Raw genomic sequence first — 106,197 nt, forward strand, 5'->3', positions numbered from 1 at the left:
GAGAACCGGACAGAACCGGATGGTTTGAACTGTGTTAGCCTTGCAGCAGGGTAGTCCTGGTACTGGTCTTCCATATCATTCAGAGATGTAAGTACATCACTCTCAATTGCTGTGATAGAGAACCGGACAGAACCAGATGGTTTGAACTGTGTTAACCTTGCAGCAGGGCAGTCCTGGTACTGGTCTTCCATATCATTCAGAGATGTAAGTACATCACTCTTAATTGCTGTGATAGAGAACCGGACAGAACCGGATGGTTTGAACTGTGTTAGCCTTGCAGCAGGGTAGTCCTGGTACTGGTCTTCCATATCATTCAGAGATGTAAGTACATCACTCTTAATTGCTGTGATAGAGAACCGGACAGAACCGGATGGTTTGAACTGTGTTAACCTTGCAGCAGGGTAGTCCTGGTACTGGTCTTCCATATCATTCAGAGATGTAAGTACATCACTCTTAATTGCTGTGATAGAGAACCGGACAGAACCGGATGGTTTGAACGGTGGTAACCTTGCAGCAGGGTAGTCCTGGTACTGGTCTTCCATATCATTCAGAGATGTAAGTACATCACTCTTAATTGCTGTGATAGAGAACCGGACAGAACCGGATGGTTTGAACTGTGTTAGCCTTGCAGCAGGGTAGTCCTGGTACTGGTCTTCCATATCATTCAGAGATGTAAGTACATCACTCTCAATTGCTGTGATAGAGAACCGGACAGAACCAGATGGTTTGAACTGTGTTAACCTTGCAGCAGGGCAGTCCTGGTACTGGTCTTCCATATCATTCAGAGATGTAAGTACATCACTCTCAATTGCTGTGATAGAGAACCGGACAGAACCGGATGGTTTGAACTGTGTTAGCCTTGCAGCAGGGTAGTCCTGGTACTGGTCTTCCATATCATTCAGAGATGTAAGTACATCACTCTTAATTGCTGTGATAGAGAACCGGACAGAACCGGATGGTTTGAACTGTGTTAACCTTGCAGCAGGGTAGTCCTGGTACTGGTCTTCTATATCATTCAGAGATGTAAGTACATCACTCTTAATTGCTGTGATAGAGAACCGGACAGAACCAGATGGTTTGAACTGTGTTAACCTTGCAGCAGGGTAGTCCTGGTACTGGTCTTCCATATCATTCAGAGATGTAAGTACATCACTCTTAATTGCTGTGATAGAGAACCGGACAGAACCGGATGGTTTGAACTGTGTTAACCTTGCAGCAGGGTAGTCCTGGTACTGGTCTTCCATATCATTCAGAGATGTAAGTACATCACTCTTAATTGCTGTGATAGAGAACCGGACAGAACCAGATGGTTTGAACTGTGTTAACCTTGCAGCAGGGTAGTCCTGGTACTGGTCTTCCATATCATTCAGAGATGTAAGTACATCACTCTTAATTGCTGTGATAGAGAACCAGACAGAACCAGATGGTTTGAACTGTGTTAACCTTGCAGCAGGGTAGTCCTGGTACTGGTCTTCCATATCATTCAGAGATGTAAGTACATCACTCTTAATTGCTGTGATAGAGAACCGGACAGAACCAGATGGTTTGAACTGTGTTAACCTTGCAGCAGGGTAGTCCTGGTACTGGTCTTCCATATCATTCAGAGATGTAAGTACATCACTCTTAATTGCTGTGATAGAGAACCGGACAGAACCAGATGGTTTGAACTGTGTTAACCTTGCAGCAGGGCAGTCCTGGTACTGGTCTTCCATATCATTCAGAGATGTAAGTACATCACTCTTAATTGCTGTGATAGAGAACCGGACAGAACCAGATGGTTTGAACTGTGTTAACCTTGCAGCAGGGTAGTCCTGGTACTGGTCTTCCATATCATTCAGAGATGTAAGTCACATCTTGTGAATACTGTACCAGGTATATATATAACAAAACAAAGAAGAAGAAAAAACCCAAAGACTTTAAAGAAACTGATTTTTTTTTATATGTAACTGATTTCTTAAATTGGGCATGTATCTGTAAATACTGTACATGTAATGCTCTGCATTAAAAAAAAAAGTTTAAAGGAAGTGAAAATTATTTAGATATAACTTATTTTTTTAATTATATGTCACTGTGAATACTGTTTACATATGAAAACCAAAACTTTTAAAAGAAGTGAAAATTGTGCATATATATAGAGAGTAAAACATCTCCAAACCAGATACCCACGTGATCAAGTAGAAAATCTGGTTTTATGGGGTATCTGATGATCATCATAGAACTTGGTGCATGTACAGACATTTCCTTTCTGTTTCCACACTAATGCTGATACATAGCATCTGTACTCGCTTTGAGTTTGGAGTCTTCCTTCTCCTAGGAGAGTTTTCTTACTAGGATTCTGAGCCTCTCCAGTCCAGTTTTGATTTTGGAGTTTGCTTCTACTAGACAGTTGTGTTTCTTGACTCAATCCTATGTCTGTCCAGTCCATATTAGTCTAGTCTCTACCCTTTGACCAGTCCAGCTTGGGTGACCCTACCAGGAGCTGATGCTCCAACTGGCATAGCTCTCCGAGTCATTGAGACATGCAAGCTACCTCACCACATCAAGGAATGGACCATGAGATAGTATGGGGTATCTAGTTAGGAGGGGTTCTGTATTGATATTTCAAAAGGGACTATGAAAAATGTCTGGTTTTGAGTGAATTCCAGTTTACAGAGGGTCCATTTTTGAGGGAATTCCAGTAAACAGAGGGTCCAATATTGGGAGTTTTCACTGTATATGATTTCTTGAAGTGTATTTATAACTGATTTCTGTAAGAATGGGATTATTTCACCTATTATATGACATATTATTTTTGTTTCAGACAAGTGGAAATTACTATGGACCAATAGATACTAGTGTGTGTGTCAACAGGATGGATAACAATATCCAGAATGTAAGTCATGAATACATAAGGTATTAAATATGTCACGGCTGATGACAATGTATGTGAAGTAATTAAGATGGTTTTGAGATTACAGCTGTATGTGCTGTCCTGTCTGTGAGATGGTACATATAAAAGATCACTTGCTGCTAATGGAAAACTGTAGCAGATTTTCTCTAAGACTATATAATTATGTTCAATTTACCAAATGTTTGATCTCCAATAACCAATGATTAATAAATCAGTGTGTTCTAGTAGTGTTGTTAAACAAAACTAAATTTTTATTTTTATTTAACAAAACCAAACTTTAACCATATATCATAAAAAATTAGCATCCAACATTTTTCACAAACAATATCTCTTTAAAATTGAGTAAAATTATTTGATACTGAGAGTTGTCTCAAGAGGTGTAAATACAGAGGTCACCTTGCACATTGCCAAATTAGTCAATTGATATTTTTTCATTATAGAAAATAGCTACAACATTTAGGCTTTGACTTATAAAATATTCCTTAAATTAACCACATTTTAGTAATTTTCAAGGAAATACTTTACATTAATCTGAAAATTGGCTAAATAAACATTTGTTGCAGTGTGAGCCTCGTACATGCCATGTATATCTCAAGTCAAGTCATCTGTGCAGTTCTGCCATTAGTAGTTCAATGCTGTGTAAATCTCCCTTTAATCTGAGAATGCTGTGACATTATATATATATTGTTGTGTTAAATATTTTCAGATATTCTACCAGCACGGAGCGACCGGTGCGACGTTTATCGTGGCCCTCATTCTTGGCTTTGTGCTCGTTATTCTGATTGTGTGCTTCCTCATCAGGAAGGGAAGGTGGATCAAGTCTGTGTCCCCTGCTAACGTATGTATAAGCCAGACACATGTGTGTCATCTTGTGTGTTTTGCTTACCAGGGAAAATATTTTACTCAGTATCATATGTCACGATTTGCTATGTAATGCTAAAATAAGACTGTCAGCTGTCACAATGAAGTTGGCTAACTCAATGGTTGCATTGTAATTTTCCCCACTCCTGACTTAGATGAGCACACTCAGATTGACAAGTAATCGTATACAATGCGAATCAAGTTGTAAGAGTGCTCAAATTAGCAACTGGACAGTCGTAGAAGTTGAGACATCATTAAGTTGGCCAACTCTGTTGTGACAGTTGATAGTTTGAGCCTAGCATTAGTTTTAGAGATTGATACAAAATTCTATGTCATTAAATAGTGGTTAGTAACTGTTGTTAATTAAAATTTTGAAAATAGAATGTTTATGGTAGCGTAACATGCATTCCATGTGAAACAGCAAAAATTTCTACCATAGAAGCTAGAGTCAGTGACTTTGTTGACATCCAAGAATATTTTTAATGAATGACATTAGGTGTTTAGCATATGGCAATCGTGATACTTGGTCTATAGAGTGAAACCTACTACCAACACATAGGGTACTCTTTTCAAATAATCTCTTATACAAGTGACATCAGGAATTGTTGAAAGGAGCTTCATTGCTATAATGAACTGAAGAAAAGAAAACACATTACCAAGAAGCCAGTTCTTCACACCTTCTGACCATCCCACCACAGTAACATGCCTAATCTTTTATATCAATATTTTTGGTGAAAAAACCCACTGTCTAAGCATAGTAATTATTTTATTTATATTAGGAACAGAAGATGCTAGCGAAAGGCCGAAAGGTAATGATGGACCCGAGAGCTGCTATAAGGAAAGGTCTCAACACAATCAAAGATTTCAGGTAATCAGGGATTTTATTGCTTTCTTTTAGTTTAGGACATTTCTGACCAGCACTTAATTCATTTATATTAACTTGATTTTCATACTTGTATTCAGTTAAAGTTCATGCTTATAATTCTGGGCATTCACCTCAGCTATCTAATTAGTTGTTTTTGGTTAGAAAGAGAGAGGGAGAGAGTTAGATGGAGACAGAGAGTTAGAGAGAGAGACAGAGAGTTAGAGAGAGAGAGAAAGAGAGTTAGAGAGAGAGAGAAAGAGAGTTAGAGAGAGATAGAGAGAGTTAGAGAGAGAGGAGAGAGAGAGAGAGAGAGAGAGAGAGAGAGAGAGCAAGGGACAGACGGACGGACGGACAGATAGAGAGAGACAGAGAGACCAGGCACATGTGAAGGTGGGGTTGGTAGTCGAAACCACACCATGCTCAAGCAAAGTTTCTTCTTTTTTTCAATATATATTTTTAGGGGAGCACAACCACCCCCCAACATAAAATTCATTTGTCACTGTCTAGGCCCCACCTGTTAAAATTTTGGCACATGTGCCTAGAGTCAGTGTAATGACTTCCCATTAAAAAATATAAGCTCCCTCTGGGTGGGAGCTAGTAGTCACTATTAACAAAATGGTAAGAAAATGATATTAAAAGTAAAATAACTAGTTCAGCACAATGTCCCAATTCTGTACAGTATGATATAGTTTCTTTGTGTTGGTCTTATGGCTTATACATGTGATGCGTTTTGGTGATAACTGGTGTCTATTTGAATGATTGGCAATTAGATATCCTGAGAAAGTACGTATATAACATGCTTATTTTAGGTTACATGTTATATATTGTTTTATTATGAAAGTCAATAATTGTACAAATTTAAACACAGATGTTTGAGCCTGTAATATTTTTTTAATAGAAAGTAAATATAAGTGACATGTCAAGATAAACTGTTGCTTTCTTTACCTATTTCTTCTGGCTTATTTGTTCCAGCATGCTTGCGTTGGACGATAGCATCGTGCTTGTCTTAGCATTAAAAGACAAGCTTCAAATGTTCAGAGAAGTTGACAAGTGAGTAAACAATTACTATTGTGTCCCATTTTGGCAACATAAGAGATATGATTGTGTCTTATAAAGGGACTATAATGATGTTTATTTGACCTTGAAAATTTGGGTGACGATGGTCCTTTTGAGATGTCCATCATATTGGAATGTACCACTAAGGTGGTTACCTTTATGAAAAACACTTTGAAGTTTAGTCCTCCCAGACGGTATGGGTAATCTATTCTGGTCCATGTACTAATTACAGGTACACTGATATGTGATTTTTAACTAATTAGTGAAAGACATGTTACAGTTTCAGTAAACTATGGATATTATTTTTAATTAATTGTACATACAGTAAAATACTTTGAGAATGAACACGCTTACAACAAACTACCGGTTAGAATGAACTGATTGTAAAGTCCCGTTGTTTCCCCCTAAATAGTATTAATAAATTTTAATGTATAGAATGAACTATGTATAGCATATTAATTGTTAAAACGAACTAATTTGTTTGTCAAAATTGTGAATTTCAGTGTAAATTAGTGTATTAACCGATAATTTTTTTCTTATTTGTATCTTATCAGTCAGTAGCATTAACGGCAATGCATCCAAAACGACTATACTGATATTGGTGATAATAAATGAAATATTTTTTAAAACCCCACTAATTCTTGTATTTAAATTTGAAAAATCCAAAATTGCTGACTCATGAATGAAAACAGCTAACTTCCACAAATGTGTATAATGAAGTACTGCTATAATGAACCGATGTGTCCAGTCCTTTGCTGTTCGTTATAAGAGTACTTTACTGTAGTTAAAATTAATATTAGTTTTTTATACTAAGTGGGTTGAAAGGTTGTTTGCTAAATTATGTCACATTACTGTAATATTATCTCCAGTATTATCCTGCAACCACTTTTTCTATTGGCTGATTATGATGACCGATTCAAGCAAAGTTATAAAAGTATACTGGCAGATTATGACTTTTAATGTCACATGCATATATTTGACTTCTATGTCATCGTACAATGACAATGTATTTGAACAGCTACAGATCCAGGGGTTTGTGAAAGGGTTATATGGACATCGTAAGAGGTGTTTGATAAAAAAAAAAAAGTGAAAAAAGGGTGACCCTTCTCTGGATCTTACCCTTGTGAAATAACAGAAGTAATAATTTTTCCCCTTCATTTAAAAATTCTTTTTGGATTGTAGGATAAAAATAATTAGTTAATAATGTAGGATGGTGGATAAAGCCGATATCCTATGACATTAACTAATTATTCTCTATATCATTGTCATCATTATCATTGCCATTATCACAATCATCAGCATCACCTTATATTATCATTCCTATTACCCAGCATGGACATCGTGTCTACAAACACTGTGGAACAGGAACTGGAGTCTGAACAGACTGAGGCGGCGACGGAGGCGAGCATACTACTCGTGCACGGTCTACGTGACAACAGTGACATCAGCAAGCAGACAGCGGACAGGGTGGTCGGCGACTTACACACCCGACTGAAGACTCTCGACAAGAAACTCGACATTGAATACAAGAAAGACCTGGAGGAGGTCTATGTGGATCTCAGTGCTAAAAACAAGGTATTATAGTAGACAGAGATCAGTGCTAAAAACAAGGTATTAGTAGACAGATATCAGTGCTAAAAACAAGGTATTAATAGACAGAGATCAGTGCTAAAAACAAGGTATTAATAGATAGAGATCAGTGCTAAAAAAACAAGGTATTAATAGACAAGAGATCAGTGCTAAAAACAAGGTATTAATAGACAGAGATCAGTGCTAAAAACAAGATATTAATAGACAGAGATCAGAGCTAAAAACAAGGTATTTATAATGTATAGACAATTAATACTGCATGAGTGGCCTGAAACAGAGGCGTTGCTGTTGATTTCAGCGTCGTGTTAAATGCTTGTTGTGATTTCTGCTTATAAAATACCTCGGATAAGAATGCCGACTTCACCACAGTATACTCCATTTATTAAAAACACAAAAAACAACCCAACAACAAATCCTTTAATAAAATTAATATTTACGGTCTTTTTAAAATCCAGCTAACTTATTAAATGTCACCTCACAGTCTTACAAATTTATATCTAAAATTATCTAACAAATATTATTGTAAACTAATTTTATTCAGTGTACATTTAACTGCAATTTGTATAATTTAAATACTGCATGTTCATTTCCGGCGATCGCGATCTGCATGTGTGCTCTCGACCATGGGTACGAAATTAACAAAGACAAAGGAATAAGCAAAAACTGTAGTTGGTATTCATTGATGCGAATAACTATTGTTTTTCTACAAATTTACATCAAGATTTACTTTTGCGTAATCATATTGTTTAATGTCCGCAACGATGTCTCTTGACACGCGGGTATCAGCTGACTCTGAAGCGTTTTGTTTTCACTCGGTCTGGCTGAACTCAGCCGTTGAGTTGGCCTACATGTCTTTTGGCCCTGAACTGGCATGTGTATTCAAATTGACACGCACTGTCGGTCTGTTTTTATTACTTTGGTTCAAAGATTTTACAAAGTGAAAATAACAAATTACAGATCTTCCAGACATTGCTGTCATACATGTTGAATGAATGCCGTTAAAATTAATATCCGTGATTATTAAAATAAGCAAACATTATAAGGCATGACATCGCTTCTCGTTACCGGTCGCGAGATCGCTATTACGCTAATTGAATGTTTGAGGTGTCGGATAGATTATGTAACGGTTTGTTCACACCAGAAGACAGAAAATGGCTTAGCCAAAATTTTAGCCACTTGCAAATTTTATTAGCCATTTTTTGTAAAAATTAGCCAATGGCTAATTTGGCTACCGACAGCGTGAGCCCTGAAGATATTAATAGACAGAGATCAGTGCTAAAAACAAGGTATTAGTAGACAGAGATCAGTGCTAAAAACAAAATATTAGTAGACAGAGATCAGTGCCAAAAACAAGGTATTAGTAGACAGATCAGTGCTAAAAACAGGGTATTAGTAGATGGAGATTAGTGCTAAAAACAAGGTATTAATAGTCAGAGATCAGTGCTAAAAACAAGGTATTAGTAGACAGAGATCAGTGCTAAAAACAAGGTATTAGTAGACAGAGATCAGTGCTAAAAACAAGGTATTAGTAGACAGATCAGTGCTAAAAACAAGGTATTAGTAGACAGAGATCAGTGTTAAAAACAAGGTATTAGTAGACAGAGATCAGTGCTAAAAACAAGATATTAGTAGACAGAGATCAGTGCTAAAAAAAAAGGTATTAGTAGACAAAGATCAGTGCTAAAAACAAGGTATTAGTACACAGAGATCAGTGCTAAAAACAAAAAAAAGTTTGTTTTATTTAACGACGCCACTAGAGCACATTGATTTTTTATCTTATCATCGGCTATTGGACGTCAAACATATGGTCATTTTGACACTGTTTTAAAGAGGAAACCCGCTGTCGCCACATAGGCTACTCTTTTTTCGACAGGCAGCAAGGGATCTTTTATTTGCGCTTCCCACAGGCAGGATAGCACAAACCATGGCCTTTGTTGAACCAGTTATGGATCACTGGTCGGTGCAAGTGGTTTACACCTACCCATTGAGCCTTGCGGAGCACTCACTCAGGGTTTGGAGTCGGTATCTGGATTAAAAATCCCATGCCTCGACTGGGATCCGAACCCAGTACCTACCAGCCTGTAGACCGATGGCCTGCCACGACGCCACCGAGGCCGGTGCTAAAAACAAGGTATTAGTAGACAGAGATCAGTGCTAAAAACAAGGTATTAGTAGACAGAGATCAGTGCTAAAAACAAGGTATTAGTAGACAGAGATCAGTGCTAAAAACAAGGTATTTATAATGTATAGACAATTAATACTGCATGAGTGGCCTGAAACAGGGGCGTAGCGTGAGCTGGACCTGGGGGGGGGGTTCGAATATGAACCAAGTGGACCTTTTCTATTTTGTTTTTGCACCACCAGAAACTCCATATGTATAAACCTGTATGTTTTAGTTCTGAAAGCGGACCATTTGCTTCAGCGGGGGGATTCGTCTGAACCCAATGAATCCCCGCCCCCCCCCCCCCAGCCTACACCCCTGTGAAAATATCAATCATTTAAACAGTGTGCACTTTGCTGTAACATTGATTATTTTGAGGAATGCTGAAGATATCACAAGTAAATACATGTACATTGTTTATTTTTTGCTTTATTCAGGAAAAATGTGGTGAATTGATGACTCTGCATCGAAAGCAAAAAGCGGAAGCTCAACAAAAGGTGACAGACGTACCTGAAGAGGTGAGAACAACAGCATTATCATACACATCATTAATACATAGTGTTATGCAACCTCCATTAATAATATAATTATACAGATTATTCTGTATTGCATTATACCTTATGTTGTATCATAATATTTTGTATATTACAGTATATTACTTTTCTTTAGTCCGTCCACTCATTCTATAAAAATGCATTTTGTAAATAATTTCAGTTCGTTTGACATAAAAAAAAAAAAAAAAAACTATTTTTGTGTGCAATTTACAAATCAATCAGCTCAGAAATAACTTGTAGTAAATTTCATAGTACAGTGAAACCTCTTAAAACCAGACCCTCTGTAAACTGGAATTCCCTCAAAACCAGACGTTTTGTGCGACCCTCTTTTAAATATCTGTACATAAAAAAACCCCTCTCTAAACCAGATACCTCTAAAAACCAGATGTTTTATTTGGTCCTGAGGGTATCCGGTTTAGAGGAGTTTGATTGTATGACAAAAGGCGTTCCCCGTGGTACGGACTATAGCTAGTTTATATCTTCACAAGTTTATAGAGATTTGAGAATTAATTATCTGTCTAAAAATACAGACTGATGTGACTGTAATAGATTTAAAATAATAAAGTATTTCTCCTAAATATAAAACATAATGCAACTAAATGGAATTGAAGTAAATTTTTAGTGTAGCATTAAATTTAGTTTTTTTTAAGAGTTTAACACATATTGACATTCAGGATAATTACTGGTTGATACCACCATTACCGGCCTTGGTGTCGCAGTGGTTAAGCCATCGGACTACAGGCTGGTAGGTTTATGGTTCACAGCCCGGTACCGGCTCCATCCCAGAGTGAGTTTTTAAGGTTGTATACTACCAAATCAAATCCCATAGACGACAATAGTAACATATGTGGCTAAAACTCCTACCTGCAGCGTATCAATCAACATAAACGCCATGGATATAAATACTACCACCCCTCACACTTAAAGTGAATCACAAAAAATTGGGGGTCAAGCTGCACGTTTCTGAGATAACGGGTAGCGTCTATGACTATCCTAGTTCCGCACAAAATGCGAGTACTTTTTTTTACAGGTACTCCATACATGTTTCAAGCACACGGCTACTTGACACATTGGTACTAGATGAAATAAAATTGCATATTTTTTTTACCCAGATGAAACTATTATTTTTTACAACCAACACACTCACATTTATAACCAATCACAGGACTTGTGGTGTTCACTTCTCTATTAAAAGTTGGGTGCACCTCCATCTTTGACCCAGCCGGAAGTTATTTGGTTTAGTACTACCTTAAGGACTCAATGGGTAGGTGTAAGGCCACTACACCCTCTTCTTTCTCACTAACCACTAACCAACTAACAACTAACCCACTGTCCTGGACAGATAGCTGAGGTGTATGCCCAGGACAGCATGCTTGAACCTTAATTGGATATAAGCACGAAAATAAGTTAAAATGGAATGATACACCATTTATCACTGCACACAATTGAACATTTGTAATCTGGTAAACCTGTTCTAATAACAAACTAACTGATTTGCATTTCCATTGGAGTTCAGTATACTACATGTATGTCAGTTTATTACCCCAGCAGGCACTCAGTACGGGGGAAATAAAAATCAGAAATTATCATGCATTGTTCTAACGAACAATACTATTGGATGATTTGATGCTTACAAACCAATGACCTTGTCGGTACTAAATATGACGTCATCAAGATTTGCCAAACACATACAATGACATCATGTGGTTTAACGAGTTTGCGTTTACGGCTGTCTGTTTTTGGTGTTAAAGTTATAACAAAATGTCATTTTAATGCAGTTCATTATAGATTTTGTACCAGAATAAAGAGAACTTTTGTTTTTGAAAATGATCTATGGTCGTGATTAAATTACAAAGTTATAGCAATGCTCAGCGATTTATATTGTTTCTATACAAGTACGTGTATGTGCGTTGAAAATAAAGAGTTTTTTAGAGACAAAATAGTTCAGGTAATAAATAGAATAATAAACTCAGCACCAGTTATTATCAAATTTATGTCCCTCATGAAATAATTTTCACTTGTCACTCGCTAAAGCTTGTGACAACTGAAAATTATTTCACTCGGGACAAAAATTTTATAATAACTGGTAACTTGTTTATTATCCTCTATATAATATGTTATTAGGCTATATTATAATCATGGTATGCCTGTGCTGTTAAATTACTGTAATCTTGTAATTCACATCGTTGGTGCTACAGATGTTCCGTTCTTCTAATTTTAGGATAAGAATTCCTACCTCAAAGTGCTTGAAGAACAACAGCAGATAGAAGAAAATGAATTAATGTATGTCCTGGCTCTGGAGCAGAATGAAGAGGCAGAAAAATTACGAAAGGTAACAAATCATTTGTTTTTCAGACAAAAACTCGAGACATTAAAGATGTTTGTATGGACACAAGAAAGGGAAGGAAGGGATTGAATCTTAATTTTGTTTAACGACAACGTAGCACATTCAGCTATTTGGAGTTTTAAGAAATGATTTTATGAAATGATTTTATGAAAACAAAATGCAAATACACTTACCGTATACATTAATGATAATAATTTGACAAGAATATATTTTTAAAAATAATAATTTCATATTTTGTTCTGTATGTATTAAAACATATTTCATTTTAACTTATTTTCATGCTTATATCCAATTAAGGTTCAAGCACACCATCCTGGGCATACACCTCAGCTATCTGGGCTGTCTGTTCAGGACAGTTTGTTAGTTGTTAGTTGTTAGTGAGAAAGAAGAGGGTGTAGTGGTCTAACACCTACCCATCTGAGTTGTTAAAACTTGCTCTGGGTGGGAGCCAGTACCTGGCTGCGAACCCAGTACCTACCAGCCTTATATCTGATGGCTTAACCATGACACCACCGAAGCCAGTGCATTAAAAGAATAACTGAGTAGTAATTTTGATTAAAACCTATGGCTGAAAAGTCAAACAAGAAAGTTGGAATCCTTTATTAGTTGTATTGGATATGAACTGTAGTGAAAACCCCAATTAATTTTGTGGTGCTGTCATATACACACATGCTCCTCCTTTTCTAGGGTGGGGTGGGGGTGGGGCAGGCCAATTTTCCCCCAAATTAAAAGAAAATGCACAAATCTGGATTACAAGATTTATTTATATTAGCATTACAACCAAACAACTATATAGTGTTGCAAACAAATCACTTTTACATGGATTACAAATAATGTTGTGGGTAGAATGATGGAAATACATGATGAAAAGGTTTCAGACCAGCTAATTTTGCCCGAATATCTCTATAGTTTTTGCCCAAATTTGAGGACTTGCTCCAAGACTTGGGGGTATGTGACCCCCCCTCCCCCCCCCCCCACTCCTGTCTTTATACTTATGAATTCTGTTTTGTTTCCATGAAGATTAGAATGGGTGTTACAGCTTTGCTAGATAACTCCATCTCCCATGGTCAGCTAAGAGATTTAATTTTAATTCTGTGTTGTTTCAGGAATTTGCCATCAAAATGAGAATGGGTGGTAAGGCTTTCCATTACCTAGAGTCAGCTAAGAGATTCTCTGTTTTGATGCTGTGTTTTTTTCAGGAATATGCAATCAAGAAAGAATGGGTGTTTAAGGCTTTGCTTGAGAACTCCCATCTCCCAGGTTCAGCTAAGAGATTTCATTCTAAGCTCATTCTATGTGGTGCTGTGTTGTTTCAGGAGTATGCCATCAAGAAGAGAATGGGCAGTAAGGAGGTTCAGCAGACTCTGCTCGACGACACGGTCGCCCAGGGTCAGCTGAGACAGGAGCAGGCGGAGTGGTTGATGAAGGAACACAAGCGGCAGCAGGAAGCCATCCACCGGATGTACGACGAGGAGATCTCACAACAGAGGATCGTCCTGGAGGAAAAACTGGCCAGGAGGAAGGCACTGGCACAAATGAGTGTAAGATTCAGATCTGTGTTTTTATTAATCCATTATTGTTTAAAGAAAAGCTGGCCAGGAGGAAGGCACTGGCACACATGAGTGTAAGATTCAGATCTGTGTTTTTATTAATCCATTATTTTATAAAGAAAAGCTGGCCAGGAGGAAGGCACTGGCACACATGAGTGTAAGATTCAGATCTGTGTTTTTATTAATCCATTATTGTTTAAAGAAAAGCTGGCCAGGAGGAAGGCACTGGCACACATGAGTGTAAGATTCAGATCTGTGTTTTTATTAATCCATTATTGTTTAAAGAAAAGCTGGCCAGGAGGAAGGCACTGGCACACATGAGTGTAAGATTCAGATCTGTGTTTTTATTAATCCATTATTGTTTAAAGAAAAGCTGGCCAGGAGGAAGGCACTGGCACACATGAGTGTAAGATTCAGATCTGTGTTTTTATTAATCCATTATTGTTTAAAGAAAAGCTGGCCAGGAGGAAGGCACTGGCACACATGAGTGTAAGATTCAGATCTGTGTTTTTATTAATCCATTATTGTTTAAAGAAAAGCTGGCCAGGAGGAAGGCACTGGCACACATGAGTGTAAGATTCAGATCTGTGTTTTTATTAATCCATTATTGTTTAAAGAAAAGCTGGCCAGGAGGAAGGCACTGGCACACATGAGTGTAAGATTCAGATCTGTGTTTTTATTAATCCATTAATTTATAAAGAAAAGCTGGCCAGGAGGAAGGCACTAGCACACATGAGTGTAAGATTCAGATCTGTGTTTTTATTAATCCATTATTGTTTAAAGAAAAGCTGGCCAGGAGGAAGGCACTGGCACACATGAGTGTAAGATTCAGATCTGTGTTTTTATTAATCCATTATTGTTTAAAGAAAAGCTGGCCAGGAGGAAGGCACTAGCACACATGAGTGTAAGATTAAATTCTGTGTTATTTCAGTCCTCTGAAAAATCGAACATTGATTTGTGTATTAGTCTCCTACCAGTCCATCCAGAGAGGACTATAGGTTTTGTCTCCATCATTCTGTCTGTCTGTCCCACAAATAGTTTTCCAGACATGTTTGTGGTCTGAATCCTTCCATCTGTCTGTTCAACAACTAGTTTTCCAGACTTTGTCTTTTGCATTGTCTCATTATATTGAGCTAAATTTTTGTGTATGGCTTTATTATGTAGTTGCATACCAAGTTTGACTTTCATGACAATTTGCCCATGTTTCACAGAGTTATGATCCTTGAACTTAGGAGGTAAGAAAATGTCTTGGTCCTGGTAGGGGACAGTGCTTGTCCGTCCATCCGTCCATCCCACCCTCCCTCCCTCCATCCATCATCCATCATCTATCCATCTATCCATCTATCCATCCATCCATTCATTCATTACGACAATCCATATGAATATACTGCTACTAGATCAACTGCCTTACAGCCCTGCTTTTAATACATGTATGTGATCTTACTTATTTGTTTGTTATAAACACTTGTCACTTAACGTATGTGTGTATATGTATATATAATGTATATAATGTACTCTTCTGATGCCACCAGATGGTGGCTTTGAATTAAATAAAGTTCTGTTCTGTTCTGTTCTGTGTTATGCTATATTTGTCATTCTTGTTTTCAGGAATCCCAAGAGAATGACCACACGGATGTTCTGAACACCATGGCCTCACACCAACTGACTGCCATAAACAAGATGAAACGGTTTGTGAAATTAGCATAGATCACTCCCGCACATTGTTTAAGCAAACGTTATTAGGAAAGGAAAAAAAAAGTGTTTTTCTTCGCAACACCACAGCACATGTTAAACTATGGCTCTTTGGTGTCCAGCTGATAAAGACCCTGTTAGTAATGATGAAACAGTGTAAAAATAGTACATTAAAAACATATCCTTTTTGTTTAATATGATGAAAGTGCACAAAGACCATGTTAATAATGATGAAACAGTGTAAAAATAGTACATTAAAAACATATCCTGTTTGTTTAATATGATGAAAGTGTACAAAGACCATGTTAATAATGATGAAACAGTGTAAAAATAGTTCGTAAAAAAAACATATCCTGTTTGTTTAATATGATGAAAGTGTACAAAGACCATGTTAATAATGATGAAACAGTGTAAACATAGTTCGTAAAAAAACATATCCTGTTTGTTTAATATGATGAAAGTGTACAAAGACCCTGTTAATAATGATTAAAAATTGTAAAAATAGTACATTAAAAACATATCCTGTTTGTTTAATATGATAAAAGTGCACAAAGACCATGTTTGTAATGAGGAATCTGTGTAAAAATAACACTGAAGAAGAAGACCCCAGTGGAAATTATCAAATTGTAGCATTAAAAATGACCATGTTCATAACCGTGATGAAACTTTACAAAAATAATACATTGAAAAAGATCCTGTTTGTGATGATGAAACTGTAAAAGTAGTACTTTGAAAAAGACGTTGTTTGTAATTATGTAACCCTGTTTGATTAAAGTGATGAAAATCTAAAAATAATACATTGTAAAAAAAAACCTGGTTTGTAAAGATTAATCTGTATATAAAAGAAACATTGTAAAAGATCCCATTTGTAACAATAAAACTCTAAAATACATTTAAAAGGCTCTGCTTCTAAAATTAATTTGTGTAAAAAATACTACACTGTAATTCACTAAACTCTTGCAACTTTGCGATCTCGCAGTGCAATGCTAAGAGACTTGCAAAGAGGATGCTTTGTTGATTAACAGAGCCTAAGAGACCTTTGTGAATTAGGCCCCTGATTTGTAACAATAAAACTATAAAAATACATTGTAAAAGGTAGGGCCTCCACGAGTCCAGAATATTGGACTTGGGTACTTATGGGTCAAAACTCAACCTGGACTCGAGTACCTGACACTTACACTAGCTATAGATAATAATGAGACTAAGGACTAAGTAAAATAGTATTATGCATCTTAATTCCAGCGCTGAACATGGACGCCAAATTATATCATTGTATTGCATTCCACACATTCCACTTTTGTTTCCCCTCCATGTCTTATAGGCCTATAATGTATCCTGCGACACGCATATGGCAAAATGAAGTAAAATATTGTTGTTGTTTTTTAAATCATGACAGTGCTTTTCCTTGCACGGGTACTCGGGTCCTTTGAAAGGACTCGAGTCTTGCTAGACTCGGCCTGTGTTCAAGTACTCGAATACTCGTGGAGACCCTAGTAAAAAGTCCTGTTTGTAATGATGAATCTGTGTAAAAAGATTACATTGTGAAAGAACAAGTTTGTATTGATTATATTATTAATCTGTGGAAAAATACTACATTATAAACGATCTCATTTGTACCAATAAAACTTGGTAAAAATATATTGTATAAGGCCTTGTCTGTAACGATGAAACTGTGTGTGTTACAGACAAGGTGTACTAGAACCATATGATGCCCAACAGCTGCAGACAAAGGTAACACAGGAGATGTTGGACGTTGAGACACGGAGAAAGGCAGAGATGAAGAGACAAGAAGAGGAACTTCATAAAAGACTGAGTCAACAGAAGAAACAGAGACTGGCTGAAAAAGTAAGAAAATAAATAATGTTGTAAGATAACAATCTTGAGACATAAGAAAGAATTGTTGCAGTAGAAGCTCCGAATGGTTATTTATTTTATGCACTCTGGTAGGCCAGTAATTCTATTTATAGACCAGTGTTAGGAAGGAAGGAAGAAAATGTTTTATTTAATGACACACTCAACACATTTTATAAACGGTTATATGGCGTCAGACATGTGGTTAAGGACCATAGAGATATATAGAGAGAGGAAACCCGCTGTTGCCACTTCATGGGTACTCTTTTCGATTAGCAGCAAGGGATCTTTTATATGCACCATCCCACAGACAGGATAGTACATACCACAGCCTTTGTTACACCAGTCGTGGTACACTGGCTAGAATGAGAAATAGCCCAATAGGGCCACCAGCGGGGATCGATCCTAAACCGACTGCACATCAAGCGAGCGCTTTACCACTGTGCTACGTCCTGCCCCATGTCCAGTGTTAAGACCAGTATTAGGCCATTATCTACAGGAACATACAAAGGTCAAGTGACATTGAACTCAGTTGGTAAATCGCTTGCCTGATAAGCGTGAGTTGAAGAATCGAACCATTGCATTTTCCCCTGTGCCAACCACTGCACTACAATTGGTATATCAAAGACTGTGGTATATACCGTCCTGTCTGTGGGAAAGTACTTATAAAAGGACCCTTGCTGCTACTGAAAAATATAGCAGGTTTCCTCTGAAGACTACATGTCAGAATCTAATAACCGATGATTAATTAATTAATTTTCTCTTGTAGAGTCATTAAACAAAACACATTTCAATACCAAGATAGTCTTTTGGGAGAGGTGGTTAATAAATACAGATATACAATGTACGATATAAAGTTATTTGCAAGTCTTGTCAGGTGGTATTCTAAGACAGATGGCTGTTTGAGCAGGTTATAACTATTTGACTATGCATCTAATCCCAAAAGATTAAGAAAAAGATCTAACAAATAGATGGATGGACAGACAGAAATAGAAGAAGAAGTTGTTGTTTTTTAACGACATTACTAGAGCACATTGATTTATTAATCATCGGCTACTGGATGTCAAACATATGGTAATTTTGATGCATCCATAGAGATGAAACCTGCTACATTTTTCCATTAGTAGCAAGGGATCTTTTATATGCATCATCCCACAGACAGGATAGCACATACCACGACCTTTGCTATACTAGTCGTGGTGCACTGGCTAGAGCGAGAAATAGCCCAATAAGCCCACCGACGGTGATCGATCCTAGACTGACTGTGCATTAAGCGAGTGTTTTCCCACTGGGCTACGTCCAGCCCTGACAGAAATAGAAGACTTTAAAAATATTTATACATGTAACTTATGTCACGATTGTGTTTTTCAGAAACAGGATAAAGAATATCAAAAGAAGTTAGCCATGATAAAGCAGAAGCTGTCTGAAATGAGGGTAAGGTTCAACCAACTGATCAATGCTAGTTACTGATCTGCAATAGTTTCAAACTGATCCACAGTGCATGTGGTTACTGAAATATCTACATTATAAACACTATAGTGGTTCTGCATCACTTGCTGATGTGATTGACATTAGTTTGTGAACTATCAGAATCTACATTCATTTCAACTTATTTTCGTGCTTATATCCAATTAAGGTTCAAGCATGCTGTCCTGGGCACACACCTCAGCTATCTGGGCCGTCTGTCGAGGACAGTGGGTTAGATGTTAGTGGGTTAGTGGTTAGTGAGAGAGTAGAGGGTGTAGTGGTCTTACACGTACCCATTGAGCCCTTAAGAACTAGACAAATCAAATATCTGTAGTTATTAACTACTAAACTAAGACCTGTTCAGGAAGGAGAGTAGTCGTTGGCTAGACTGGTTTTTGCACATAACATTAAAAAAGGTAATGTGATAGAAGATGATGGTACCAGTCAATTTGTTTGCAGTCACTTGGCCTCCTGAACATGACTGATCTGCATTGGTTTCTGACCTATGCCAGTTATCGCCCACCATTAATCATTGAAGTGTATTGATCACAGACCTATAGTAATTATTACTACACTCATGTCCATAAATGAACTGCTGAACTGACTTGCATCTGCATTAGTTTTAATGATATTTTGTTTCGCTGTTTTGCAGAAGGAGAACCAAGACAAAGCCGTGCAGATGGAAGCTGGTGAATCATCAGTTGGAACAGCTGGTCAGTGTTTCTTTTTCTTTTCCACGTTACAATGTCCTCAAACAAGTGCACACACACACACACACACACACACACACACACACACACACACCACACACACGGAAGTTACAGTCACGTGACTGGAACTAGAGGGAACATACAGTAGAAGAATTTAGGCCATCCCATTGGCTTTTGGGATATTCGGACCAGACTACTAGCTGTAGTGGGGGAGTGCACTTGTTTGAGGACAGGTAATGTATCTATAAAAGAGAAAACATCTCAAGTTTTCTCCAGGTTTCTGGATTTTACAACATTTTCTTTGGATTTTGTAGTGGGACGTTTTTTCATAAAAAAGAGTAAATTTGTTTTGTTCAGAGCACATTGATTTTTTAATCATCGGCTGTTAGATGTCAAACATTTAGTAATTCTGACATACATAAAGTCTTCAGTTAAAAGTTTGTTTTGTTTATCAACACCACTAGATTTATTAATCATCGGCTGTTAGATGTCAAACATTTAGTAATTCTGACATACATAAAGTCTTCAGTTAAAAGTTTGTTTTGTTTATCAACACCACTAGATTTATTAATCATCGGCTGTTAGATGTCAAACATTTAGTAATTCTGACATACATAAAGTCTTCAGTTAAAAGTTTGTTTTGTTTATCAACACCACTAGATTTATTAATCATCGGCTGTTAGATGTCAAACATTTAGTAATTCTGACATACATAAAGTCTTCAGTTAAAAGTTTGTTTTGTTTATCAACACCACTAGATTTATTAATCATCGGCTGTTAGATGTCAAACATTTAGTAATTCTGACATACATAAAGTCTTCAGTTAAAAGTTTGTTTTGTTTATCAACACCACTAGATTTATTAATCATCGGCTGTTAGATGTCAAACATTTAGTAATTCTGACATACATAAAGTCTTCAGTTAAAAGTTTGTTTTGTTTATCAACACCACTAGATTTATTAATCATCGGCTGTTAGATGTCAAACATTTAGTAATTCTGACATACATAAAGTCTTCAGTTAAAAGTTTGTTTTGTTTATCAACACCACTAGATTTATCAATCATCGGCTGTTAGATGTCAAACATTTAGTAATTCTGACATACATAAAGTCTTCAGTTAAAAGTTTGTTTTGTTTATCAACACCACTAGATTTATTAATCATCGGCTGTTAGATGTCAAACATTTAGTAATTCTGACATACATAAAGTCTTCAGTTAAAAGTTTGTTTTGTTTATCAACACCACTAGATTATTTAATCATCGGCTGTTAGATGTCAAACATTTAGTAATTCTGACATACATAAAGTCTTCAGTTAAAAGTTTGTTTTGTTTATCAACACCACTAGATTTATTAATCATCGGCTGTTAGATGTCAAACATTTAGTAATTCTGACATACATAAAGTCTTCAGTTAAAAGTTTGTTTTGTTTATCAACACCACTAGATTTATTAATCATCGGCTGTTAGATGTCAAACATTTAGTAATTCTGACATACATAAAGTCTTCAGTTAAAAGTTTGTTTTGTTTATCAACACCACTAGATTATTTAATCATCGGCTGTTAGATGTCAAACATTTAGTAATTCTGACATACATAAAGTCTTCAGTGAAAAGTTTGTTTTGTTTATCAACACCACTAGATTTATCAATCATCGGCTGTTAGATGTCAACATTTAGTAATTCTGACATACATAAAGTCTTCAGTTAAAAGTTTGTTTTGTTTATCAACACCACTAGATTTATTAATCATCGGCTGTTAGATATCAAACATTTAGTAATTCTGACATACATAAAGTCTTCAGTTAAAAGTTTGTTTTGTTTATCAACACCACTAGATTTATTAATCATCGGCTGTTAGATGTCAAACATTTAGTAATTCTGACATACATAAAGTCTTCAGTTAAAAGTTTGTTTTGTTTATCAACACCACTAGATTATTTAATCATCGGCTGTTAGATGTCAAACATTTAGTAATTCTGACATACATAAAGTCTTCAGTTAAAAGTTTGTTTTGTTTATCAACACCACTAGATTTATTAATCATCGGCTGTTAGATGTCAAACATTTAGTAATTCTGACATACATAAAGTCTTCAGTTAAAAGTTTGTTTTGTTTATCAACACAACTAGATTTATTAATCATCGGCTGTTAGATGTCAAACATTTAGTAATTCTGACATACATAAAGTCTTCAGTTAAAAGTTTGTTTTGTTTATCAACACCACTAGATTTATTAATCATCGGCTGTTAGATGTCAAACATTTAGTAATTCTGACATACATAAAGTCTTCAGTTAAAAGTTTGTTTTGTTTATCAACACCACTAGATTATTTAATCATCGGCTGTTAGATGTCAAACATTTAGTAATTCTGACATACATAAAGTCTTCAGTTAAAAGTTTGTTTTGTTTATCAACACCACTAGATTTATCAATCATCGGCTGTTAGATGTCAAACATTTAGTAATTCTGACATACATAAAGTCTTCAGTTAAAAGTTTGTTTTGTTTATCAACACCACTAGATTTATTAATCATCGGCTGTTAGATGTCAAACATTTAGTAATTCTGACATACATAAAGTCTTCAGTTAAAAGTTTGTTTTGTTTATCAACACCACTAGATTTATTAATCATCGGCTGTTAGATGTCAAACATTTAGTAATTCTGACATACATAAAGTCTTCAGTTAAAAGTTTGTTTTGTTTATCAACACCACTAGATTTATCAATCATCGGCTGTTAGATGTCAAACATTTAGTAATTCTGACATACATAAAGTCTTCAGTTAAAAGTTTGTTTTGTTTATCAACACCACTAGATTTATTAATCATCGGCTGTTAGATGTCAAACATTTAGTAATTCTGACATACATAAAGTCTTCAGTTAAAAGTTTGTTTTGTTTATCAACACCACTAGATTATTTAATCATCGGCTGTTAGATGTCAAACATTTAGTAATTCTGACATACATAAAGTCTTCAGTTAAAAGTTTGTTTTGTTTATCAACACCACTAGATTTATTAATCATCGGCTGTTAGATGTCAAACATTTAGTAATTCTGACATACATAAAGTCTTCAGTTAAAAGTTTGTTTTGTTTATCAACACCACTAGATTTATTAATCATCGGCTGTTAGATGTCAAACATTTAGTAATTCTGACATACATAAAGTCTTCAGTTAAAAGTTTGTTTTGTTTATCAACACCACTAGATTATTTAATCATCGGCTGTTAGATGTCAAACATTTAGTAATTCTGACATACATAAAGTCTTCAGTGAAAAGTTTGTTTTGTTTATCAACACCACTAGATTTATCAATCATCGGCTGTTAGATGTCAAACATTTAGTAATTCTGACATACATAAAGTCTTCAGTTAAAAGTTTGTTTTGTTTATCAACACCACTAGATTTATTAATCATCGGCTGTTAGATATCAAACATTTAGTAATTCTGACATACATAAAGTCTTCAGTTAAAAGTTTGTTTTGTTTATCAACACCACTAGATTTATTAATCATCGGCTGTTAGATGTCAAACATTTAGTAATTCTGACATACATAAAGTCTTCAGTTAAAAGTTTGTTTTGTTTATCAACACCACTAGATTATTTAATCATCGGCTGTTAGATGTCAAACATTTAGTAATTCTGACATACATAAAGTCTTCAGTTAAAAGTTTGTTTTGTTTATCAACACCACTAGATTTATTAATCATCGGCTGTTAGATGTCAAACATTTAGTAATTCTGACATACATAAAGTCTTCAGTTAAAAGTTTGTTTTGTTTATCAACACCACTAGATTTATTAATCATCGGCTGTTAGATGTCAAACATTTAGTAATTCTGACATACATAAAGTCTTCAGTTAAAAGTTTGTTTTGTTTATCAACACCACTAGATTATTTAATCATCGGCTGTTAGATGTCAAACATTTAGTAATTCTGACATACATAAAGTCTTCAGTTAAAAGTTTGTTTTGTTTATCAACACCACTAGATTTATCAATCATCGGCTGTTAGATGTCAAACATTTAGTAATTCTGACATACATAAAGTCTTCAGTTAAAAGTTTGTTTTGTTTATCAACACCACTAGATTTATTAATCATCGGCTGTTAGATGTCAAACATTTAGTAATTCTGACATACATAAAGTCTTCAGTTAAAAGTTTGTTTTGTTTATCAACACCACTAGATTTATTAATCATCGGCTGTTAGATGTCAAACATTTAGTAATTCTGACATACATAAAGTCTTCAGTTAAAAGTTTGTTTTGTTTATCAACACCACTAGATTGATTAATCATCGGCTGTTAGATGTCAAACATTTAGTAATTCTGACATACATAAAGTCTTCAGTTAAAAGTTTGTTTTGTTTATCAACACCACTAGATTTATCAATCATCGGCTGTTAGATGTCAAACATTTAGTAATTCTGACATACATAAAGTCTTCAGTTAAAAGTTTGTTTTGTTTATCAACACCACTAGATTTATTAATCATCGGCTGTTAGATGTCAAACATTTAGTAATTCTGACATACATAAAGTCTTCAGTTAAAAGTTTGTTTTGTTTATCAACACCACTAGATTTATTAATCATCGGCTGTTAGATGTCAAACATTTAGTAATTCTGACATACATAAAGTCTTCAGTTAAAAGTTTGTTTTGTTTATCAACACCACTAGATTTATCAATCATCGGCTGTTAGATGTCAAACATTTAGTAATTCTGACATACATAAAGTCTTCAGTTAAAAGTTTGTTTTGTTTATCAACACCACTAGATTTATTAATCATCGGCTGTTAGATGTCAAACATTTAGTAATTCTGACATACATAAAGTCTTCAGTTAAAAGTTTGTTTTGTTTATCAACACCACTAGATTTATCAATCATCGGCTGTTAGATGTCAAACATTTAGTAATTCTGACATACATAAAGTCTTCAGTTAAAAGTCTGTTTTGTTTATCAACACCACTAGATTTATTAATCATCGGCTTTTGTAATTGTGACATGAAGACTATGTAGTCTTCAGAGGAAACCTGTTACATGTTTCCATTAGCAGCAAGTATATAAGCAAGTTATAAGTATACTATTATGTATTTGATTTATAAAAATATACTATTTAGTATTTCAGACAATTTACAGATGCTATTCAGTTACTACAGACTCTTAATATTTCAGGGTATGGGATGTAGCCCAGTGGTAAAGTGCTAGCCTGATGCGTGGTCAGTCTAGGATCGATCCCCGTCGGTGGGCCTATTCGGTTATTTCTCATTCCATCCAGTGCTCCACAACTAGTGTAACAAAGGCTGTGGTATGTACTATCCTGTCTTTGGGATGCTGCATATAAAAGATCCCTTGCTGCTAATCGGAAAGAGTAGCCTATTGTGCGGCGGTGGCAGGTTTCCTCTCATTATATGTCTCTGTGTCATCTTTAACCATACATTGTATGTCCGACACCATATTATCATAATTAAAACATGTTGAGAGTTGTTGAATAAAAACATTCCTTTCTTCCGTTTAATATTCCAGACCCAGAGTCATACGTACAGGGCTTACTTCAACTGAAGTCCCAACATCGCAGTGAGCTCAGTGGGCTAGAGAACGAGATAGATGCAGAACATGCACAGGAGCTCGCTAAGGTTCGCGACAAAGTCAACGAGAATGCCAAGAATGAGCTCAAAGTAATCGAGGACAATCTGCTGCAGAAACTCCAAGAAGAAGGTATTAGCTGTACTATAGCTGTACTATAGCTGTACTATAGCTGTACTATAGCTGTGTTATAGCTGGACTATAGCTGGACTACTATAGCTTTACTATAGCTGAACTACTATAGCTGTACTATAGCTGGACTACTATAGCTGTACTATAGCTGAACTACTATAGCTGTACTATAGCTGGACTATAGTTGGACTACTATAGCTGGACTATAGCTGGACTACTATAGCTGGACTATAGCTGGACTATAGCTGGACTACTATAGCTGGACTATAGCTGTACTATAGCTGGACTATAGCTGGACTATAGCTAGACTATTATAGCTGAACTACTATAGCTGTACTATAGCTGGACTATAGTTGGACTACTATAGCTGGACTACTATAGCTGGACTATAGCTCGACTATAGCTCGACTACTATAGCTGGACTATAGCTGGACTACTATAGCTGGACTATAGCTGTACTATAGCTGGACTATAGCTAGACTATTATAGCTGTACTATAGCTGTACTATAGCTGGACTATAGCTGTGCTATAGCTGGACTATAGCTGGACTATAGCTGTGCTATAGCTGGACTATAGCTGGACTATAGCTAGATTATTATAGCTGTACTATAGCTGTACTATAGCTGGACTATAGCTGTGCTATAGCTGGACTATAGCTGGACTATAGCTGGACTATAGCTGGACTGTAGCTGTACTATAGCTGGACTGTAGCTGTACTGTAGCTGGACTATAGCTTTACTGTAGCTGGACCGTAGCTGTACTATAGCTGGACTATAGCTGTACTATAGCTGGACTATAGCTGGACTATAGCTGTACTATAGCTGGACTATAGCTGTACTATAGCTGGACTATAGCTGGACTATAGCTGGACTATAGCTGTACTATAGCTGGACCGTAGCTGTACTATAGCTGGACTATAGCTGGACTATAGCTGTACTGTAGCTGTACTATAGCTGTACTATAGTTGGACTATAGCTGGACTGTAGCTGGACTATAGCTGTACTATAGCTGTACTATAGTTGGACTATAGCTGGACTATAGCTGGACTATAGCTGTACTGTAGCTGTACTATAGCTGTACTATAGTTGGACTATAGCTGGACTATAGCTGGACTATAGCTGGACTATAGCTGTACTATAGCTGGACCGTAGCTGTACCTGGACTATATCTGGACTGTAGCTTTACTGTAGCTGGACCGTAGCTGGACCATAGCTGGACCATAGCTGTACCATAGCTGGACTATAGCTGTCACATTACTGTGCACTGTACTATTTGTTTTATGTTTATACTGAACAACAGAAAAGAAGACATGGATTTTGGGGTTTTTTAAAAATGTTTTAATGATAAAAATAATTTGATAGTTGTAATAGACCAAAAAATTAGCTGGACTAAGAGAATTAAATTAATATTTGTCTTTCTTTTGTGGTGCAGTGTATTTCCAGGTAAGTAAATCTGTTTAACAAGGCATGATCCAGAACCAGGTTTGTAAACTTGTATTTTGTTTTGGGGCGGAACATAACCTAGTGGTAAAGTGATTGCCTGATGCATATTCGGTCTAGGATCGATACCCATTTGTGGGCCCATTGGGCTATTTCTTCGTTCCATCCAGTGCTCCACAACTGGTGTAACAAAGGCTGTGGTATGTTTTATTTTATCTATAGGATGTTGCATACAAAAGATCCCTGTATGGTCCTTAACCGTATATCCGACGCCATATAGCTGTAGTTAAAATGTGTTGAATGCATCATTAAATAAAGCATTCCTTCCATCCTTCCAACCTTTGTCTGATACCCAACAACCAATGTTTATTTTGTGTTCATTCCTTTCCATTTAACCAGACATGACCCAGAACCAGGTCAGTAAACTGATGTTTTGTCTATTTAACTAGGCATGACCCAGGGTCAGGTCAGTAAGCTGATGTTTTGTCTATTTAACCAGGCATGACCCAGGGTCAGGTCAGTAAGCTTATGTTTTGTCTATTTAACCAGGCATGACCCAGGGTCAGGTCAGTAAGCTGATGTTTTGTCTATTTAACCAGGCATGACCCAGGGTCAGGTCAGTAAGCTTATGTTTTGTCTATTTAACTAGGTATGACCCAGGGTCAGGTCAGTAAGCTGATGTTTTGTCTATTTAACCAGGCATAACCCATAACCCGGTTAGTAAGCTGATGTTTTGTCTATTTAACCAGGCATGACCCAGAACCAGGTTAGTAACCTGATGTTTTGTCTATTTAACCAGCCATGACCCAGGGTCAGGTCAGTAAGCTGATGTTTTGTCTATTTAACCAGGCATGACCCAGTGTCAGGTCAGTAAGCTGATGTTTTGGCTATTTAACCAGGCATGACCCAGGGTCAGGTCAGTAAGCTGATGTTTTGTCTGTTTAACCAGGCATGACCCAGGGTCAGGTTAGTAAACTGATGTTTTTTGTTTAACCAGGCATAACCCAGAGTCAGGTTAGTAAACTGATGTTTTGTCTATTTGACCAGGCATAACCCAGGGTCAGGTCAATAAGTTCATGTTTTGTCTATTTAACCAGGCATGACCCAGGGTCAGGTCAATAAGTTCATGTTTTGTCTATTTAACCAGGCATGACCCAGAACCAGGTTAGTAAACTGATGTTTTGTCTATTTGACCAGGCATAACCCAGGGTCAGGTCAATAAGTTCATGTTTTGTCTATTTAACCAGGCATGACCCAGGGTCAGGTCAATAAGCTGATGTTTTGTCTATTTAACCAGGCATGACCCAGAGTCAGGTCAATAAGTTCATGTTTTGTCTATTTAACCAGGCATGACCCAGGGTCAGGTCAATAAGCTGATGCATCAACACGAGAAGGAGATGTCGGACCTGGAGGCGATACAGCAGGAGAGCCGCAAGAAGCAGGCGAGGAAGCTGAAGGAAGACCTGGCTCGCAAGAAACTCGAGTGGGAGCAGCAGAAAATCCGGGAGAAAACTGAGCAGGCAGAACTGCGGGATCACGAGATCAAGCTGGCCAAGTGAGTCACATACATGTTACTGGCATCACCAGTCTTCTTACAGGGACATCACCATTCTTCTTACAAAGACATCACCATCCTTCTTACACAGACATTGCCATCCTTCTTACACAGACATCGCCATCCTTCTTACACAGACATCACCATCCTTCTTACACAGACATCACCATCCTTCTTACAGAGACATCACCATCCTCCTTATAGAGACATCACCATCCTTTTACAGAGACATCATCATCATCCTTACAGAGACATCACCATCCTTCTTATAGAGACATCACCATCCTTCTTACAGAGACATCACCATCCTTCTTATAGAGACATCACCATCCTTCTTACAGAGACATCACCATCCTCCTTATAGAGACATCACCATCCTTTTACAGAGACATCATCATCATCCTTACAGAGACATCACCATCCTTCTTATAGAGACATCACCATCCTTCTTACAGGGACATCACCATCCTTCTTACAGGGACATCACCATCCTTCTTACAGGGACATCACCATCCTTCTTACAGGGACATCACCATCCTTCTTACAGAGACATCACCATGTTTCTTACAGGGACATCACCATCCTTCTTACAGGGACATCACCATCCTTCTTACAGAGACATCACCATGTTTCTTACAGGGACATCACCATCCTTCTTACAGAGACATCACCATCCTTCTTACAGAGACATCACCATCCTTCTTACAGAGACATCACCATGTTTCTTACAGGGACATCACCATCCTTCTTACAGGGACATCACCATCCTTCTTACAGAGACATCACCATGTTTCTTACAGGGACATCACCATCCTTCTTACAGAGACATCACCATCCTTCTTACAGAGACATCACCATCCTTCTTACAGGGACATCACCATCCTTCTTACAGAGACATCACCATCCTTCTTACAGAGACATCACCATTCTTCTTACAGGGACATTATCATCCTTCTTACTGACACATCACCATCTTTCTTACAGAGACATCACCATCTTTCTTATTTTTTTATTTGTTTTCTCGATTGTGATTTTCATCCCTGTTCTTAGAGATGCTTAGTCCTCCATTATTGTACTAGACAGTCTGGTTTATGGATGACTGTCCCACACAACTACTTGTAGGATCAGTGCCTTTAAGTGCATAAAAGGAGGAACATAAACTAGAAATCACTGATATAGTTTTTCCTCTTTTTGCCCTCAGCAAGCTGATAAACAGCCAGGTGTCGATCTCGGAGGAGGAGCGGAACCGCATCCTGAAGGAGCACGAGCTGCAGATGGTGAAGCTGGAGAACAGCCTGACGCTGAACAAACTGAGACAGAAACGCATGCTGGAGGACCGGCTCAGTCAGAGGAAGGCTCAGCAGCTCCACGAGCTGCAGGTAGCTGAGGCCAAGGTAAGAGTATTGAGAAACTCCATGAGCTGCAGATAGCTGAGGCCAAGGTAAGAGTATTGAGAAACTCCACTAGCTGCAGGTAGCTGAGGCCAAGGTAAGAGTATTGAGAAACTCCATGAGCTGCAGATAGCTGAGGCCAAGGTAAGAGTTTTGAGAAACTCCACGAGCTGCAGATAGCTGAGGCCAAGGTAAGAGTTTTGAGAAACTCCACTAGCTGCAGATAGCTGAGGTCAAGGTAAGAGTTTTGAGAAACTCCATGAGCTGCAGATAGCTGAGGTCAAGGTAAGAGTTTTGAGAAACTCCACTAGCTGCAGATAGCTGAGGTCAAGGTAAGAGTTTTGAGAAACTCCACGAGCTGCAGATAGCTGAGGCCAAGGTAAGAGTTTTGAGAAACTCCATGATCTGCAGATAGCTGAGGCCAAGGTAAGAGTATCCAGAAACTCCACGAGCTGCAGATAGCTGAGGCCAAGGTAAGAGTATCCAGAAACTCCATGAGCTGCAGATAGCTGAGGCCAAGGTAAATGCATTGAGAAACTCCACGAGCTGCAGATAGCTGAGGCCAAGGTAAGAGTATCAAGAAACTCCATGAGCTGCAGATAGCTGAGGCCAAGGTAAATGTATTGAGAAAGTCCACGAGCTGCAGATAACTGAGGCCAAGGTAAGAGTTTTGAGGACTTGTAAAAGTCTAAATAAAATTGTACCTAGGGTCATATCATGAGATACAGCTGGCAGAGACCAACGTAAAAGTATTGAGGAAACTCCTAAAACTCTAAATAAAATTATACCTATGGTAGATTAGGGTCTCCACGAGTACTTGAGTGCTTGGGCGACTCAAGTCCATTCACAGGACTTGAGTACCTCAAGTCCATTCACAGGACTTGAGTACCTGTGAAAGTCTTGAATACAAATCTGCTACGTAGAGTCTCCACGAGTACTTGAGTGCTTGGGTGACTCAAGTCCATTCACAGGACTTGAGTACCTGTGAAAGTCTTGAATACAAATCTGCTACGTAGAGTCTCCACGAGTACTTGAGTGCTTGAGTACCTCAAGTCCATTCACAGGACTTGAGTACCTGTGAAAGTCTTGAATACAAATCTGCTACGTAGAGTCTCCACGAGTACTTGAGTGCTTGGGCGACTCAAGTCCATTCACAGGACTTGAGTACCTGTGAAAGTCTTGAATACAAATCTGCTACGTAGAGTCTCCACAAGTACTTGAGTGCTTGGACGACTCAAGTCCATTCACAGGACTTGAGTACCTGTGAAAGTCTTGAATACAAATCTGCTACGTAGAGTCTCCACGAGTACTTGAGTGCTTGAGTACCTCAAGTCCATTCACAGGACTTGAGTACCTGTGAAAGTCTTGAATACAAATCTGCTACGTAGAGTCTCCACGAGTACTTGAGTGCTTGGGCGACTCAAGTCCATTCACAGGACTTGAGTACCTGTGAAAGTCTTGAATACAAATCTGCTACGTAGAGTCTCCATGAGTACTCAGGCACTGGCCGAGTCTAGCAAAATCCGAGTCTGTTCACAGGAATCGAGTACCTGTGCAAGGAAGAGCACTCTCATTTAATTATATTGTTTATGTCATTTTGCCATGTGCTTGCTGCCAGTTAAATTATAAGGCTGTAAGACAGAGGGAAAACAAAAAGTCTTCTTAGTCTCACTATAATGATAATTATCATCTAGGGTAAGTGTCAAGTACGCGTGGAAGCCAGGGCGGGATGTAGCCCAGTGGTAAAGGGCTCGCTCAATACGCAATCGATCCCAATCAAAAAGAGTAGCCCAAGAAGTGGTGACAGCAGGTTTCCTCTCTCAATATCTGTGTGGTCGTTAACCACATGTCTGACGCCATATAACCCGTAAAATAAAAAATGTGTTGAGTGCGTCATTAAATAAAACATTTCCTTCTTTTTCTTTGTGGAGGCCCATATCACAAGCTACAGCTGGCAAGGGCCATGATAAGAGTATTGAAAAAACTCCTAAATGTCTAAATAAAATAAATACCCGGTATAGGAGATATGAACATTTGTTGGGCGCGGTAGGGAATATGTATTGCTTTAGCAGTATCCTCAAAATGCTTGTTGTTTTAGTAATTTTTTTCCCTGAATTAAATACTTTTTTCTTTAATGAACATACAGAAACGTCCCAAATCTTCCCAGGCTAAAGACGACAGCCTCGATGAAGATGTCAACCAGCGGAAACAGCTAATGCTGTTAAAGAAGCAAGCTGAGCAGAAGATAGCTATTCTCCAAGGTCAGAAGCTTGACCTTGACGATGAACTTGAGCAGATCCAGATGGAGATGATAAAAGAGCGAGCCATGGCTCTGAGAGAGCAGGAGGAGAGACTGGGAGCCATGATCACAGCCTTGCAGATGGAGAGGGCACGAGAGGTATGTGATGGCCATGTAGGACATTCGTTTTACTTCAGGCCGTAGGAAGTGGGGGGAGTGGAGGGAAACAGGGAGCAGGAGGAGAGGCTGGGAGCCATGATCACAGCCTTGCAGATGGAGAGGGCACGAGAGGTATGTGATGGCCATGTAGGACATTCGTTTTATGTCAGGCTGTAAGAACTGTGGGGAGTGGGAGGAAGGGAGAGCAGGAGGAGAGACTGGGAGCCAAGATCACAGCCTTACAGATGGAGAGGGCACGAGAGGTATGTGATGGCCATGTAGGACATTCATTTTATTTCAGGCCATAGGAACGGGGATGGGGGGGGGGGGGAAGAGAGCAGGAGGAGAGACTGGATGTATACTGATATATATAACTCAAAAGCATCCATGAATTATAGTTGATTTGGCTGTGAAAAAAAGTTTAAATATTTGCTTCCATACTCCCTTTCCTTCCTTCTCTTCATTTGTTCTTTCTCTTCTCTTCGCTTTCTTTCTCACCCTATCTCCCAACTCCTTCTCTCAGGGATGGGATTTAACTCAGTTGGTAGAGTACTTCCCTACATGAGGTGTTTGAGTTGTAGGATCAAATCTCCGCAGCACACTCATTGGGTTGTCCCTCAGCCCACAGAGAGTCCCATGACTGGTATATCAAAGGCTGGAGTGTGGACTGTCCTGTCTGTGGGAAAGCTCATATAAAATATACCTTGCTACTATGGTAATTTTATTGCAAGCTGATTATAATACAGCACACTTAAATAAATACAATTAGATTGACCCACTTATTGTTTGTTTTTTATTATTTGTATTTTAATGTTATTTTATTTTATGTTTCTTTCTGTTCTATTCCGTTCATTGTAATGTTTTATTTATTTTATTTCATTTCAATGTATCACCTTGGGTTTGATTCAGTATGTATTTTATTTCTGCCAACAAAAGATTTTAGTTTTTTACTTTTAATTGTTTTTGTTCTGGTTTGGTTTCAGCTTGCCAAAATAGAAGAACAACAGAATGCGATTAATAACCTGAAGGCCAATCTGATGGACGACCTGACTGACCGAGGGATACTCACGACACCGGAGTGTGAGCAGATTATAGCCAGACACAAAGAGGTGAGCACATTGGTTCCTTACAACAACAAAACAAAAATCCCATGCAGTGCGACACAAAGTTAAAAGGTTTGTTTTGTTTAAGGACACCACTAGAGCACTTTGATTTAGTAACCATCGGCTGTTGGATGTCAAACATTTGATATGTATATTTTGACAAAAATCTTAGAGAGGAAACCCACTACATGTTTTCAATAGCAGAAAGGAATCTTTATATGCATCATCCCACAGACAGGATAGCACATACATGTGTACCATGGCCTTTGATATACCAGTCATGGTGCACTGGCTGGAATGAGAAATAGCTCAATTGGTCTACTGACAGGGATCAATCCTAGACCGACACCACACCATCAGGCACTGGGCTACATCCCATCCCATAGTGCAATAGAAGGATAACAACAGACCTTCAAAAATAAATATGAATGGCTTTGTAATGACTTCGTATTGAACTTTATGGTTAGTTCATTGCTTGAATCATCATTTCTTAATCAGTTAATTGAAGGTTTATTTCTTTTGCATTTTCATCTAACTGAAGAAGAAGCATTGCTTTAAATTGTTAAACGCAACCATCAGTTTTGGAAGTAAGATAAAGAATTAAGGTTACCGAGTATTTGTATTTATCAGATTCAAAATCACAATACTCAAGTTAGTCTACATGTACTTCTAGCTCAATACAATCTGATTAAAATTAGCTCTACTGGTCTACCAGTAGATCTAACAGCATTGCGTGGACTCCCATGTCCAGGTGACATTCCATCTATAAATAACAATTTAAATATCGACCAATTACCCTTCGTCTTTTATAGTGTTATTCGGGAGCATACAAATTCTAAAAATATCGGGCGAGACTATTTATGCAATAGGCGAACTTGTTAGTCTATTTCAACATTAAAAAACAGGGGGAAAAGTGCAGTAATAAACTCTGGATTGCATACTAGTATAAACAGATTTTATGGCTATACCATCACAGGGGTTTTTTTCGTCTTGAAACAAATTTTAAATAAAATTTTATATTGAAATTAGTTTCTGGCGTATTTCTTATACCCTCGGCATAATCCCGAATGTTTCAAAATTCTTTTTAAATCACTGGCGTGATTTTGCAAGAAAGGTTTTGATTGGTCGATTGAAAGGTCAACTGAACATGAGCTCCAACAGGATGCTGTTAGATCCACAGGTAATAGTAATTAACCAGTGGAGCTAATTTTAATTAGATTCACCTCAGTAGCAAATTTGTTTTGTCCAGTGTTTAATATTTTGTTATGTATTAAATCATTTCAACGATACCATAGTTTGACACCCAATAGCCAATGTATTTTTCACGCTGGTGTGTCATTAAACATCTATTCTATTCATTTCAACTAATTAATATGCTTCTGGAACTTCGTTACGAATTAGAAAATTATTTTTAATTTATTCATATGTCTGTTTAACTTTAGAATACATGGAATCATTTCAACTAATTAATTTACTTGTATATGCTTCTGGACATTTCAGAAATAGGAAACTATTTCTAACTTTATCATAATGATATTTATTCAGGAACAAGATCGGTTAAACAAGAATCTGGAGACACAGAGAATGAAACAAGAGCAGGTAACTCTCACAAGTCATGTTATTTGGGACTTTATTAATGTGACATTGTTTAGTAATTAACTATGAGTTAATTTGCAGATTTATTCTCACTTCTTTCCCATTTATTATTTATGAGTTATTTTGAAATAATCTAGTTCTTAGTCTATACCTTTTCTTCTTTTCTAAAAGTTTATCTTTTGCATGTATATTTAGTGTATCCATAAAAAAGCTCTAAGCCTTGCTATTTCCTGTTATATTAGGAACAAACTTTGTGTTGGAAACTGGTGTTCTCTCAGAAGATTATTTCTGGCATGGGTTTACAACATTACTGGCATAGGAAGGGGGGGGGGGACGAGGGGGCATGCCTCCCCCCCCACTTTGTGTGTTCCCTCGCACTTTTTTGGCACCTTCCTATATATGCCCGTGAACATTAATTCATAAAGGACAGATAATTCTCTTTATTACCCCAGCAGGCATTCATAACGGGGAAAATAAAAATCATAATTTCTCGCTGAGAAATTATTATTTATTGGTTTAACGTACACTACTATTGGACAATTTGACGCCAACAAACCAATCACCTTGTCGGTACTAAATGTGACGTCATCATGATTTGGCAAAGCACACACAATGACGTCGCATAGTTTAAAGCGTTTGCGTTACTATTTCTGGTTTCAGTCTTAAACTTGTAATAAAATGGTAGTTTAATGCATTTAATTATAGACTTTTTTTTTTTTACAGAATATATAGAACTTTGGGTTTCAAAAATTATCTGTGAACCGTGAATAAAATACCCAGAAGAGTAAAGTAGTTTACGTCGTTTCTATATACATGGACGTGTAGCCGATGTAGGCTATTTCGAAAATAAAGCCTTTTTAAAAACCCCAAATAGCTGAGGTAATAAATAGAATAACAAACTCGGTACCAGTTATTATCAAATTTATGTCCCTCGTGAAATAATTTTCACCTGTCACTCGCTAAAGCTTGTGGCAAGTGAAAATTATTTCACTCGGGACATAAATTTGATAATTAACTGGTAACTCGTTTATTATCCTCTGTTTATTACCCACTAACATTTTTAATTAGCTTTTTGTTTTAAATGCATAAATCCCTATGCTGTCTATAAATCAGTTTCACCAGCCATCCGTCACATATATCTGCGGGCATAGTTTTTATACCATATACATTAAAATATATAATACAGTATAATAGAAGTGACAGAGACTGCTGAAACACTTGGTGACATCTTGGAATAATATTTGACTTTTCTTTTGTGGTTGATTTTTGCATAATTATTCTTACAATAAAAATAATACATGCGTTAATATATTAGAAGTAAATTAATTTTTTATATGATGAAAATATACCATTTTACATTGAACTTTTTGTTTCAAATGAAACCATCTTAAAATTATAATTTCACATTCATTAAGCAAATCATTAAACATTGTCTTGTAAATCTGTGTAAAGCTTACTTAGGAATTGAAGTGTTAAATGAATGAAAATGAAGTTCCTAAGACAGAGAGCAAAAGTCATTGATTTTAAGCTAAGTAATCTGTGACTGGTGAAGCAATCAGCACACTGTGTAATTATCGAAAAAGCATTTTACTCCAGAAATATTATCCCATATAGGTAATAAACAGTAATCGTGACAGATTTACTACATGTATTTATTTCTAATGTTAAATTTTTTGCAGGTTTCGTTTTAGATTTTATTTCCAGTGCAGTTAATGCATGAGATTAGGAAAATTTTACAAATTTTTCATATATAACAAAATCATTGTTATTCCCATACGACACCCAATAGGCGATGTATTTTTTCGTGCTGGGGTGTCGTTAAACATTCATTCATTCATATTATTCTCATACAATTATACAGCTGTAGCATGTTATGCCAAATTCATTTCAGTCAATGGAGATCCGTCTTTCAGAACGCAAAGCATTAAAAGAGGCCTCATTTGTTAATGCCCAGAAACAAGAATTGGATAGTATAGACCAGGTTCACACAGCGTTTGATGTGCATGGCTATTTGTACATGTCGTTTGATTCAGTGTTCGCTTGTATTGTTGTCTGCTTATATTTGTAGTTGAGAAATGTTTGTATCTAGTGACTGGTGTTTGGGGCACATTTTCTTTTTCAATGTATCTGTTACACTGCAGCATGATTCAAACCCCCATATAAATGTTGCTTGCCACAGTCTATAGACCCCCTCCCCTGCATAATTTCCTGCACATGTGCTTGTAAGATCTCATGCTTGCACACACCTCAGCTATCTTGTCTGTCTTTCAGGACAGTGGGTTAGTGGTTAGTTGTTAATGGTTAGTGAGAGAACAGCTGCTGTTTTGTAGATTGTACATGTTTATCCATTAAGCCATTAAAATTTATTCAAGTGCCCACTTTCCTTTCTCTCCATTGAACTTCATCTCATTTCTTCCTCATCTACATCTAGAGTGCTTCTCTCTTGTAGCTATCCATGTCAACACCTGTCATTTCCCATCAGCTTTAGCTGTGGGCTTAATTAGTCTGACCACTTCGGGGAGTGTTTAGTAGTTTCTTCTGGCATTGTTAAGAGGCACTTGTAACCACCTATTATACTCCCCTACTACCGGCAGTCATTATGTATTGCAGTGAGTCAGACCAGCTTTATTAGTAGCAGAGGATGAGGATGCCAGGTGGGTGCTGTGAAGTACACAAAGACTGCACCCATAAGCCATTAAACTTACCGTGGGTGGGAATGTTAACAAGTACTGAGATATAAACCAATTAAAGGGACAGACCCTAGTTTCAGCCCATGAAAATTAACACTAAGTTTAGTTAGTCTACAAACCTGTATCACATTTGGACAAAGTTACAATTGAGTGAAACATGAGTCTGTGACTTTGAAATGGTGAAATACCCTCTAAAAATAGACTAAAACTCGAATCCATAACTGTCACTTCTCAGACGCACGTGCGTTTTTAAAAAATATGAGAAATGCATTTTGTGATATTAAAAACACCAGGATGACCAAAACCACTTCGAATATACGGAAATGGATAATCTAAACAATAAAACTTCAGTAAATTATGATTTCAGTTATCAAAAAACGACTCTAATAGTCAAAACTGTGCCTGAAAAATGAGGGTATGTCCCACACACAAACCAGTTGGATTCACCAATAAACCATCAATGCCAGTCATATGGGCAGATGTTAACATGTCAGTAGTGAAGTTACAGTTTGTTTTGTTTAACTACAACACCAGTCATATGGGCAGATGTTAACATGTCAGTAGTGAAGTTACAGTTTGTTTTGTTTAACTACAACACCAGTCATATGGGCAGATGTTAACATGTCAGTAGTGAAGTTACAGTTTGTCTTGTTTAACAACAACACCAGTCATATGGGCAGATGTTAACATGTCAGTAGTGAAGTTACAGTTTGTTTTGTTTAACGACAACACCAGTCATATGGGCAGATGTTAACATGTCAGTAGTGAAGTTACAGTTTGTTTTGTTTAACTACAACACCAGTCATATGGGCAGATGTTAACATGTCAGTAGTGAAGTTACAGTTTGTTTTGTTTAACGACAACACCAGTCATATGGGCAGATGTTAACATGTCAGTAGTGAAGTTACAGTTTGTTTTGTTTAACGACAACACCAGTCATATGGGCAGATGTTAACATGTCAGTAGTGAAGTTACAGTTTGTTTTGTTTAACGACAACACCAGTCATATGGGCAGATGTTAACATGTCAGTAGTGAAGTTACAGTTTGTTTTGTTTAACTACAACACCAGTCATATGGGCAGATGTTAACATGTCAGTAGTGAAGTTACAGTTTGTCTTGTTTAACGACAACACCAGTCATATGGGCAGATGTTAACATGTCAGTAGTGAAGTTACAGTTTGTTTTGTTTAACGACAACACCAGTCATATGGGCAGATGTTAACATGTCAGTAGTGAAGTTACAGTTTGTTTTGTTTAACTACAACACCAGTCATATGGGCAGATGTTAACATGTCAGTAGTGAAGTTACAGTTTGTTTTGTTTAACGACAACACCAGTCATATGGGCAGATGTTAACATGTCAGTAGTGAAGTTACAGTTTGTGTCGTTTAATGACAACACCAGTCATATGGGCAGATGTTAACATGTCAGTAGTGAAGTTACAGTTTGTCTTGTTTAACGACAACACCAGTCATATGGGCAGATGTTAGCATGTCAGTAGTGAAGTTACAGTTTGTCTTGTTTAACGACAACACCAGTCATATGGGCAGATGTTAACATGTCAGTAGTGAAGTTACAGTTTATCTTGTTTAACGACAACACCAGTCATATGGGCAGATGTTAACATGTCAGTAGTGAAGTTACAGTTTGTCTTGTTTAACGACAACACCAGTCATATGGGCAGATGTTAACATGTCAGTAGTGAAGTTACAGTTTGTCTTGTTTAACGACAACACCAGTCATATGGGCAGATGTTAACATGTCAGTAGTGAAGTTACAGTTTGTCTTGTTTAACGACAACACCAGTCATATGGGCAGATGTTAACATGTCAGTAGTGAAGTTACAGTTTATCTTGTTTAACGACAACACCAGTCATATGGGCAGATGTTAACATGTCAGTAGTGAAGTTACAGTTTGTCTTGTTTAACGACAACACCAGTCATATGGGCAGATGTTAACATGTCAGTAGTGAAGTTACAGTTTGTCTTGTTTAACGACAACACCAGTCATATGGGCAGATGTTAACATGTCAGTAGTGAAGTTACAGTTTGTCTTGTTTAACGACAACACCAGTCATATGGGCAGATGTTAACATGTCAGTAGTGAAGTTACAGTTTGTCTTGTTTAACGACAACACCAGTCATATGGGCAGATGTTAACATGTCAGTAGTGAAGTTACAGTTTGTCTTGTTTAACGACAACACCAGTCATATGGGCAGATGTTAACATGTCAGTAGTGAAGTTACAGTTTGTCTTGTTTAACGACAACACCAGTCATATGGGCAGATGTTAACATGTCAGTAGTGAAGTTACAGTTTATCTTGTTTAACGACAACACCAGTCATATGGGCAGATGTTAACATGTCAGTAGTGAAGTTACAGTTTGTCTTGTTTAACGACAACACCAGTCATATGGGCAGATGTTAACATGTCAGTAGTGAAGTTACAGTTTGTCTTGTTTAACGACAACACCAGTCATATGGGCAGATGTTAACATGTCAGTAGTGAAGTTACAGTTTGTCTTGTTTAACGACAACACCAGTCATATGGGCAGATGTTAACATGTCAGTAGTGAAGTTACAGTTTGTCTTGTTTAACGACAACACCAGTCATATGGGCAGATGTTAACATGTCAGTAGTGAAGTTACAGTTTGTCTTGTTTAACGACAACACCAGTCATATGGGCAGATGTTAACATAGTAGTGAAGTTACAGTTTGTCTTGTTTAACGACAACACCAGTCATATGGGCAGATGTTAACATGTCAGTAGTGAAGTTACAGTTTATCTTGTTTAACACATATGGGCAGATGTTAACATGTCAGTAGTGAAGTTACAGTTTGTCTTGTTTAACGACAACACCAGTCATATGGGCAGATGTTAACATGTCAGTAGTGAAGTTACAGTTTGTCTTGTTTAACGACAACACCAGTCATATGGGCAGATGTTAACATGTCAGTAGTGAAGTTACAGTTTGTCTTGTTTAACGACAACACCAGTCATATGGGCAGATGTTAACATGTCAGTAGTGAAGTTACAGTTTGTCTTGTTTAACGACAACACCAGTCATATGGGCAGATGTTAACATGTCAGTAGTGAAGTTACAGTTTGTCTTGTTTAACAACACCACTCAAGCACACTGATTTATTAAGCATCAGCTATTTGATGTCAAACATTTGTTAATTCTGACATATAGTTTTAGAGAAGAAACCTGCTACATTTTTCCATTAGTAGCATATGATCTTTATATATGCACCATCCCACAGACAGAATAGCACATACCACAACCTTTGATATACCAGTCATGGTGCACTGGCTGGAACGAGAAATTGCCCAATGGGCCCTCTGACAGGGATCGATCTTAGACCGACTGCCCATCAGACTTTACCACTGGGCTATGCCCCATCCCCACCACTAGGCCACCAAAGCCAGTCACCTGGGTATATGTTGGCATGTCACACAGTATCACCACACATTAATACTGATATATTTTATGACCAGTGAGAATTATGCAGAAGGTTCCATTACATTATTAACCAACATCATTAATTAATTATTGAGCAGATGCTCACTACTTCTGGTGGTTTGAGGTTATATATATTTTTTTGTATTATATTCTGTTTAAAATACAGGTATTTTCTACAAGTATGACACATTATGTATTAATATTCGGTAATGCCATGTCTTTTGCTGATTACCCTTACCAAGATCCTGTGCTGGGTCACAATTCTGCATTTATTTATTCCTGTGTTTATGCCAGTAAATAAAATGTACATGTAAGGTCCTCTAGCTTTCACCAGTTATCCACAATGAGTATTTGAAGCCATTTTGTTGCCTAAATTTGCTTTTATATTGTCAAAGCAAGATTGAACTTTTTTGCATTAAAATAGTAAAAATGTAATTTAAAAATATCATGAAATAAATATCAGGATAGGAATCAGAAGTTGAATCTACAGTGCCCTGTTAGAAAGAAAGAAAGAAAGAAATGTTTTATTTAACGATGCACTCAACACATTTTAATTACGGTTATATGGCGTCAGACATATGGTTACGGATCACACAGATTTTGAGACAGGAAACCCGCTGTCGCCACTTCATGGGCTACTCTTTCTGATTAGCAGCAAGGGATCTTTTATATGCACCATCCCACAGACAGGATAGCACATACCATGACCTTTGATATACCAGTCATGGTGCACTGGCTGTGACGAGAAATAGCCCAATGGTCCCACTGACGGGGATCGATCCCAGACCGACTGTGCATCAAGCGAGCGCTTTACCACTGAGCTACGACCTGCCCCTGCCCTGTCAGATGCAGATCCCCCACACAGGACAACATTTTTTTCACTTATTTTAATGAATGAATAGGCACTCTTAAATATTTTTCATTTAATATGTTGCATATAAGACTTCCCCCTGCAAACTATTCTGGATCTGTGCCTGCCTACCCATTCTAAAATAAGGAGGAAGTGAGGATAAGAACCTGGGCATGCATAGTGTTGTACAGGCTTCAAAGGCTCACACTGGAAAGACTTTTTGTTGTTGCTAAGCTAATTTGGCTATGAGCAGGAAAAAAGGCCTGTCTGTCTGCCTGTCAATCAATCCATTTATATGTCTGTCTGACTGTGTAGGTGAATTAAAGAAAATCCATAAATACTTTTACACTGCTTAATATTATTTAAGACTGTTGGAAACAGGCATCGAAATAAGCCGAGAGCTGTCGTTCAGGTTACCAGGAGGTTACCACATGTCAAGAAAGTCAAGAACGGTCATTCAGTTTACCAGGAGGTTACCACATGTCAAGAAAGTCAAGAACGGTCATTCAGTTTACCAGGAGGTTACCACATGTCAAGAAAGTCAAGAACGATCATTCAGTTTACCAGGAGGTTACTACATGTCAAGAAAGCCAAGAACGATCATTCAGTTTACCAGGAGGTTACTACATGTCAAGAAAGTCAAGAACGATCATTCAGTTTACCAGGAGGTTACTACATGTCAAGAAAGTCAAGAACGATCATTCAGTTTACCAGGAGGTTACCACATGTCAAGAAAGTCAAGAACGATCATTCAGTTTACCAGGAGGTTACCACATGTCAAGAATGATCATTCAGTTTACCAGGAGGTTACTACATGTCAAGAAAGTCAAGAACGATCATTCAGTTTACCAGGAGGTTACCACATGTCAAGAAAGTCAAGAACGATCATTCAGTTTACCAGGAGGTTACCACATGTCAAGAAAGTCAAGAACGATCATTCAGTTTACCAGGAGGTTACTACATGTCAAGAAAGCCAAGAACGATCATTCAGTTTACCAGGAGGTTACTACATGTCAAGAAAGTCAAGAACGATCATTCAGTTTACCAGGAGGTTACTACATGTCAAGAAAGTCAAGAACGATCATTCAGTTTACCAGGAGGTTACCACATGTCAAGAAAGTCAAGAACGATCATTCAGTTTACCAGGAGGTTACCACATGTCAAGAAAGTCGAGAACGATCATTCAGTTTACTAGGAGGTTACTACATGTCAAGAAAGTCAAGAACGATCATTCAGTTTACTAGGAGGTTACCACATGTCAAGAAAGTCAAGAACGATCATTCAGTTTACCAGGAGGTTACCACATGTCAAGAAAGTCAAGAACGATCATTCAGTTTACCAGGAGGTTACCACATGTCAAGAAAGTCAAGAACGATCATTCAGTTTACCAGGAGGTTACTACATGTCAAGAAAGTCAAGAACGATCATTCAGTTTACCAGGAGGTTACCACATGTCAAGAAAGTCAAGAATGATATTTCGTTCTCCACAAATATTTATGAACAAGAACACCATCACTTACATTTTGATGATTTGTGTGTTGTGTAAATATAAATCACACACACAAGTAAGATTACAATGAGAATATTGATATGAATAAATTACAAAGTATCTGCGTGTTTGTAAAGAAATGATAATGGGAATTGTAAACTCGATAAATGTGTCGTAACCTATAGGTTACCATATCCGTAATTAATGATAACCTCTCTGTGAGTTACCAGGCACTATTGTTATTTTGATGCTTACATGTATGTATGCTGAAAGGAAAATGCATTCATAAACATTTTGCATTAATTTACACCAATCCTCAAGCTTCAAAATATATTTATGATTATTGTAGATCTACATTTCAGATTCCATTGGTTGTTCATGAAATTTAAAAATTATAGTCCGTCCCACAGGGAACGCCTTTTTTTTCATACCATGAAATTTACTACAAGTTATTTATTTCTGAGCTGACTGATTTATAAATTATACACAAAAATAGTATCTTTTGTTATTTTCAGAACAGTTTTACTTTTCTTCTTACATCAAACCAAACTGAAATTATGGACCAAATTTTTTATTTTAATTAAATTGTGGTACGGACTTTAAACATCACAAACATACACTGAGGTGTGTATTCACACAAAAGAAAACCTCCAACCAACAACAAGTCTCAGTAATAATGTGCTTTACAGTATCCGAAATTTGTTTTAAAACTGTGTATTATTATTGTGTTAAAAACTTACTGACTTTTACCTTTTATTTTCAGATTATGCGTCAGAAACTGGCCGACAGGTTGAAGCAGCGTGAGGTGTCTCTGATTACCAAACAGGAGCGTGAGATGCAGGAAGTCATCGGAGCCAGCACCAACAAGACAGCCGCCAAGATCAGGAAGACCATGCTCATGCATAAACATATGATAGAGATGGAACAGTTCAGGTACATGCTCTGTTGTGTAAAACATTGTATAACATATGACATAGATGGAACAGTGAGGTATGCTCTGATTCCAGCTTGATTATTTGTGAAACTATGAATCAGTACTGTTGTGTCAAACATCGTAACATATGATAGAGATGGAACAGTTCAGGTACATGCTCTGTTGTGTAAAACATTGTATAACATATGACATAGATGGAACAGTGAGGTATGCTCTGATTCCAGCTTGATTATTTGTGAAACTATGAATCAGTACTGTTGTGTCAAACATCGTAACATATGATAGAGATGGAACAGTTCAGGTACATGCTCTGTTGTGTAAAACATTGTATAACATATGACATAGATGGAACAGTGAGGTATGTTCTGATTCCAGCTTGATTATTTGTGAAACTATGAATCAGTACTGTTGTGTCAAACATCGTAACATATGATAGAGATGGAACCGTTCACGTACATGCTCTGATTTGATCTTGGTTATTTGTGAAATTATGAATCAATTGTAGTGTCAAACATTGTAACATTTGATAGAGATGGAACAATTTAGGTATGCTTTAATTCCATTTTGGTTATTTGTGAAACTAAGAATCAGTTCTGTTGTGTAAAACATGATGTATATATAACATATGACATAGATGAAACATTTAGGTGTGCTCCGATTCCAGCTTGGTTATTTGTGAAGCTATGAATCAGTTCTGTTGTGTAAAACATGATGTATAACATGATATAGATAGAACAGTTATGTATGCTTTGATTCCATGCAGATAATTTATTATTTGTGAAACTGAATCAATTCTATAAAGTGTAACACATTGTAGCATACGATATAGATGGAGCAGTTCAAATATGCTTTGATTCTAGCTTGGTTATTTGTAAAACTGAATCAATTCTATAAAGTGTAACACATTGTAGCATACGATATAGATGGAGCAGTTCAAATATGCTTTGATTCTAGCTTGGTTATTTGTGAAACTGAATCAATTCTATAAAGTGTAACACATTGTAGCATACGATATAGATGGAGCATTCAAATATGCTTTGATTCTAGCTTGGTTATGTAAACTGAATCAATTCTATTTGTAACACATTGTATTCAGTTCAAATATGCATTCTAGCAATTCTATAAAGTGTAACACATTGTAGCATACGATATAGATGGAGCAGTTCGAAAATATGCTTTGATTCTAGCGTGGTTATTTGTGAAACTGAATCAATTCTATAGTGTAACACATTGTAGCATACGATATAGATAGCAGTTCAAATATGCTTTGATTCTAGCTTGGTTATTTGTGAAACTGAATCAATTCTATAAAGTGTAACACATTGTAGCATACGATATAGATGGAGCAGTTCAAATATGCTTTGATTCTAGCTTGGTTATTTGTGAAACTATGAATCAGTTCTATAAAGTGTAATACATTGTAGCATACGATATAGATGGAGCAGTTCAAATATGCTTTGATTCTAGCGTGGTTATTTATAAAACTGAATCAATTCTATAAAGTGAACACATTGTAGCATACGATATAGATGGAGCAGTTTATGCTTTGATTCTAGCTTGGTTATTTGTAAAACTGAATCAATTCTATAAAGTGTAACACATTGTAGCATACGATATAGATGGAGCAGTTCAAATATGCTTTGATTCTAGCTTGGTTATTTGTGAAACTGAATCAATTCTATAAAGTGTAACACATTGTAGCATACGATATAGATGGAGCAGTTCAAATATGCTTTGATTCTAGCTTGGTTATTTGTGAAACTGAATCAATTCTATAAAGTGTAACACATTGTAGCATACGATATAGATGGAGCAGTTCGAAAATATGCTTTGATTCTAGCGTGGTTATTTGTGAAACTGAATCAATTCTATAAAGTGTAACACATTGTAGCATACGATATAGATGGAGCAGTTCAAATATGCTTTGATTCTAGCTTGGTTATTTGTGAAACTGAATCAATTCTATAAAGTGTAACACATTGTAGCATACGATATAGATGGAGCAGTTCAAATATGCTTTGATTCTAGCGTGGTTATTTGTGAAACTGAATCAATTCTATAAAGTGTAACACATTGTAGCATACGATATAGATGGAGCAGTTCAAATATGCTTTGATTCTAGCTTGGTTATTTGTGAAACTGAATCAATTCTATAAAGTGTAACACATTGTAGCATACGATATAGATGGAGCAGTTCAAATATGCTTTGATTCTAGCTTGGTTATTTGTAAAACTGAATCATTCTATAAAGTGTAACACATTGTAGCATACGATATAGATGGAGCAGTTCAAATATGCTTTGATTCTAGCTTGGTTATTTGTGAAACTGAATCAATTCTATAAAGTGTAACACATTGTAGCATACGATATAGATGGAGCAGTTCAAATATGCTTTGATTCTAGCTTGGTTATTTGTGAAACTGAATCAATTCTATAAAGTGTAACACATTGTAGCATACGATATAGATGGAGCAGTTCAAATATGCTTTGATTCTAGCTTGGTTATTTATAAAACTGAATCAATTCTATAAAGTGTAACACATTGTAGCATACGATATAGATGGAGCAGTTTGATTCTAGCTTGGTTATTTGTGAAACTATGGCAGGGGCGAGACATAGCCCAGTGGTACAGCGCTCGCTCGATGCGCAGTCGGTGTGGGATCGATCACCATTGGTGGGCCCATTGGGCTATTTCTCGTTCCAGCCAGTGCACCACGACTGGTATATCAAAGGACGTGGTATGTACTACCCTGTCTGTAGGATGGTGCATATAAAAGATCCCTTGCTGCTAATTGAAAAGCGTAGCCGATGAAGTGGTGATAGCGGGTTTCCTCTCTCTATATCTGTGTGGTCCTTAACCATATGTCTGACGTCATATAACCGAAAATACAATGTGTTGAGTGCATCGTTAAATAACACATTTCTTTCTTTTTCTTTCTTGTGAAACTATAAATCAATAAAATTGCTTTACTTTTCTACTATTTGTTGGAAATTATTTGGTTGTAAAAAATGTTTAGGGGCATGTAATTTAAGGTTTGACTGTAACATTTTAAAACAAATACAAATGTATACATTTTGTGGGAAGCTGCCATTATGTAACCAAGGCTAGCTCTGGCACTCTTGAAAGCAGTTTGACGAATTTTATTTTAATTTGGCAAAATAATTTCATGTAATAATTGAAAATTTTTGGAAAATAACTTGAATTCTGCAATTTTTGAAGTAAGTTTAATAGACAATTTGGCGAAATGTTTTTCTCACCCAGAGCTAGCCCTGTGTAACCTAGATGTGGATGTACTCTATAGTGTGTATGTTTTTACTTCAGAAACCAGTCTGACCGCGAGGTGAGCCAGTTCCTGGAAGACATGAGACGTCAGTATGAGGTGAACAAACTCAAGAAGATACAGGAACAGGTAGGGTCACCTTTCAGAAAAGGAAAGGAATGTCTGTTTGGTGACACCCCAGCACATTTTAACTTACAGCTGTTAGGTGTCCAACCAGATAATTATGACACCAAGTGTTAGTTTAGAAATTAAGTGAGAGAAGAAAGCGTCCACTAGCATTGCATGGTCTGGACTATGTGGGGATTCGAATATGTACATTTGTACCTAGCAGACACTTTTGTCCAACCAAATAATTATGACACCAAGTGTTAGTCTAGAAATTAAGTGAGAGAAGAAAGCGTCCACTGGCATTACATGGTCTTGACTATGGGGGATTCGAATATGAACCTAGCAGACACTTTTGTCCAACCAGATAATTATGACACCAAGTGTTAGTCTAGAAATTAAGTGAGAGAAGAAAGCGTCCACTGGCATTACATGGTCTTGACTATGGGGGATTCGAATATGAACCTAGCAGACACTTTTGTCTTCATGTTCCCTGGACACTTAAATGGAATAGCCTAATACTGCACTGTAAAAAATGGTTTCAGTTTCAGTTTGTGAGGAGGGGTCTGCCATCACAGACTTCTTCTTTGACCTTTACTATATTTATGGAGCCAATTATCGTGCATTGGTTAAAATGGAAAAACAATATGATATATTTACACATTAAATGGACAGACCCTAGTTTTTTAAATACTAAGGCATATTTTTCACCTAGACTCTTAGTTTCAACCCATAAAAATGGACACTAAGTTTGGTTAATTTACAAACCTATAACAAATTTGGATGCAACAGAGTGAAACAAGAGTCTGTGACATTGAAATACCCTTAAAAATAGAATAAAACGCGACTCCATAATCATTACTTCTCAGACACACGTGTGTTTTTAAAAATATGAAAAATGCATTCTGTGGTATTAGAAACACCAGGATGACCAGAAACACTTTGGTTGTACGGAAATGGATAATCTAAACAATAAAATTTAAGTAATGTTTGATTTTAATGATCCTAAATGGCTCTAATAGTGAAAAATATGCCGTTTTGTTTAAAAACTAGGGTCTGTTTCTAAGTCACCAACGTGTACATGTAAAACACTGCAACTTGTACGTGTTAAGCTTATAGTGAGGGTTTTTTAAAGAAATTGGTATACTTTTTTGTTTTTGAAAAAATGGACCTGTTTACAGCCAACCTTTAACCTACATGGTTTAAGCAGTATTTATTTCTGTTAATGTTAACAATGGGATTGGTCAACAGGCAAAGCCTTTATAAAGACCTTTCCCTACATTATAACCTACATGTACATGTACTTTGAAGGCTCCTGGACAGAGAGATCCGGCCAAGGCCGGTCCCTGTGCCCAGTATAGGTGTACGCTACAACAGCTTGCTCTGAATGTGCACGTAAAGTCTTTCACTTCACTTCACTTCACTTTGAAGGTAATTTGTAGATTTTGTCTTTTATGTTTATAAATGTCTGTATCATCAGACATATCTCTAATCTGTGTTGAGAAAATTGTTTCTAATGTAACCTAGTGAGTGTGCAGAGTGTGGGGTGTAGTGTGGGTTTGTGGTCCAAAACCCCATGTTCCTTGTAAAATTTATTTTTTTAATGTATTTTCTGGCAAAGCACAGCACTATTTCCTGCACAAGTGCCAGGTAACATTTAACTTTTAAATAATTTATTTGTAGGAGCTTCAGTTTATCTCTGGGTTGGTCAAAGTCGGCAGTTTTAAGAAGGATGACCTAGTTCATGTGTTGCATATGCTCTTCCCTGGAAAGACTTCTGAAGATATCAAAGAAATCCTTGAAAAAATCTACAACGAGAAAGAAGCTGCTAACCAGAGTGCCAAACATCCTGAAAGGTATTTAACTTTAGTCATATTACTCTCTTTGTATTTCTGCTTTATTGTATTAAGCATGTCAGGACTAGCTCTGGCACTCACAAAGTTCACCAATTGCGAATTTTAAAAACAATTGGCAAAATTTATTTTAACTTGGCAAATAAATTTCTTGTTATTTTATGAGAAAATACCAGGGTTTTTGCCATTTTTAAAGTTTAAATAGATGATTTGGCAAAGTTTTCAGATCACCCAGAACTAGCCCTGCCTGTATATTTTAGGAAGGATATTAGAAGGAAGTGTTCACTTCTTATGGCATGAAGGACCTGCTTCCTCATAATGTTATTTAAATTTTTGGATGGCTTCAAATGCAATTTCCTAGAATCTGGAGAATAAAATGGCATGGTTTTAGATCACAATTCAAAGGTTTTTTGGTTTTTGGTTTTGTTTATACAATATTAAGACAAAAATCACTTTGAAGATGTTCTTCACTCAGTTAAATTTGAAACAAAATGTATGTACAGTGTACAGTATGTATAATGAACATTAAGATTTGTCAAACAGGTTTAATAGTGGCAGTCCTCCTAGCTGAGATGTATCCTAGGAAGTGGCTGTCCTATAGATGAAACCGTAATTCATGGCACCATAGTGTCATGATCATGTCAACAAATCCTTTGGACTGCCTGGTGCAGAAATAGAAGCTTCAATGTGTTAATGGTCTTGTCATTCAGATTATGATAGGGGTGGGACATAGCCCAGTGGCAAAGCACTTGCTTGATGTGCGGTCAGCTTGGGATCGACCCCCATCGGTGGGCCCATTGGGCTATTTCTTGTTCGCAGCGAGTGCACTACAACTGTTATCTCAAAGGCCGTGGTATGTGCTATCCTGTCTGTGGGATGGTGCATATAAACGATCCATTGCTACTACTGGAAAAATGCAGCGTGTTTCCTTGACTACATGTATATGTCAAAATAACCAAATGTTTGACATCCAGTACTGGCAATAGCTGATGATTAATAAATCAATGTGCTCTAGTGGTGTCGTTAAACAAAAACAAATTTGTTTCAGATTATGAAACATGTACATGTATGTACGTATTGTGTTTTCAGTGACAACCCTGGTGCTAAAAGCCTGCTAACCGAGCGAGTCCAAGCAACACAGCTGTCGGAGAGAAGGATGAGTCGACAGGGATCCAGCCGAAATCTCCTGGGGTTAGACTTGTTTGATAACTTTGTTTCTGTACCACATACAGTCAAACCTGCTTAATATGCCACCTTTATAAAATAAAAAAAGCAGCTGTATCGTTCTCCTGAATCACACACAATATTGCACAGACTGTATTAACATTTTAAGAGTAAAGTTTCATGTTCTCTGAAATTACCTCATGTACACATAGTACAAACTTTGTGAGCCAAATTTATGAAGCCAATTTTTATAAAATGCAGGTGTTTTTGCATTGTAAATATATGAAATTACAGGTACCGGTGTATATAAGACAAAAGTACCCTTTGTAAATGTGGCTCACTGTATTAAACAGTCCACTCTCTTAAGAGATAAAGGGGCATCCATAAAATATGTATGCTTAGGTGGGTTGAGATGATGGGATTTAGACATCACATACATGTACAAAGAGCATACTGTATTCATGTATAGTAAAACTCCTCTAAACCGGACACCCATAAGACCAAGTAAATTGTTTAGTTTTAAGGGGGGTCTAATTTAGAATGGTACTCTTTTGTACTACTATTTTTAAAATATCTGCTTTTGAGGGAATTTAAATACTGTAAAATGCATTATTTTCGCATGGAACTTTATTTTAGTTATGCATTTATTATCGTTATTTATTATGCATTTGAAAATTGTACAAATTGAAGAAAAAAAGTCTTGTTCAATCAGACCAGAGTTGGTCTGAGATCTTGTTAGTTTCCATTTCACATGACTAGTAATAACACTTAAAACTTTAAATTAAAAACAAAACAAAAAATAATGTACAAGTACAGAAAAATATATTATAATTTATTAAAAACAATACTACATTTTGTATGGTTTTCTTTCATAAGTGAAAGCAACACATGTGTTTAAAAAACAGAAGTAAACATTACAGTATTTTAAAATGTGGAAGTGAATATAATCCGGGGTGGACTCCTACAGCGATACTATACTCATACACCTGTAGTTCATATTGGGCCTTTACATTAAAGGTTTTGCCTGTTTATCAACAAACCGTGAACAAGTGGTGAAGGAGTATTTTGACAGTAAAAAATATTGTTTAAATCAAACTTGAGCTTGCATTACACCTTCACATTTCGTTTTGTTTTCGGGTTCATTTTTATAACATGGGGATTACGAAAAAGTGCACAGGGTAGCCTAAGCACCTTATGTAAGCTTACAGTATTTTGTAAATAATAAACGTCAAAATTATTGACTTCAGTACCGGTACTTCAGTTTGTTTGTTTTTTATTTGGGGAAAGCATTGTGGATTCGCAAAAATAAATGTTCGCGAACTGACTCATTTTCATTAAATCATGATCCTGCGAAAATAAAGTATTGTACAATACAGAGGGTCTGAGTTTGAGGGTTTTAACTGTAAAATGGGTAGAGGGACAAGGAATCATAGGTTTTTAGAATACATATTTTATAGATGATTCCCAACCTTATTGTTCTCCCAAATAATTTAATATTCATGTACATGTAGATGCAGCACAAACCGACTATCAACTAGCCAACTAACCTTAAGATGACATGTTATAGTACGCCTTGGGTGGCTTGTTAACACAAGTTTGACTGTATAATTATTATTATATTATTTGTATAGTTTGCCTTTGGAGTAGAATACATTTATTTTCACTGGGTGTTGCTTTTGTAGTGTTAATTTTATCCTGATTTTGACATAAATAGTGTATTGCATTTCAGCTTTAATTTATGAATTTTAGGGGGAGAACAAGACATTGTACCTGTATATGGTTCTGTGTCTAGCAGTTGATTCATTTGAGTAGTTACCTATTTGCACTGAATGTAGGCATGCCAACTCACAATCTAATTAAAATTAGCTCCACTGGTTAATTACTATTACCTGTGGATCTAACAGCATCCCGTTGGAGCTCGTGTCCAGTTGACTTTCATTTGACCAATCAAAACCTAACTTGCAAAATCATGCCAGTGATTTGAAAAGAATTTGAAAACATTCTGGATTATGCCGAGGGTATACGAAATGATTCGGGTGAATTATGAAGTATGCCGGAAACTAATTTCAATATAAAATTTTACATAAAATTTGTTTCAAGACGGAAAAAAAACTATGATGGTTTAGCCATAAAATCTGTTTATACTAGGATACAATCCAGAGTTTATTACTGCACTCCCCCCCCCCCCCTGTTTTTTAATGTTGAAATAGACCAACATGTTCGCCTATTGCATAAATAGTCTCGCCCGATATTTTTAGAATTTGTATGCTCCCGAATAATGCTATAAAAGGCGAAGTGTAATTGGTCGATATTTAAATTGTTATTTATAGATGAAATGTCACCTGGACATGGGAGTCCATGCAATGCTGTTAGATCTACTGGTAGACCAGTAGAACTAATTTTAATCAGATTGGCCAACTCATACAGTAATTACTAAAATGCACATACCAAACGACAGACTGACCTCATCTGTAAATTTCCATTAATGTTGTGGCTTTGATATTTATCAAGTAGATTTTGCTTACACTTCCTTAAATTGCTTTTCTTACTAAGTATTTTTATCAAGCAAAAACGTCTAGTATCTTGATCACAAATATCAACAAGTTTGAGTAAATGTTATAATAAATAGGCTGCGTACATTTTACAATATCTGGAGTAAATTAATTTTATAATAAACAGGAAATTATGTTTAGTATAGAACGACTAAATTGTACAACAGAAAATGTTAATTTTATTATGGGTAGATAGAGCTGGATTTAATAGACTGAGTGAATTGTATGATGAGTAACATTTAGAGTAAGTGAATTTTACAGTTAATATAATGGATACATTTTATCATAGAATATGTGAATTTTACAGTTAATATAATGGATACGTTTTATCATAGAATAAGTGAATTTTATGACAAAGTGAGAACAGAGAGTAAATTTTACAATAAATATAGGAAGTGAATTTTACAAATAAACAGAATAAGTGAATTTTGCCATTAATAAAGTTGGGTACATTATGTACACTAAAATAAGTAAATTTACAAGAGAGAAAAAGAGACAGAGGCGGAGTTAAGTTTACAATAAATACAGAGTAGGTGAATTTTACAACAGATTGAGTGAATTTTACAATAAACTTAGTAATGTTTACAATAAATGGAGTATGTGAATTTTACAATAAACTTAGTAATGTTTACAATAAATGGAGTATGTGAATTTTACAATGAAAAGACTACTAAGTGAATTTTACAATAAATATATGTAGATTTAGTGAATATTACAATAAATATATGTAGATTTAGTGAATTTTACAATAAAAAGATTAAGTGAGTTTTACAATAAACAGATTAAGTGAGTTTTACAATAAACAGATTAAGTGAGTTTTACAATAAACAGATTAAGTGTGTTTTACAATAAACAGATTAAGAGAGTTTTACAATAAATAGATTAAGTGAGTTTTACAATAATTAGATTAAGTGAGTTTTACAATAAACAGCTTAAGTGAGTTTTACAATAAACAGATTAAGTGAATTTTACAATAAACAGATTAAGTGAGTTTTACAATAAACAGCTTAAGTGAGTTTTACAATAAATAGATTAAGTGAGTTTTACAATAAACAGATTAAGTGAGTTTTACAATAAACAGATTAAGTGAGTTTTATATAACAAATAGATTAAGTGAGTTTTACAATAAACAGATTAAGTGAGTTTTACAATAAACAGATTAAGTGAGTTTTACAATAAACAGCTTAAGTGAGTTTTACAATAAATAGATTAAGTGAGTTTTACAATAAACAGATTAAGTGAGTTTTACAATAAATAGATTAAGTGAGTTTTACAATAAACAGATTAAGTGAGTTTTATAACAAATAGATTAAGTGAGTTTTTCAATAAACAGCTTAAGTGAGTTTTACAATAAATAGATTAAGTGAGTTTTACAATAAACAGATTAAGTGAGTTTTACAATAAACAGATTAAGTGAGTTTTATATAACAAATAGATTAAGTGAGTTTTACAATAAACAGATTAAGTGAGTTTTACAATAAACAGATTAAGTGAGTTTTACAATAAACAGCTTAAGTGAGTTTTACAATAAACAGATTAAGTGAGTTTTACAATAAATAGATTAAGTGAGTTTTACAATAAACAGATTAAGTGAGTTTTATAACAAATAGATTAAGTGAGTTTTTCAATAAACAGCTTAAGTGAGTTTTACAATAAACAGATTAAGTGAGTTTTACAATAAACAGATTAAGTGTGTTTTACAATAAACAGATTAAGAGAGTTTTACAATAAATAGATTAAGTGAGTTTTACAATAATTAGATTAAGTGAGTTTTACAATAAACAGCTTAAGTGAGTTTTACAATAAACAGATTAAGTGAGTTTTACAATAAACAGATTAAGTGAGTTTTACAATAAACAGCTTAAGTGAGTTTTACAATAAATAGATTAAGTGAGTTTTACAATAAACAGATTAAGTGAGTTTTACAATAAACAGATTAAGTGAGTTTTATATAACAAATAGATTAAGTGAGTTTTACAATAAACAGATTAAGTGAGTTTTACAATAAACAGATTAAGTGAGTTTTACAATAAACAGCTTAAGTGAGTTTTACAATAAATAGATTAAGTGAGTTTTACAATAAACAGATTAAGTGAGTTTTACAATAAATAGATTAAGTGAGTTTTACAATAAACAGATTAAGTGAGTTTTATAACAAATAGATTAAGTGAGTTTTTCAATAAACAGCTTAAGTGAGTTTTACAATAAACAGATTAAGTGAGTTTTATATAACAAATAGATTAAGTGAGTTTTACAATAAACAGATTAAGTGAGTTTTATATAACAAATAGATATGCGAGTTTTACAATAAATAGATTAAGTGAGTTTTACCAAAAATAGAGTTGGATATATATTTTGCAATAGAGCAATGAGATTCTGGTATTTTGTGCATTGGGTTTTTTCCTACCAGGCTTGAAGAGCAGCATGCTTAAACAAACAGCTTTGTTACCTCATCACAAAAAGATCCACTAAAAGTAGGTGTAGTTATAGACATGTACGTTTTTAACAAACTCTCAGTGCTGCACTGTTTGATGACTCAACTAAAACATTTTATTTTCTGTGCATATATAACAACAAAAGGTATTTCTGTTAAACAGTTAAGAGCATACATGATGTAATTATGGATGGCAAGCAACAGTAGTTCATTTATTTCCCGAAAAATGTGATTTATCCATAAAGCTGAACTCTGAAATATTTTTTTTAATGTTTAAGCATTCAGAAGAGATCATCAAAATTTTTAGTTTCCCTCCCATGATGCACTTTTCTTTGGTTTCTTTTTATGTCTGAGTTAAATTAAAACATATATTTAGTGAAATTAACACCTCATAGCATGTTGTCACTGCATAATATGAAGAAACTGCATAGATTTGCGTCACACTGAAATGAAAAAAGATATTTCTGAACTTGCCTTGTGAATCTTATTGCCAAACTGCTTAGAGAAATACCCTTTTTATTAACATTTACCTAACCTCAGTTAACAATAATGCACTTTTATTTAGTTTACTGTTTTAAAAAAATGGTGATGACAATTGTGAGTTGCACTTAATGGTACTTAGTTAGAGAGAAAACACAAGTTTATTTAACTGTAGTTCTGTTTGCATTAATAAAATACTTGTAATTTAAGATGGGTAACAAGATAATAGCATGGAAATAGATTGGAACAACAAATACCAAGAAATTTATTCACCAAGTTAAAATAAATTTTGCCAAACATGTTCAGCATGTCGGAAATTGCTTATGAAAGATTTGCAGACAACTATTCCATTTTAAAATTACATTTAAGTGTTTTTGTATGCCGAACTATGATGGGTCATATTATAGTATGGCGCTGTCTGTCCATCCATCCTTCTGTTAACTTTTTCTTGTCCGGACCATATCTTGCATACAGGACCATCAAACCGTACATGTAGGAACAACTTGGGATGGTGGTGTGTCACATTCTATTACTAGGTCGCTGTGACCTACTTTTCACAGTCTACTACACATAAAAGTAAATCCTTGTCCGGACCATATATTGCATACAGATGCATACAGGACCATCAAACCTTACATGTAGGAACAACTTGGGATGGTGGTGTGTCACATTCTATTACTAGGTCACTGTGACCTACTTTTCACGCTCTACTGTACATAATGGTAAATTCTTTTCCAGACCATATTTTGCATACAGATGCATACAGGACCATCAAACCTCACATGTAAGAACAACTTGCGATGGTGGTGTGTCGCATACTATTACTAGGTCACTGTGACCTACTTTTCACAGTCTTCTGCATATAACACTAAATCCTTGTCCAGATCATATCTTGCATACAGGACCATCAAACCACATGTAGGAACAACTTGGGATGGTGGCTGGTCCAAAACAAACTGTTTATCCATCACATTGCAAACATTTCACATAATTAGATTTGAATCATACCCATAACATATTCATTAACATAGATATGGTTTTCCATCAAACTCCTGATGGGCGTATCATGTACCTCACCGGTGGTGATGGCAAGAATCTTCTCTTCCTCTCTAGATCACCTTTTACTAGTATAATATGTTAGATATCTGATAGCCATAGCATAAAATACATTGGAGTATAGTTAAACATTCCCTTTTTTTAGATTTTTTTTATTTGTATAAAGATTAAAAGACTTTTGTTTGTAACATACTTTCTGATAAGGGACACCATAATATTACATCATTGTAGAATTTTATAATATTATTTGCCTTTGTATTAAATTTAATATAGACAAAATGTTGAAATCTTGTATACAGTCTTGAATGTTGGACCTAGCTATGCCAAATTAGAGAAAACTGCCTTATGATTACATGTATATATGAATTAGCTGCAAATTTCACAATACTGAATATTTTGAGGTATTCAATGTTAAACATTCCTTCTTTTTCTTGTCTGTTTTTTTTTAAACTGCACAGAGTAATTACTGCAATTTGCACATGTACTCAGTGTTGTATGAATTTGAGAAAATAAAACATAATACATGTATGGGGTTTTTCTTTTAGCTAATCAACTGAACTTGTGTGACAAAAAGCAATATGATTGCAAAGCAATATAATTTATATTTGCCAAAGAACACAAGAAATGATTAATTGTTTTTTGTTTCAATAATTAACATTCACTGGGATGTTGGATGTTGTTCAAACATTACTTTCATTGTGTTCATTAATACTGACATTTCTTAAAGCATTCACGAGTCTTTGTCTTACAAGAACAATAATATATGTGTTTTGTGGGAACTTTTGCTATGAAACATCTACATGTAAGTTCTACATATACATATCCCCCCCCCCCCCCCACCTCCACCTGCCCTCTTCATCTCTCCTTTGAATTCCATCTCATTTTTTCTCAATCTGGTAGCTTTTCCTATCTTTCAACTTCTTTCACTGTCCACCTCCACATCCCAGTCCTTTCAACTGTGACAGGTGCTTGTCTCTTGTAGCTATCTATGCCACACACCTGCCATTTCCCATCAGCTTTAGCTTTTGGCTTAGTCTGACCAATTCTGAGAGTGTTCAGTAGCTATGTCTGGTATTGTTAAGAAAGACTTGCAACCACCTACTATACATAACGGTAAATTCTTGTCCGGACCATATATTGCATAAAGATGCATACAGGACCATCACACCTCACATGTAAGAACAACTTGGGATGATGGTTTGTCGCATACTATTACTAGGTCGCTGTGACCTACTTTTCAGTCTACTACACATAAAAGTAAATCCTTGTCTGGACCATATATTGCATACAGGACCATCAAACCTTACATGTAGGAACAACTTGGGATGATGGTTTGTCACATACTATTACTAGGTCGCTGTGACCTACTTTTCACAGTCTACTACACATAAAAGTAAATCCTGTCTGGACCATATATTGCATACAGGACCATCAAACCTTACATGTAGGAACAACTTGGGATGGTGGTGTGTCGCATTCTATTACTAGGTCACTGTGACCTACTTTTCACGCTCTACTGTACACAACGGTAAATTCTTGTCCGGACCATATCTTGCATACAGATGCATACAGGACCATCAAAGCTCACATGTAAGAACAACTTGGGATGGTGGTGTGTCGCATACTATTACTAGGTCACTGTGACCTACTTTTCACACTCTACTACATATAAAAGTAAATCCTTGTCCGGACCATATCTTGCATACAGATGCATACAGGACCATCAAACCTCACATGTAAGAACAATTTGGGATGGTGGTGTGTCGCATACTATTACTAGGTCACTGTGACCTACTTTTCACACTCTACTGTACACAACGGTAAATTCTTGTACGGACCATATCTTGCATACAGATGCATACAGGACCATCAAAGCTCACATGTAAGAACAACTTGGGATGGTGGTGTGTCGCATACTATTACTAGGTCACTGTGACCTACTTTTCACACTCTACTACGTATAAAAGTAAATCCTTGTCCGGACCATATATTGCATACAGATGCATACAGGACCATCAAACCTTACATGTAGGAACAACTTGGGATGGTGGTGTGTCGCATTCTATTACTAGGTCACTGTGACCTACTTTTCACGCTCTACTGTACACAACGGTAAATTCTTGTCCGGACCATATCTTGCATACAGATGCATACAGGACCATCAAAGCTCACATGTAGGAACAACTTGGGATGGTGGTGTATCGCATTCTATTACTAGGTCACTGTGACCTACTTTTCACGCTCTACTGTACACAACGGTAAATTCTTGTCCGGACCATATCTTGCATACAGATGCATACAGGACCATCAAAGCTCACATGTAGGAACAACTTGGGATGGTGGTGTATCGCATTCTATTACTAGGTCACTGTGACCTACTTTTCACGCTCTACTGTACACAACGGTAAATTCTTGTCCGGACCATATCTTGCATACAGATGCATACAGGACCATCAAAGCTCACATGTAGGAACAACTTGGGATGGTGGTGTATCGCATTCTATTACTAGGTCACTGTGACCTACTTTTCACGCTCTACTGTACACAACGGTAAATTCTTGTCCGGACCATATCTTGCATACAGATGCATACAGGACCATCAAATCTCACATGTAGGAACAACTTGGGATGGTGGTGTGTCGCATACTATTACTAGGTCATTGTTAAGAAAGACTTGCAACCACCTACTATACATGTACTGCCCTACTAGCAGCAGTCATCTTCTACCTGCCTTTTACAAACTGGTTGTCTTACATAAGACTAGTCTTCACCATGAAATCCAAGTAATCACTCCATACTCACCTGGAAAGTTAGTGCAGCAAACTGATCGACTTGCAATCAAATGTTTAATAAATTTTTGTTAAAAATTAATGTGTGACTGATTGCCATGGCAAAGACTGTTTAAAAACAGTTTGAAGTGCAAACAAAAAAACAAAAAACCCACCTACCAGGTTTTAAGGAAGGAAGGAAATATTTTATTTAACGACACACTAAACACATTTTATATAGTTATATGGCGTCAGATGCATGGTTAATGCATGTCATTTAAATTAGTACAAAAATTGTTTATAATTATTGTATTAAAAATACAGACAAACCATAATTGTGAAACATTGCCTCATAATTTCTTGAAAACAATTAATTTTTTCTTAAATACCGTTAAACATATACCTTGTGCAATACATGAACAGGAACTTTTTTAATGAGTATATAATTATATTAAAGATACTAACCTTAGTTATTAGGCAGTATTAAATATGTATGGTTGTCAGAGCTTTTTTCATTATATTACACATTATTAGCAACTTCTTGGCAATGCTTAAATTATCAATTTTCATTAATCCATAATCTTTCTGGTCACCCTGGTGTTTCTTAGTACCTACAAATGTATTTTATGATAAACAGTAAAGATATATGTAGCCTATCTATAAAAAAATTAAATTCACTGACTTTAAAGGAAGGGACAATTAAGACATTTGGCCTGGTATGCATATTCAACGATATATAATGCACATTACTGCTTAATATCAACAAGTATAGTTAATTAATAAAACGGTTAAATGTGACGGCTATTTTATATAATGGGCGCAGCCATTTTGTACCATCTCAGTGATTACGCCCTCACGCCTATGAGCCTTAGAACTAGAGAAACACAATCTACCTGGTTTTTGCGGGATGATAAATAGTCATACATTGCAATGTTCTGTAATAATACACATCCCAGTAAGCCAGCAATAAGTATATCCAGCACTATATATATATTATTTTTCAATACAAAATAAAATACCATTGTCAGAGTGGCTACACAACAAGTCGAAATAATTAACAATGTTTTGCCCATGCATTAACCTACGTACTGAAATGATACACGGAGTGTTTTCTTAGTTAATTGGTCTATGCTGTTAGTTGCTTCTACCTGTGATTCCTGATTGTCAGGTGTGCATTTGATTGGTAACCAGACGAGCCAATTAATTGACGCTGTCTAGACACAAAAATACATACCGGTATTGTGGAATATTACCTGTCGCCCCTAAAATGGTAATGGACATGGTTTATTACTGTAAATAGTTCTGTAAAACTATTGATTAAGTAGACTTTTCCATCTCAAACCACAGAACTGACCAATTACATAGTCCCAAAGAAAAGAAAATTATCACTTGGGTATCGTGGGTTGTTGTTTTTGCTCCAATGTAGCATATCAATAGGCCTAATAGTGTACATTTTCCCTTTGGATTATTTAACAGAGAAAAATACTATAACCCCATTTTGTTCCGTTAATGCAACTTGAAATATATTTAGTTAAATAGTTTATTATATTATTATGTCATTTATGCTGTTTTACAAGTCAGGTTGATCAAAGAGAAGTGTCTTGTCGAAAATGACTGCTTTTGTTTACACTGTACATATAGGAGATGGTCAGGAGCTGACGTCACTTCGCCCCAAGCTATCCTACCGGACGTCACAAAAACGAAACAAAATGGCTGCCCCCAGTTAGCAGGAATAATCATATTTTTTTATTAACTCTAAAATTACGCGTTTTTCATTTGCTAAAGTGTCAGTGTGTGTTGGTGGTCCGGGTATGCATCTTTCCAACACACAAGGCTCTTGTTTGAGTTGACCCTACCTTTAACAAAATACTGAAACTATGGAATCGGCTTTTTGCATTTACTCTGTAATCATTATGTTGACTAAATACATAACAACAGCAGCACATTTACAAAAATTTCTCCAATTTAATTTAATACATAAAAACAACAGTTAATTTGTTCTGCTATCATAACAACGAGCACATTTACACTAATTTTTCCAATTTAATTTAATTCCAGAACTCCTGCCACACGGAAACGATTTGGATCAGGAAAGCAACGAATCTCCATTGGACAACTACATGACTATGACGATGACGACGATGATGGGCCAGTGCCTTACAGAAGTCTGAACACAAAACCCAGCTATCAGAACAGGCCTTTTGAAGACGACTACCTGCATGGGAGATCCACACCACTCAAACGCGATTCCTTCGCCAGCTACGGCTACCACAACCCCGTGATTAGCGAGGACGATTACTACAAACCTAAACCAACGTACGATGAAGTAGATTTTGTCGGTATGGGGGCTAGTGCTGGGTATGATGAAAATAATTCTCCAGAGCTGGGACGGAAATTACCGCCTTTGCCACAACCTAAGCGGAAAAAGAAGAAAAAGCTGTTGAAACAATTAGCACACCATAATGATAATGAGGAATTGCTCTAGCATCAGTTTAGATTATTTTATTTACTATTTATTCATAGTTTTAATGCAGATTTATTTTTGCTAAAAAAAAAATTACATTAGGGATAGTGAAACCTGTCTAAACCAGTCCCTGAATAAACTGGAATCCTGTCAAACCAGGCAAAGTTTCATGGTCTCGAATGTTCTAATTTATAAAATGCCTTCTCTAAATTTAACACCAGATCCTGTCTAAATTGAATAAATATTTGGTCCCCGGCGAGGTATAGACAAGCTTCATTGTATTATTATTTTTGGGAAAAATTTAGATTTTTTTTATTAGATTAATTCCTATTTTTTGTCAAAACAAAGTTTTAGATTTATATTATTTATAGTAAAAATGAAGTTTTTACACTTAATAAGATTTGTTTTAATTTTGTCTTATAAAACAAATCTGTTATAAGAATTTTGCCACCAGATTACAATTTTATCTGGTCGGTAATGTTTCATTATTGTTTTATCAAGCATATATTTTGTCACTTAAATTCCATATACATTTATACAAAAAGTAAAAGTTTATTATATGGAATCGCAGTAACTTTTGGCACATTCATGTGCAAGGTAAGTAAGCAATGAACTTGTCATTTACCTCACAATTTAAACCAAAGAACATGCTTACTATCATGTTAACATTGACGTTTTGGAAGAATCATGATCTCCCACTCCACCTTCCCCCATCCTGATAAAACCTTTTCCTATATACTGACCGAGGGATTAGGATCTATGGTCCAATGCTGTCTGAGTTACCGGTACTTCATCACACCTTTTCAAACAATTTGTGCTAAACAGTTTATAATGCTCAATGTGAATTATACCCCCTCCATTTTTATTATTATTATTTTTTAAACAGTGGACAGAATTATTACAAATATTTCAGTTTGACAAAGAACTGAAATAATACAGATGAAAATCTACATATTTCTGTTTGAATGACTAACCTATCATTGTTGAGAGAACTCCGGTAATTCTGAACTGGAAATTTTGCAGAATGTGATGCTGGACAGCCATAATAGTGTTTTTATTTTTATTTTTGCTCAATATTTGCTCATTGTTATATCAACAATATTTAACTATAGTTAGTTAAGCATTTAATCAGTCTTTGATATATACATTTCTTAAATGTGGAATAGTGTAGCCAATATTCACTACAGGAATGCTCCATTTAAATAAGACCAAATTTGAACATTAAACACTATTTTTATTCCATTGTGATATTTTACATTCTTTTAATGTTACTGTTTTATACTTGATGTTTATACAATGGTAAGATATTCTTTTAATGTTAATTATTATATGTTTTATATACTTTCATGTTTATACAAACTTGAACCATTTTAACCAAGTGTCCAACAATATTTTTACATTTGCATTATCGGTAGATTGTTTGTGATTCACTTTGAAATTAGCTTTTACTTGAAGATACTGTCATTTAGTTTTTAATCGTTTTAATTACTACCTGTACATGCATGCATGATATATGAAAAATTTAACATAATTACTTAATTTTTTTAAATGTTGTATTTGTTTTCTTGATTATTAGAAATTTTGCAAAAACATGCTTAAATTGACTTCTACATAATATGACAATTAATTCAAGAATCTATTTTTTTGTGATCAAAATAACATAAATCACATAATATTAAATAATACAAATGGAGTTCTAGTTTGTACATTATTTTCATGATAAAATCTATGGTGAAATCTAGTTTCTAAATTTATGTCTTATTCAATCATTCCAGTTTATTGTGGTCAAAATAACATACATTGCTGATGTAATACTTTGTATAGAAATCGGAATACCATGTGAATTTCTTTTTGTTCTTTAATTTATAAATTTATATATATACAACAATGTACAGATGTACAGGTATATGTACCATTTGTCATTTTTTTTAAATTTAGGTTTACGTTTGAAGGAATAACCAGGTAACAGAAAAGCAAAGACACTTTCATGACTGGTTGTACCAAGGCACATATTACATGGCAATTTTCTTCCCATAAATCTAAAAGAAATGACCAACAATTATTATTCTTAGTAATAATAATAAATATACATTTAAAACTTTTGTCATCCGAATCATTTTGTAGCATATTATGCAATTTAGCTATACAGGTACATGTAGTACTAAACCAAATAACTTCCGACTGGGTCAAAATTAGAAGTGTACCCAACTTTTGATAGAGAAGCAAACACCACAAGTCCTGTGATTGGTTAGAAATGTGAGTGTGTTGGTTGTAAAAAAAAAAAGTTTCATCTGGGCTAAAAATATATGGAATTTTATTTCATCTAGTACTACTGTGTCAAGTAACTTTGTGCTTGGAACATGTATGGGGTACCTGTAAAAAAAAAAGTACTCAAATTTTATGCGGAATTAGATTAGTCGTAGACGCTACCCATTATCTCAGAAATGAGCAGCTTGACCCCCAATATTTTCTGATTCACTTTAAGGATGAGGGATGGTAGTATTTATATCTGTGGTGTTTATGTCAATTGATACGCTGCAGGTAGGAGTTTTAGCCACACGTTACTATTGTCATCTGTTATTTGATTTGGTAGTATACACCCTATATGTATTGTCTTTTTACTTGTAAAAATGTGTCCAATATGCATTTCAGGTCATGTCCTATCTGTGATACTAAAGTATATAATAATATTTACTGTTATGTACAAGATGAGAAGTCATTGTATTATAAATCATATAACATTAAATAATACAAATGGAAGTCCTAGTGTGTACCTTATTTTCATGATGAAATCTATGGTCAAATCTAGTTTCTAAATGTATGTGTTACTCAGTCATTCCAGTTGATTGTGGTAGGCAGTGTTGATATTCAGATGTGGGGATTAGTTATGTTGTGTGGTACCTGTATGTATATGCACCTGTATATGAAAATAATTGCATGACAATTCAATAACAAGGAAAAAACAAGAAAGAAATGTTTTATTTAACGACACACTCAACACATTTTATTTACAGTTATATAGCATCAGACATATGGTTATGGACCACACATATAGAGAGGAAACCCGCTGTCGCCACTTTATAGGCCACTCTTTTCCATTAGCAGCAAGGATTCTTCTATATACACCATCCTACAGACAGGGCAATAACAAGAAAGAAAGAAATGTTTTATTTAATGACACCAGATATTTTATTTACGGTTATATGGCGTCAGACATATGGTTAAGGATACACAGATACTGAGAGAGGAAACCCGCTGTCATCACTTCATGGGCTACTCTTTTTCGATTAGCAGCAAGGGTTCTTTTATATGCACCATCCCTCGGACAGGGTAGTACATACCACAGCCTTTGATATACCAGTCGTGGTGCACTGGCTGAAACGAGAAATAGCCCAATGGGCCCACCGACGGAGATTGATCCCAGACCGACCTCGCATCAAGCGAAAGCTTTACCACGGGGCTACATCCCACTCTCTCGATAACAAAAATTCCATAGAATTAAAAATGCCTCACCTACCATAAACGTTTTAGATGCACTGTGATAAACATCCATACATGTAGGTGCAACAATAAACCAAGTTTCAATGACCCAGGAGTTAGTTTGTGAGAAACTATCTAAAAGTAAAACTTTAATGCAAAAGTTGACACAGTCGCCGTTACTATGGTTGGAAATGTCATACCTATATATCACCTTTTATTTTGTACACATCATAGTGCAAAATACTTGTGATTGCTAGATTTTATAGTGCCCGATTGCTTGTATATAATTTGTGTATTTATTTTTTTATTAAATTGATTAAAGTATTTCATTTCAACTTATTTTCATGCTTATATCCAATTAAGGTTCAAGGACGCTGTCGTGGGCACACACCTCAGCTATCTGGGCTGTCTGTCCAGGACAGTGGGTTAGTTGTTAGTTGGTTAGTGAGAGAGAAGAAGGTGTAGTGGTTGATAAAATTTGCTCTGGGTGGGAGCCTGTACCAGGCTGCGAACCCTGTACCTACCAGCCTTATGTCCGACGACTTAACCACGAGGCCATCGAGGGGTATTAAAGTATTAAAACAATTATGGCACTGTGATTAGACCAATATGTTTTATGGAGAGCAAGAAATAAATATATACCTTGGCTTCTGGCTTCAGTGAAAAAAAACATTTGTTTGCACCATATCAAATTGCATTGTTCATAAGTGTAAATTGTTCAACTGTTGAAGGTCCTTTGAGAAATATGATTATCATAATAGTCTGACACCACAAGTAAATTACACGATGGGATGTTTTTAGTAATTTTCTGTGTCACTAAATCTTTCTTCATGCAATTCTGAATATAATTATGAAAAGCTCTCTGGCAAATATCATTTCTATAATAAACAATTACATGTATGGCATTGTGATTAGACTGATATTTTTCTGTGTTCAGGTCATAGATTCAAACATACTACTTACTAAACGTGTACACCTTGTACTAAACATACAGTGCTTCAACCAATGAGGCCACAGATTAAAACAATATATATTCTAGAAGTCCTGGTATATATATATATATTCTAGAAGTCCTGGTATATATATATATATATATATATATATATATATATATATATATTCTAGAAGTCCTGGTATATATATATATATATATATATATATATATATATATATATATATATATATATATATATATATATATATATTCTAGAAGTCCTGGTATATATATATATATATATATATATATTATATATATATATATATATATATATATCTAGAAGTCCTGGTATATATATATATATATATATATACCAGGACTTCTAGAATTGTTATAAACTTCACTAGCCATGGGATCAGCAATTTTAAAAATTTACTAGCCACAATTAAAAATTCACTAGCCCTACTTTACTTTAAGTTAATAAAATTTTATTAAATAATAGTAATAATCAGATGTCACCTAGAGAGGGAGATAGAGCTTAAAAACACTAACATTTGGGGGTTGGGGATGGGTCAGGATATTCATATTTACAAAATAGACTTAACTGCAACATTTGACCAAAAAAGGTTCACTAGCTGTTGGGCATTTACTAGCCCAACATTGAATATCACTAGCCATGGGAGTGGGACTACCATAATCTAGAAGCCCTGTCTGGTATGACAATAGTAGTTAGTTACTAGCCCAACACTGAATATCACTAGCCATGGGAGTGGGGCTACCATAATCTAGAAGCCCTGTCTGGTATGGCAATAGTAGTTATTTACTAGCCCAAAATTGAATATCTTTAGCCATGGGAATGGGGCTACCATAATCTAGAAGCCCTGTCTGGTATGGCAATAGTAGTTATTTACTAGCCCAACACTGAATATCATTAGCCATGGGAGTGGGGCTACCATAATCTAGAAGCCCTGTCTGGCATGGCAATAGTAGTTATTTACTAGCCCAACACTGAATATCACTAGCCATGGGAGTGGGACTACCATAATCTAGAAGCCCTGTCTGGTATGACAATAGTAGTTATTTACTAGCCCAACACTGAATATCACTAGCCATGGGAGTGGGGCTACTATAATCTAGAAGCCCTGTCTGGTATGACAATAGTAGTTATTTACTAGCCCAACTCTGAATATCACTAGCCATGGGAGTGGGACTACCATAATCTAGAAGCCCCGTCTGGTATGACAATAGTAGTTATTTACTAGCCCAACTCTGAATATCACTAGCCATGGGAGTGGGACTACCATAATCTAGAAGCCCCGTCTGGTATGACAATAGTAGTTATTTACTAGCCCAACACTGAATATCACTAGCCATGGGAGTGGGGCTACTATAATCTAGAAGCCCTGTCTGGTATGACAATAGTAGTTATTTACTAGCCCAACACTGAATATCACTAGCCATGGGAGTGGGGCTACTATAATCTAGAAGCCCTGTACATACTTTCCATCTGTTGAACCCTTTATGAATTTTTACTATTTTCTTGTTTTCTACAGCCAATGGGTACTCTGAAAATGTACAGTTAAGTTGACCCCCCAAAACGTTTTTTAATGACACCACTAGACCAATTCAGTTTGATTAATTAATCAGCTGCTTTTGGATGTCAAACATTTGGTAATTCTGACGCTTAATCATCAGAGGAAATCCGCTACATTTTTCCTAATGCAGCAAGGGATCTTTTATATGCACTTTTTCACACACAGGAAAGCACATACATGTGTGTGTACCATGGCCTTTGATCAGATGTGGTGCACTGGGTGGAATGAGAGAAAAAAAATCTAATGAGTTGATTGGATCCACTGAGGTGGTTTGATCCTGCAATGCAAGCACCTCAAGTGAGCACTCAACCGACTGAGCTAAATCCCACCCCTTGAGTTGACAAAAACTGAATAAATGTAAAAACGATGACATAATTCTGGTATCCTTTATTGAGCTATCTTACAACAAACACTACAGTTGTACTTTTATCCATGTCTGATTCAGTTTAACAGTACACAATTAACAGTAACAATTATCCATCAACCAGCTATTGCACAGCTAATTTATTTCCAAAACAAAATACTACACAACTGAATGTACATGTATTTATCACAGATAGGTACACACAATGAATAAACAAATATTAACTACAATTTCAAACAACACAGTGTCTTCCTTACAATTGTTAAATTATACATCTGGGATCTAATTCATTAAACTCTCGCAACTTTGCGATGTCGCAGTGCAATACCAAAAGACTTGCAAAGAGGATGCTTTGTTGTTTAGCAGAGCCTAAGAGACATTTGTGAATTAGGTCCCTGGAATTCAAGGTTAATCTACAATTACAAAGTACAGTTGAGTTATTATAGAAACTAAAAGCCATGGAATGTAAATAAATACATTCATGAGATCTGTAATTATTGAAATAAGGTCATGTCAAATGTAACTTGCACTCACATTTCAGCTTTTCAGAAGCTATAAATGTTTTGTCAAATTCTCACAAGACCCAAATTTGATCATTTTCGATGAACTTGAAACAAGTGACCAGTACTGAGTGAACATGTATAGTCCGTCCCATCATTCTACAAAAATGTTTTTTGTAAATAATTTCAGTTTGGTTTGACATAAGTGTGTTTTGGAAATAACAAAAATATACTATTTTTGTGTGCAATTTAGAATACAATTGGCTCAGAAATAAATAACTAGTAGTAAATTTCATAGTATGAAAAAAGTGTTCACTGTGAGATGGACTGTAGGTGAACAGTTAAATGTTAAATTATTTCTCAGATGGGTAATAATAATAATACATGCAGCTGTACTCCATTACTGATAACTGGTTTCAAGTTGGAGGTAATATTTCTTTGAACAAATTCAAAAGCCTGGTATATTTAGGAAGATAAGGGGACAAGAATTGGTTTGGGGTGGGATTAAAATGTTACCGAGTTCAAGTATAGAATTAATGGAGCTGGAAAACATTAATTCAGAACCATGTAATATGTTCAAAAGTGAAGTTTAAGACCCAAACCCCTATGATACAACACAAGTGTCAAACAGCCTGTAGGTTTTACAAACCAGTTTGCGACTTGGAATCTAATATGAACTGAATAATGGTATGTTCTAGGAAACAAACAAATGTGAATATTTTGAGGCAATATTTTATTGGGTCATTACGCATACATTTAGAAGGTAAACTGCAATGTGACAACTTGACAGTAGCTGTGACAACTTGACAGTAACTGTGACAAAAAAAACATACATAAAAAATATCCAAATATGGTCTATGCTGAACTTTTGGTCTTGGAAATTTCTAACAATAAGCCACACAACTTTGACTGTGACAAAATACATTGTCGTTGAACAGCAGATTGTTTTGGTTTTAGATAACCGATTTACAGCACATTTGTCTGATGTTCACAGAGAAACAAAACTGGCAGTGAAAAGCTGAAACAATTAAGAAATTGCAACGGTCATGAATGTCAGTGAACATATGCAAAGAGAACATTTTAATTAACAAACCCAGTTCATAATACAGAAATTTATTTTTGTCATTAAAACGAGTAAAGGAAATATGATAGGAAAAGGGGAAACAAAGTACTGCAAAAATGCTAATACTATTAAATACAATACAATGGAACATTTCCAAAGCATTAAGTTATGACAAACAATGCATTCCCTCAAAACTGTGTCTCATATATTATAAATGCATGAAAATACTGTACAATGTACATCAATATGGCAAGGATAACGAAATGAATCTGTCCAATATTTACAACCAATAACAAGAAGACTGATGACATTCCGAAATATACATAAGTATATTAGGAAACATGCATACTGGCATAAATAAATAACAACTACATAAACACCCAACACAAACACAAACAAAGAAACAAAAATACTTTTGATAACAAAAACAAAAGTTGACATATGTTCAACAAATGAAGAGTTTAGGCGCAAAATGTGATATATCCATTTTTCATTTTCAGTAAAAGTGATTTTTTTTTAATTGGTGTACATCACGTTTTGATAAAATAAAAAAAAGCGGGATTTACCCAATACAATTTCATAAGGATCAATCACATTTTGCAGCAAATCAGCAGGCCTACGATTAGCCCTTGCTGACATACAATAATGGCTTTAATTAAAAACAAGAAAGAAAATGGTTTATATCTGTTTTGCACTTGAACTCTTCAAATGAATTGGAGAGATCAATGCAATCTGTCTGATGCAAAATACCTAGAAAATAAAATACACTGTAACACAAATATAAACAATGAATTAGTGAATGTGTAAAGATACCCCAGCATAAAAAAATATATGGACTATTGGATGTCAAATATCAACAAACACAGAAATAAGGATATATATATATTTTTTAAAAAGAGAAGATAAATGATAAATCCATAATAAATGGACTAGAGATTCATGGAATACACTGTTGGTGAGAAATGGGGAAATATCGGTGATCTCCGTAAAAACAGAACTGATGGTGAAAATTAAATAATGGCCAACCATTATTGTCAGCTACAAATGTCAAGTTATGTAATCAGGTCGATACAAAGGCCTAAGAGAGAGAGGGTATTTTTAAATGCTCCTATACTATTAAAGTTTTGGGCATGTCCGTCCCAGGTCTGGTCTCTGGATAGCCAGTGGTCTGGCCCGGGACAGAATACAAAGGTGTAAGAAAGGCATTTTATAAGCAGCTTGTATTAACCAATCAAGAATTAGCTTTCAGAAAGACATTATATAACCAACTCATATTAGCCAATCAAAAGCAAGCTTTCAAACATCAAGTTATCAATATATACATTGTATGTAAAGTACAGGTAGATCATACAAATATCAATATCCAGTTGGGAAACATTTATTCTTTGAAACTTAATTCTTATTTAAAATGTATTAAATGTGGTGAAAAATCACTGCCATCCCTGAAGTTTGCTAGGTGGAATAATATTCCTAAACTCTACCAAATCCACAACTTCAAATATCTTATTAGGATGAGATTGTCTGGCAATTCCTTTTCTACAATAAATTAGGTTTTATGATTCACTAACATTTGTCTTAGCCAGTTGATTTGTTTTGTAACAGTACTAGTGAAAACCCAATCTTTTGTATGTATCCATGGTCTAAGTTGTCATACAAACCACCAAACACAAACTGAAGTTGAGCTGGCAAATATATCTCATAATGAATTTAGCAAAAAGCCCATTTGATGACTAGCTTGTTTGATGAGTTTGATGAGTCTTTATTTTACAGAAATGTGATTGGCTAACACAAATTGAATTTTGCAAAGACAGTTTTTCTCTCTTTCCATCCTTAAACCCTGTATATCAAATGACTCCAATAGAGTACAGAAACAAATAAATTTATGAAACTGAATAGTAGTCAGACTGTCCTGAGTTTGCTGCCACTGTTACATGTTTCTGACTAATGGAGACTTTTAAATGAATAAAATTACAAATTGAGGACTCATTTTGTTTAGAAAGTCATTAAATATGTTTCTGGTCATCTTAATGTGTGTACTACTAGCCAAACAACAAACTGGACTTTACCTAGATACTTTTGTACTAAGAAAAAAAAACCTTAATACAGTGAAACCCCTCTAAATTGGACACCCATGCAACAAAGTAAAAAGTCTAGTTTTAAGGGGTATCTGAATTAGAGAGTTTTTGTTATGTACTGATATTTAAAAAGGGACAGTGAAAAACATCCAGTTTTGAGGGAATTCCCGTTTGCGACTACAAAACATTTGGACTATCAGATAAACAGGAAATTTATATTAATTGTTTGGGGGGTTTTGTGTGAATTTATCAATGTATAACCGTCACAAATTATATAAAACTGATTTTATACTAAATATGTGACTGTCATACATGAATAAATTTAAAAAAATCCATTACAAACAATTTTTATATTTACAAACAACACGACTTATTTAGTTAAAATACACACGAAAAAACCCCTACAGTCCTTTCCATGACCCGTTTTACGTAATGAAGTCACATTTGGATGTAATGACATCATTTTTGAGGTTTATCGAAGGATAACATTAAGTTTTTAAGTGATGACGTTTAATCAAATTAGATTAAATTGTATAACTTCAGAAAGTTTGTAATTACATGTATTTAATATGAAAGTTTTATCTGAACAATGGCAGCAAATTCACATCAGTCACATCAGATAACAAAACATAAATTCAATATTCCCACCTGAACGGCTCAATACAAATTTTAACAATGATCAAGTGGACACAGAAGACTGCCAATCTGAAGGGAAAAGTGATAATTATAACAATAATGAAAAATAAATAAAAGACAAAAATAATAATTTAACAAAAAAGGTTAATTTGTTTACAATATTAACTGCTTTGCTAGAGATTATTAAATGTAAGTGAATCTATAGATAAACTTTAGATAGTCAGAAATTGCATCGCAGGCCATGACCATAACTTTTTTCAGTGGTAGCCCACCAGGCTACCAAGTTATAAAATCTGGTAGCCCTCAGTGAAAATTGGTAGCCCCATAATTTTAATAAATTTAAAATAAAAGAGAAAAAAGTAAAATCATTTACTTGTATTTAAGCATATTGTTTTATGTGGGGTTTTATGTGTTTAAGCATCTTGTTGATTGCGGAGTAACTCTGGATGTGTAAAAACATCTAGTAGCCTGGATGACTACTGGGTTTAGATATCTGGTAGCCCGAGCCACAAATGGGTAGCCAAAACACCCCGGGCTACCACTAAGGTCGAGCCCTGCATCATAATTTATACAATAAAAAACCAAATGTCTTTGTTAATTTTGTACATTAAATCCTTTGAAAGAAAAATTTAATTAAAGATTAATTCATAAATAGCAGTTACAAAGAGAATCATAATTTTCATAATATATATTTTTTAATGTATAACTTTGCCAAAAAAAACCAAACCCTTCAGGTAACCCATTTTCAATTTCCATAACCCGTAAATGATGTGCTAAATTTAATGCAAAAATGAAAACTGGATTACACAAACTTAGACGTCTGAGCGATGAATAAATACTGAGAAAGGCATTAACAAGTCAACCAATATACATGTACAATATTAAACTAAAATTAAAGTAGGACACTTTGTTTGATATCATTAAAATGGACTCTTTAAAATAGGATTACAATACATGTATACTCAAAGTAATTTAATAACCCGGACTTATTCTTCATTTTTTTATGTACATCAATTTGCCAGCAAGGTGTTCATGAGAATTATTATCCACATAGTTCAAAATATTCAGGGAAATATAATAAGTATGACCCACATGCATCATGAATGACGTAATTTTGTGAAGCGACGTCATAACTTAATGTGACTCAGTGTAAACGCTTACCAAAAATGACGTTGTTTTGTCGTCTCTTTTTAGTTATGTTTCAAACGTTTTGACATGGTCCTAGCTTGTTATTCATAAAAATAATATTTTGGATAATGTGGATAATAAAGCAATTATTACACTGGCGTGTGAATCGTAATGATTTTACGAAACTCGTGTCAGGATTCATGTATCGGTTTCGCTCACAGGGCTAGCTCTGGCACTCGTCAAATTCGCCAATTGCGAATTTTAAAAACAATTGCCGAATTTTATTTTAATTTGGCGAATAAATTTCATGTAATAAATGTTATTTTATTAGAAAATAACTGGGTTTTTGCCATTTTTAAAGTTTAAATGTTGATTTGGCAAAATGTTCTGATAACCCAGAGCTAGCTAGGTATCAGGTAATACAATAATCCTGACACTCGTTTCACAAAATCAGTACATAACACAAGCTCCTATAATCAATCTCTATATATGTTATTGCACACAGTCATATAAATATCTACATGTAAAAATAATACTTCAATTCTCAAATGATTATGTTTCCAATGTCTTCTATTTGAAACAAGCAGTAGTTTGTAATTCTTAACATAAAAAGATATGATCACAATTAAACTCGGTAAAATACCCACAGGTGTAGCCAGATGGGGCAGGAGTGGGTATGACCCAATCAAATCTTTTTCCCCCACCAGTGTTCGAGATTAACGGTATCCAAATATCCCAGGGATACCAGAATTTAATTTTGGATACCAGACTTCAAGAACCCAGTATCCCACCGGGATACCATATAATACTAAAATATCAGGTGGGATACCAGATTTTGAAATGTTAGTATCCAACTGGGATACTGCCCCAAAATTTTAATCTCGAACACTGCCCACCACTGTTATATTTTCCCATCATCCCATAATGCAGACAGTAAGGTTGCCCCCCATACCCCTCCAATGTGAGTGGCCTCCCTAATACAAAATCCTGACTAAACCGATGCAGAAAAGGAATTAAATTTCTTAACTGCTTTGACAATTATTTTCATCTTTTTGAATCTCGTAACAGTAAATCTGCATTACATCTTTGAAGTCAGTCTATGATTAGCAAGAAAACATCCATTGAAGGTACATTAAAATTCTAAACAAGAAAACTTCTATGAAAGTAGACTTAAATTTTCTAAACAAGAAATTTTCCATGGAAGTAGATTGAAATTCTAAACATGAAGACCGCCATGGAAGTAGATTGAAATTCTAAACAAGAAAACAGCCATGGAAGTAGATTTAAATTCTAAACAAGAAAATTTTCATGGAAGTAGACTTAAATTCTAAACATGAAGACAGCCATGGAGAAGTAAGCTTATTTTAAACTATAATTATTGGGCGTCTAACATGTTGTTATTATTGGCCATGAGTGAGAGAGAAGAAACCCACAGCTGCCACATAGGCTACTACTACCGAAAAGCAACAATGGAAGTATATGTTGATTCACATTCTTAACACAAAAACAGCCCATAGGTAAACCTGACATTAGAGCTGGGCGGTATTGAAATTTGAGGGTCGACATTGGTGCCAGAGTTTTTAGGCTCACCTGCTAATTTCAGCTAAATAAATTCCACACACAAGGCTCTCGTCTGATTTATACCCATCCCATTTTGCGTTCGTCAGATATATTATTAATGCTTTACTAACTGGTGTTTTTGAACTGAAACATTTTTCAATACAAAAATTTCAGGTACAGTAAATCAGTATTGACACGGTACCGATACTGAACGGTATATATACACAGTATACCGCCCAGCTCTACCTGACATCAAAAGGATTTCTTCATTTCAACAATTTGAGTCTAGATTCTCGCTTTTTTCGTTCAACAATGGTTCATCTGCTGGAGAAAACTCACTGTGACTGTTGTCCACTTCAACTTCTTGTTTATCCTGGTTATCAAGGTTACTGTGCTTCGGAAGCAGGGAATCGGTTTCAGCACTATCTGCCACCTCTGTATCGTCTTTGCCGCCGACCGTCTCACCATCACAGGAGCCACTCTCGCTCTGCAGCTGGGTGGGGAAGTTCTGAATTTTGGCCGTAACATCCTCAATGAAATCTGTGATGCTTTCTTTCTTCTCCGCCGAACGGCTGTACCGATCCGAATCGTTGTTATCAGTGTCTGTGTTGTCGTCCCCAGCATCGCCGTTCTCCTGGTAACACTGGATGTTGTAGTTCATATGACTTATGTTGTCTGCAGAAAAGGAAAGGAAGGTCTGTTTATGGACAACTCTGCATGTACATGGGGCTCTATCGGATAATCGGTTATACCGGTTATTAGCATACATTTGACACGCACCTGGGCTATGTAATTAAGCGGATTTGACTGTATTTAATAAAGGAAAGGAATGTCGATTTTCTTTTTTGACTTGACCCCTCCTAGAAATATCTCCCGCCACAGCCTAGATCCCACAACATAAATTTCTGTGCATGCACCTGGGCTAAATTCAGCCAGCCCTATGCACATCAAGTTCAACCATATGGCCACGTTGGGAACCAATCATATAGTTTGTGAACATTGGCAAATTATTAACTGGCTGAACTTGGGGCTGACCCATGTTAAATAGGCTACTCTGTTAAATTCTGATCAGTAAAAGGGATGAGGAAAATGCGACAGTGAATTGCATCTCTCTCTCTCTCTCTGAGCAAGTTAAGTTTGGCATTTGTAGTTTACCTAGTGTGACAATACATCTCTCATGAATGAGCAATTACTTGAACAGAGATCGAGAAATTTACTGTAACCAAACCCAAATCCTGTGAGAATGATATCCAAAATGATGAAATAAAAAATATCCACCTGCATTTTCTTATTTAGGGGGAATACTCCAACAAAAATCAATTTACAGAATTTGGATCATCTTGTAACAGCAATTTAGTACAAAAAATAAAAAAGTAAATACCCAGTAATGATAAATTTAATCTCATTGCAAATCCATGTTTCCAATTAATGTAATATTTTTAAAGACTAAAATTACAAATTAAGACAGATTTTGTTGTTTAGAATATCACTGTCTGTATACTCATGATTTTGTGTTTTTGTGAAACCTAGATTTGGGGTTGGAAGTGTAAAATTATAAAACATAATCCCAAAATATCTATATTCAATTATGTTCATCATTCTAGCAGAATCCAAGCACAAAACGTCCCCAAATTGAAAGCCTGATATTCAATGTATTTCTGGTCATCATACTGTTTGTAGTAGCTAAAACTTCATTTTATTTTCTAAGATATTTATTTTTTCATACATACAAAATTACTGGTGACTGAATATACAGACACTAATATTCCAGTTGAGTCTCTTTACCCTTCTTAGATATCTCGCCCGACGTCACGTCAGTCGACATACTGTATACTGTATACAGTGCATTCCCCAATTCATATTTCCTGCCGTTTTACACACGACACTCACCAAAAATGGAAATATAATAAAAGAAAAAAGATTTCTTTTCAAAATGATGGCTTTTGTTTTGATTTTTTCAATTGAAAATACCTTGAAATTTTTAGTTCAAAAAGTGGTTTTCGGCAAGTATTTTCGCCTGACAACAATGGCGGCATGTCGCAGTCATTTTCAGGGATCGATAGCTGATAGTGACAGCTAATTTGATAATAAATTTGATCGTTTTACCAATAACAAAAATTAACATATATTGCAATATGAATCGTAGTTCGGGTTTTTAAAAACAATTCTGGTCAGAAAACCACTGTTATCGGGAATAATGGACATAAATACTGGACAGCTGGCCACAAATGCCCGTAAGTAAACACAACTTTTTCGATTTTTTGACAAATTTTAATCACCATTAACTGATCTAAAAATAATAAAAATTACAAAAACCCACGAAAATAATACTTACCGATTCATATATGTACTTTATTTCATGTATTTATAAAACATTTAAGTAAACACATGTCAGTAAAAATTATAAACTTGTACCCACTCAACGTGTTTTTTGCTAAAACTTAATCCAGTAGTCTAAAGGTTAATGTACCTGATGTCTGGTGCTGAAAGGTCTCTGTATGTGTTGCTTCAACTTTTTTCCCAGAATCTTCTTTGGTTGGTAGAAGATCAAGGTCATCCATGCCAACAGAGGGAGTGTTCGGGGTCGCAGTGTGCTGGACGGTGTGTGGGACTGGTGTCGGGCGATGTAATGGATGAGATGTCCGATTCAAGATCCCTTGTTTTATCTGATGTGTCACTCGACTGTGACATCTGTCTCGGTACAAGCATTTTCATCTCGGCACATTCCGCTTGCAGTTTAGCCAAATATGGGGCATGGGCTGAAAATGGATCGAAAAATGAACAAATGAAAAAAATGGATGTACGAATGAAAGAATGGACTGGCATTGGCTAATAAATATCAAACAAGTAAACAAATGTGAATAAAATAAAATAAATGAATGAAAGAATGGATGAAAACTGAATATTAGATATCTATAGTCCGTCCCATCCTCCTACAAAAATATTTATTGTAAATCATTTCAGTTTTGTTTGACGTAAGAAGAAAAGTAAAGGAAATAAAAAAAATATTTACTATTTTTGTGTCCAATTTAGAAAACAATCGGCTCAAAAATAAATATCCTTAGTACATTCCATAGCATGAAAAAAAAGCATTCCCTGTGGGACAGACTATATGAGTCAATGTTTATCCATCAAGGTGCACAAATCAGTAACATTATTACAAACAAAAATAACAGGTGAAAATAAAATTAAAGCCAGATATTGTCAATTCATATGTCAAAAGCCAAATACTTTTTATGATAAATTTGTTGCTAACCAGAAGGGTTAAGTCTTAATCATTACACCATCAAGGCAAATCCTGATGTTATTTATTTATTTATATCCAATTACGGTTCAAGCATGCTGTCCTGGGCACACCTCAACTATCTGGGCTGTCTGTCCAGGACAGTGGGTTAGTGGTTAGTGTGACAGAAGAGGGTGTAGTGATCTTACAGCTACCCATCGAGTCATTATAACTCACTCGGGGTGGGAGGCGATACCAGGCTGAGAACCCAGTACCTACCAGCCTTATGTCTGATGGCTTAACCACGACACCACCAAGGCCGGTCTGACATGTTGGTTCTAGCATTAGTATTAGAAAAGGACAAAGGGACACAACTCATACACTACAATATATTTTGGGGGGGATGGGGTAGTGGGTAGGAATGAAACTCAAATCATCAACAAAACCTGGTTATCTGCATTGTAACCTAGTAAACAGACATGATAATATTAGATTCCATTGTTAAAAAAGGAAAACAAAAACAAATATGGTAAATAGTTTTCAGGACCTAATAAAAACAGATAAACTATTACTTACCTGGAATATTCCATAATCCTGACACCTCAAACGTTTTCAGTTTCTTTTCAAGTTCAGATACACGGTTGCCAAGGATTCTAATTAAACAGACAAAACGAAAAGAAAAAGAGGTTTAACAAAATACATGTAATATGTTCCTATTGCTAGAAATACGAGCGTATCACCATCACTGTTATCAAAGATTTCACCACTTTATAAAATAAATCTCACACACATCTGTGACAACTACGAGAAAATCCTGCCAAAGTACACAAACTAAAATGTTGATTTTAAACAGATATTTCACACCTGTATCATGTTACAAATGTACAGGCCACAGCCCTGACATTACAGATGTGTTTGGGGCAATAAAATGTTGATTTTAAACAGATATTTCACACCTGTATCATGTTACAAATGTACAGGCCACAGCCCTGACATTACAGATGTGTTTGGGGCAATAAAATGTTGATTTTAAACAGATATTTCACACCTGTATCATGTTACAAATGTACAGGCCACAGCCCTGACATTACAGATGTGTTTGGGGCAATAAAATGTTGGTTTTTTTAAATGTATATATATTTTTTTTTTTAAAGAGAAAAAAAGGTACAGGCCACATGATTTCGTTCTGCTTTTTTTTAATAATCCAAGAAATATTGTTTCTACTTTTATCTTAGTAGAATTGGGGATACTAATAAGTTATTAAGACTATAAACAAACATGTTTTACATCTTTCAAGTCAGTGTTTCGACTATTTTTGACTAACTTGTTTGTTTTGCGTTGGTGTGACAGTGCGAGAGTCTTGTCGTTAATGGTATCCAACAGTGCACTGCACAGTCCCTGCAGATCAGCCATCGCCTGCTGGGACACCGGCAATCCAGTCCTACTCTCTAGCATTTGCTGAACTGAAAAACACAGTGGAAACAAAACTGTAATAAAATCATGTTATTAACAAAACCCAAGCACTTGACACAGATTGTATTTATCCTGAAATCACCATGTCTACTGACAGAATATGATGACAAGTGGAGCAAAGTTGTATCTGTATAGTAGCAGGATATGACTTTTGACATAGCTACATTACAAAATTGCTTATTTGACCTCTAGGTCATCGTACCATGTGGCTGAAATAACAGAAATAATAGCTTTTTCCCTTAATATTTTATGGTCTGCAGGATAAATATACAGAATTTCACATATGATAGAATAAAGCAGATATCCAGTCATTAACAAGTTATTGTCTATATATATATATATATATATATATATATATATATATATATATATATATATATATATATATATATATATATATACATATATATAGGCAAAATTTTACATTTTGGATAATGTAATATACATGTATTTCCATTACCCTCACATTTATTATGTTACAATTAATGTAATTTAATTTGTGAGATATGTAATTATTCCTCTAATATGAACATACAAGATACTGGACACTTTTATTGTCTTTTAACATGTATTTATTTCTGATATATTTTTTATTATTCTAATACTATGAACACACCAACTTTGCACATTATTTATATTTTTGTTTTATTTGCTTTTGACTAAATAATTGACTGTCTAATAATACCCAAAGTGTTGTAAGCCTCAAAATACCATAAAAAAACATATTGCATATACTTACAACCTTGAAGTTCACTTTAATTTTACTGGAATTGATTAAAATAATTACCATGCTATTTTAAGACACTACATGGGTCACAAAAGCACACAGAACATGCTGATCATGCTTCGGGAAAGAATATTTTAGCTGTTTCTGATTGGTCCATAATTTGACTATCAACTTAACCTGTATTTCATGAACTTCATGAACCACAACAGGAACACGTAAAGGGCACCCCTCCCCATTATTTTAATTTTTTAAAAGTGCCCTTCTTAATTTATCTGGCTTTATCTGTCACAATATTGAACCCAACTGTGGGTGCTCCAATATTTATTTATAAACAGTCCCCTCTACAATTATTTTAAGCTTGATACAGTACTAAAGTCTCACTACACAGATGTCATCTGTCATTGAAACCAATACCAATGTTAAACTGCCCAACTTCAAATTAATTCTTCACCATTTCCTTGAAGTGAATATGTGAACCACAACTAAATAAAAGTATTATTGAAATGTTCAGGCCTTAATCTTGCCGGCGAAATGAGTGGGGTTTTTTTCTCTCGCCAAAATTCAACTAAAGTTGCTGAATTATTAGCAGTAGTGAGAAGACAAAGTCGCTGTAATATTCTGAACCTAATCCGAGACGTTAAGAATTAACATTATGTTATCATTGTTTCTGCCAGAGGGTAAAATGGGCATGGTGCCATACACAATTTTTTTTCTAGATTTTATTATTTTAAGTTAACCTTTTGACAAAAGTAATCACTTATCATTACTGTATGATTTTCTTAACCCCCAACCCTAAACCTAACCCATTTTCTTTGTTGGGGAGGCCACCCATAGTCCCTGTTGACTGGTTGTATCCAATTCCATAGTGCCATACCCAAAAATTTCTTTCTGGCAGAAACACTGCTTATGAATCAGTGCACGAGGTAGTGAATGATCAAATGTCAGTAACGTTCACCTTGTTTTTGCGTAATGACGAGGCCCCCACTTCTGCTCTGTCCAAGTTTCAGAATTCCCTTGTTCTTCTTCTTCTCCAGCATGCTCTGATACAAACAAAACACGTTTATTATTTAAACTTGTATTCACAGAACATGAAGCATAAAACAATTACTGAAACACAGGGTGTTCATTACATCTGAAAGTACGAGGCTGTTTTAAAAAACCCCATCATATCCACTCTTTTACAGAAAGAAAATATTTCAAGACAAAACTTCCTTCCTCCTAACTCCCCAATTTGAAAGTCTTGAATACATATCTGCTATGTAGGGTCTCCACGAGGACTCAGGCATGGGCCGAGTCTAGCAAAACTCGAATCCGTTCACAGGAATTGAGTACCCGTGTAAGGAAGAGCACTCTCATTAATTATATTTTTACGTCATTTTGACACATTCTTGCAGCCAATTATATTATAGGGCTATGAGAATATGAGGAATACAATACAATGGCATGATTTGGCATCTATGTCCAGTGCTGGAATTAAGATGCATAATGCTATTTTACTTTATTTCTTAGTCTCATTATCATCTACCACCTCAGTGGATCCATTCAGCTGATTGGGGGTTTGCTCGTTCCAGCCAAACAACTGGACAAAGGCTGTGGTATGTGCTTTTCTGTCTGTGCACTTCTGCATTAGGAAAAATGTAGCAGGTTTCCTCTGATGACTACGAGCCAGAATTACTAAATGTTTGACATCCAATAGCCGATGATTAATTAATATGCTCTAGTGGTGTTGTTAAACAAAACAATTATTTGTTCATTATCATCTAGTGTAAGTGTTGGGTATTCGGGTCCATGTCAAGTTTGACCCACGAGTACTCGAGTCCAATAGTTTGGACTCATGGAGGCCCTACTGGTAAGCATGTACTAAGTATTTAACGTGTGGTTGTATAGCTGACATTATGAATGACAATACCTTGTACTTGGAAACTGTCTGCATTGCCATCGCTTTTTCCTCCTCCAGTTGTTTTAAGCGTTCCTGAAGATATCTGAGAAAAACAACAACAAAACAAATACAATAAGACTAATGATGACAAACTTTAGAAAATATTTTACTATTGTCATGAAATACTCATAACAAGAAAATAGGCCTACTGTCATTTATAACAACATTTCAACTGACTACATATTCACAAACATTTAAACATTCTAAAATTTTCAGACCACAAAAATATTCATATTTTTTTTACTAACGCCGTGAGACATTTTAAAATCCTGTTATTTAGTGCCTAACATGATTAGCAACAGATCTTAGATAAAATCTATTCCAGACAGGTGAGCACATATTACAGATGTTGGGTACTGGTTGGGATAGAGCAATGCACGAACGAACGAACGAACGAACGAACGAACATCCAACCACTGCAGTTGCCCACAACAATCGGCAATGCCATGGAGTTTTTACTTCTCCACATCAGTTTTTTTTACCTTGGACTACAGGGCTCAAGCTTAACGATGGCATTGACAGCAATTCCAGTAGTTAAGATATAAATTGCCGTAAGTAGGCAGCATCATCGACGGCACTTTTGTGCCATCGGTAAAGCTCCTCAACAATGGCAAAATGTATACACCAGACAGCTGCCCGTATTTAACACTTGCACATTTGAAATATGTCTACATACAGTAAAATAACCTTTCAGTCATGTTTATTTGCTGCCAATGTCACTTAAATGTTTTCACCATAGGCAGGCTCAAAACCGCCGTCGGTGGGCGATTTCAAACATGGCAATTATTTTTTTAATTGCCGTGGGAGACAAATTCTTAAGTTCAAGCCTTGGACTATATTTTTTTCAATGGCATATTATTTTTGCTGTGGACATTTTTCTTAATTACAGGGGTTAATACAACTCACATCAAGTAAGCACTTCACATCATTGGCCCACCCCAAACCAAACCACTATAACAGTTATCTCACTTGTTTTCCATGGCCAGAGCATCAATATCAACAATGCGATTCTCGTCTCCCTTGAGTATGTAGTTGAGTTCCTGATTGAGTCGATCGTATTTGATCTTGTAGCCGTCACGCTCCATCTCCTGGTCCTGCTTCTCATCCAACACCTGCTGCAAGTCTCGCTCAAGCTGCGCATACTGCCAATAACAATTTTTTTTTTTTTAAATAAAGTTTGTTTTGTTTAACGACACCACTGGAGCACATCGATTAATTAATCATCGGCTATTGGATGTCAAATATTTGGTAATTCTGACTAATAGTCATCAGAGGAAACCCGCTACATTTTTTCTAATGCAGCCAGGGATCTTTTATATGCACTTTCTCAGAGACAGAAAACACATACCACGGCATTTGTCCAGTTGTGATGTATTGGTTGAAAGGAGAAAAAACCCAATCAACTGAATGGTACTGTCAATAACAGATCAGAAGTTAAAGCACATATTGCTTGGACATAATATACTTTTACAGCATAAATTGTTAACTATTATAATGATAACAACAGATAGTATGTAAATGTATGTAGCTATTACATATGATTGATTGATTGGTTGCTAGATGGTAGGACAAGTCCAAAAGAATATGGAGTGGGCTGCACTTGGGTGTGAGGTCAGGTTAATGTATGATATGAAAAGGAAATATTTTTTACAGATTAAAAATTGACTTTATACATGTAACAACGTAAAGAAAAAATCTGGGCCCAGATTTTTTAAGCTATATTAGTGCTACGATAATCGAAAATCTGTAGCTGGATAAAACAATGTAACATTACATATCTTTTCCAGGCCTCGAAATTCGGTTAAAAGGGCAGGCTATAATAGCCTTTAAAAATCTAGGAAATGAAGGGCACCAAGGCTAACCTAAAAGGCACAAAGGCTACGTTCATACATTTTCAAAGGGCACCAAGGCAGTCTTTTTTAGGAAGTCAATTTAACCAGAAAAAAACTTTTTATCTGTAATTCTGTTAAATTGGTCATTCATCAATAAATCAAAGTATTGTAGTGGTGTCATTAAACAAAACAGTATTTTAATTTTTTTGTGGTGTCCTTAAAGACACCTTTGGTGGAGAGAGATTATGACGTATCTGGTCTCCTTGAACAAAGACTGCTGCTGTTCCATCTCATTACAGCAGGTAATGGATCAAAGTCCACTGGTTTCGGACCATCTGAGCAGATGGAGTATGACTGAAAGAAAATTATATTTGAATGGCTGGACAGTTATGTTAAAGTCTTAACATTAAAGAAATAAAATAAAATAATCTATAATAAAAGTAGATATGTTAATTTTATCTATTAGTTTGTGAAGGTATCTCCAGAGAATCACTGTAGAATACAGGTACTAAGTTTCAGAATTAACCAATCAAGATTTCTATTTCAATTTTACAATCTCATTAATTTAAAAAAAAAAAAAAGAGAAAAAAAAGACATCTTTATTATTTTGTGGAGACTACCAAGAGAATATGTGTATTACGTTTCAGAACAATACAATTAAAGCTTTAGGAAAAGGGATGAAATGTTCAGTGTTAAATTATTTGAAATACAAATAATTAAATAAATAAATGTTCAAACCAAATCATTTAGGTTTTTAAAAATTTAATCTTTATATTATTTTTGTTGTAAATTCTATATTTAATAATAATAAAGAAAATCCACCCTAATTTCGACTTTTTCGCCAACAAACATAATTGTAATAACAAGATTAACCAAATGACCCATATAATTATAGAATAAAAAATGTGGAGGGAAATCCCATTCTGTCATGTGACCGTATCCACAAAAACGTAAACATTGTCGAAGGACACCATGGCCTATTTTCTTAAGTATGTGTTCAGCATTTATGGATTATTTTTAATGTGTGTGTGTTTTAAATGGAGGTTGAGGGGTGTGTGTGCGTGTGGGGGGGGGGGGGGGGGGGGCAGCGATGGTTTTTATACACCCCTATCCCATTTTTTTGCACCTTCTTACGCCGTGCCCTGGACCCAATCACTGGCATTGTTAGAGACTGGACCCAGACTAGACATGCCTGGACGTTGAATGGATATGAGCATAACTAATTTGTTTGAAATTTGAATCATTAACACGTGCTCTTATTAGGTACCACGGTAATTGATGACACACGAGATCGCATGACAGTACGGTAACGTGTGTGGCGATTAAATGGCTTTTATTACAAACTGCTAAATACTGTAGGCCTATAGAGGAAAATATATCGTATTATCGTAACTCCAGTTTATTTTCCAAAAACAACAACGTGCGATCTCAACAAAACAATCGAGGATTTCTCGATACCACATGCACAGACTACAAGTTTTTACCGCATGCAAAGGTGAAGGTCATCTGAAGAAGACGTGGTACAATTTTCGTTGTTGGCTACTGCTTAGGCCTAGTACCCAGAATTTATTAATATACACGGGTGTAGCCTGTAGGAAGATACCAAAAAGTGGGGTGGGTGGGCACACAGACACACGTATAAAATTAATATATAAACCATCGATGCTGCTACAAAGTACCCCCTTCCCCGCTTCCTAAGCCAGTAATGTATAGGCCTATCAACTGCTGAGCATGGGTAATAATTAAATAAACGGAATATTAAAGAATAACCACAAACATTAAACAGTTCACATTTATTTCAGTGTTTCAGTTAATTGGGAATAAATTAATTTGGGTGATTTTAGCATGGGTCCGTTCAATAGGCTAATAAACATTAAAACTATAAGTCTGTCCCACAGGGAACGCCTTTTTTATTACTATGAAATTTACTACAAGTTATTCATTTCTAAGCCGATTGATTTGTAAATTGCACACAAAATTAGTATTGTTTTGTTATTTCCAATACACTTTTACTTTTCTTGTTACGTCAAACAAAACTGAAACTAATAGCAAAAAACATTTTTTATAGAATGATGGACAGACTTTTTTATAATTTAAAAATTTGTCATGAAGAATATCGATAACAATAGCCCCACGTTCAGCCAGCAAACATTTGTCTAACGTTCGTGAACTATTTGATTGGTTCTCAACGTGACCATTTGGTTTATTGTGAAGCGCATAAACCAGTCTAGAGGACTTTTTTCCGCTCGGTCTGGTTGAACGCAGATGACATTTAAATAGCTAATAATAATAATAATCTTTTTTACCTGAAATAATGAACAAGTTTTGACAATTTTTGTCTTCTTTAGTCTACTTTTTCTTCTTTTTCTTCTAGGCATGGTTTAGCCTATTTTGAAAAAAAAATTGCCCCGGGATTCTTTTTCGGCTATTTACGTTTTTTTTCGTAAATGTACGACGTTAAAACTTTCGGCAATTTACGGTGGAGTTTTTTCCCCGTAATGCTGTACGTTTCAACCGTAATTTATCATTTGTTACGTTCGATGTGCAGTTATAATACATGACCAAGAAAATGTATACAAACACTACCGAGGAACATCAAATTCGTGCATGTTTAATGTTTTAAAATAAAAGTTAGGGTTATACAAGTTTAAAAAAAAAAACATACACAAAAGGGGCACCACGGCAGGTAATTAAAAGGGCACGGTTATTCATAGCCGTAAAGTAAGTGGTATTTTTGAGGCATCACGGCAAAGGCACAAGGCAGTACGGCAAATGCCGTGGAGCCGTCGTGAATTTCGAAGCCTGCTTTTCATTTTCAATAAAGTATATATATCAGTTTTCTAAAAATTATTGAAAACCCTGCTTTAAAATCAGCTGAAAGGAAAAAAAAAAGATCAATGAGTTACATGTAACTCCCTTGAATAGTATTATAATCCATGTAATTTCCCCCCAATTGCAGCTGTGTAGTGTACATGTATGGTATGTACTAAAACCTATCTAGAATGATGCCATGTATGTTTTCTAATAAAGTTTGACAAAAGATAACTATAAAAATTATCAAAAATATCTTATTTAAAGCTTTACTCATTATAGGTATAATCCAGATGTGTGAAAACAGGACTGTAAAAAGATAAAGTAAGGAAGGAAATGTTTTATTTAATGATGCACTCAACACATTTTATTTATGGTTATATGGTGTTGGACATATGGTTAAGGAGCACACAGATATTGAGAGAGGAAAGTCACGGTCTCCACTTCATGAGCTACTCTTTTCGATTAGCAGCAAGGGATCTTTTATATGCACCATCCCATACAGGATAGCACATACCACGGCCTTTGATGTACCAGTTGTGGAGCACTGACTGGAACGAGAAATAGCCCAATGGAACTTCCCCGATCTATCCCAGACTGACCTGGCATCAAGCGAGCGCTTTACCAATGGGCTACGTCTCGCCCCGGACTGTGAAAAGAGTGATGTCAGATATTCTAAAGATTCACCAACATATATGTATTATCTTAAACAGAATTTATTTATTTTAGTCACCTCTTTCCTTGCAGCTTCAAGTTGTTTCACAAGATCTTCTCTTTCGTAAGCGGGAAAATGACGAGTATTAATTCCTTCATCCGTCGTTCCCACTCTCTGTCTTGCTATTTGTTCACGTAACAACTGGAAATATACAGACACTATAATTATATATAAATAATACACAAACAAAACAGGGCTCACCGTGTCTATTGTCAACAGTTGTTGTTTTTTCTAACATTACTATTGACCAATCTCAAACTGTTTTATTTTGCCTTTGGCAGTAATATGTACTTTTTAAATTAAAGTTGTACAATTATATAAATAACCAGCATGGTATTGAAAAACGTTTGTCCAAATAGGTAAGTGCAGTGCATTTAAATATAATTCAAATAACCAGTAATGAAATCCGAAAATTATTGATCTTGTAAGAAAAGAAAGAAAGAAAGAAATGTTTTATTTAACGACGCACTCAACACATTTTTTATTTACGGTTATATGGTGTCAGACATATGGTTAAGGACCACACAGATTTTGAGAGGAACCTGCTGTCGCCACTTCATGGGTTACTCTTTCCGATTAGCAGCAAGGGATCTTTTATTTGCGCTTCCCACAGACAGGATAGCACAAACCATGGCCTTTATTGAACCAATTATGGATCACTGGTCGGTGCAAGTGGTTTACACCTACCCACTGAGCCTTGCGGAGCACTCACTCAGGGTTTGGAGTCGGTATCTGGATTAAAAATTCCATGCCTTGACTGAGATCTGAACCCAGTACCTACCAGCCTGTTGACTGATGGCCTAACCACGATGCCACCGAGGCCGGTGATCTTGTAAGAAGTAGCTGGAGGACTCATTGAAAAATTCAACAAAATCTGCTTGTTGCAGTAAATGGAAGCGTAAAAAAATCACAGGTCTAATTATATGCAATTTTACATTGTTAGAAATAACACATATATTGTATTACACACACACACACACAAATAATGACAGGTCTAATTATGCAATTCTACATTGCTATAAGTAACACCATACATTACGTATATATTGTATTACACACACACACACGCACAAATCACAGGTCTAATTATGCAATTCTACATTTGTTATAACTAATATAAGTAACATTACTAACACCATACATTATTTATATATTGTATTAAACACACACAAAAATCACAGGTTTAATTATGCAATTCTACACTGTTATGTGTAGCAATATACATTACATATATTGTATTACACACTAAAAAACTAAACATACTTGTATTATCACAGGTACCTGTAAGCGACATCTGGTGTACATTGTGAATTTATGTCACTATTAACATTGATTTTATTTGGCAGTGACAGTTGTGTTTGATTACACCATACCACAGCCACGTTTACAGGCTTGTATTACAAGATATAGATATACTGGCATTAAAGGGGCATTCGTAAAGTGCATACACCAAGTGTGGGGTTCGGACTCCAGTACAAAGAGCATGAAAGATGAATGGGGGCTTCACAGAAAGAATACAGAGTGTATTTAACATTTGATCAAAAAATTTAAATTCTGTTAATTATAATTATTTTAGTATGCTTCAGTTTCTCTTGTCTATGTGTTATCATGGGTCAGAATAACTTTGCAGCCTTTATTATTTCACCGTATAGAATTTTGTAATTCTGACGACTACTGATCATGGCAAAACCTATTGTTTTGCAAATGAGTGAGTGAGTGAGTGAGTGAGTGAGTGAGTGAGTGAGTGAGTGAGTGAATGAATGAATGAATGAATGAATGAATGTTTAACGACCACACCAGCACAAACAATACAAACTGTTTTGCAAAAGAAAACATACTACTACTTTTACATGTAATAACTATTAGTAGTCATTAAGAGCATCAGTGAAGGAATTAATTCTTGCAGATTCTCATGACATGGACTGGACACAACAGGCTGAACCAGCACATGCATATGAGGTTCTGGTCAGCACCGTCTTCCATGTAATTCTACGGAGAAGCAGAACAGACGACCAAACATGTCATCCAAGACTGCAAAAATCTACACAAGTACACTACCTGGACAACTACAACAACACTCCAGAAGAATGGAAGGAAGGAAATGTTTTATTTAACAGCACACTCAACATATTTTATTTACGGTTATATGGCATTGGACATATGGTTAAGGACCACACAGATATTGAGAGAGGAAACCCACTGTCGCCACATCATGGACTTCTCTTTTCGATTAGCAGCAAGAGATCTTTTATATGGACCATATCCACAGACATGATAGTACATACCACAACCTTTGTTACACCAGCTGTGAGCACTGGCTGGAACGAGAAATAGCCCAATGTGCCCACCGACCGGATCTCGGCACTCCAGAAGGAAATGTTTTAGTTAACGACGCACTCAACACATTTTATTTACGGTTATATGGCATCGGACATATGGTTAAGGACCACACAGATATTGAGAGAGGAAACCCACTGTCGACACTTCATGAGCTTCTCTTTTCGATTAGCAGCAAGAGATCTTTTATATGGACCATTCCACAAGACAGGATAGTACATACCACAGCCTTTGTTACACCAGCTGTAGAGCACTGGCTGGAATGAGAAATAGCCCAATTGTCCCACTAATGGGATCTCGGCATTCCAGAAGATGCTATACAGTACCAAAAGTGATCTACAGACAGTATCATACATAGTCACAGCTGGCCTCAACGTGTAGTCGTCAAGCAAATGAAAAGACGACGACTAGGAACATCAGTGAAAGAATTGGATTCTTGTGGATTCCCATGACATGGACCGAGGTAGACTTTAAGAGTCCAAAATACTGGACTTGAGTACTCAAGGGTCAAACTCGACCCAGACCCCGAGTACCTGACACTTACACCAGATGATGATGAGACTAAGGAAAAAAGTAAAATAGGATTATGCATCTTAATTCAACGCTGAACATGAATGCCAAATCATGCCATTTTTATTGCATTTAGAAACCGGTTGATACATTCAGTTTTGTGACAGACGAACGGACAGACCCCAGATTAAAAAAGAGAAACTAGCACTTGATCATATAATTATTGTGTAACTTGTATTGCCGATTAGTCACTGCTGAAAAAAATGCTCTACACTGTCTCACTTGTACAGATACTCGCTTGCTAGACTCAGCCATTGAAGATCCTAGTACTAAGTTCAGCTCACCTTGATGTCACCCTGTGCGTCATGCAGCTTTTGTTTGAGATCGTCCACTTCAAACTTAAGAGACTTGTTGTGTTCCTTTGTCTCACACAGCAGGTTCACCAAGCTCTGCAAACAAAACAAGTTAAAGCAGGGGGGTTTTAATGACACCACTAAAGTAACATTGGATGTCAAACATTTGGTATTTTTACACATAGTCTTAGAGAGGAAACCCTCTACATGTTTTCATTAATAGCAACAGATCTTTTATATATGCACCATCCTAAAGACAGGATGGCACATACCACGGACAGAAGCAGTTTTCTGGTAATATTAAAATAAAAAAGGTGATATGATTTTATTTATTTTTAATTCCTGAAGTAAACTACATGTACATGAACACTGTACATGTAAAAAAAAAATGTGTAATAACATTAATACAATTTCATTTCATTGTTATGCTTACAGGTAAAAATCCAAGCACAATGTAATGGACAAAATCTCAGCTATCGGAGAGAAGGTGGGGTACATGTACATTTTGCCTTAAATCTCTACACTAAGCTCATAGCTCACTCTCTCCCAGTTGGAGCTGATAATGGAATAAGACCTCAACACTTACCATCAGCTTGAACCTTAAATGGACTGGGGTAAATAAGTTAGTCACGTTTGTTTTTGTTTAAGGACACCACAAAGCACACTGGTGAACTAATCATCAGTTTTTGCATGTCAAAAATCTGGTAACTCTGGCATGCAGTGCAGAGAAAATGTGCTACATGTACCTTGTTACATTAGCAGCATGTGATCTTCTATAGTACCTTGTTACATTAGCAGCATGTGGTCTTCTATATATGTGCTTTTAATCAGACAGAACAGCACATACCAAAGCTTTTAATATACATCATGGGGTACTGGTTGGGAAGGGAAACAGTAACCTATCATGTACCTAGCAACCAACTGTTAACCAGTGAGCCTCCAGCTGGTAATGTGTAATGTGAAAAGGAATGGTGATGGTGATGGGGGGGGGGGGGGGGGGGGAGAGGGAGAGGCTTAATAACACCATAGCATCTTTTTTCAATACAGCTATTTGATTACTGTGACACTTAGTCTAGATGGTGAGAGAAGAAACCTGCTACCAGCAAAAGACTATTTTCACCCACAGATGGGATATAACATATGTATGTATGTATGTATGTATGTATGTATGTATGTACGTACGTATGTATCACAGCCTTTTAAAATATGTATATATCGTTTGTGGAGTACTATTTAGGATGTGCCACATTTACATTTCTTAAAATTGAACAGATGAAATATGTTTGCTCCATTATGCATACAATTAAATTATTCCACCTTTAAAAATTTTGGAATGAAAAAGAAAAATGTGGAAAATTAGTTTTAACTACAAACAACAATTTGAATTAACAATTACCTGAGATTGCATGTCTGAGTAGAAACCAGGATCCACTTGATTGAATGACAAACTTGGAACAGACTTTAAGAAAAAAAAAACCCAAAATACAACAGTACATATCGTATATACAAACATAATAAGCATATGGGTATATGGCAAACATGTATATGGTACAATGGCCTTTGCTATACCAGTTGTAGCATACTGGGTTTCTGCCAGAGGGTATAAAATTATGTTTCTAAAATTATGAAAATGAATGGATACATATTTATAATTTTTAGAAAGATTATAGTAATAGAACTGCTGTTTAAAATTTGTCAAAGTACATGAAGTGCAGTGTTCAATTTTAAAAGAATTCAAACCCATAACCACCTAGTAGTGGCACTTATGATCTGTCTAGTTTTCAGTACGTATCCTCAAATTATTAGCCCTAAATGATCCTAAACCAACAGTGCATCAAGCAAGCGCTTTACCACTGGGTTATGTCTCGCCCCGTTAGAAAGGAAAAAATACAAGGTACATACGTTTCCAGCAAGCTGTCTTTTCATGCCTTGACAGCGTTCTTGCAGCTGTTCGGCCATCAGTTTGAACTGGTCTCGCTCGCTGCGACATTCATCCAGCTCTTTGCTCAGGATCAACAGAGCTTCATTTTTGCTTTCAAGCTTATGACGACAAATCTGGTACTGAAATGAGAACACAGAATTTAGGTGGGTTTTAAAAAACAAATTATAATAGATCTTTGAAATACATGTAGGTCTGCTGAAGCAGGTCTATCAATATACTAGTGTTTTCCCTAGGAATTTGGCAAGGAATGGTAGACTAAACACTTTTGGGCATTTTAACCACTTTTAAGGCACTTTTTCCCCCTATTAAACACAAAAAATTAATACTAATAAAAATAAATGTAATTAACACCCTTGCTTAAATAAATTAATGAAAAAATATATAACAGGGATATTTTATTAATAATAATTATTTTAGTAAATTAATGAAAAAATATATAACAGGGATATTTTATTAATAATAATTATTTTAATATTTATATAAAGGCAATTTTATAATTAATTATTGAAAAAGTCTTGTTTAATCTCTGGACAGCATGGCGCTGATTAAGGCAAGACCAAACAATTTTCTACATGTATCTTAATTTCCTAAAAAGGCATGCCAAAATAAATTTTATGACACTTTATTAAATACCTGTACACTTAACTTTGTATGTTACAAGTAAAACACAATAATAAAAACAGATAATAAGGTCTGTCAACTGAAGCCAAGTTGACTATTAATTGGTTAGGTGAGTAAACATCAAAAATAATTTCGAACTCCAAGCCTTCAGAACTGTAGCTGAGCATTCCTAAACATTTGATCATCAAACAACACTGCATTTTAATACTTATAAAGCTCAGATCATGACAGATGGGTGTATTGTGACAAAATGAACTGAACATCTAAAACAAAATAATTCCAAATATATGGTCTTCTGTGTTATATTTGCTCAAAAAGTACACTTGTGGAAAACATTTTACACAGATTATCCTAAATGTCTTGTTTATCACAGGCAAAATGTAGCGATACTGGATTACAAAATATAAACATAATGTTGGGGGTTTTAACAAAAAGTTTTAAAATGTATTCAATTTAACCCTACATCAGTACATGTAACCCTAAAATGCCATGGCTCGAACTTAACGACGGCAATTGCTGTCGTTGAGATATAAATTGCCATTGGTCAGTAATGCTCCTCAACAATGGCAAATAACCTTTCAGTCATATTTATTTGCTGCAAAAATCACTTTTTTTAAAATGGGCATTGGGCCGATTCTCGGAACTGGCGTGACGTCACACGGCCTAGTTACCGATCATCCGGGTCTTTGGGGGTGAAGCAAAGCCTTAGTGATTACTGGTTTACATAGAATAAAGTTATCATATTAACTTTTTACATGCCTTACATATTGTCATTTATTTTCTGTAGCTAACACATAGTTGCAATACGTCTTATGTGTATTATAACGGCTTGGGTTGCCATATAAGAGAAATGAACAACGGGAATCTGAATTAGTATAATCTATATTTAGTACCGATGTGTTTTCGTGTACTTTGAATGTCGAGGGGACAGGGCAGGTTGGGCAGAATATAATTTTTGTTGATGCAATTTTCAGGTAATGTTAATTATAAATTTTAACAATTATGATGTGGGCTACAAAATATATAATTTGTATTTATAATAAAATTTGTATGCATGATTAAGTTAATTATTTTTATGATTTAATAATTATTTTATTTCCAAATAATATGTAATAATTAAACAATGGCAAAGTTGTTACTTTACAAGTTCAAAATTACAATAGTATTATTGTCATATCTTATTATATAGATGTATTGGCAACAGTATAATGTTCCACTGAATACATTCTTTTATTCTTAAAACAAAATAGTTTCTTAAAATAATGAAATGCTTTTGTTTTTACAGATTGCAAAATTACCACATGATGTTGCCCTTCCTTACCGCTTGAATGCAGGCAACAAAAAATAGCAATAATAAAATATAGCCATCCTCAGACCTAGACATCTAGGGGGAGCAATATCTCTCTCTACTTACCCATCCTGAGATTAGTTTCAAGGAGAATAATATATAGTTTCCTTTGGCATTTGAATTTATATGCATGTAGTATCAATATGGTAATATTTTAAATTGCCCCCCCATAAACTACATTAGGGAGCAAATAATCAGTTCCCTCAGTTATTTTCATGTCGAGGTCTACAACCTAATAAAACATAAGTGTTACCTCGTCGAACAAACATGCAAATGTTTTAATAATAGGGTTTAACCTGGTATATTTAGTAATAAAACACAAAAACTTACCTGAGTAAATAATGGTTAATATATATATGTATAATATTGGTGTTGTTTTATATCTAGTCACAATGGATATTGCAGATATTTTCTTGTTCAGTCTTGTGCTGTATTGGAATTGTTATTGCAGTTCAATTTAAGTAATATCTACAAAACTAATTTTTAATAGTATACAGCTGGAGAAAGGAGGCAAATATCATGGTTGTTAATAAACTGATCTATATCGGTATGCCTTCTACTAGACTACACATATTTAACCTAAGTTGCTTTTAACCCGGGTTAAATTACCTCATGTAGATGCACTTATGTAGCATAGTCAAGGAAAATATATGAATGAGATAGTTAAATGCTATATTCTCCATGTCAAACAGTGTTTTTAAAATGGAAAACAAATATCAGATATGGCAGTTGACCATTCATTTTATTGCAGGTAATTTCTAAAGCAGATTACACACACAAACACAAACACACACACACTGAACTGTACAATACCATGAAACTACATATATATGTAAAAAGGTAAGTCCTCTAACTAGAACAAGTAAAATTTACAAATGTACCACAACCACCAAATTACAATAGAATAGATTTTTATGTATTTTTAGATTTATGTATATGTATGTGTAGTGTTTTCCCAAGCTTGTTTTAGCACCATGCCTCAATAGTCCAGCACCATCTTGCCTTAATCAACACCATGCTGCCCTGAGATTAAATAAGCCTTTTTCACTAATTAATTCTAAAATTGCCTTTATAAAACACCCAAAAAGGTATTATTAATTAATAAAATATGACTTTTACATCTTTTGGCATTCATTTATTAAAGCAAGCACATAAATTACATTAATGTTTATTTCAATTAATTTTTGTGTATTTTTAATGACAAAAAGTGCCCCGAAAATGGTGAAAATGCCCCAAAAGTGTGTGGTCTACCATGCCTTGACAAATTTCTAGGGAAATCACTAATGTGTGTGTGTGTGTGTGTATGTATGTATTGATGTATGAATATCTATATATTGTATGTATGTCGAGGTTGACTATTACATACATTGATATTAACGCACTGGCGCAGGGGATAATTAAATCCTTTCTGGCCTCACAAATTGTCCCATGCCGTTGCTGGGACTCGAACCTGTGGCACCGATTTGCCCGCAAATTGGCAGACTAACCACGATACGCTCTGAGCTATCGAAGCTTCCATAAAAAGGAAGCTCTTTCAACTCAACCATATGCATGGGGCCTACAATCTACGCGGTCGATCCCGCTTACGTGCATGAAACAGTGGGCAGACCTGGCACTGGCTAGTATGTATTGATGTATGAATATCTATATATTGTATATATGTCGAGGTTGACTATTACATACATAGATATTAACGCACTGGCGCAGGGGATAATTAAATCCTTTCTGGCCTCACAAATTGTCCCATGCCGTTGCTGGGACTCGAACCTGTGGCACCGATTCGCCCGCAAATTGGCAGACTAACCACGATACGCTCTGAGCTATCGAAGCTTCCATAAAAAGGAAGCTCTTTCAACTCAACCATATGCATGGGGCCTACAATCTACGTGGTCGATCCCACTTACGTGCATGAAACAGTGGGTAGACCTGGCACTGGCTAGTATGTATTGATGTATGAATATCTATATATTGTATGTATGTCGAGGTTGACTATTACATACATAGATATTAACGCACTGGCGCAGGGGATAATTAAATCCTTTCTGGCCTCACAAATTGTCCCATGCCGTTGCTGGGACTCGAACCTGTGGCACCGATTCGCCCGCAAATTGCAAGGCTAACCACGATACGCTCTGAGCTATCGAAGTTTCCATATGTATGTATGTATGTATGTATGTATGGATATCTATATATTGTATGTATGTCGAGGTTCTGGCCTCAACAATTGTCCCATGCCGTTGCTGAGACTCGAACCTGTGGCACCGAATCGCACGCAAATGTATATATGTATGTATGTATGTATGTATGTATGTATGTGTGTGTGTGTATACATATACATATATAGATATATATACTGATGGAAAGAAATAAAGGATCACAATGATTACAAGGAATAATGACTGCATCAAAAATCGATTCATATTGTCAGAAGTTGACTGGGAACATATAGGCTACACATTCAACACAACAGATATTCAATCCCTCATTACAACTTGGTATGAAATATAGACATTACTACGCTAGTTGTCAATTAAATTTGGTGTACAATTTGATGTGTCCCCTTATTTCTTTCCATCAATATATATATATACACACACATACATATGTATATATATATACACACACACACTAGTGATTTTCCTAGAAATTTGGCATATATATATATATATATAATATATATATATATATATATATATATATATATATATATATATATATATATATATATATATATATATATATATATATATATACACATACATATACATACATATATATATACTCTTCAAAAGAAGAAACGCAAAACCACATTGTCGTAACATTTGGAGAATTGATTTAATTATTGAATGGTGAGTCCGATAATTACCAAATGTTGCAGGATTGTTCACAATTCACTCTAGTCCATTGTGAGTAAGTGATAGGACACACCACCAAGGTCAAGGTCATCTGGAGTCAATACCGGGTGTGGCCTCCGCGTGTGTTGACAACTGCCTGGCACCGCCTGCCCATTGAAGCAACCAGAGTACGGATGACGTCCCGGGGGATGGTGGCCCACTCGGCCTGCAAGGCTGCTGCCAGCTTGGGCAGGGTCTGGGGCTGTGGTTGTCGCTGTCGGAGGCGTCGGTCCAACTCGTCCCATAGATGCTCAATTGGGTTCAAATCCGGTGATATCGATGGCCAAGGAAGGACATTAATGTTGTTGTTCTGTAGGAAAGCCGTTGTGAGACGTGCTGTGTGAGGCCTGGCGTTGTCATGTTGGAACACTGCGTTGGCGTTGGCCATAACTGGAACGATGTGTGGCCGGAGGATCTGGTCAATGTAGCCCTGTGCATTCAGGTTGCCCTGCACGTGGACCAGGCCAGTTCTGCCAGTGTTTGAGATGGCTGCCCACACCATGACACTACCCCCGCCGAATCTGTCCACTTCCTGCACGCAGTTTGCCGCATAACGTTCACCACGACGCCTATGGTCGGATATCCTGCGCAAACCTGGTATTGCTGCGGCTGTGGAGGTGGCAGTAGTCAATCGTTCCCGAAGGTGGCGTACCCGGATGTAGCGGTCATGCCCGGGGGTAGTGACCCGTGGTCGACCGGATCTAGGGAGGTCACGTGTTGATCCATGTTGCTGGTAACGGTCCCACAGTCTGGAGATGGTGCTTGGGGACACATGGAATGCCCTGGCAACGGCCGTTCTGGATTCGCCTGCGTCTAGTCGGCCGATGACATTGTTTCTCTGCGGTTCACTGAGACGTGGCATGTCCTGGATTGTCAACTGTCGGCCAGATACAGAGGCCAGGCAAACGAACACCCTGCACTTTTATACTGTCGGTGTTCATGTTGCACGTGCAGACAACGCACGTGCAGTGGTGACATGGTTTGCATGTGGCTGCGTTTTTGCGAATATTCACATTTTGGAACTTTATTGTACAGTAGCTGCGTTTTATCGAATGTAACCGTGGGAATGTGTTTGGGACATGCAATGACCTTATATTCACAAAGCATGAACCGGTAGGAAACATAAAATCGGAGTTATAACCCATTTGCGTTTCTTTTTTTGAAGAGTATATATACATATATATACATATATATATATATATACATATATATACATATATATACATATACATATATATATATATATATATATATATATATATATATATATATATATATACACACATATACATATACATATATATATATATATATATATACATATATATATATATATATCTATATATATATATACATATATACATATATATACATATATATCTATATATATATATCTATATATATATATACAGTCAAACTTCGTTAACTCGAAGTTGAAGGGGACGACGAAATAGTTCGAGTTTCAGGGAGTTCGAGTGTTCGAAATTCGTACAGCAGACCTCAAAGTGAAACTGCATTGCAGTATTATCATTTCGTTGATATCGGATGTTAACACATTTCTTCTGTGTATATGATAAAACTAAGTAAATATTAACAGAAACGAGATAAATCCGATCAATTTGACGTTATCTCTATGTACTTTTATTGTATTAATTGACAGTAAAGTAATAAAAAAAAAAACGAAAACTGAAAGCACGTACTTACATATAACCGGAAGTAAGCGATAAATTAAAGTTGATATATTTTTCAAATGTCAAAACAAGCCGGAACGTAACGTTGTAATAAATTAAAATACTGAATGTCGATTAGCATTAAGTACGTTTGTTTATCAAATAAAAAATACACAATATAAATAGCAAAATTATTGTAAATCACAAAAATCATTTTAAAAACCCTCACTAACATAGCGAGACATAACATAACAAATCAAAACGCTGTATGCCAAATAGCACTAGGTTATGTACTCTTTTTTTTACATATAAAACATTCACAACAGTACAAAATAATTTTTTGTAATTAGAGATTGTTTGGCACACTTGTTTAAAAAATCGTCTTTCATTACTGTGTCTGTAATCTTGCACAGATTGAGCAGCATTTCTTCCGAATGTTCACGGTTCTGCAAACAAACAGCGTTAATTGTTATTACAACAGTTCTTTGAAGATTACAAGACTATCCGTACTTTGTGTAATGAGGCCCGCTGCCGTGTACAAACACCGACAACCCAATGCAGGCATGTAGGATCATTTCATTCCGCATAGTCGGCGATCTATTATTCTGTAATTACCATGTGTATCATTGATAGCCGAGACCAGTCGGGGCACTCACGCTTGGCTTGGGTGACAATTCATTTTTCTTTAAAGTATTACCGGTACAGTTAAAAGGCTCAGTCACTCCACAAACTTCGAGTTTTGGAAGTCCAATATCCCTTATTTTTTTTATGGTGGGACCACAAAATTACTTTGAGAGATAGAGTTTTTCGAATGTTCGAAGTTTGAGTGTTCGAAGTCTGTTATTACTAGTTTGTATAGCAGTTCGGCCGGGACCGCCGTTTCACTTCGAGAGATCGACGTTTACGAAAGATCGAAGTTTGAGTTATCGAAGGTCGACTGTATATACTGAAACAAAGGCACACACACATTATTTACCCTCTGCACCAAAGTAAATACTAAACACACTGGGGAGGGGGGGGGGGGGGGGGACGACCTATATTTTCTTACTGCAGGCCTGCTACAGACACATTTGCAATTTTTTTTTTAAATAATTAAAGTTTAAACAAGAATTTAGGCCTATATTATAATTATTATGTGTGTGTAATTTAGCAGTATAAACTTTTATTTTAAAATGAAAAAATAAATAAGATGTAATAGCTGTGGTATGGCAAAATAAATACAAGTATAGATAATATCCAAGCAACTAAGATTAAATGAAAAATAAAGACCACACAAATTTAATGATAAAGGAATATACAGATTATACTCTTTATTCAAGAACTGGATGCTTTTTTTTGTTGGGGGTGGGGGGGGGGGTTCATGGAAGACGATGGAATTGTGTATTTTATTTACAGTATAATGTGGGATTTTTATCACTGCACATGCTTTAACCATTTTGTATGCTAAATTAATCTCTGCTGGTGTCAACAAGCAACAACATTAAAGTCAACGTCGTAGTCACATTCTGTGAGGGAAGCCATGGAATTCCATCAGGTTTGTCGTTTTAATGACCCTACCCACAAGCGGCGCCAAGTCTCTTCTTTAAAAATTTGTAAAACGATATATTTTTTTAACATCATGTTATGGTTTATGCAGCCAACTGCACAACATGTGTTAGGCATCGTGACCATTAACTGTTGTAAATGATCGACCAAAGTTGCCTCATTTCACTATCAAACCATACGTAACTAAGGAGAAGCTTCACCGCGTCACGTGATAAACAATGGCGGCCAGGGGTCGAAGTACCCGTATGTTCGGTTCCGAGAATAGGCTTCAAAATTGCCATCAGTGGCCAGCGTGGGTCATATCACACATGACAATTTTAAATAAACATTGCCGTGGGAGACAAATTTTTAACATAAATAAAATATATTTTTAAAAAGCATACATATTAGGGTATAATATCCGCCCGGTCCCCTCCATTATTATTTTTAGTTAGGGTTGAGGGTTAGGGTTAGGGTTATGGCTGGGGTTAGGGTTAGGGTTGGGGTTGGGGTTGGGGTTGGGGTTGGGGTTAGGGTTAGGGTTAGGGTTAGGGTTAGGGGGGACCGGGCGGATATTTTTCCCATATTAGTAGGAGCAAAAGACGGAACACACTACCGGACGAATACGGAAAAGATATAAGGAATGAGAAAAAAAAAGTTTCCTAAATAGGGCCTCATCAGTTCTGCTGTCAGCCAACATACCTCATTTCCCAGCACGTCGTATTTAATAGCCAGTTCCGATAAGTCAAAGTTTGACATTTTGGCATAATTAAGTACATATGGCCGTATTCGTACCCTGTGAAAAAAGGGACAAAACATCAAAAAGTACTAGCTATTATTATTCTTAATAACATCTCCAAAAAGGTAACAGCTTTCAACTTTAGACGCCATAGATGTTTTGTTAGTGTTGTGAACCTTCCTCCTTGGTTTTCAATGATCCAATTTTAACAGTGTGAGCAAGAAATGTGAAACAACGTTATGGCCTATTCTATACACCTCCTCCCGCCACCACCGCCACACACACACACACACACACACAAGCACACAAGCACACACACACACACACACACACACACACACACACACACACACACACACACACACACACAGCACACAAGCACACCCGGCACCAGTTCCCACCCAAGATGAGTTCTGACCGCTCAGTTGGGTGGTGTAAGGCCATCACTAATCGCTAAAAACTGTTCTGGACAGACAGGCAAGAGTGTAGCTCGAGTGTCCTCTAGGCCACGGCCCGCCCTGTGGGACACGCGAGTTAGACCGTGTGCAGTGGTTGATGGTCGGGGTCGAACGTCCTGCTCAAAGCGACTTTAAACAAAATATATGCACATATAACTGCAATTGTCAAAATTTGCTGAATGCAGTAATGCATTTCAGGACAATTAGTTTTCAAAGTGTGATGGAAGATGCAGTATTAGTGCATGCTGCCCCCCCCCCCCCCCTACACACACACGGGAACTCGGAGTTTCGTATTCTCGATCTCAGGTTAACCACATTCTTCACATATAAGTATAAAAGAGACTGAGTAAATTTTTAAAAAGAAAGAAAAACCCTCTACTTTCATACCCTGTATCATGTCACACACAGTGTGGAGTTATCATTTATAAATGAAATGTTTCACTTCTGTTGTAGGCCCCCTACATGGGATCCGAAAATAGTGTTCTCTATCCATCCGTTTGGTCTCTTGAAGACTTAAAATTATATTTTGAATGAATGAATGAATGAATGAATGAATGAATGTTTAACGACACCCCAGCACGAAAAATACATCGGCTATTGGGCGTCAAACTATGGTAATGCAAACAAAAAAAGTGATGTTCAACATCAATATAAGAATTCAAGATTTAAATAAAAACAGTGTAAAGAACTGTGCAAAAATACAAATATCACAGATAGATACTGACTTTTACTAAAAATTTCAATTCGTGCTGTATTGGCCATTCTCAAAGAGAATGTTACACCCCTGCACCACGGTGAGGTTACAGCACGCGCAGGGGTATATTTTGATTAATGATAAAATTGTAATATGAATTATATGTCGAAAACATATGAAATGTTTGTTGTAATCTTTATTGTTGTTATAGTGGTGGTTGTTCGCTGCTTTTTAAAACTATTTATTTATTTATTTATTTTTATGATAATTACTGAAAAGTTTTTTTTTTTTTTTTTTTTTTTTTTTACAAAATAATCATATAATGGCTGCAACATTCGACTTCCTTGACTAAAAAAAGAAAGAAAAACAACAAAAAGCAAGTGAGAGAAAAGAGGGTGCAGTGGCCTTACACCTACCCATTGAACTCTTAAGAACTCGCTCTGGGTTGGAGCCGATACCGAGTTGCGAACCCTGTAACTACCAGCCTGTAGTTCGATGGATTAACCACTGCGCCACCAAAGCCGGTACACACAATGTACGCGCACACATACACATTAAGGCACATAAATGTACGCACGCACACGCACACACAAACGTAGATGTACACAAATATACACACACATGTATCAACACACACACACACACACGCACGCACATACACGCACGCACGCACGCACGCACACACACACACACACACACACACAACTCGTTCTGCTTTCCGTCATACTATTACATTTTATAAAATGTTTGTTAACTGTGTGTAAGTATTTATCAATAATTATTTTGTTTACATTGTCAAATTTAGTCTGAATCACAATCCCGAGCGGTATATCTCCCATCATGATTATTCATACACAAACATTGAATCATCTTTTACATGTACATAGGCACACATAGCATAATTATTTAAAACACGATTCACTATTTGAATATATATAATAATTTTGATGAAAGATATTTCGGTATACGCCCTTACATTCAACTCAACGTGAACAAAAACTACGGGCCATAAGTACGTATAAATTTATATAGCGCTTCCGTGATGTCAGAACAGACGTCATTTGTAGACTAGGGTTATTGTGTGTGCCTGAATGACTGCTTTCTATATTACACATTCATAGTGTTTTATTATAGCAAATAAGGTTTGTAAGTACTGGGTTCGCATCCTGGTACCGGTTCCCACCCTCATCTGAACCCGATTAGAAAAGGCATATTTGGTACTAGAAATATAGTACTAGCAGATTTAGTTTTTAATTCTACCTAAAATTATTTAAAAACATTTTAAAACATTTTGATTTCTAAACAAAAGTAACGTACCTATTTGTACTGTATTGCATTTTCCGCATAGCTTTTTATACTATGTTTGTACATAATTATATATAATTTTTATTTTCAATGTAAATAATCATATTCATATACTTACCTTTGTTTGACATCCAATAGCCAATGTGTTCTTTTGTAGTAGGGTGTTGTTAAACAGTAACTAATTAGTTAATTATTTCATTCATTCATTCATTCAGTCGGGGGCGGAATTTAGCTCAGTCGGTTGAGTACTCGCTTGAGATGCTTGCGTCGCAGGATTGAACCACCTCGGTGGATCCCTTCAGCTGATTGGTTATTCCTCGTCCCAACCAGTGCACCACAACTGGACAAAGGCCGTGGTATGTGCTTTCCTGTCTGTGGGAAAATGCATATAAAATATCCCTTGCTGCATTAGCAAAAATGTAGCGGGTTTCCTCTGATGACTACGAGTCATAATTTAATGTTTCACATCCAATAGCCGATCAAGGTGCTCCAGTGGTGTCGTTAAACAAAATAAACAAACTTTAGTCATTCATCCATTCATTCATTCATTCCGGCTCCCAACCAGAGTGGGCTCTAGCGACCCAATGAAGGAAGGTAAGACTATATATCATTGCACCGAATTATATCTGATAAACCAGTTATTAATTGTGACGTATGTTTGTAATCAACTCTCGTCATATTTTCTAACAACATGGGGATCGTGAGTTACATTCTTGTGAACTGTCAGAGTTAAAAAAAAAAAAACCCCAAAATTCATTAAAATCCATAGTTAGATCGCCTTTCAGCCGATGGGACCAAAGTATACCATGTGTTGGAATGTGTATTTCCCCCTAAGCTACATCATAGTATACCTATAACTCACAATATGGCCTATCTTGATATTTGTAACAGTAAATAGGTCACCAATATAAATATTAACATAATTAATCTGTACATCAATTCTATATATTCTGTAATTATAATGTACTCATAAATAATTTTGAAAAATGAATGTACATTATATTTTATACAATTAGTTTTGTCCAACAATTCCACTTTTCTTCAAATTGGATTGTTCTGTTATTTATTATGGAAATATACTTATCTATATGATAAAACAAACGTGTTCCCAATTGTTGTTGTTGTTGTTGTGTTGGTTTTTGTTTTTGTTTTCGTTTTTTTTTTTTTTTTTGGTATCTGTAGACGTTCTAATTAACAACAAAATGTCTTGCCCCAAGCTGTCAGAGTCCATGTTTAGAACATGTAACATCTTCTTCATCTTTTCTTACCGCGTCTACGTGTATTTTTAAAATTATTATTGAGGAATTTCGGCTAAGCAATCACTGGAAGCGGGCGTGGTGATGTGGGCAGGTTAGTAAAACAGA

General features: G+C 35.7%; 2 protein-coding genes across 2 annotated transcripts; one reads left to right on the forward strand and one right to left on the reverse strand.

Moving 5' to 3' along the window:
- Positions 1-2,851: 2,851 nt before the first annotated feature.
- LOC121383560 (limbin-like) lies at positions 2,852-65,413 on the forward strand. Its single transcript, XM_041513648.1, has 23 exons — positions 2,852-2,872; positions 3,597-3,728; positions 4,531-4,619; positions 5,589-5,666; positions 7,004-7,247; positions 9,861-9,941; positions 12,199-12,309; positions 13,641-13,865; positions 15,483-15,562; positions 17,252-17,411; positions 18,789-18,851; positions 19,537-19,597; positions 25,120-25,311; positions 28,099-28,306; positions 29,508-29,700; positions 31,844-32,095; positions 33,079-33,204; positions 34,744-34,797; positions 44,053-44,222; positions 47,546-47,633; positions 49,293-49,465; positions 50,552-50,653; positions 61,975-65,413. Exons 1-23 carry the CDS (start codon positions 2,852-2,854, stop codon positions 62,399-62,401), a joined length of 3,330 nt encoding a protein of 1,109 aa, XP_041369582.1. The 3' UTR covers positions 62,402-65,413.
- A 10,844-nt stretch (positions 65,414-76,257) lies between these two features.
- On the reverse strand, positions 76,258-102,515 carry LOC121383454 (coiled-coil domain-containing protein 149-like). The gene is made up of 12 exons (XM_041513506.1): positions 102,340-102,515; positions 93,541-93,699; positions 93,035-93,097; positions 91,630-91,734; positions 88,457-88,579; positions 84,050-84,222; positions 83,051-83,123; positions 82,097-82,181; positions 80,266-80,404; positions 79,518-79,594; positions 78,189-78,477; positions 76,258-76,393 (listed from the first exon to the last, which is right to left on the reverse strand). Exons 1-11 carry the CDS (start codon positions 102,454-102,456, stop codon positions 78,272-78,274), a joined length of 1,320 nt encoding a protein of 439 aa, XP_041369440.1. The 5' UTR covers positions 102,457-102,515; the 3' UTR covers positions 76,258-76,393; positions 78,189-78,271.
- Positions 102,516-106,197: the final 3,682 nt, after the last annotated feature.

Source organism: Gigantopelta aegis, chromosome 10 (genome assembly GCF_016097555.1).
Source record: "Gigantopelta aegis isolate Gae_Host chromosome 10, Gae_host_genome, whole genome shotgun sequence".
In the NCBI taxonomy this organism is placed as follows: Eukaryota; Metazoa; Mollusca; class Gastropoda; order Neomphalida; family Peltospiridae; genus Gigantopelta; species Gigantopelta aegis.

What these genes read in the sequence shown, in the direction of transcription:
- LOC121383454 (XM_041513506.1), bottom strand. Translation starts at nt 102,456, where the DNA reads ATGTTTTGTCCCTTTTTTCACAGGGTACGAATACGGCCATATGTACTT. An exon ending in ACGACGTGCTGGGAAATGAG is followed by an intron (nt 93,700 to 102,339) that starts GTATGTTGGCTG and finishes TTCTCATTTCAG; the next exon opens with TACCAGATTTGTCGTCATAA. An exon ending in CGTCATTACGCAAAAACAAG is followed by an intron (nt 80,405 to 82,096) that starts GTGAACGTTACT and finishes TGTGTTTTTCAG; the next exon opens with TTCAGCAAATGCTAGAGAGT.
- LOC121383560 (XM_041513648.1), top strand. Translation starts at nt 2,852, where the DNA reads ATGGATAACAATATCCAGAAT. An exon ending in CACGAGATCAAGCTGGCCAA is followed by an intron (nt 28,307 to 29,507) that starts GTGAGTCACATA and finishes TTTTGCCCTCAG; the next exon opens with CAAGCTGATAAACAGCCAGG. An exon ending in AGATGGAGAGGGCACGAGAG is followed by an intron (nt 32,096 to 33,078) that starts GTATGTGATGGC and finishes GTTTGGTTTCAG; the next exon opens with CTTGCCAAAATAGAAGAACA.